Below are 115,534 nucleotides of genomic sequence, written 5' to 3'. Positions count from 1 at the left end.
CATTTAAGATGTTGTTTTCTTGGAGGTAGGCCTTCAGCTGCCTACTAACTTAGGACTCCAGTACCTTTGACAGTACAGACATTTTGATATGGGTCGATAGTTGTCAAGTAGCGAAGGATCTCCACCTTTCAGGAGAGGCAGTACAAAAGCAGATTTCCGTAACTTGGGGATTTCCTTAACGTCAAGCGTAAGGTTAAAAATACATGTTAAGGGGGAGCAATGATGTCTGCGGCTAGGTGTAGGAGGCAGGGTTCTAGATCAGCAGGGCCAGGGGATTTTTTCTTCTATCAATATCTTTCAGGGCTTTACACACTTCTGAAACAGAGAAGGATGAAAAGGAGAACCTGGTGAAGGAGTGGGGTGTCAGGTAAATTCATAAGGGGCTCAATTATACCTTTGACCTTTTCAAATAAACTTCCTGCATCTAGAAAAGGCTGATTTAAGGCTTTCAGAATGGAGGTTCTCTCAGTTACAATCTGTGTGTCGACCAACAATTGTTTTGGAAGCTGTGTATCTTTTTTGCACTCCAATCCCATCACTAATTGCCAAAATTTGGAGGGATTATTTAAATGATCCGAAGTAGATTTCAGGTAGTGGTCTGCTTTCAATTTTCGAATCATAGCCACACCCATATTTCGAAGATGTTTAAAAGCCATCCAATCATCCACCGAACCAGACCCTCTTGCTTTAGCCCACATAGCATTTCGTTCCCTTATGATTTTAGTAAGTTCCTCAGTAAATCCAAGGGTTCTCTCTGCCCTTAATCCTGATATTGTTTTAAAGAGGCCTATTGCATACATCCTGGAATACGTTGTGGAAGTAAGAAAAGGCTAGTTCAACATCAGGGATTAATTCCATTCTATTCCATTTAATGCTAGATACATAATGTAAAAAACCTTGAATATCAAACCGATTCCAGTTTCTTTTTGTAATGACACGTGGAGATTTGCTGGAAAGGTGGCATCCTATGACGGTGCCACATTGAAAGTCACTGAGCTCTTCAGTATGGCCCATTCTACTGCCAATGTTTGTCTATGGAGATTGCATGGCTGTGTCCTCGATTTTATACACCTGTCAGCAACAGGTGTGGCTGAAATAGCCGAATCCACTAATTTGAAGGGGTGTCCACATACACTATATATACAAACGTATATTGGATTTACCAATGGAATCATCAGTCGTATTATATATATTTATATTTATATAAATGGTATATCACCCAAGCCTAGTGGTTTGAAACCATACACATGTTAGGAAGAGGATATAGTTTAGTTGATGACTTGTCTAGAGATGCATCCCGCACACAATTAAAATCCCCCCCATATAACATTCTCAAATGGAACACTTGAAAATAACTAATATATAATATATAATACATATATATAATATATATATATATACATATAATCACACAGTATAAATATGTTTTATTTATTTTCTCCTTCATAATGCACCTTACTTCAAATTAGACATTTATGGTTGACTAGAGCACATTTAAGTCTGGCCAAGACTATATATATATATATATATAATATATATATATATATATATATATTATATATATATATATGTATTTTATATATAAGTTATTTTTGAGTGTTCCATTTGAGAATGTTATATGGGGGGGATTTTAATTGTGTGCGGGATGCATCTCTAGACAAGTCATCAACTAAACTATATCCTCTTCCTAACATGTGTAAGGTATTAAACCACTAGGCTTGGATGATATACCATTTATACTGTATACCGGAGTATTTCGGAATACAGCGGGGGGTGCGTGCTACGCCACTGCTTATAACTGTTGCCTAAATTGTTTTGTGCGTCCCCCCCACCCCAAAAAGAATATATATATATATACACATTATTATGATTTTTTTAATAGTGGTAAAACTGTATACCCAGGTATGGTACAGAAATGTTATGATGGTATGAACATCTGGATACCACCTGACCCTACAAACTACAACATCAAAGTGATGGGTCTATGTGAACTGTGGAGATCAACATCTAACTGAAAGATAATACTCCTATTACTCTCACCTCCACAACTCTTATTCAACAAGGGACTTTTTTATAGTAAACTTTTCATTAATTGACTGTGTTTCTGAATGTCAATACCTTCCTATAATAATTACGGACCATAGCCTATTGTCATTCATGTTAAAGCTCAAGGCCCGGTTGCATAAAACACCTTAGGTTAATTTCCCCCTTATCTTTTCTCTTAACGTTTCCTTAAATTTAAGTCAGTTGCACAAAACATTTTAAGGTGAATTTCCCCCTTAAATTAAGTGAAACAGGTAAGGGTGAGGTCCCTTAACAGCATCATTCAGTATGGATATCAATGTAAACAGCATTTGTGGAGGTAAATGTTGCTTTCATCTGCTAGGGTTACAAAAGGAAAACATCAACCAGCTAGCTTTAGCTAACGTAAACTCACCCCATTCCGTACAAATGTGCGCAACCGCAACATTCAAACAAGGCTACAATGAAAACGAATGGGACTGTAGCGACTGTGTTGACTTCAAAATCTGGGGTGTGAACTACGTTTCTATTCAAGCGTTGATCGACATGGTAATGGCTCTATAGTATTGGAGAAAAGTTGAAAAAACTGACCCTCCGTTACATCGTGACGTATCATGCCATAACGTACAGCACGCATAAAGCAACTATTTCTGTGTTACAATCTCTCTCCACCAGGTGTAGCACTTCTCTAAAAACAAGAAATGGACAGTGACGGGGGTAAGGGGGATACCTAGTCATTTTTTGCATCCTCACTGCATGCGATCATCATTCTCAAAGCCGCTGTTTACTTCTGAAGATCACTTTAGCACCGCCCTAAAAACCCGATTCAAATTCGACACAAACCTTCAAATAGGTATGTAATGACACATTATATAAACTCTTTATAGTGTTTTATTTACATTTTAGAGGCGATAAGGTGATAAGTTGGACAGATCGAGTGAAAAAAAGCAATTTTCCCACACAACATCTCTCCTTCTAACAATCACGCATTAGTTTCGCTTCCCCAACCAACATTTTTTTAAAGACCCGACGGGCTCATTGCCTTCTTGAATCATGCAGAAACGGGCAGGGTGGTGGTCATGTAATGGATTCTGTTGGAAAGGGGAGAAATTGTGCTTTACGATGGTATTGACATTACAGTTGATCTGGAAGTATTATGTTTTTGGGGCGCTAAAATAAGGTCAATTTTACGAACCAAGGCGATGTACAAAAGTGAGTGAGTTTACGTTACTTAGCTAAAAAATGGAAGGTGCACAATCCATAGCTACAAAGCTAGCTGGCTAGTAGCTATAGGTACTCTGTTAGCTAGCTTGACTTACTAGAAATTGATATAAACAAGTTGAGGGAAAAAAGTAACTACAAGAAACGTGATGTATTATCTTCTGAAGCAATTTGGTTATCCTGTCCTATTTTCTCACAAAATGAAAGCGATCTCTTTGAGGAGACCTTTAGTCAGTGAATCAGCCTGTCTCCATGGTAACCAGATACTCTTTCTAACATATATGCCTTCAAACTACTGTAAAACCCCTTATGTATGCTATTACCTGAGGAAATATTTGAGGGGCTCTATGCAACGCCCTTAAACAATTCCCTTAGGTAAGGGGAAATTATTCCTTAAGGTAAATTCTTAAGGGAAACACTTCAGATGTTTTATACAACTGGGCCCAGGAGTTAACCTCATATCTCAACACACAGATAGACATGTTTTTGGAAATAAATGTAGAGGAAGTATGCCCAACTGTTGTCTGGGAAGCTCTTAAAGCATATATGAGAGGTTGTATTATTGTCGTACTCATCACATAATAAAAGAAGACCCATAAATAATTAGAAATACTAGAACAGGCAATCCACGACAGAAAGAAAACACAAATGTTCAAAGGAGGTTATAGTGAACTAGGGATGGAAAAAACTTGATCTTTAACCAGAGATAGTAATTTTGTCTTGAAGACAACGTTAATTTGCTTTGACTCTAGTATTCCATTTGTATATGTGCATTTGAGGGGCACAACAAAAAATAAACCAAGCCAAACATCACACAGTTCTCCCTAAATTCCCTTTCTCATCCATGTCTCACTCACTCAATTGCGTTCTGATCGCTCCATCTATACGCTGATTGCACACACAATCTCCCTTAAGGCCTACAGAAATAAATGCCTACAAAAACGTATCTAACTGATGGGACACACAAGCTACATTCCTTGCCAAATGACAACAGTTTCATGACAAATTCAAAATGGACAGGTTGACTGAAGTAAGTACATTTGTGTTCCAACAATGAGCACTGCGGTTTTGGAATAACTGTGTCCTGTCTATTTTCCGCTTAGGGTAATTTGCAAACTGCTAGGGCCATTTAGAATTGGTTAGCCTAGGCTATATGCAAAAACATTAGTTTGATAAAGACAAAGAGCATATTTTCATGCCTAGGCTTACTCACCAAACAGATGTCGTGGCCGTAATTCATCCCCATGCTGTGTTCAATGTGAAATTCTTCATCCAATTAGAAAATTCCAAAGAACAGGAAGAGTAAACTAAATCAAACATCTGTATATCAAAAAGACAGATTGTCTATTTTATTCTGTTATAGTACATCATGTTTTTCTTTTACAATAAAATAGGTGTGTCTTGACTGTAATAAGGGCTCGGGAAATAAAGGTGTCTGGTCTGCTAAATGAACAAAACAAAGCTGTGCCACTGCAGAGCCATAGGCTTCTACAACCAAGCGCCACTGCTGAGGTTACTGCCTTTTTAAAGATTGTGCTCCACGATATAATATATCCACTTGATATTACGCTTTCAATAAATGAATGTTAAAATGGAACTTGTTTTTCTATTGACTGAATATATATCGGGCAATTTATCAATTAGGATTTGTTATCTGTAATGGTTATTATAAATTATGCATCGATTCACACTGTTACCATATAGATAATGAGCACATTCTTTGTCTTTTTGTCTTCCAGTGTGGGCCTTGTGTTCTAAAAATAGCTGGTGGGGGAGTACTCAACAACAACAAAAACACTGAGTACTCAAACAGTCCAAAAATGTCTAATGCCCATCCCTAAAGTGAACCATCTCTTGGTAATGATTAGATTAGTTTATTAGTCACATGCACAGGGTCTTGAAGATGTAATTGCAAGGTACAGTGAAATTCTTAAGCTCTGAGCTCCAACAGTGCAGGTCAAAAAGAGAAGTGAATGTAACACTGTTACATTTTTATGGGGGGGTGTAGGTAGCTGCCTGGTGGTGTCTATTCAGCAGCCTGATGGTCTGGGGCTAGAAGCTATTGGCCAGTCTTGACAGTTTTTTTTCCATACTGCTCCTATACTGCCTGTGTCTGAGTGATGGAAGCGGGAGAGCAGGCCGTGGCTCGGGTGGCTGAGGTCCTTGATGATCTTCTTGTAGGTGTCCTGGAGGGCAGGCAGTGTGCAACCAATTTTGGCTGAGAGTATCACCTTCTGTATAGCCTTGCAGTTAGTGTCGGTGGAGTTGCCGTATCAGGCTGTGATGCAGCCCGACAATATTCTCTCGATGGTGCTCCTGTAGAACACTGAGGGCCCTCGGGGACAGGCCGAATTTCTTCAGCCTCCTGAGGTTCACTGTCGTGCCTTCTTCACCACGGTGTCCGTGTGGTTTGACCATTTCAGCTTCTCCGAAATGGGATACGCCGAGGAAGTCTTCACACCAGCCCTGTTGATGAGGATGGGGGCATGCCCAGACTGGTTCCTCCTGAAGTCCACAATCAGCTCCTTTGTTTTGCCGACGTTGAGGGCGAGGTTGTTTCCTGGCCCCATGCCGTCTAGAGTGCCTACCTCCTCTCTGTAGGCTTTCTCCTTGTTGTTGGTAATCAGGCCTACTACTGTCGTCAGCTAACTTGATGATGGAGATCGAATTGTGAGGCCACGCAGTCGTTGGTATACACGGGGACACATTCTTGTGGGGCCCCGTGTTGAGGATCAGTGTGGAGGAGGTAATGTTGCCTACCTTCACCACCTGGGCACGGCCTGTTAGGAAGTCCAGGACCCAGTGGCATAGGGAGGAGTTCAGTCCTAAGGCCGTGACCTTTTTGGTGAGCTTGGAGGGCAATGTGGTATTGAAGGCTGAGCTGTAGTCAATGAACAGCATACTCACATATGCATTCCTTTTGTCCAGGTGGGTGAGGGCAGTGTGCAGTGCAATGGCGATTGCCTTGTCCATGGATCCGTCAGGGCGGTAGGCAAATTGGAGAGGATTGAGTATGTCGGGGAGGGATGAGGTGATGTGGTCTTTGACTAGCCTCTCGAAGCACTTCATGATGATTGGAGTGCTACAGGTCGGTAGTCATTCAGTTCAGTTACTTTCCCTTTGGAAAAAGCACTGGGATGATAGTGGACATCTTGGAATCCCTGTGTAATTTTATAGACACTTTCGTCCAAACTACCAAAGCCTTTCACCCTACTTAAAAAGAAAGATAAGGATCTATTGTCATGCGGATCTTTCCACCCAGTATCACTCTTGTATGTGGAATACAAAATCATTGCTTAGGTATTGGCTTTTCGCATAGAAACAGTAATACAAAAGTTGATTCACTCAGAACAGGATATCTTCAGACAATCTCTGCCGTTTTTTCAATATTATCCATCATACCAAGAACTTGACCGCTCCACAAGTGGCAGTATCAATAGATTCTGAAAAAGCATTCGATAGGATGGAATGTTCATTTTTGGTGGCAGTCTTAAAAAAGTTTGGTTTTGGTACAGTATTTATTTCCTGGATTAAGCTATTGTACAAATCCCCAAAAGCATCTATACGAACAAATGGACAGATCTCTGAATCAAGAGGGACAAGACAGGGATGCTCTTTGTTTAGCTATTTATTTTCATTAGCAACAGGACCCCTTGCATCAGTAATTAGAACTCATGACTCATTCCGAAGCATAGAGATTGGTGGAGATCAACATGTGATATCATTGTATGCAGATTATATTTGACTTTATCTGAAATAGAACATTCTGTTATTTATTTTAATACTGTTGTACACATATGGTGCTGTAGCAGGATTCAAAGTGAATTGGGAGAATTCTCATTTCTAATCAGCACTTATCAGGCTTAGAAAGTACATCTAAGTGGAAATGGACAGACACATATGAAATACCTGGGTGTACTGATACCATGCAATCTGGAGGAGGCATAGGAAGTCAATGATTTTTATTTAATAGATAAGAATGAATCTGATGTTCAGAGATGGAGATCTCTCCCTATTTCTATGTTAGGTAGGGTCAACATAATCAAAATTAGTATATTACCAAGGTTGATGTATTTATTCCAGGCCCTGACAGTTGAAATTCCATCCAACTTTTTTAAATAAAATAAAATGACCTGCTCTCTTTATTTGGAATGGAAAGACGTCAAGACTATAATTGTCTGTTTTACACTACGATATAAAGCTGGAGGTCTTGAACTAGGCTACCTCATATGAAGATGTATTACTGGGCTGCACAACTGCGTTCACTTAAACAACGGACAGCTGACTATCCTTGTGCACGGAGGAGTATCGAAGCAATCAATGTAATACCTTAAGATCTCAAATATATTCACTACCCCGGGTCCAAGAAGTTGAAGAAAAAAGACAGACATTCCAATGATTCTCAATTCCATTCGTATTTAGCTAAATGTACATAAATTCATGAGGTGGAATGAACCAATATTGCCAGGCACACCCTATTTGGAATAACCCCACCTTATTTCCAATGTTTAATGACAACACCTTTAAGTCCTGGTGGCATCATGCATTTTTAACTTGTGTACTACGATGGATCTCAACTGTCATTCAATCAATTCCAAGAAAGATTGGGAGTTTCCAAAGCCGATTTCTTTAAGTTCTTACAACTCAGAAATGTTATTCAATCGCTTCAACAGAATCTGGATGAATCTAAAGCATCTAGAACAGAAAAGAATACGGAAAAAAGCTGCTACGCCGAAGAAGTGAATTGCCAAGTTAGATCAAGGGTTGATTGAAACTTTACCTGATGGTTCAGAACCTACAAGGAAGAAATTGACAACAGATCTAAAAGGAAGAGATTGAGGAGAACCATTTGGTCACAGATGTGAAAATGTTCATACCTGCTCCTACAACCTAAGACGAAATACTGCAATTGAAGATAATTCATTGGACTTACTACACTCCTGCCAGAATGCATGTAATACACCCAGAAATGTCACATCTCTGTTGGAGATACACAAAGGAACCTTATTACACATGCTGTGGTCCTGTAATAAACTGACACCATTTTGGGATAATGCATGTGCAATCATTTCATTTTGTCTAGGAATTTATATCCATCCATCTCCACGATTGTGTCTGTTGGGAAATTCATATCTTGGTGATCAATAGATAAAGTTTTGTAATCTAGTTCTAATTGTTGCAAAAACCTTTTTATAGCCATCGATTAAAAAATATTCACCCTCTATAACAAACTGGAGGACTGAACTATCCAGCTACATACCGTTGGAGCTTTTACATTATAAAGTTAAACAAAAACCCAGAAGTGTTTGACAGAATTTGGAAACAATACAGTGCATTTGGAAACTATTCAGTGCACTTGACTATTTCCACATTTTGTTACATTACTGCCTTATTCAAAAACAGATTAAATTAAAAAAAAATCCTCATCAATCTACACACAATAGTATTACAAATGAAAAACAGAAATAGCTTGTTTGCTAGGTGCATCCTGTTTCCATTGATCATCATTGAGATGTTTCTACAATTTGTTTGGAGTGGTAAATTCTGTGGTAAATTCAATTAATTGGACATGATTTGGAAGGGCTCACACCTGTCTGTATAAAGTCCCATAGTTGATAGTGCATGTCAGAGCAAACCCCAAGCCATGAGGTTGAAGGAATTGTCTGTAGAGCTCAGAGACAGGATTTTGTGAAGGCACAGATCTGGGGAAGGGTACCAAATAAATTCTGCAGCATTGAAGGTCCAAGAACACAGTCTCCTCCATCATCCTTAAATGGAAGAAGTTTGAAACCACCAAGAATCTTCCTAGTGCAGGCCACTTGGAGTTTTCCAAAAGGCACCTAAAGGACTCTCAGACCATGAGAAACAAGATTCTCTGGTCTGATGAAACCAAGATTGAACTATTGGGCCTGAATGCCAAGCGTCACGTCTGGATGAAACCTGGCACCATCCCTACGGTGAAGCATGGTGGTGGCAACATTATGCTGTGGGGATGTTTTTCAGCAGCAGGGACTAGGAGACTAGTCAGGATCGAGGGAAAGATGAATGGAGCAAAGTACAGAGATCCTTGATGAAAACCTGCTCCAGAGCACTCAGGACCTTAGACTTGGGCGAAAATTCACCTAACAACAGGACAATGATCCTAAGCACACAGCCAAGACCACGCAGGATTGGCTTCGGGACAAGTCTCTGAATGTCCTTGAGTGGCCCAGCCAGAGCCCGGACTTGAACCCGATCTAACATCTCTGGAGAGACCTGAATATAGCTGTGCTGTGACGCTCCCCATCCAACCGGACAGAGCTTGAGAGGATCTGCAGAGAATGGAAGAAACTCCCCAAATACAGGTGTGACAAGCTTGAAGCATCATACCCAAGAAGACTCAAGGCTGTAATCGCTGTCAAAGGTGCTTCAACATAGTACTGAGTAAAGGGTATGAAAATGTGATCGTTTTTTTTATACATTTGCAATAATTTCTAAAAAGCTGTTTTTGCTTAGTCATTATGGGGTATCAATTTTAGAGTAAGACTGTAACGTAACAAAATGTGGAAAAGGTCAAGGGGTTTGAATACTTTCTGAAGGCAATCACCTTGGGCAATGTGTTGTATAGTGGGCTTGTGTGTGTGTGTGTGTGTGTGTGTGTGTGTGTGTGTGTGTGTGTGTGTGTGTGTGTGTGTGTGTGTGTGTGTGTGTGTGTGTGGTGTTATTTGTGGGGTGCTGTGGAAAAACAAAATGGTAAAAAATGGTAAAAAGATAAATCACCCCCCATTTTGTGTGTGTTTATGGAAGTGAAGTTTGCTCAGGATCCCCCTCTCCCCTCCTGCCACTCTCCTTTTGTGGAGAGAAAGTGACATGAGCAAATACAGGTAGCCATACAGGCTCCGTGGATATTCAAACGAATTCCACTTCTCCACACATCACGGTTCCAGTTATTCCCAAGCAGTCGCTAGCAGGCCCTAAATGTCAGTCCAAAAAAATACAGGAGTTAAAGTGCCACACCAATCGCTCTGTGCCATGAATAAAGAACCACTGATAGATTGTGTGTTCAACTCCACTGTGGCATCCTGGATGCTGCACAATATCCACCAGGTCCGGGAGTGAGCATTACACCTTTACAATGAATCAATCCAATTAATAAGGGTTGATTTCCCTATCCTCACACCAAGAACCAAATATGGCCTACTGCACGTGGAACATTATAGGGGGAGTACTGGGTGGATAAATGATGCCCCTGAAATGCAGGCTGTACCCTTTGAAGTTTAGCCTCTGTGCTTCTATCGGCCAACCCCAGCGTGAATAAGCCTCGAGAACAAACCCCGAAATACCATCAACCAAAACAATTAACATAACCAATCATCACCATTACCCCCTTTTGTGAGTGTGTGTGTCTGTGTGTGTGTTTATGGAAGTAAAGTTTGCTCCCCCTCCCCTACCTCCCATCCTGCCACTCTCCTCTTTGCAGATCTATTCAGTTCAGGTCTCCTTTGTTCGGGAGACTTCCTTTGAGGCCCCCGGAATCTTCTTCTCTTCGTTCTTTGTGTCGGAGATGAAAAGGGCGCCGTTTATTATGTCTCCCAGTAGCGCTCCAGCAGCCAGGAGCAGCCCAGCCACTCAAGCATTGAGCAAGGTCAGGAGCGAGCGTCTCCTCTGACTTGAAAAAGTGGGTGGAAAGGGGAGAAAGATGGGGAGCGAGATGGGAAGCGAGAGTGTGTGGGCAGGAGACAGCGGAGGGAGATGGGGAGAAGGAGAGAGGGAGGGTTCAATAGAAAGTAAAGGAAGAGGAAAGAGAGAGTGCTCGAGTTCTGCCTCTGTATCTCTTGCTTCTGAGGGGGCTTTTCTGTGGCTGGGAATGACCTCCGAGTGAGTGGAGAAAGGACTATCATCTCACGTCTAGTCTCATCACACACAGTGCCGGCTGGTAGAGCTGTGCCTTGGGCCACACAGTAGGAGCCACACAAGATACTCGGGGCGACACTGCTTGTGAAATTGACTGAAGCTTTTTCTGCTACAGTTTCCGTAGCAAGACAGAATATCACACCCAAGTTCAACAGGGCCAATATTGTATAAATAGATACAGCCAGACATAATCCCCAAACGTACCATAGATACAGCAAGCTTCTGGTTTCAGTTTGAGAGAACTCGAGAGGTAGGCCCGATCCCTAACTCTGTAAACAGGTTTTCTAAACTCCCTTTCACAGCAGATGAAATATTATTGAAATGACTAATCATACGTATACTATAATCATAGGAAGAATGAGATATACAGTAGCATATTTTAGTTCTAGGGATGTCATCCATCACTCTAGGACAGGGGTCGGCAACAAGTGGCCCGCGTGCCAGAACTGGCACGCAAGTGATTTTTTGGGGCACCCTAAAAAGTTAGAATTTTTTTGGGGGGGAAATCTGCTCCCAAGTGTTCACTCAAATAAACAAAATGTACATTTATGGTAATGTCTCAATGTAATCAAGGTATGAAATTATTGGTATTTTAAAATACAATCTCTTATTGGGCCTAGTTGTAGTGAATTTGCAGTGTACAATTATAATTACGTTTCCAGCCCCGCAACCATACGCTCCGACAAAAATCAGCCCGTGGCTACCCCTGCTCTAGGAAAAGGCTTTCTCTATCTTATCAACCCCCTCTCTTGTGCAGAAAACAGGACAATCAATGAGTGTAGACTGTAGGACATTGTATAAGATTCAGCATAATCTGATAGGAACAGTGTTCCCTCTTAGCCAGTGTGCTACAGCCAAAAGCTGAGGGACTGAAGTGGGCCTTACAGAAGTAACTCACAGTATGGAGTGTATCCAAAAGCACAATGTATTCCCCCCCCCCCCATGTATTACAGGCTCAAAAAGTTGCTTTAAATTATTTCTGCTGTGTTGAAAACGGCTTGTGAAAAGTAAGATGAAAGCCGACACTGAAGATTCTGAAAGGAGATGGAGTGCGGAATGACGCAGGATAAAGAAAATAAGAATGATCAACATCACTTGGGCGGTTTCGCTTCTTCATTGAAATGCAGAGAGGATCCAGCCCAGGCCATACGGTCCCACAGTTGGATTTGCAATAAATTCATTTCTGTCTTTGCTCTTCTTTCTTCCCTTCCGCTCCCTTTTAAATATCAGATTTTCATGCTTCAGTCATTGGATTTCCAGTGAAATTTCTTGGAGACAATTTCTCGCAGCTCCAGCTGTGCCACTCAATGGCATTCGTTCCCCTTGTTGGCTCGCTTCTCCACATTTTTTGGAGTGCAGCAAATTGCCGTTGACACGAGTCAACCGGAATTACCCAATGCAAATCCTCTTCTGGGCTGGGACCGGGTCTCGGATGTTTGCATCGAGCGAGGATGTCACAGTGGAGTTTAACAGAGGTAATTGGAAAAGCATATGCAGCCCAGGCCAGGATGACACACACTGGGTGCACCTGGCATTGCTAGACTCCTCTCCAACTGATATACAGAGGGACTGACAAGGAGGAGAGAGGGAGATTAACTATTTGTGAATATAGGGTATATTGGCTGTTACACGCACCATTTCCTCCTACACTTAGGCTACTTGTAATACCTGGCCTCTTTACAACACCATTATCTGTTGTCCTGTGAACCAGCCATACAACTTTCTTCAAACAGTTAAAGGGAAAGTAAGTGAAAAAATACTCTGATTTCCTCAATAATGTAAGGATAAAACTTAACAAATATTGTTTAAAAATACATTTTGTGTGATTGCCTTCCAAAACAATTTTGTGCCTACCTAAAATATATCTGGAAAGAAAGCAATATTCATTACATCCTTGTATAAAAACAGCCAAATGATGCTTTGGATATTCAGATGAGAATTTACTGAGCAGTAGGATGAACTGCTATAATGATGATGGATCAGAGAGGACTAATGGGAGTAGAGAAAATATACCCCATTAGAGAACATATAATGAAACACACGAACGTGGTAACATTCTTAACTTCTAGGCCTGTCTGAGCAGAGATGGCGCTAAGCGGAAACTTGGCAGTTTGGGTATTGTAACTGGAACTAGTGGAGTTAGGATACCACCTGGTGGCAATTCTTTGTAATGAACACACTAAATAATTGTCATGTGAAGAATTGGGGACCACACCATTTGAATTCACCATATTATGTGAATGAATCTAATTGACACTGCATTCAATACACCTCCTAAATTGCAGCAGTTTCAATAGCTCCTATCCTGTCGTGTATACAGTTTGTTATCTCAAATGGCATACTACAAAGATAATGGAAAGAGAGTTAGAACCTTCACAATGTGGAGCAAAACAAGCTACTCTCACGTTGATTTATTTTTTATTTTCAACATTATGTGAAAAGAGCCAACCGTAACAGCCTAAGGATCCCACCACCAACCAACCAGAAGGCCTCAGACCTGCAGCATCAACACAGCACTACTAGTCATTAAATCAACAGAGAATACAAGACTCAATACACACAAAGATACAGTACATACACTTTGGCCTCATTCAAAACACGACTGGGACTTCTCTATCACACAGGCCACAGTATTGACACAGGAATGATATTGCTGATCAGAACGTACATACAGTTCATAGACGAAGGCAAGAAATTAACCATGATATTTGTTAGATCCAGTCAAAGCATAGAAGTTATATTGAAGCCTTCGTTCACTGGGGTCTTTATGATATGACTGACCTTGCTCCCGTTAAATACAAGATTTGCACAGACAAAGGAATGCAGACAGAAAACCACCTTCAGGAAACAAATCATATGACGAGGGAAAGGAGTGATTTGGCAGTTGTTTTGAGCTCAGGACCAGCTGGCATTAAAATTCTTAGAAAATATGACTATTTCTAGTACAGACATTGACATTGTTTGAAGGTTACAATCAATTTCCAATAGGCTAAATCCAGAGGGACACCTGGGGGGGATTTTCAGTGGGGTTGATGCTCATTTAAGAAAAATCTCTTGCCTGTGTGTTTCTTCTGATTATCAGGAACGTAAACTATAACGCAGTAATCTCCCAGAAATGTAGGCACGATTAACCAAGATGTTTCAATTTATAAATCAATGTGTGACATTGTATTCATTGTCCCCTGGGAATTGCTATGAAGCAAGCACAGTAGTGACAAATACGTATGCAGGGATCCTCTTTCTGCAACTTGAGCACGGTATGGAAACTTAAGACACCACAATAAATTCAAAACCTTAAATTTGACTAACCAGATTGGAAAAGGCTATATATATATATATATATATATATATATATATATATATATAAAAAAAATAGATTGTGTGGACCCTTTCTTGTTCATTTAGTAGCTTGTGTTAATGCAACAGCAAACTGTCTCTGGACAAATTACAGTAGATTTTGCAGTCAACAGCAACCATGTATTTAGGAGAAAGATCCAACTCTGAAATGTGTTGTTTTTGAAGAAAAAAAAGCAAAGGTTCTCAGAACACATGAGATAATTTACTGTTAGGTGGATTTGAAAACAATGGGTTGGCATTGGGAAAATACTGGTAACCAAAACCTGAAATTACAGTTGAACTGATATGAGTAGGCCTAACAAATTATTATAGGTGCTTCTTCTACAGAGTTACAGGTAGCTTAAACAGAGGGGAAGGGATGGATTTTTCAATCGCCAGTGGAATTGCATATTGATTAGCCTGCATAAATATGGGGCTATAATTAGACACATTCCATACTGTCTAAGATTGTCAGCATTTTTGGCTTAAGTCTTGCTTTTTCAGCAACTCATTTCTTGAAAGTATTACAAACTTATTAGGTCTAGCTTACCAAATAGAGCAGGTACATCCTACAGTACAAAATTCATGTGCGGGTGCATAGTACAAACTGGGTTGGGGATATTGGTAGGCTAGCTTAGTTTACAGTAGTTTGTAAGCGCACTCACTAATCAGGCTATTAGCTACTAGCCTAACTAATGGTCCAGGTATGATTCAAGGTAGACATCAAAATATATAGGATGCCATGGCAACAGAATATTGTCAGGAGACAAAGAAACTAAACCTTGGCAACACCACATCGACCGGGAAATTGAGGATCCGTGTTGATGATTAGAAGAGATCTTTCGTTGTTTGTTATGCACAGTTCAAGGTGGGCACAGGGGGATTTGAAGAATTATCCTGCTCACATTCACTTAAGCAACTTTGGCATTAGACCCCTGTTAAGTTACAAATCCTATTTCCTCCTCTTCATAGTTAGAATCAAAAGGTAAGTTTATTTGGTCACCAAAAACACCATGTATTTTTCATACCCAGGCAGCTAGACAAAATAAGTGTTAACTGGAGGATAGAGCAGTCCTTTTGAAAGCCAGTTTTCCTTTTTTCAGGTCCAAGAGAAAAAGAAAAATATGCCTTAATAACAGTTGAAAAATGCATCTTAGGAATGTCTCCATTCTTTCCCCAGTCCAATGTGTGTTATTTGAAAAGATCCAGACTCATCTGATAAATACAAGACAAAGACAAACAGAGAAGTTAAATAAATACATGTTTTATTTATTTTATTTAACTAGGCAAGTCAGTTAAGAACAAATTCTTATTTACAATGACGGCCTACCCCCGGCCAAACCCGGACGACGCTGGGCCAATTGTGCGCCGCCCTATGGGACTCCCAATCACGGCTGGTTGTGATACAGCCTGGAATCAAACCAGGGTCTGTAGTGACGCATCTAGCACTGAGATGCAGTGCCTTAAAGCGCTGCGCCACTCAGGAGCCCAATGATCAATGAGGACACTAAGGTTAAAAGGTGAAACTGATTCACTGCACATTTTCACAATAACATGTTAAATATGGATGGTACACAATAACAACTGTCCTTTAAGGTTATTTGAGGTAGGCTTACTTGTTCTTGTGTTTGAGGTATTTCAAGTTTGCACTTTCGCAATCTCTAGCCTCAGTGTCGTACAAACTTACAATGTAAACGTGCAAAGGAATGGGATTTGTATATGATGAGCAACACTAGTGGATGATGCATCTACTTGTCATTAGATCACTCACCTTCTCAGGGACCTGGCCTCATATACAGTGTCATCCTCCTCATCACTCTCCAGCACAGCCATCTCAACACTGTCATCATAGTTTGACAACAGCCCATACTTCTTCTTAGAGGTTGTTCTTTTCTTCAGCCTAAACATAACATAATTCATTAACAGTCACGCACGGACATTGAAAGCTCGAGTGGAGAAAAAAATAAATACTCAACGATTGCTACCAATAGATAATGGTCGGTCTTCATCAACATCATCAGCTTGTTCTACTCACCGCACAGCTCTCACGAGGAAATAGAACACGCCAATGGTGGTGACTCCAATAAGGACGTACAAGGCCCTTTGTATCATTGAACTATCTACCTCGAAAGAGTTGAAAATTTTGCTATGATTGTTCTTGGACGTCGTGTTACTGGCACTCGAATTCGTGACATGCTTGGTGATGCCAGTAGCAGTAATGCCTGTTGTTGTTGGCGACTTCGTTTTTTCGTCTGCGAAGGTTGAAATAGCCCACAACATCGGTAAAAGAATCCTCATGACTCCTTGAAATTGCATTTTCGTTGTCGGCTTACACTATAAAAACGTACTAGCACACTATAATTAAACCGTCTCGTCGTTTCAATGGAGATAACAGCAACTTCACTTGAGCATTTTGTTGTAAGCATAAGTGGTTTCGATAAGTACAACCAGGAAATGGCAAGTTCCTGTTAGTGACGTATACAGTGTCACGGGCATATATATCCGATTAAATTAATTCATAATTCTATGGTCACGGGTGTTCGTGTCCAGAAAGAACAAATACTTAATACATATTCTTACTCATAAATATTCTTGCATAGATATAGAACACATACCTCTATGGTTGTACCTCTATTTTACTGTGAGGTACCTTCATTTACAATGTTTTGGGACATTATAAAAATGTAATAAAATAGCTTATAATTTCAAATATAAAATCCAATCAGCACAGAATTTCAAGATGATCTAATACGTTTTGTAGGCTCACCAAAAAGGGCCTTTAAAAACGGAGAAATCCCTTCTAATAAAGTTTAAAAAAATATATATATATACTACCATTCAAAAGTTTGGGGTCACTTAGAAATTAACTTGTTTTAGAAAGAAAAGCAAATTGATCAGAAATACACTGTTGACGTTAATGACTATTGCAGCTGGAAACAGACGATTTTTAATGGAATATCTACATACAGTAGGCATACAGAGGCCCATTATCAGCAACCATCACTTCTGTGTTCCAATGCCACATTGTGTTAGCTAAATTTGTTTACATCCCTGTTAGTGAGCATTTCTCCTTCGCCAAGATAATCCATCCACCTGACAGGTGTGGCATATCAATAAGCTGATTAAACGGCATGATCATTACACAGGTGCACCTTGTGCTGGGGGTAATTACAGGCCACTAAAATGTGCAGTTTTGTCTCAACACAATGCAACAGACGTCTCAAGTTTTGAGGAAGAATGCAATTGGCATGCCGACTGCAGGATCGTCCAACAAAGCTGTTGCCAGAGAATGTAATGTTAATTTCTCTATCATAAGCCAATGTCACATTAGAAAATTTGGCAGTATTTCCAACCGTTCTCACAATCCCAGACCACGTTTAACCACTCCAGCCCAGGACCTCCACATGTAACAGTATAACTTTAGACCGTCCCCTCGCCCATACCCGGGCGCGAACCAGGGACCCTCTGCACACATAACATAGCAAGTGACGTAACTGATTGAAACGCTAGTAGCGCGTACCCGCTAACTAGCTAGCCATTTCACATCCGTTACACTCACCCCCCTTTCAACCTCCTTTTCCGCAGCAACCAGTGATCCGGGTCAACAGCATCAATGTAACAGTATAACTTTAGTACGTCCCCTCGCCCCGACCTCGGGCGCGAACCAGGGATCCTCTGCACACATCAACAACTGACACCCACGAAGCGTCGTTACTCATCGCTCCACAAAAGCCGCGGCTCTTGCAGAGCAAGGGGCAACACTACTTCTAGGTTTCAGAGCAAGTGACGTAACTGATTGAAACGCTAGTAGCGCGTACCCGCTAACTAGCTAGCCATTTCACATCCGTTACATTCACATGCGGGATCAGCTGAGACCAGCCACCGGACAGCTGATGAAACTGTAGGTTTGTACAACTGAAGAACATCTGCACAAACTGGCGGAAACCATCTCAGGGAAGCTCACCAGGGTCTCGACCTGACTGCAGTTCGAAGTGCTCACATTCCATGGCTACTGGCACGCTGGAGAAGTGTGCTCTTCGTGGATGAATCCATTTCAATTGTCCCAGGCAGATGGCAGAAAGCGTGTATGGTGTCGTGGGTGAGCGGTTTGCCGATGTCAACATTGTGAACAGAGTGCCCCATGGTGGCGGTGGGGTTATGGTATGGGCAGGTATAACCTACGGACAACAAACATAATTGTGTTTTATCAATGGCAGTTTGAATGCACAGAGATACCGTGACGAGATCCTGAGGCCCATTTGTGACATTCATCCGCTGCCATCACCTCATGTTTCAGCATGATAATGCACAGATCCTTACAGAATTCCTGGAAGCTGAAAAATGTCCCAGTTCTTCTATAGCCTGCATACTCACCAGACATGTCCCCCATTGAGCATGTTTGGGATGCTCTGGATCGACGTGTATGACAGCGTGTTCCAGTTCCGGCCAATATCCAGGAACTTCGCACAGGCAGGGAAAAGGAGTGGGACATCAGTCCTCAATCAACAGCCGGATCAACTATGCGAAGGAGAAGTCATGCTGCATGAGGTAAATGGTGGTCACCAGAAACATACTGGTTTTCTGATCCATGCCCCTACTTTGTTGTTGTGGGCAACAGATGCAAATCTGTATTCCCAGTCGTGTGAAATCCATAGATATGGGCCTAATTAATTTATTCCAATTTCCCTTAACTGCTGTAACTATGACATTTTTGCATGGCGAGTTTATTTTTGTTTGGTCTGTCTAACCAGGAAAAACTCTGGGTCGTTGTTATAGCCACACCTTTTCCTGGTCAGGGAAAAACACAGGGCCTGCCCCCCATTACATTAAATACAACTTGCAAGCAACTACAAAACGCAGTTAGAAGTTGCTCCCCAAATTTTGCCAGTACTTAGCATACAATGCAACATTTCATCAAAATACATGCAAAAATACCAAATTTGACCACCGGTGAACCCTAAAACTGTACGACACACAACCGACAGTGCTTTGCAAGAGTAAGTATTTGGCTCAGAAACAATAAGTTGCCTCTAGATCCAATGGTTTGCAGGAGGACGAAGGAAACCAACTGATGGGCAAGGAGGCAAATCTAAAAATGGCAGAACCCAAAGAAAGGAAATCACAAATTGAAAGCAGTGAAAATATTTATTGAAGGCACAATTTCAAGAAAAGTTTAAGCTACACAACACTAATGACCAAAAGGGAATCATTTTTTGTGTTAGAAATCAATTTAATTGGTATGGTTTTTTTTTTTACTAAGAGGCTCAAGAGAAAGGTCCCAAGCTGTAATCAAAATGTACATGTTTCATAGATATAAAACCTATTGTTTCTGAATACCAACTTTGTGGTACAAAAGAAACTATATACAGCTTTTCACCCCCCTGACAATGACCTCACTTGAAGAAATCCTGCCATCTTAATGTTAAGTGATTGAGGTTGTAATGATTTTAAATGCTGTGCAATTTTGCATAATTGGGAAATCCACTCCTGGCCTGGGATATGCAAAGCAAGTAAAATACCTATAATAGCAGTACATGCTACATATTGATATGGAGACAAGTGTCGCTTATTCTTGAGTAATCTACAAACAAATTGTTTTTCCTCTGCATTGCTGGAGTCCAATAATGAATAGGTTAGCATGTAATAAACTGGTGTTCAAGAAAACTAGTGATCGAACAATGTCTGAGCACTGTGGTTCCTCACATGACCCTGAAATTCTATTGCTTTGCACCAATTTAAAATAAGGAACTTGATGCAATTAATTGTGAGGAAAGAAACTCAACATTTCCCAATATAAAATTATGCACATGTGGAATGTCCAAGTATTAAGACTGATAATTACCTTTTAAAATGTGATTTACAACAGTGTCCATCTTCACTGTAGCAGAATCACTGCAGACCTCTACATTTATGCCAGATGTGTGCATTTCCTATGAGCCTGAGGGGACTTAAGGCAGGAACATACGTTTCTAAACAGACCAAAAAAGGCTTATTTTGAAAGGCACTTCTCCAAAAACGCAAAATGGATTTCAATTTAAGTTGAACATTGTCAGATCCACAAGTCCAGTCCATAGACTAACATGAAAGAGGGTGCCGTATTGCCGTTAGCAATGACTGCATTAAGGTAAAGTCACAGCCCTGTACAATAAGGCTATTAACCCCTTGTGATAAGGCCTTTGAAAACACTATGCCGAGTAACAGACATATGAAAGTATTCACTTTTGTTTTAGGGGCACATGTAAATATGTGAAATAACCATTATTCATCTTGGCATTCAACTGACAGACACTCCGAATTCTTAAGTTTATTTTATAATTCACAGCAGCAGAGTCACAATAGTCCGCTTTTGTCTGATCCCCGTAAAAGCCTTGTAAAATGTGCTATAATGGGCAGGCAGACTACCACAACTCTGTGGCAGTGCATTATGAATAAAGCTGTGTATACAGGTTCGCTAAAATAACTTGCAAAAAGGCCTTATTTGGTTTTGCGCTGTAGTGTATCACAAAATTGTATAAATATACCAAATTGACAGCCACTGCATCAGGAGGCAAGCCATTAAGACAAAAATCATAAGACATTGTAAGCCATACTTATCAGGAAAGTTCTAGTAAGACCTTTTTGCTAAGGAACAGTCGTTAAGGCAACCACTGACCAATACCTATAAGCTACAACAGTATATAGGAATAACAATGTGTACAATACTGGATTTGTACAAAACTTATTGCATATATTTCATAAAAAATGCAAACCTACATCTAGACGTACAGTAAACAAGACTAATAATCACAAACCCTGGTACAAGGGGTTTACATATTTAAAAAATAAAAAAGCTAGATAATGAGTTGTGGATTTAATCTTCCCAACTAACTAGCTCATCTTACTTTTAAAATACGACTAAGAAAACCTTCATAATACATGGGGGGGATGAACCACCTTGTAATACATTTTATACAAACGGTAAACCCATCAGTTGTAAACCTGGTCTTCGCAAGCAAGAATTGGAGAGAGGAAGATAAGCTAAATTTTGTTTTGGCTGTAAAATGCCAACGTATCAAATTGAAGGACACAAGACTTCTGGAGTAAGGCACAGAAAACATCTGAAGGCAAAGAGGACATGAGGCGTCACAGAAGTACCTCAGAACCTAGTGGTGTTGGAACCCAAGGGCAAATGGAATTTACCAAAAGACTGAAGTTCAGGCTACGCCAATCTCTTAAATCAGACTCACAGGCAAGTGTAAACTACTTCTGTTGGTGCAGAGAGCAAGGAATTAATTTACCTCGCAAAGGCAAGATGATAGAAACATAAAACTTTTCTTTTTTACCCAGTAAAATCGGGTGCGCACGTTTCTTTTCCATATGGTTTATAGGTCGACTTACATAGATATGCGTATATAAATATACTAGGAATGATGGAAGTGATTGCTGTGGTGGATGCTACTTCGACTGAAGAGTCGCTTCCCCACAACTTGACATAGTAGAGGTCGTGAAGGGATGGGGGCGGCCCATTAGCAGTAGCGTTTTGGGCTGCACCCCTCAGATGGTAGATTTGGAGAAGGAGACCCTCAGGTGGTGGTTCTCACCCAGGTCGTGATTGTGGAACTCGATGAGGGACTCTATGGCCTCCTCAACTGAGCTCATCTGGACCAAGGCCATCTTGCGGTCTTTCCTAAAAAATAAAAACATTGCACACGGTCAGATATGCAGCCTTTCCTTAAACATTCAAAGGGATAGTTCATCCAAAATGACATTTTTTCCCCCTTACCCTGTTGCGGTATATGGACAAGGTGTGGCAACAATCCATGCCTTCGTTTAAGTTATGTTTCCCTGGCACTGTTTCACAGTGCTAATGTTTTAGCATTTATGGCACAAATCACACCCTTGGATGTTTTTCCACAATTATGTTGTGTTAAATCCTGCATTTAAAATGGATTAAAATGAGATGTGTCACTGGCCTACACGCAATACCCCATAATGTCAAAGTGGATTTATTTTTACAAATTAATAAAAAATTTAAAGCTAAAATGTCTTTAGTCAATAAGTATTCAACCACTTACAGCAAGCCTAAATAAGTCCAGGTGTAAAAATTTGCTTAAGTCACATAAGATGCATGGACTGTGTGCAATAATAGTTAACATGAATTTTGAATGACTACATCATCTCTGTAATTAAACAGAACTAACCAGAGGCAGAACTAACCACAGGCAAAATCCTAGAGGAAAACCTGCTTCGGTTTGCTTTCCACCAGACCGAGATTTCACCTTTCAGCAGGACAATCACCTAAAAACAATGCCAAATCTACACTGGAGTTGCTTACCAAGAGTGGTCTGAAGTTGACTGAAATCTACGGCAAGACCTGAAAATGGTTGTCTAGCAATGGTCAACAGCTAATTTGACAGAGCTTGAAGAATTTTTTCAAGAATAATGGGATGTTGCTGCACAAAGTGTGGAAAGCTCTGAGACATATCCAGAAAGACTCAAAGCTGTAATCGCTGCCAAAGGTGCTTCTAGATAGCATCGACTCAGGCATGTGCATACTTAGGCATGTGCATACTTATGTAAACAAGATATTTCTGTATTTCTTTAAACATGTTTTTACTGTCCATTTTGAATTCAAGTTGTAACAAAATGTGGAACAAGTTAAAGGGTAGGAATACTTTCTGAAGACACTTTGTCAGACTGCCATCATTGAAGATGTTTGTGGTGATGTCAAAATGAGGGGTGTTGTACAAAACGTTTGAATTACCTCGAACCAGAGTGCCAAAGCCACATTTTCAAACGCTGCATTACCCATGTGTGTTCTGGCTCTGGCCAACCCATCAATTTTTGGAAACAGTCAGACGATCTAGAATGGATTTCTATTCAAGAAATCATCAGGGAGGTACTACGGCCCAGACACATTGCGTTTGGCCGGAGCAAGGAGTTTGGGTAGCCAGGCAAGCGTAGTAGAGCTTTTTAAATAAAAGATTTGTGAGGTGAACGGGACTTTAATGAGTACCAGCAAACCTTTTGATACAGGATGCAGTGCCGAGTATTAAAACAGTCACCTGCGATAAAGTGAAGGCCGCTATGGTAGACAGCATTCAAAAGGTTTCAGAGTAGGTTTCAGCTGCATTCTGGTAAATGGTGTCACCCTAGTCAAGAACTGGCAGGAAAATTGACTGTACAAACTGCTTTTTAGGGAGAGGCAAAATACACTGCTCAAAAAAATAAAGGGAACACTTAAACAACACAATGTAACTCCAAGTCAATCACACTTCTGTGAAATCAAACTGTCCACTTAGGAAGCAACACTGATTGACAATAAATTTCACATACTGTTGTGCAAATAGAATAGACAAAAGGTGGAAATTATAGGCAATTAGCAAGACACCCCCCAAAACAGGAGTGATTCTGTAGGTGGTGACCACAGACCACTTCTCAGTTCCTCTGCTTCCTGGATGATGTTTTGGTCACTTTTGAATGCTGGCGGTGCTCTCACTCTAGTGGTAGCATGAGACGGAGTCTACAACCCACACAAGTGGCTCAGGTAGTGCAGTTCATCCAGGATGGCACATCAATGCGAACTGTGGCAAAAGGTTTTGCTGTGTCTGTCAGCGTAGTGTCCAGAGCATGCAGGCGCTACCAGGAGACAGGCCAGTACATCAGGAGACGTGGAGGAGGCCGTAGGAGGGCAACAACCCAGCAGCAGGACCGGTACCTCCGCCTTAGTGCAAGGAGGTGCACTGCCAGAGCCCTGCAAAATGACCTCCAGCAGGCCACAAACTCTACCTAGAGCTGGCCACCCAGCCAGACTGAGCAGTCAGGGGAGAAGGGCCTTGGTCAGGGAGGTGACCAAGAACCTGATGGTCACTGACAGAGCTCCTCTGTGGCGATGAGAGAACCTTCCACAAGGACAACCATCTCTGTAGCACCGCACCAATCAGGCCTTTATGGTAGAGTGGCTGGACGGAAGCCACTTCAGTAAAAACCACATGACAGCCCTCTTGGAGTTTGTCACAAGGCACCTAAAGGACTCTGACCATGAGAAACAAGATTCTCTGGTCTGATGAAACCAAGATTGAACTTTGGCCTGAATGCCAAGCGTCATGTCTGGAGGAAACCTGGCACCATCCCTACAGTGAAGCGTGGTGGCGACAGCATCATGCTGTGGGGATGTTTTACAGCGGCAGGGACTGGGAGACTAGTCAGGATCAAGGGAAAGATGAACAGAGCAAAGTACAGAGATCCTTGATGCAAACCTGCTCCAGAGCACTCAGGACATCAGACTGGGGAAAGGTTCACCTTCCAACAGGACAACGAGCCTAAGCTAACGCAAGAGTGGCTTCTGGACAAGTACCTGAATGTCCTTGCGTGGCCCAGCCAGAGCCCGGACTTGTACCGATCGAACATATCTGGAAATACCTAAAAATAGCTGTGCAGCTTCGCTACCCATCCAACCTGACAGAGCTTGAGGGGATCTGCAGAGAAGAATGGGAGAAACTCCCCAAATACAGGTGTGCCAAACTTTTAGCGTCATACCCAAGATGACTCGAGGCTGTAATCACTGCCAAATGTGCTTCAAAGTACTGCGCAAAGGGTCTGAATACTTATGTCATTTTTTTAATTTATACACAAACTTGCAAAAAAATTAAAAAACATGTTTATGCTGTGTCATTATGGGGTATTGTGTGCAGATTGATGACGCTATTTTAGAATGTGGCAGTAACGTAACAAAATGTGGAAAACGTCGAGGGGTCTAAATACTTTCCAAACAGACTTTCCTAAAGACATCATACACGTGGATAAAACAAAGTTACAATTTATGGCTGTTTGAGAGGGAAAAAAGAAAACTTACTGGAAGAACTTGAAGGCCTTGACCATTGCACCGGAGCTCGCAAACAGCATCTTGAGGTCATCCTCAACCACAGAGGGACTAAAAAGAAAGACATTGTAAAACTTGATAAGCTTTTAGCAGTAGTTTACCAATACATTTGTAGAGTTTTTTTCAAACCACGAAAGCGGTACCTCAGGATTAGCAGCTATCGAAAGGGTCAGGGGACTCATTGCAGGAGAAACTCCTCCAGTCTACTTACGGGATGTTTGAGAGGTGCAGGGTGGCTGAGGGAGGGAATATGTTAGAGTAGTTCTTAGAGCCGGGCTTCTTAAAGCGGTGCAGGGGTGAGTTGCTGTAGTCCTTCGTCAGGCCCTGGTCCTCATGGCCCTCACGGGGCAGCTGAACATTGGTGTGTTTGGACAGGGTGACGCGCAGCGCTTTCCCGTGGAGCCTCTGGCCATTCAGGTGGCTCATTGCTGTTAAAAGCAGAGGTTAAACAGTGTGAGTCTTATATTCAAGGTTTGGGTATATTTCCATCGCTAAATAACCTATTGATTTTTATCCCTTTAGCATCATTGTCAGATGCACATCACTCCCTACACATTGCTGTTCAGTTGGAACTAGTTCTTGGATTTGTTGGAGGTATTCCTTCACAGGAAAGTTTAGCTGGACCTTACCTAGCTGCGCCTGAGTCCCATCAGACATCTGGATCAGAGCGTTCTCCTTCTTGTTGAACAGGATCTTCACTCTCATCACGTCGCCATATACACCTTCACATAGATTTAAGGGGGGGGGGGGGGGGGCGTACAACCATTTGAAAATCAATTTCACTCTAAACCAGACCAAGCCATCCAATCAAAACCATGTCTTTGGGCACTTAAGATTTGGTTAACACCCATCTAAGCACCACAGGGAAGCTGGGTATATGAATAGCTTCAGTTCATAATCAAGATGCTCCTCCATTTATCTAAATGATAAGGGGGGCAAAATACATTCTAGCAAGAGTGACTGAAGCCACTGATCATTGCAATATTGCATCATGGCCACTAGTGGGAATTGGTCATTTACCATCTCAGGAGGTACTTGTGACTTTACACCATAAAAGCCCATTTAAAATAAAGTGTAGGCTACTGTTTGTACATTGGTTTTAATACATTCAAAGATTTGAAATAGTCTGAGACAGGCTGTGGAACTTAATGTCACTATACTTGGACAGAAAAGGTAAAATAAGGGATTTATGCAGTTTATCAAGGAGGATATTACATTTGCGTCTACAAAAGGACGCCTCCCTGCTAAATTGGTAAAAAAAACATTTAGGAAAATGAAGGCACTTAATGGTTAAAAAAAGACTGCAAGTCAGAAATTTAGAATAAGGATCAGAAGGAATGCAAAATTGGCCATATGTACTCTGCACAAATGGGAGTCTTGACCATTAACCAAAAGCAATTGATACAGCGTTCATAAAGGGCATGCAAGATGACAAAAATCAAGCATGCAAACTATGACAATAGACAGATGATAAAATCTAAATGTACAGTGGTAAAGTTACAGCATCTCACCGAACTTTCCACAAGATATTCTTATAAATTAAAATGCACAACGTGCAGTTTTGTCATTTGCACTATGTTTAAAGGAATATTCAAATCTGATCTGGAAATTATTCATAGGTTTTCTTGACATGAAATTGGTCCATAGTATTAAAAAGACTAGTCTGCAATATCCATATAGCGTGGGACCGAAAATTGCAGCATTGAGACATCGGCCCAAAGTTGCATTTAAGGTCCACGTATTCTTGACCAATTTGGCTTAAGTTGATGATCAGACTCAAAACCATAACTATAGACCATTTTCAGAGAAAGAAAATAGTTTGATAAATTGTCAAATCAATATCCCTTTAAAGACAGCTGTGGACAGAAACCATGAAAATGCTGCAACTTTTTGCCAAGTGTCTCAAATCAACACGCAAAATATTTGAAAACTTAAATAAAAAAAACTGAAACAAATTAGTTAAGAAAAAGAACAGAACAAACAAGTAGTAATAATAAAAAGGTGCTAATGATAACATACCGAAAAGAATAAAGAGGCATTGGGGCGTAACTCTCTTTATAAGACAGCAGAGGAAGGCAGCGGAGGGAGGAAGGGACAGGAAAAAGATCGGAGGCAGGAGAGTGGAGGTTCAACATATCATCCACAGCGGAGGCAGTTCCACGGGGAATGGCAAAAAAAAAAAAACAGTGGTTGGATCATGAGGGTTAATAAATTGGACAGGAGCAAAGTGGGAGGAGATGTGGAGGTGGTAGAGGGGTGGTATATGTAACAATATGATATGAGCAAAGATAGGTGGATATATTAACGTGTGTTTTTATGAATGTGATGTGTACACAATGGATGATGTGGTATAATGGTTGAGAGAAGAAAGTGGGAGAGGGAATTCATGGGGCGTGCAGTCAGTTTGGCAAAAAAAAAAGTTTCCAGGTGAAGGTATTAAAACCAAAAAAGAGGGGGAGGGGGAATGGGAGGGAGAGAAACAAGAAAAGGAGGTAAAAAACAAGGTCAGTATACAAAGAAATATGAAGTGTTCCATCCAGTATAGAATGTGCTTTAAATCAGAGTGAAGATAACAAACCAACAATGAAACTAGGAGGAATGATACACATGAGGCTGAGACAATACTTCTATAATTCTGTCTGTGTTGACCATTACTTTTGAAGAGATACATTCTTTAAATGAATGATTCTAGAAATATTTGTTGGGCTTAAGCTAAAGACCATGTCAAATGTATAAAAGCAATATTGCACTGCCTGTATGGAGTTTATGGAATGAGCTGTCCAATAATTTAAAGTTTATCATGCTCAGTAGATTAAGAGGGACTGGTACCACTATGTTGATGAATATAATGTTCAGAAATTCCACAGTTAACGTACAATATATAGGTCCAACTGGCTGTATGGTAAATAATATAGCTATGTATGAGGGCGCAAATAACCTAAAGATAATCTTCAATTTGAATGAAAACTTTATAATAGTGATTGAATGAGTCAACAAATAAATATTCATGAAGTTTGTGTATCCTAAGTGTTTGCATCTACTGCTAGCGAAACTTCGGTAACGGGGATGGTACAACACTTTCAGAGGAGAACAGGAGTGAGGAAAAACACTAGGGAAAAGCCAAGAGCTCTGCTACACTGTACACATTGCATCCTTGCAGGAACTTGACAGTAATGGGGGCTCTATATCACCTAGGCATAACTTAATGCATGGTTTGTTTGTGTGTGGGTAAAGAGAGAGGCCTGAAAAACATTTAATAGACGTGGATACATTAACATCAATGTTACACGGAGAACCAGCATATAATACACAGCCCAATTTACTTGGCGTGTGTCGTGAGCCCACTGAAACAGCCACCTCCGAATATGGGCTGCAGTCCAATTCTCTCCCCAAAGTGTGCTCTCATTCACTCCCCTGCATGAATTTACAAGAAATGTACTGGTGCGAGAAATTTGGTGAAAACTCACAAAGTAGCCCATGCTTATGACAATCAACTTCTAAATGCACAAGGGGTGAATGAGCAAGTGCACACTTTGGGGCGCAGAGTAGGGAACAGGAATAAAAACCCACGTCCACAGAGGCTTCACAGCTGGACTCAGTCCATCTGGGCCACTATGGGTTGAGAGGGAGTCAAGGAAGGACTAACCTCTGGGTTGAGGTTGCTGACCAGCATGACACAGTGGCCACCGGCGAGTTGGTGGAAGCCCATTCTGCCTGCAGCCGCCACGGGCATGGTCAGTTGGGCCAGGCCTCCGGGGACACCATGCATTGTCAGGCCTGCGGAGGGAAGCAAAAGGGAGGGATACTTTTTTTTAAACTCCTGAATGGGTTGATAGAGGAAAGGCCGGACTGGAAGCCGCTGAGCACGACTGCTAATCTGCTCATAGGTCCGCAAAAGTTTCAAAGTTGTAGTGTTGCCACTCAATGGTAGTGGATGAGGCCAGCTTCCCCCTTGGAATGTAAAGTGTTAATGAAAAGTTCCGTGTAACTACAATCCATCAATGTTGGTCAGGAGCGAGGAAGGTGTCATAAAGGACGATCAGACTCACCTGTAGCTTGCTGAATGGCGAAGGCCGGGGGAAAAGCATGAGCTCCTGCGTACGGGTTGGCTGAGATGATCCCGGGAGCACCTGGAGAAACACGCATGGATACAGAGGAGTGTTAATTGATTAGTTACCTTCAGTTTATTGTAAATTATACAAATATTACATGTTGAAAATGATTGGACAGGTGAAGGGTACGGGTTCAGCCGCATAGCTTCCACCTGTCCAATCATATCTAAATGAGAAGGGAAGAAGGAGGGAGATAAATTTAAAACGTATTCACCATAGTACTCACCGAAGGCTGCAGCCATGGCCTGGTGGTCGATGGAGGGCTGGCTGTCTCCCGTGGGCAGGTCAGGCCGCGTGTAGTCGCGGCTTTTGTCGTTGTTGTACTTCACGTTCAGGCTGGTCAGCTTGGAGAAGTTGATGCGGAGGGTGCAGCAGGCATTGTAGATGTTCTGTCCATCTAAAGACTTCACCACAGGGCAACAGTTTCAGGATTAAATCAAATTTGATTTATCACGTGCCGATTACAACAGGTGTAAACCTTACCGTGAAATGCTTACTTACAAACCCTTATCCAACGATGCAGATCAAGAAGTTAAGAAAATATTTACCAAATAAACTAACGTAATAAAAATAAAAAATAAATATCCATAACACTCCATTAATGAGGCTATATAGAGTGGGTACTGGTACCAAGTCAATGTGCAGAGGTACAGGTTGGTGGAGGAAATTTGTACATGTAGGTAGGGGTAAAGTGACTATGCATTAATAATCAGCGAGTAGCAGCTGTGTAAAACCAAAGGGGGGGGGGGGCACCGCCTAGTATATAGGTCCTGGATGGCAGGAAGCTTGACCCCAGTGATGTACTGGGTAATGGTACAGCTGTTGAACTTTGAGGATCTGGGGACCCAAGCCAAATCTTTTCAGTCTCCTGAGGGGGAAAGGTTCTGTCGTGCCCTCTTCACAACAGTCTTGGTATATTTGGACCATAATAGTTCGTTGGTGATGTGGACACCGAGGAACTTGAAGCTCTCGACCCGCTCCACTACAGCCTCGTCGATGTTAATGGGGGCCTGTTCGGCCCACCTTTTCCTGTAGTCCACGATCAGCTCCTTTGTCTCGCTCCCATTGAGGTGGTTGTCCTGGCACCACACTGCAAGTTCTCTGACCTCTACCTATAGGCCGTCTCATCGTTGTCAGTGGCCACGCAGTTGTGGGTGAACAGGGAATACAGGAGGGGACTAAGTACACACACCTGAGGGGCCCCAGTGTTAAGGATCAGCGTGGAAGACGTGTTGTTGCCTACTCTTACCACCTGGGGGCGGAGTTTCAGGAAGTCCAGGATGCAGTTGCAGAGGGAGGTGTTTAGTCCCAGAGTCCTTAGCTTATTGATGAGCTTCGTGGGCACTATGGTGTTGAACGCTGAGCTGTAGTCAATGAACAGCATTCGCACATAGGTGTTCCTTTTGTCCAGGTGGGAAAGGGCAGTGTGGATTGCGATTGAGATTGCGTCATGCAAATTGGAGTAGGTCTAGAGTTTCTGGGATGGTGGTGTTGATTTGAGTCATGAACGGCCTTCCAAAGCACAAAATGGCTACTGACGTAAGCGCTATGGGGGATTAGTCATTTTGGCAGGTTACCTTCGCATTAGACTGCATCCAAGGATTTGATCATTCATCTTTCAGACTATTCTTTTCCCCACACTCCACTTATACACATTAAAGTTAGGCTCTGAAAACACAATGAAGAAAAATGGGAGGGGAATAAGAACTGCTATATATTATTGTGACAGGTAGATGGCACTACTAACCAGTTTAGCGTGCTGAGCGGTCAGACCGTCCGAGTACTGCAGCAGGGCCTGGAACTGGTTGTTTTTGGTAAAGGTGATGATCTTCAGCACTGTGCCAAGCTTAGAGAAGATCTACATGCAAGGAGGGCATGGTCAGGGGGAATACAAGCTCAGACCTATATACAGTCATAAATGTATTGAAAAGTGTGTGTTTTACCTGATGCAGCACATCCAGGGTGACTGGGTAGAACAGGTTCTCCACTATAACGCGCAGCACAGGGCTGTGCCCGCCCATGCCCCCTGAGGCATCCACCCCTGCCATGGTCATGCCCCCTGCCATGGGCATGCCCCCTGCCATGGGCATGCCCCCTGCCTGGACTGCGTTCACTGCCTGCAGTGCCGCCTGGGCTCTCTGAAGAGAGGAAGATGGTTCAATGGAAGTGGCAAGAAGCAAGAGAATCTACAAACGCTCAGGTAGAGCTGACCTGACTCCCACAGACAGCCATTACGTTTCAATATACCAAATGTTCTCATTGAACAGCCTCAGGTTAGTTGCTGGACATTTACAAGACATTTCCTGTAAAAATAACTATTTTGAGAAGTAAAAGATTACATTCCAGGGTGCTGCTGACCACTCTGTCCGTGACATGTTTGTATACACAGTGGAAACTCTGGGGCCTGTTTGAGAGTAAAACACCTGGTGGGAAGAAAAACACTGAGGAACACCATGGAGGGAAACTTAGTTTCTACCAGCAAAACCCAAACATCTGGGAATGTTCATCTACACTGCAGCAGTGTTTATGTTACCTTCATTGACCTATTAGCAGATAAGCCTAGAGTAGAGTAATTTGAAGGGGGAGTAGAGTGGACAGCAATGGCCTCCATTGGTCGCCATTGGCATGCAGTTTCCCAGGAAACAGTGTTTAGAAAAAGGGAGGGCCTTGCTGGGAGGGTGCATGGTACACACTAGACCATAAGATATGTTGGAACATGTTGGGAGGGTGCATGGTACACACAAGACCATAAGATATCAGTTGGAACCAAAATTATTTTCCAATTACGTCAGGTCTGAACACAACCACCCTGTTCCCCCCCTTCCATTCCACTATTCCGACCAGCAAAAAAGTTGTGAACCGGTTCGAACCACCCAAAAAGTACTGGTTTATATCCCTGAATCCCTGTTTATATCTTCTGAATCAAGCTTGTAAGGTCAGTACATTAGCCTATGTGTCAGACAGGGGAGGGGCAGGTAGCCTAAACACACATTGGCAAAGATTTTCAGCATGCAGGTAGACACTGGAATAAGTCTGAGTGAGGACTTCGCATACATGCGCTTTGTTGGTTGGGGGCCAATTGTTTTTGGTGTGCCTGGAACGCAAAGTATTAATCAGTACCCGTGCTTTTAAAATAACGCTTATTTTCTGGAACATTATGGGTCACTTTTGTTCCAGGATACATTTCAGTTCCTTGAAAAAATATATATTTTCTGGTTTTCAGTTGTGTTCCCTGAACTGGGTGCAACCCTGCAAGATATTCAGGGAAAGGTAAACTTGAGACACTCTGCGGAATAAAGTTGAAGTTGAACAAATTAGCAGTCGTATGACGACAGCTCCATTTTCAGCAACACGGCAGAATATAGGTTCATTCTGATTGGCTAAAGTCAGCTGACAAGTAGACTGGTGGTTTGTTTGTGCAACCACACAAGCCCTGGCAAGAACAGATTGTTTCCAAATGAGTCATTTTGACCCAGCAATACAGGAAACGGGGAGCGCAGGAGGCCAATTCAAAATAAAGAAAACCAAAAATGTGGAACACTACCACAGCAAACTAGTCCGCTGTGGAGGAAACCCACTTCATGTTGGCTCTAAGCATCAAACACACTAATTGCTCAGAGAAACCTAGAAAATGAAAGTCAAAATGAATGAAGAGTAATTATGAAAGAAAGTTCAGGGTGGCAGCTGAAATCCCTTGCTGATGTGTTTTGTAGACAAGCTCCTTTGTCCAAGCAACGTTGAAAACATGAAGCGGACTCGAGTTCAGCCTTCTCTTATGGCCTTCCAGAAGTAGTAAGCCTGCACAGATAAAGGGTTATGCAACTGTTGAGAAGGAAGTAGCTGCAGAAGAGTGACTCACCACTTGGTTGGGGGAGTTGTCCGTCTTGAGCTCCTTGTGGTTGGAGTACTGCATGAAGATGGGGTGGTTGCGGATGACCGGCGTCACCGAGGAGTAGTAGCTGACCATGGTCTGAGCCGCATCCTCGGTGTTCATCTCTATGAAGGCCTGGACACAGGAGAACGTCATAAAAACACAATTTCTTGGAGAAAAAAAAAGAAGTCCAGCTACGGATAGCAGGCGGGCCATATCATTCACTCTACTACAACAACAGTTGTATGCACCTCTGGTTAACAGTTGGTTACTACTAGCTTATGAAATGGTAACTAATACGCCCCTCCCCTCTGAGCGGAGGGCAAGAGAACCCTGCTAAAGCGAATGAGCTAGGGTTGGCATGTGAGACCACTTACCTGGTTTTTTCCTTTGAGCATGAGCAGGTTGGTGACTTTGCCAAAGGGCAGGCCCAGGGAGATGACCTCGGCCTCATTGATGTCGTTGGGGAGCTTGCGCACGTGGATGACACGCGACGGGATGCCCGGGCCCCTTATGTCACCTTTGAACTTCTTGCTGTCATTGCCATTGGCTGTGGAGGAGAGGGAGCAAGAAAGAGAGCCTACTGTTGGGATGTACACCCTTTTGATAATTCAGCCGAAGTAGATCAGAATTGGAAGAGGCGGTGCTCAAACTTCGCTCATTGTGGATTTAAAAGTTTACTTGGTTGATATTAATACAAACGGAGGTTTAAACACTGACCTGCTGCGCTGGTCATTATATAGGGTCCGTTTGCCACGCAGGAGAAAAGCTCGTCTGATCCTCTCTGCAAAGGGAGAAGGACATGCAATTGAGACCAATGCAGAACTGCACCACCAGCGTCATTTTACAGACATGACCAGCCTAATGACTGAATAGCACATTTCTCACGTTTTATTTTTAGTTAAGACCTATGGTTAACAATGGAAAAGGGAGAAACGTCTTGTCTCGTATGCATTGGGACCAAAAAAGAAACTCTTAACAGCCACAGGTAAACCCACCCACTTTGACCTATCAAAATAATGGGAAGACCAATATTGACAATCACAAATCTTGGCACAGGTTCTCCCCATCACAGCCAAAACAAACAGATGGACTACTAGGCTGTCCCTCTACTAGCCTTTCCCGTGGACCTGTATGAAGGTACCAGGTGACACATTCCCTTGTGACAAAGGGAACAGGAAAAGGTCAGCTGCTTAGCTAACATGAAAAGTTGTGAACCTGAGTCTACAGCCCCTGAGCTACAAGTAGAAGAAGCAGACAAAGACGAGAGGAATGCGCATAGATAAGACCATACGCAGACTGACAGGGATCCAATGACCGGACTTGCTAACCTCGTTAAGTCCTCTATGGCCTACGGCAGGGGGGGGGGGGTGTAAATGGACACAACCCAATCTCTCCATCCCAACCCCCACTGCCCTTGCATTTCATGTGCATGCATGCATGTTGGGGTCATCCGTATTGGCATAGGTTTAAGGGAGGGAACCAGAGAATTCAGTGGGAAGGGAGGAAAAAAAACAACTCGGTTTCTGGGTCGCCAAGCAGCAGGAATGAGAGGGCGGGGGAGCAGACACCCGAGTCATGGGCCTGGTGGTACATCACTCTGCAGTCTGGCACAACCCAGGTGGGTACTGGTAGGGGGTGATGTCTCAGATGGTGATCTGCTCACACACTCCCCATAGTCGATGGACCAATCCCCCAAAAAACTAATTAGCTAAAAGCATCGACATAATTTTGCTTGAAAAAAATTATAAGTTGCTCTTACATCACCTACATAGCCCAACTATATTTCCCTTGCACTATAAGCCTATGCTGATAAAGAAAAGCCTAAACCACAGTAAAACCGGATTTAAACAAATACAGAGCCATAAACATACAATGCCCTATAAAACAGAGGTAGTGTGCTTTACAGCGTGTGTAAAACAAGGCTGCACACCATCTGTCCTCTAGTCTATAACACCAACAATAGGTGGAAACAGAGACAACGCTCAAGGAAATGATTCACCACCAGCTAGCCAGCGCTTTTCATGTAATCGACAATGTGGACGGGAAGCTTGCTCTGGTTAACACAAGGAGTACACAGCTAAACAGCCTTCCGCAGTGCTGAGATGCCAACAGAATGTGCTCTCACCACCAACCCCTCCAAATTCCACTGGTGCAGGACTCAATGAAAACCATATGTAAGGGGTCGAGTGTAAATTGTGTGTAAAGGTCTGCAAAAGAGGTTTGGTAGCAAAAAGCATGTTCCTGGTCCTGCTACAGACTAAAAATAAAATAAATTAACACTTAGCAGGACTGGCAGGCCAAGTCACAGAGCAGGCTTTGTCTGCCACAAACACTCAAATGGCTTTTACAAGGGCAAGGAGAACTTACTACTCAATTGGCCAGACTGTTCGGTAAAAAAAATAGAACTTATTGATTAAAGACATAACACTTTATGTATTCAGTTGTCAAAAGTTAAGCCCGTTAAGTATTATGTCCTATGAAATAACTATGCGATAGAACAAGACTTGTTATAAAACTCAGTTAAGCTGCAATGCTTTAAAAAGCTGTGCTAAGGCTTTCAGTTGGTTAGCAATGTTAATGAAGTGAGTGGTTTTCTAATGGAGTTTTCAGAGGGAGCTTTTGAGGGTCTAAATTACAAGATTAGAAAGGTGTGGAGAGGGAAAAGCAGGGGGGGTGAAAAAGACTGCGCAGGCAAGCAGGAGACAATGCACCGCAAGAATGGGGTCGTTACCAGGGCAGCACTGAATGTCACTCCGTCCCCATAGAAACCATAGACTGTGGCTCCAGGTGAGGTGCGCTGCTAAGCCACACCCGTGACTCTTAGCCTAAATACACAAGGCCGATTCTCTTCAGACCCACAGCCAGGTCTAGAATTCTCCTGGCAATTACCCTGCCGCACACAAATGTTCAAAACTAGTTTAAAAGGCCAGTTCCGATTAAAATAGGGGATCCTTGGAGGTGGCCAAGTGAGATCTTGTTACTTATCAACATGTAAATTATTGAACGGCAATTTAATCCTCTGCCTCTTAGAGCTCAATGCACCGAAGGTGGATCTAGCATTCGTCTGCCTATCGTTCACAGCGCTGTGTTTTAGGGACCACCTGCTGTATACATCTGACTGACAAAATGTTTCATGCCATGTAAAAATCGGTGCGCACTCGGCAAGTTATGTACTCTCGGCCAGCAAACACAAATGGTGTCTGAACCCCTGAAAGCCACTAAGTCGCGGCTGCCGTGAGTTTTAATCTAGTTCGTAGCCTATATGCTGGCTACCTAGAAACTTTTGCCAATGGCAACTGACATGATCAAACACAGGCCATCCAGCCCTTTCCCATACCATCCTTTCCCTAATCAGCTTGTGTGGGGTAAACAGTGGCCAGAGGAACAACATGCATGTTGAAAATGGGGGGAAACATATTTGCATGTGCTGAATTGGTTCCATTCACCCCACCACCCTCTCCCATCTTTGAGGAATGAGATTGAGAGGCCATCTCCACAGCCAAGGTAAATAGGCCTAGTCTTTACATTTAATGACCTATTCCTCATCTTAATATAAAAAAATGTTGAAAGGTAGAGCACAACATAACATAGGATTAGAAAACTATGAAAAACCCCAAAATTACATTTGATGATTGAACCTGTTCACAACACCACCAGTGGCATTTCAAGAACATTGACATCAACTATTATGTTGGCCTAAAATAGCTGCAGTCTTCTCCAGGATAACTATCACTTACAAAAATATAGGCCTATAATATCACAATAACATCAAAGTAATAATATTGCACTCGCCTGGTTACAATTTTCCTAACTAAATGTTAAGGGGCAACAATTTGTACTGATCAAAATTACACAGTTCCACCCAAGATCCTCCCAACCATTTTGAAACAGTCAACAGGCCATTGTTTGATGTCAGCAGTTTGTAATGACACACCCCAGGGGGAGAACAGGAAACACAAGAAGCAATTAGAAAAATGGAGTGAAAAAAAAACCACCCACATTCCAGCAAACTGCTCCCTTTTCCTGTGAAGATGACCTGGCTACGTATTACCACCACCTTAAGGTTACCGATGTGCGCTGGCTTGCGCTGGCTTGCATGTAACAAAATGGCCTTCTCATATGCACGTGGTACCTGTAAGAATCAGTCTTTGTGCTTTGTGCTAAGAGTCCCCCTTGGCTAGGTACATACCACAGATGATTATCTCTGCGAAAAAGAGATGCGAGGAATGCAGTTGCTGTGGGGTGGCCTTTGAAGACCAAGCTGGGAAGCGACAGTAACAGTCTGTAGAGCATAGACGTGCAACATGCACCGAGTCAGGAACACCGGCTCCGTATGTTTGCTCGCCATCCCAAAACCACATATCCTTGAGTCACTCAACATCAACATCCATCAGGGGAATGAGACAGCACTTACAACTGCATATCTGCTGTGTAGAGCATAAAAATCCTCATAAAAATGTTCTCCATCTAGAAACATCTGCTTTTGCTCAAGCCAATAGACTGCAGGGGGCATTTGATGGTAAAAGTAGGCGTTTTCTTGAGAAATTACCAGCCTATGAGTGGTTCAGCATTACGATTGGCTAACACTTACTGGGACATGTGCTGGTGTATCAGTGAAGAGACAAGCGTCCTTAAGAGAGACAAGCGCTTGGAGGAGCCAGAACACTGGAATGTACCAAGAGCATTCCCGGCACAAAGCCAACCAATAATTAGGCTCGACTTTTTCCACAGCAACGTTCTCGCCACACAGAATGAAAACAGTTTGAGAAATGTAAACTTGGTAAATGGTTACCAGTGACAAGGCAGAGTTTTACTTTTGCTTGCCCCCATAAAGTGTAGCAAAGTGTCATGAAAGAAAACAAGCAACATTAGGGAGGAATTTCCCCTTAATTGTATCCTTTACTTTGTGCATGCCTCCTCTACAGTTCCACAACACGGTTTAATCATACAACTACCATGAAAAAATGCTAACAAAGGGAACCTGTTGGGTGACTTGAAGCCAATTAAAAACTTGGACCTAAGCAAACTGGATATTCCCACTGCCAGATCCAAACTGGTTGTAGGTGTGCCTTCACATGCTAGCTTCTTTGAACGCTTTCATTTCTCATGGAGCAAAGAACGCTTTCATTTCTCATGGAGCAAATAGTTGGCATGGCTGCCGTAATAACAAGAATCTAATTAGGGATAAAATGCAGCACGAGCAACAATTGGTCAAATCCACACACGGCTACATCCATAGGTCATTCTAATCTGAAGCCCTTGTCAAACACCTCTTGTTCTGACATGTTGAAGCAGGGGAAAAGCGAAAGGAGAAAAGAGGGTGCCTACCTTTGTACCAACTGTAATATCGTGGACACTGCTGTGAAGAAAAGAGAAGACAGGAATGTTAGAAGCAGTAAGGATGAAAGATTAAAATGTCCAAATTAAGGTTAAAAGACTAAGCGGTTCACTATTGTATAGTTAAGATCCAGAAACCCCAAAAGGTAGAGAAAAGCTTTGGAAAAAAACCCAGCTAACTAGATGTATTTATCAGATGCAGAAAAGTTGGAAAGCAGACAGTCAGTCAACATTGGTACCATTAGGCTACTCAACTTTTTAAAGTGCATTTAATTGTCCAAGTGTCTAACCTTAATATGAAGCAAAACTGCCATATAGGCTGCCTAGCCAACAATAAAAAAATCGTTATGTCAAAATAAGAGCAGGATGTCACCTCAGAAAAAGCTAAGACCAAACACTCCCAAAAACACTACCAAAATAAATGTCCTCTGCACTTAGGCCTGAACTCAAGTTAATAGGCAGGTTTCCATGGACCCAGTTTTAAACGACAAAAGCAACGTCGCAATGTCTATTTTCTATGCGATCTTTCTAAATGTTGACAAAAAAAATCCCATGACAAGTTAATGGAAAAGTAGCTATTGACTTCATTTTTATTTAAGCTTTATTTAACTAGGCAAATCAGCTAAGAACAAATTCTTATTTACAATGACAGCCTAGGAACAGTGGGTTAACTGCCTTGTTCAGGGGCAGAACGACAGACTTTTACCGTGTCAGCTCGGGGATTCGATCTAGCAACCTTTCGGTTACTGGCCCAACGCTCTAACCACTAGGCTACCCTGCTGCCCCTCAAAGGAACCATGCAGAACATACAATTGTCAAGTTTCATAAACCGAATTCGCAATAGCATTGGACATCTGGAGCGGTGCTGCCACCAGTAAGGTTGGGTGCTAGATTAGATGTTACAGATGATAGTTTATTCAGTTTACACAAATAAGACTTGGGAGGTTGCCAAATGCCTCTCCACTTCTAAATGTATGTTGAATGTCCATAATAGGAATTGCTAGAAAGTAAAAAGTTTGACTTTATAATTCTACCAAGATCAAGTAGAAAAACAATGTTGGCCAATTGTCTAAATTGCATTTAAGGCAAAGCATTCCCTTGATACCCCCTAATGTTAAAGGTGGAAAGAGCAAACAGCAAACCGTTCCCTTTCCCACAGCTTTGCCCATGAAAAATGAGTGGTATTTGGCGGACACTCAGTTGAAGATTAACCTCCACATCCTGTTTCTCATGCGAGACAGCAAGGAAACTCAGCCCAAAAGCTCTCTCAAGCCTTCCTCCCATCTACCACCCTTTCTCAATCATGATTAGATTGATCAACCACAACCACTTGACCAGTGGCTGAAAACCACAGTAACATAATTACGTGCCGTTCTTTAGGACAAAAGGAATACATATGCAAAATCGTCTTGTGGCAAATATGCCCCTCAAACTCCCATAAGCCAAATATCTGCAGCCATGACAAATGCCTTGTGGTTTCAAAGCCCACATGACAATTTTACCAAAAAAATGCTAAATGCTTTCTTTACACATTGGAATCTACTGAAAAAGAAAACTGTTCCATCTTTTAGGATTATATGCTTTCAGAGTAGACTTGATACAAAGTAGACAAATAAAGACTACATTGACTGCAAGGGGGAGGATAAGCAAGACAATGCAACAGCTCAAATCACTCCCTCAATTCTCACACCAAGTCATTGCATGCTGAGAAACCTGATCACCACCATTATGGAGGTTTCTTAGAATCAACAACCGGGATCTCACAGTGCTACATGAATTAGACGTAAAAATGGATTCCAAAATAAAAAAATCTAAGTGATATGAAAATCAGCCTAAAAATGATGTTTATTATCCGATATTCACAACTAATGAACTGGTACCTTGCATTTAAAAATGTATATGAAAATAAGAACTTACTCTAGTTCAGTGACGTAAGTAGATCCCATAGGATACAAATCAGTCTCTAGACGGCTGGAAGAAATGTGGGGTTAATAACCAGCCTATAATATTATATTTTCACTGTTTGCTCTGAATTTCAAGCATAATGATCTCTATAGCAATATTAACATTTAAATTCTCAAGTATTGTTTATCTCAACGTCTGCAGCAGAAATTTTACTTGTGTACAACAAGCATGGTTGGATAACCACGTTAGCAACGTCATGGCAAGACTTCTAAAACTAAGTAAATAGCTATAGTTTAACCGTCAGCAAAGTTAGACAATACGGTAGGTAGATAGGCCCATCTACATTACAATATCCTGGCAAACATTCTTGCAACACACACTAATCCAACGCACCACTGCCACAGGTGGTTCCAATTTTCAGTGGCTAGAACTAGTGCCTTAGCCAAACTAGCATCCATACCACAGAAAAGCTAACTAGTCCACTCAATATGCGTCACTGTCTTGTTTTTTATTAACTAAAGAGCAATTTAGTCTAGACAACAGCAAGAAAATAGCCTGCTAGTGTTAACACGCCAAAACAACAATGTTGGTTGGTAACTAACGACGTTAAGCATCTCGGAGTATCTATCACGGATGCACAGAAAATAAGCTTTACCATGTTTCCATCGCAACCAAAAGACAATAACACAATACTAGGTTAACTAGCTCATTTTCGTTACAGGACATATTAATATAGCATGTTAGTTTGTTGCTCTTTTCTCGAGAGCATAACTTCTTCCTTGAACTTACCCGTCCATTGCACAACACGGAACTAGCTACACAAGTTAGACCAACAAGTCTGTTGCCTGGCTGACTTTTCTTATACCCTTACAAAATGGCGGAGAACAGAGAAGCGAAATGTGATTAGCCTAGTAAAGCCCAACGATTGGGGAGAACAGAAAAATTGTGGGCGTCTGAGACGAGAAGTGGGTGCTGATAGGACAAGACGATAGTTGCTAGAGAAGGGCGGTCTTAAAAAAGTTGGCCATGGACTTTGATTGTAAATGGTCAATTGTCAGTCACAAATTAAATCCGCATGACGATAGAAAGATTGTTATTTTCATAATTTTTATGCAGAATTAATTTGTGATACAACTGTCTACATATGTGTTGAAAAATGGCATATCCTGGTATTGCATGGCTGAACCTGTGCTTCCAACACCTTTTGGTGTAAGTTCGTGGACGACTGTAAGGAAAATAGACAATACATTATTCTTCATATGCCTAAAGAACAAATTAAGGGCAAAGACGCTATCAAATATGCAGATCATTTTTGACAATTTATCCAAATGCGTTGCTACGATTCCCAAGAAACAGATTCAGCTTTGGGCCTATGGGCACAGTAAGACAAATTCTTGTTTCACAAGATGGCCTAAATCCGTGAGCATGGCCTTGACAAATGTAGGAGATGTACTGGGAAGACAAAAACAGTATGGAATAGATTGTATACATTTAAAACCTTACTTCTCTTTGCCGTGTCAGTGGCATACCCTCTGTTCCGTAACAGCTGCCTAATCAGACCCTTATCTAGTCGGATTGCTGTCGTTCGAATTTCAACCTTGTCTGGCATCAAAGGTTATGGGACTCCTTTGATGTGGGAAAGCTTCTGGAGTGCGACAGAGGGAGATCGAGCCCCCTGTACCACCTGGTCCCAAGACTCCTCACTGCTATGGCAACATCCTGAAAAAATAGCAAAATTCCTCTACCCTTCATAAAAAAACAATAAGACAACATATGGAGATAGGTTGAGTGCAATTTGATGCAAAATGGCTAGGCTACACTACAGCAGGTTTGCCTCTATGTATATTCACATTGAACAAAAACTGCGAGAATGAAATAAAGGTAATCTGAATGGAGCAAATATGCAGTTGAAGCTCCTGGACTCAGTATATCACAAGGATCTTTCTGTATCAGGTAACACACCATAAATAATTACCTCACATGCTCCCTTTCAGGAAATTACTTTTCTGTTTGGGTGCAGGTGACACACCTGCCCATAGATGAATAATTGATGGGGCCCACATCGACCAGACTGAAGCCCATTGTCTCTCTAGGCTTAGCCTACAGCACTCATCATTACACAGCCAAAATACATTAGGCCACAGGTATGTCTCTCTGGGCTAGGGCATCATGCTCTGAAGGGGAATATATGAACAATTAGGCTGTATTCATTCTTAAAAGCTCTAAATAATATTTTGTATATAGGTAATGTACCCTTACCTAATAGTTTGAAATAATACATACGAGTAAGAATACACTAAGGCATCATAGTAGCTTCCATTTATAGCCAACCAATACAAACATAGTTCAACATAGGCCTATAGACTTACATGACAGCTGTTTAGGCTACCTGATGAGGCTACCTGATGAGTACTACAAATAAAGGATATTTATGACATTTCAATAACACATTTATATTAGTTTAGTGATATTAAATTACTCTTGATAACATTTTAATCTGTCCACATTCAAATAACATACAGTATGCCTAGCCTAGGCTTCTATCTTTTCTTATGGAAATATGCTGCAGTAAATTTGAGAAATTACATTGCATCCAAATCATGGCTGATTCCATCCGAAATGTTTAGCATGTGCAGGTTATTATACACCATATATACAAATGTATGTGGACACCCCTTCAAATTAGTCAATTCGGCTATTTAAGCCACACCCGTTGCTGACAGGTGTATAATATCGAGCACAAAGCCATGCAATCTCCATACACAAACATTGTCAGTAGAAGGGCCTTACTGAAGAACTCAGTGACTTTCAACGTGGCACCGTCATAGGATGCCACCTTTCCAACAAGTCAGTTTGTCAAATTTCTGCCCTGCTAGAGCTGCCCCGGTTAACTGTAAGTGCTGTTATTGTGAAGTGGAAACATCTAGGAGCAACAACTGCTCAGCTACGAAGACGTAGGCCACACAAGCTCACAGAATGAGACTGCCGAGTGCTGAAGCGCGTAGCGCATAAAAATCCTCTGTCCTCGGTTGCAACACTCACTACCGAGTTCTAAACTGCCTCTGGAAACAACATCAGCACAAGAACAGTTCGCCCAGGAGCTTCATGAAATGGGTTTCCATGACCGAGCAAGCCTAAGATCACCATGCGCAATGCCAAGTGTCGGCTGGAGTTGTGTAAAGCTCGCCGCCATTAGACTCTGGAGCAGTGGAAACCCGTTCTCTGGAGTGATGAATCACATTTCACCATATCCGACTGATGAATCTGGGTTTGGCGGATGCCAGAAGAATGCTACCTGCCCCAATGGATAGTGCCAACTGTAAGGTTTGGTTGAGGAATAATGGTCTGGGGCTGTTTTTCATGGTTCGGGCTAGGCCCCTTAGTTCCAGTGAAGGGAAATCTTAACACTACAGCATAAAATTACATTCTTGACGATTCTTTGCCTCCAACTTTGTGGGGAAGGCCCTTTCCTGTTTCAGCATGACAATGCCCCCATGCCCAAAGCAAGGTCCATACAGAAATATTTTGTTGAGATCGTGTTGCAGAACTTGACTGGCCTGCACAGAGCCCTGACCTCAACCCTATCAAACACCTTTGGGATGAATTGGAACGTCGACTGCGAGCCAGGCCTAATTGCCCAACATCAGTGCCCGACCTCACTAATGCTCTTGTGGCTGAATGGAAGCAAGTCCACACAGCAATGCTCCAACATCTAGTGGAAAGCCTTCTCAGAAGAGTTGAGGCTATTATAGCAGCAAAGGGGGACCAACTCCCTTATAATGCTCATGATTTTGAAATGATATGTTGGATGAGCAGGTGTTCACATACTTTTGGTAATATAGTGTATTATTATGGCAGTGGCACGCATTTTTGTCATGTTGATTGACTTAATTTTGAGACAGGTTCATCGGTCAGGTTTATGTGGACTGCTCTTTTTGTATACACTAAGCTTGAGCGACACCATGTGGTTAACTGATGCATTGTTGCGTAGTGAAAACGTTCCATACTTTTCTCTATTTATTTGAGTGTTCTAACATTCTCATTCCAATGACAGATTGTGTGTATGATTGTGTGTCACAATGTTCTATGATTGCTTGTTGATCTTTCAAAAGCAATTGCACTGACTCATGCTCAACATTGCATAGGCTAGAATTGTGTTTTAATGCGAGAATACATTTGGTCATTGATTTTAATTACCACTATTGTAAAGGGCATTAGGAGAAATGGAAGAGTTAAGGAATATTTGTTTTCCACTGATCTATTTTGCATTTAGGCTACATTTGCTCTTCTATACAGCTACACTATAGACTAGTTTCAGTTTTCAGACTAAGGTTAATTTTGGTCGGCTATAAATGTACACTGAGTATACCAAACATTAGGAACACCTTCCTAATATTGAGTTGTGCCCTTTGCCTTCAGAACAGGCTCAAAAGGTTGGGGCATGGACTCTATAAGGTGTCGAAAGGGTTCTACAGGGATGCTGGCCCTTGTTGGCACCAATGCTTCCCACAGTTGTTTCCTCTTCATCTACACTGATTGAAGTGTATTTAATTAGTGACATCAATAAGGGATCATAGCTTTCACCTGGATTCACCTGGTCAGTCTATGTCATGGAAAGAACAGGTGTTCTTAATGTTTTGTATAATCTGTGTATTTTCCCCAGTTATCTCAGGACACTTTGAAAAACAACAGATCCTGAGAGGACTATTTGGCCAATACAAATAGTTTATAAAACTGTCACTGGTTTCCAGACACTCAAGGCTTACATTTGTATATTTTTTTAAACTATATTTTTAAAAGGGCCCATCTGCCATGTCTAAGCAAGTGCAATGCTTGAGCGTCTGAGCAAATTAATCACTCGGGCTCACTGCCATGGCTCCCACTGTCCCCACAAGCTCTGGCACAAGGGGAAACCTAACCCAGGAGTTGGGCATCAGTGCAAAATTAATTGGAGATATGAGGATGGCCATGGCTACGATTGGGAATTCACACTTGCTACAGAGGTGAAAGTTGAGGAGGAAGCGAGGAGGATGTGGGTCATAGGAGCCAGAGGAAAATTATACAACGCCTATCCTCAGATGAGGAGGAGGAAGGGGAGATTGATTATGCACCATTCATGGGGAATATCATGAATGAAACTGGGGATGAATCTGACGTTAGCCACTGCAGCCTTGTGACCCATGTGTCAAGAGAAGGAGGAGATGCCCCAGTGAGAAAGCCAGAAGAGGCCTTGACTGGAAACAAAGGCAGGAAGCCCAAGCAGCAGAGGGCAGTGAAACAACCTTTGTTTTCTAGGAGGATTGTTCAAGAGGACCCCAAAGGCAATATCCACATGGAAGGTGGGTGGAGCAGGAGCATAAGAACAAGGAGTCAAACCATTGAGAAGAGGGCAGTCCTAACGGACTATTCTTTACATCACCCATCTCCTGAACTGCCTTTCAGACATTGAGCGCGCCCCAGAAGATAAGAAGTGGTCGACCTCTAAAGGTGGATAGGGTGCCCCGTCCCCTTCTAAACCCAAGCCCCTTTTCCGGGGCCAGGGTGAACCCTACAGGCAGGGCTCCTGTAGTGCTGTCCTCTTCCCTCCTACATACCAGTGGTCTGGTACGGCCGCAGTGCACTCTGCTTTTGATAAATGCAAAGTGAAGGCAATAACCAAGAAACTAGCAGAGAAAAGTGAGCATACTATATCTGCTGCAGAAATTATTTCTACATTATTATTGGCCAGAATTACTTTTGCACCTGTTTTGTCCAGAGGTTACAGCAATTATATTTGTATGTGTGTAGCACTTCACAGTGCAGCACAGAATAAATTGGTTATAAATAACATGGTAATAGTAAACTCCGCAAAAAAATAAACATCCTCTCATTGTCAACTGCGTTTATTTTCAGCAAACTTAACATGTGTAAATATTTGTATGAACATAACAAGATTCAACAACTGAGACATAAACTGAACAAGTTCCACAGACATGTGACTAACAGAAATGGAATAATGTGTCCCTGAACAAAGGGGGGGTCAAAATCAAAAGTAACAGTCAGTATCTGGTGTGGCCACCAGCTGCATTAAGTACTGCAGTGCATCTCCTCCTCATGGACTGCACCAGATTTGCCAGTTCTTGCTGTGAGATGTTACCCCACTCTTCCACCAAGGCTCCTGTGTAACAGTCCTGACCTATTTATGTTAGTTTTTATGTGTTTTTGGTCAGGGCATGTGTTTTGGGTGGGCAGTCTATGTTACCTGTTTCTATGTTGGTTTCGGTTTGCCTGGTATGGCTCTTGATTAGAGGCAGGTGGTTTGCATTTTCCTCTAATCAAGAGTCATATTTAGGTAGGGCATTATCACTGTGTGTTGGTGGGTGATTGTCTCCTGTGATGTCTTCGTTATGTTCGATGTATTCACTTTCGGAGCTGTTTGGCTGTTCGTTATGTTTCGATGTCCGTTCCTGTTCGTGAGTTTACGTTTGTCTATGTAAGTTTATGTTCAGGTTCCGTTGTACGTCGTTTTGTTATTTTGTAGTTTTGAAAGTGTTTTGTTTTGTTCTCGTGTCATCAGTTTTCGTTATTAATAAATAAAGATGGCATATTTCCCTGACTCCGCATTTTGGTCCGAAGATCCTTCTCTCCTCACCTCATCCGAGGATGAGGAAAGCGACAGCTATTACATCCTGCAAGTTCCCGGATATTTCTGGGAGGAATGGCCCTAGCCCTCACCCTTCGATCCAAAAGGTCCCAGACGTGCTCAGTTGGATTGAGATCCGGGCTCTTCACTGACCATGGCAGAACACTGACATTCCTGTCTTGCAGGAAATCACACACAGAATGAGTAGTATGGCTGGTGGCATTGTCATGCTAGAGGGTCATGTCAGAATGAGCCTGCGGGAAGGGTACCACATGAGGGAGGAGAATGTCTTCCCTGTAACGCACGGCGTTGAGATTGCCTGCAATGGTAACAAGCTCAGTCCGATGATGTTGTGACACACCACCCCAGACCATGATGGACCCTCCACCTCCAAATCGATCCCGCTCCAGAGTACAGGCCTCGGTGTAACGCTCATTCCTTCGACGATAAACGCGAATCTGACCATCACCCCTGGTGAGACAAAACCGCAACTCCTCAGTGAAGAGCACTTTTTGCCAGTCCTGTCTGGTCCAGCGACGGTGGGTTTGTGCCCATAGGCGACGTTGTTGCCGGTCATGTCTGGTGAGGACATGCCTTACTACAACAGGCCTACAAGCCCTCAGTCCAGCCTCTCTCAGTCTATTGCGGACAGTCTGAGCACTGTTAGAGGGGTTGTGTGTTCCTGGTGTAACTCAGGCAGTTGTTGTTGCCATCCTGTACCTGTCCCGCAGGTGTGATGTTCGGAAGTACCGATCTTGTGCAGGTGTTGTTACACGTGGTCTGCCACTGTAAGGACGATCAGCTGTCCATCTTGTCTCCCTGTAGCGCTGTCTTAGGCGTCTCACAGTACGGACATTGCAATTTATTGCCATGGCCACATCTGCAGTCCTCATGCCTCCTTGCAGCATGCCTAAGGCACGTTCACGCAGATGAGCAGGGACCCTGGGCATCTTTCTTTTGGTGTTTTTCAGAGTCAGAAGAAAGGCCTCTTTAGTGTGCTAAGTTTTCATAACTGTGACCTTAATTGCCTACCGTCTGTAAGCTGACCGTTCCACAGGTGCATGTTCATCAATTGTTTATGGTTCATTGAACAAGCATGGGAAACAGTGCTTAAACCCTTTACAATGAAGATCTGTGAAGTTATTTGGATTTTTACGATTATCTTTGCAAGACAGGGTCCTGAAAAAGGGACATTCCTTTTTTTGCCGAGTTTATAATTGTGTATGTTATAGTTACTCACAATGAATATTACTTTCAATATAAATGGTATGTGGGCAAGGTAAGTAATGTGTGATTGTTATTTGTCTATGTCTATGCCCTTCCAGACTCCCTCTGCCTACCCAAGGACATCAGAGGACAAAAATCAGTTAACTGAGGAACTCAATTTAACCTTGCACAATACCCTAGATGCAGTTGCACCCCTAAAAACTAAAAACATTTGTCATAAGAAACTAGCTCCCTGGTATACAGAAAATACCCGAGCAAGCTTCCAGAAAATTGGAACGGAAATGGAGCCACACCAAATTGGAAGTCTTCCGACTAGCTTGGAAAGACAGTACCGTGCAGTATCGAAGAGCCCTCACTGCTGCTCGATCATCCTATTTTTCCAATTTAATTGAGGAAAATAAGAACAATCCAAAATTTATTTTTGATACTGTCGCAAAGCTAACTAAAAAGCAGCATTCCCCAAGTGAGGATGGCTTTCACTTCAGCAGTAATAAATTCATGAACTTCTATGAGGAAAAGATCATGATCATTAGAAAGCAAATTACGGTCTCCTCTTTAATCTGCGTATTCCTCCAAAGCTCAGCTGTCCTGAGTCTGCACAACTCTGCCAGGACCTAGGATCAAGAGAGACACTTAAGTGTTTTAGTACTATATCTCTTGACACAATGATGAAAATAACCATGGTCTCTAAACTTTCAAGCTGCATACTGGACCCTATTCCAACTAAACTACTGAGAGAGCTGCTTCCTGTGCTTGGCCCTCCTATGTTGAACATAATAAACGGCTCTCTATCCACCGGATGTGTACCAAACTCACTAAAAGTGGCAGTAATAAAGCCTCTCTTGAAAAAGCCAAACCTTGACCCAGAAAATATAAAAAAACTATCGGCCTATATCGAATCTTCCATTCCTCTCAATTTCTTTTGAAAAAGCTGTTGCACAGCAACTCACTGCCTTCCTGAAGACAAACAATGTATACGAAATGCTTCAGTCTGGTTTTAGACCCCATCATAGCACTGAGACTGCACTTGTGAAGGTGGTAAATGACCTTTTAATGGCGTCAGACTGAGGCTCTCGGACCGAGTCCTCGTGCTCCTAGACCTTAGTGCTGCCTTTGATACCATTGATCACCACATTCTTTTGGAGAGATTGGAAACCCTAATTGGTGTACACGGACAAGTTCTGGCCTGGTTTAGAGCTTATCTGTCGGAAAGATATCAGTTTGTTTCTGTGAATGGTTTGTCCTCTGACAAATCAACTGTACATTTCGGTGTTCCTCAAGGTTCCGTTTTGGGACCACTATTGTTTTCACTATATATTTTACCTCTTGGGGATGTCATTCGAAAACACAATATTAACTTTCACTGCTATGCGGATGACACACAGCTGTACATTTCAATGAAACATGGTGAAGCCCCAAAATTGACCTCGCTAGAAGCCTGTGTTTCTGACATAAGGAAGTGGAAGGCTGCAAACTTTATACTTTTAAACTCGGACAAAACAGAGATGCTTGTTCTAGGTCCCAAGAAACAAAGAGATCTTCTGTTGAATCTGACAATTAATCTTGATGGTTGTAAAGTCGTCTCAAATAAAACTGTGAAGGACCTCGGCGTTACTCTGGACCCTGATCTCTCTTTTGACGAACATATCAAGACTGTTTCAAGGACAGCTTTTTTCCATCTACGTAACATTGCAAAAATCAGAAAATTTCTGTCCAAAGATGTTGCAGAAAAATGTATCCCTGCTTTTGTTACTTCTAGGTTAGACTACTGCAATACTCTACTTTCCGGCTACCCGGATAAAGCACTAAATAAACTTCAGTTAGTGCTAAATACGGCTGCTAGAATCCTGACTAGAACCCCAAAATTTGATCATATTACTCCAGTGCTAGCTTCCCTACACTGGCTTCCTGTTAAGGCAAGGGCTGATTTCAATGTTTTACTGCTAACCTACAAAGCATTACACGGGCTTGCTCCTACCTATCTTTCCGATTTGGTCCTGCCGTACATACCTACACGTATGCTAGGCCGCCTAATTGTCCCTAGAATTTCTAAGTAAACAGCTGGAGGCAGGGCTTTCTCCTATAGAGCTCCATTTTTATGGAATGGTCTGCCTACCCATGTGAGAGACGCAGACTCGGTCTCAACCTTTAAGTCTTTACTGAAGACTCATCTCTTCAGTGGGTCATATTATTGAGTGTAGTCTGGCCCAGGAGTGTGAAGGTGAATGGAAAGGCTCTGGAGCAACGAACCACCCTTGCTGTCTCTGCCTGGCCAGTTCCCCTTTCTCCACTGGGATTCTCTGCCTCTAACCCTATTACAGGAGCTGAGTCACTGGCTTACTGGTGCTCTTTCATGCCGTCCCTAGGAGGGGTGCGTCACTTGAGTGGGTTGAGTCACTGACGTGATCTTCCTGTCTGGGTTGGCGCCCCCCCCTTGGGTTGTGCCGTGGCGGAGATCTTTGTGGGCTATACTCGGCTTTGTCTCAGGATGGTAAGTTGGTGGTTGAAGATATCCCTCTAGTGGTGTGGGGGCTGTGCTTTGGCAAAGTGGGTGGGGTTATATCCTTCCTGTTTGGCCCTGTCTGGGGGTATCATCGGATGGGGCCACAGTGTCTCCTGACCCCTCCTGTCTCAGCCTCCAGTATTTATGCTGCAGTAGTTTATGTGTCGGGGGGCTAGGGTGAGTTTGTTATATCTGGAGTACTTCTCCTGTCTTATCCGGTGTCCTGTATGAATTTAAGTATGCTCTCTCTAATTCTCCCTTTTTCTCTTTCTTTCTTTCTCTCGGAGGACCTGAGCCCTAGAGCCATGCCTCAGGACTACCTGGCATGATGACTCCTTGCTGTCCCCAGTCCACCTGGCCGTGCTGCTGCTCCAGTTTCAACTGTTCTGCCTGCGGCTATGGAACCCCGACCTGTTCACCGGACGTGCTACTGTAACGGATGTGAAATGGCTAGCTAGTTAGCGGGTACGCGCTAGTAGCGTTTCAATCAGTTACGTCACTTGCTCTGAAACCTAGAAGTAGGTTTGCACCTTGCTCTGCAAGGGCCGCGGCTTTTGTGGAGCGATGGGTAACGACGCTTCGTGGGTGACTGTTGTTGATGTGTGCAGAGGGTCCCTGGTTCACGCCCGTGTCGAGGCGAGGGGACGGTTTAAAGTTATACTGTTACATTGATGCTGTTGACCCGGATCACTGGTTGCTGCGGAAAAGGAGGAGGTTGAAAGGGGGGTGAGTGTAACGGATGTGAAATGGCTAGCTAGTTAGCGGGTACGCGCTAGTAGCGTTTCAATCAGTTACGTCACTTGCTCTGAAACCTAGAAGTAGGGTTGCACCTTGCTCTGCAAGGGCCGCGGCTTTTGTGGAGCGATGGGTAACGACGCTTCGAGGGTGACCGTTGTTGATGTGTGCAGAAGGTCCCTGGTTCGCGCCCGTGTCGGGGCGAGGGGACGGTTTAAAGTTATACTGTTACACTACCTGTCCCAGACCTGCTGTTTTCAACTCTCTAGAGGCTGCAGGAGCGGTAGAGATACTCTTAATGATGGGCTATGAAAGCCAACTGACATTTACTGAGGTGCTGACTTGCTGCACCCTCGACAACTACTGTGATTATTATTATTTGACCATGCTGGTAATTTATGAACATTTGAACATCTTGGCCATGTTCTGTTATAATCTCCACCCGGCACAGCCAGAAGAGGACGGCCACCCCTCATAGCCTGGTTCCTCTCTAGGTTTCTTCCTAGGTTCTGGCCTTTCTAGGGAGTTTTTCCTAGCCACCGTGCTTCTACACCTGCATTGCTTGCTGTTTGGGGTTTTAGGCTGGGTATCTGTACAGCACTTTGAGATATCAGCTGATGTAAGAAGGGCTATATAAATACATTTGATTTGATTTGATTTTAAGTGGCCGTTGTGTCAAGAAACAGTGCGGCTTGGCTCGGTTGTGTTTCAGAGGATGCACAGCTCTCGACCTTCGTCTCTCCTGAGTCCATATGGGAGTTGCAGTGATGGGACAGGACAGTAACTACCAATTGAGGAGAAAAAGGGGTAAAAAAAAAATTACAACAAAAATATATATAAAATTGAAGTATGGAGGCAATTTTGTGCCAACAAAAATAAGGGATTAAATGTGTCCAAAAAATAATTATTTCTTGAGCTTTCTTATATCTCCTAGATATTGGACAGACACTTCAAAATATTTTTGGGGGTGTGTCCCCCATTCATTTTTACTTACACCTGTATGTTGACTTCTCCAGTGATGTTGTTTTTAATTTTTTGCAGACTTTTCTTAGCAGATGTACAATCGTCGCAAATTGAATTATGGGGAGTTTCAGTGAACATAATTGTGCACTAGCAAAGCCGACTGAAAACGAGGGCTGAGGGGCTTATGTTGCAAACTTCCCTTGCTTGGCAAATCATTTGGACCACCCTCCAAGATGGAGGCAGGGATTCCCCCAAGGGCATAAGGTGAGGGTAAGTGGACGAGGGTGTGTCTTAAGTGTTTAGACCGCAGCCACAATCATCACGGGATGAACGAGTGATGAATTTCCGGCCAAGGGTGGTCCATTTAAAAATCATTCCTTCCTCCCTCGCCCCCAGCCCTACAAGTGTATACTCGTCAGACGTTATGATACGTCATCAGAAGTGTCCACTTAATTTGCGGGCTGAGGGGATAGGGTGTGTCTTTTAAGTGTTTGGACCGCAGCCTGGGTTGTATTTATGGTTTGGGTCACTGCTTTGTTCTTCCGGCTCGTGACGTTGATACTTCCTTTGTACGAAAGGTATCGTGATCCTGTCACATTTGTATTATTACTTTTTGATAGTGTTCATAAATTATTGTAGCTGCGTCTGTCTTTAATTTGAATCACGTTTACTTTTTCTTATGCGATATCTGTTTTTTATTAAATAATTTATGTGAAAATAATTACACATTTTTTTCCTTAAACCAGATAACTTCTGAACTAGAAATATGCCGCCATTTTGTAGGTTTTTTTTCTAACACTAACCAGATGCTTAATAATATCTTTGTCAATATCATTCTAATATGCGTGCAAATTCATATGTACCTCTATTAAAACCTAAATAATGCTGTTTCAGCACATACCAACTCAATGTTTGAAGTGGGGCACTTTTTAAAATGTGTTTTTCAGTCATTAATATTTAAGCTTGAAATGGTGGAACCTCATAATTTAATTAGGGTCCCTTAGTAAACCTTCATGTCAAATAATGTTCGGATATGTTAATCTGTTCTTGACTTACAAATCATTCAAGTTTGGATAAAATGCACCTTTGGGGGGCGCTACAAAGCACCCCATAGCCAGCAGGGGTATGAGATTGCACAAATATGTTTGATTCATCCCAAATATATTTTGTGCCAAGCCACAAGTCTGAGCTACAAAAAACAAAACAACATTTTGGGGGGGATTCCATGACCAGAGATGGCTTGTTAAAATATAACATTTCCTAGTGGTGTATAGAGCTTCCTGGCAGAAAACAAGTGTGTGTATGTAAATGCTTATAAAAAACAATGTTATATCGATATTGGAGCCTTGAGAACCTTGAAAATATACTATTTAAACATTCTACACCCTTTATATGGTAAGAACCGCCCCTCTATTCCCATGGTCTTCTTCACGGCATATTTCTGATAAGCAAGACAATTATGCACTGAATTCTCACCGCCTATTCAAACAGAGCAGCTTTGCCATGATTTGGCTTTCAGAAAATACATCCCTCTGTTAAGTAGCCCACAAAACCCAAGCAGATAAACACACCTGTCGCAAGTCAATATGATGAAGTTGTAGTCTACAGAAAGAACGCACGTAAGGCAGATAATTGGTCTTCATCGTTTTTTCACCTTGCTTGTAGGCTATATACCGTATCTTGACCGTCTGACATAAGCATGCAATTTCATCTGGGGAAAGTAACAGGAGCCCGACCTAATTCTGCTACATTGGCCTACATTACATTTTACTCAATATAAGATTTTAATTGACACACCGTCAACTGATTTAAAGTCAAGCAGAAAAACAGGTGGACAGGTGTATTTTATACTGATAACAAGTTCAAACGGGTGCCATTAATACAGGTAACGAGTGGAGGACAGAGGAGCCTCTTAAAAAAGAAGTTACAGGTCTGTGAGAGCCAGAAATCTTGCTTGTTTGTATGTGACCAAATACTTATGTTCCACCATAATTTGCAAATAAATTCATAAAAAATCCTACAATGTGATTTTCTGGATTTTTTTCCCTCATTTTGTCTGTCATAGTTGAAGTGTACCTATGATGAAAATTACAGGCCTCATCTTTTTAAGTGGGAGAACTTGCACATTTGGTGGCTGACTAAATACTTTTTTGCACCACTGTATATAGCCCCGCTTGTTATTTTACTGCTGCTGTTTAATTATTTGTTACTTTTATTTTCTATTTTCTACTTATCTATTATTACTTAACACTCTTTTTTTCTCAACTTCTTAAAAGCATTGTTGGTTAAGGACTTGTAAGTAAGCATTTCACTGTAAGGTCTACTACACATGTTGTATTCGGTGCATGTGACAAATACAATTTGATTTGGTTAGAATTTTTTATTACATGGAAATAATTTATTCGTACTATGTCAGGGGTCAACGTCGGGAGACCAGGCTGATCCTGAGGGAGGTGGTGGCGGCCTTCTCCCTCTCCCGTGGGAGAGAGAACAACAGAGAGAAAGATGCAGGGGTGGTTTAGGATTTCAGAAAGAAAAGTCATCATCTGAGCTCTCAACAATAGAACTATCTTCATCTAAGCTTTCATTTTCATCAGAGTCATCAATAATAGTCCCTTCTCCCAGAATTAGCTTGTGGTAAGTGTTCCTGGTGTTGACTTGGTCTTGTGGCATTTTACTCAATCTTCTCTTCAGGAGGCAGATACGGCCATTCCTCCATCCCTCTGACAACTCCACTGCATTGCCTAACAGTCACATGTAAAGCCGTAAATTATTTACAATTCCAATACACAAAATAGTGCGGAGGATATTTGTATAGCAAGAAAAAAAAAATTGGTCCAAAAATAGTATAAACCTCAACTTACTCTGACCTTGCAGCTGTAGGGACAGTGCCTCCAGAGTTCCTGTGGCTCTTTGTAGGCTTCCCCAGTGGCTCTTCATCTCCTGCACCAGGATCCTATCTTCCTCCTGCAGTCTGTTCACCAGCATTTGATGGCAAGATTTCTGTTGCCTTTGAGATGTAAGCTCACAGAGGTATATAACAGTACAACAGCAATGATTGCAGCCTACACTGAAGGTAGATAGAAACCTTCTGCAATCATACACTTACTGTTGCCAAGTCTCTCCTATGACCACACAAAGTTGTCAGTATTGAGCAGCTCATCCACTGTGGGGAGCCTAAACTCTGCCTGCTGCTCGTGAAGTTGAACAATGGCAGCTGTCAAGGCCTTCTTGTCCTCAACAATTTCTCAGAATCTGATGTCTCCTCTTGTTACCGTCTGAATAATAAGGGGTGATTAGACGGACTGTAGCTTTAACCAATAAAGATCGAGTGGGTGAGGTATATGGCCAATATACCACGTCTAAGGGCTGTTCTAAAGTACGACCCAACACGGAGTGCCTGGATACACCCTTTAGCCGTGGTATATTGGCCATATACCACAAACCCCCAAGGTGCTTTATTGCCATTATAAACTAGTTACCAACGTTTTGTCACACCCGTGGTATACGGCCGTCAGCCAATCAACATGCAGTGCTCGAACCAACCAGTTTATAATCAGATATATTACATGACTATAAGTTATAGAGCTACTATAGAGACACAGAGTACAAAGCATTCAACAAATTTCGAAAGAATTTGTTGTCATATAAGTTATAACATTTTACAAGACATGCAGAGTTATGGCTCACAAGATACTCTGTTGTTTATGGTCATGTAATTTCTCAGTTTACTGAAATGTTTTACATTACATAACAAACATGCCTTCACTGACATCAATGTAATTATGTTACGCGGAGTGGAACCCAACAGCAGACTCAGACGAGGAGACTGGGATGAAGTAACCAATGTATTTATTGAAACACAGGGGGAAGATGGAGTGCAGGTCAGGGGAAGCTCGGGCGGGTTGCTGGAAACCAGGTGCGGAGGCTGAGGCTGGAGCGAGAGGGGTTGAGACAGGGTAAGCAGGTCCGGAGGGGAATCCAAAGGAGTAGTAGAGTGGGGTATCCAGGACAGAATAACGAGACGTGGGACTGGAGACAGGGACCAGAGTAAGAGCGAGCAGAACTGTAGCGGAGAAGAAAACAGTGTCAGTCAAGGATAACAGGATCTGAATAGTAACAAACGGCTAGAACCGTAGACTGACTGAGCAGAGATTACGATCTGGCAGCGTGGAAGTAGCAGGGCTGAGTATTTGTAGAGGTCTTGATTATGGAACAGGTGGCAGCTGGTGGGGATCTGCTCTGACTGCAGCACACCTGTCTCCGCCCACACAATCACACACACACAGAGAGAGAGAGAGAGCGGGGGAGAGGGAGAGAGTACTGGGGGAGTGGCGGTAGGTCAAGGAGACACAGGATGAGCAGTAGAGGGCGTTGCAGGAGCAGATGTGACACATTTTGAAATTGAGAGAGAGAAACATCCACTGCTGCACCTCAGCAACCCACTCATGAAGCACAGCGTCGTTGATGTCCTGCTCGACTTCCTCTCTGGATGTGTTGCCAGAGACTAATTACGGCCTCCCCATTTGAGCTATAATGCCTTAATGAACAAATAAATGTTTTAAATAATGTATTCATTCTATTTAAAAAGGCATTACAATATCCTTTCTGCATAACACAAAAACAGTCCTGAAAGAAAACAATTACCTCACAAGACCATTCATGCGCCTTCGCATGCATAAAGCAGAGGAGAGAGTGCATTGTCTGGGCATGCCTGAACAATGTTCTGCAAATATGGCCAGTATTTGCATGTAACATTGCAGCAGAAGAAGCCCACCGTGCCAACAGAACACAACTCCTTCTGCAAGTACACTAAGTAGGCATATACCTCGCCTCTGTACATGTTGGGGGCCTTGAGGAAAACGCTGTGTCGGCAAACTACTATCTCAAGGCCCTCCTCATCTACTTTGGCAGATGATTTTCCTGACGTCTCTTTGGCCGCTGTCCACTCTGATGTGCCACACACTCCTTTGACTGGCATCTACAACATAAGAAATCACAGTGTAGTGCAGAGATTAACTTAAAATAAACAAGTTCTAAACTGGGTGACATGAAAGCTATATTATAGAAACTGTGTAATAGAAAAATGACATGCGTGGTCTTTTTATGGACATGTCTTTCGCCAGGAAGACACCGTCGTAGAAGTCCTTCTCAGCACCAAATAGAGTCAGGCTGCAAGATTACATCACAAAATTATACATCAAACCAAACCACCAAGGGGTGGCAGGTAGCCTAGAAGTTAGAGAGGGGTTGCTGGTTCAAATCCCAGACATCCGACAGTGTTGCTCCAACCTCTGTGTGTGTGTGTGTGTGTGTGTGTGTGTGTGTGTGTGTGTGCGTGTGTGTGTGTGTGTGTGTGTGTGTGTGTGTGTGTGTGTGTGTGTGTGTGTGTGTGTGTGTGTGTGTGTGTGTGTGCGTGCGTGTGTGAGGAGTTGGGATAAAGAACAAAACGTCACCGTTCCACAATTTTTCTTCATGGAAAATGACCTTCTACTTGACAATTAATCTTCTTCTAAAAAGAAGACCAACTGCAATATAACATCCCAAACATATACTTCATACTAAAAAGACGACCAGCATGCACTTTAAGAAGGCATAATTATACCCTGAACAAAACATCAACACATAAGTAGGTAGTACAAACCCTGAGGTGTTCTGGAAGCGGTATTGCTTACAATTCCCACCCACTGATATAGCATGCATCTCCTGTGAGCAGGCAGGACAATGGAGGAGGTCGCTTCCACAAAGCTTGGTTATTTCCAAACGCCCTACGTCCACTCGAGGAATGCCTTCTGGAATGTGCCGCCACATATCTTTCCACTCTAATCGCATGCACAACATACAGAGGTATAAGGGCCAATTTTTATATTAGGAACAAATATTAAACACAAATTAATTAAAAGTATAATTTGATTAGTATATACACACACTTACCCTGCCAAAGTGCTTTGTTCTTCCGTCAAGCATTCCCACAAAGGCATGTGGGACCAACACCTTCAAAGGACTTGAAGAGGTCTACTGTGAAGATGGTCTGGTGAGTCACGGTGGCTGGCAAGTAGCCACTCTTTACAAGTTCGTCCAGCCCCACTCTCCAACGTCTCAGACACCCGGAGCAGTTCATATCAGGAAGGGACAGTTTGTAGCGCCCTGAGTCAGGAGTAATTATTAGGAAGTAATTAATTACATTCTTTAAAAACATGTGAATAGAAGTAAAGTCCTTAAAAACCACATACTATCATTTATTCCAATCAGGATGACTGCTTGCAACTTGTCACTGTCAGGGCGCTGGGAAGTGGGGGAAAACACACTGCTGTGGCATAGCTATGGGCAAAAGACAAACTAGAAACGAAAATGTAACACAAAAGAATCACAAATAAATTGTTAATTATCTTTGGACTGTAGATACTGATGATTTGAAAATTGTGCAGCATGACTAAAAAGTGGGTATCGAAGGTGCTATCAGATTTAATTTGAAACACTTAAAAAATAAACACACACCTTGCTCCTGGAAGGTAAGGGACCCCTCATCATCCTGATGAATTAATGTTGGTTGGGGACAAGGGGCAATAAAACCCTTCAAACTGACACTGGCCCAATAAAGTACCTTCAGCAGAGAGCATGCTGTCAACCATTGTCTCTCTCTTTTCCCATCACGTTTGTGCGCACAGGGTCTGCCTCTCTGCCCAAAATGTAATGACAGAATTGATGAAAAGAATAACTTGGCTGTATGAACTTTTTAAAAGTTTGGCATGGCATATGTTTGGCATTCTAGCATACTGTACCTGTATCTTGTGGGGATAGGTGCAAGAGCATGGATACTGCAGGAGGATGGGTACTGATACTGAAAACTATTAAATAAAAATTGTGTTATTTATATAATGTAACTTAAAGGCATTAGTATAACGGTGTTTTATGGGTGAAGAGATACGAATCCACTATGACAGATATATGTCATCAAATTTTGATATGAACTGTAGGTCATTATATTAGATACATATGTCATTCAATTACAAGTGTATCACAATGTGGTTTTAATGTACATTAGCTGTGGTTCCTCTTATTTTGGTAGTAATATAATATTTTATTTTTATTTTTAATACATACCTAAGAGTTCATGCCTGCAAGACAGAGGCTTAGGTTACAGTCAATCGGTCTGAGCATTTGAACATTTTATATCACTGCTTTGTATTTAATACCACATTGAAATAAAAGCCAGTGAGCCAGCAAAAAAATTGTTAGTATTTTGCAACAGCATTTAGTAGTAGTTAGAAATGTCCTAACTGCTGCCTGACAAGTTGAACGACGCTAGCCTTGATGAGGCCCTTACTCTTTTGGGGTTGTTGTGTGTAGTGTGATTTCCTCAGGGTCAAGCGACCTGGTTTTACGCCTACCTCATGTCAATAGCCCCTCCTACCATTTGCTAATCTGATGCGCAGAGTAGGATAGTGCATGAGGGTCAAAAGCATGTCCTGTTAAAGCTTGAAGAATTTGCTATAGAGAAGCACGGGTTGTGTTTTCTGAACCGAGGGACTAGTGTAACGATCCTAGCCTTGATAAGTCTGTTAAGAAATACCCCAAGGGAGATCTCGCTCTTGGAATCTCCCTTGGAGTTTCTTTAGGGCAGGGTTTCTTAAACACATTTTTGTTTTAACCCTTATTGGTTCAATAAGTCAACAAGGAAAAGGTTTCATTATTGTGGGGAAATGTGCATTTTCTTATTGTGGGATTGCATTATATTGTGCAAAAGCAAAAGGCAAAGCCTCCACAGTTAACACTAAAATGTTTTTGTTATTGATCTGCTTTAATTCACTCAAATTTTAGGTGTGAGCAATCCTGGTATTATTATTTATGAACTATATTTGTATATTCACATTTGCACAATTGATATACAGGCAGCAAAAAGAGACTTAGTTTACAGTTTTAAATGTGCAGACACCAGTATAACTATGGAATCAGTTATTTGGGACACATACAGGCCATAAATAAACTAGCTACAGTACACCATCAAAGATCTAATTAAAATAGTTAATTCTGTTTATTATATGGTATGTCTTATATGCAGAGTAATTTCTTATTTTAAGTTGGGTGAAGTATTCAACACAACCACTGAGGTGTAATAAGAACGAACACAACACTATCAGTTCCGGTACAAATGATGAAACGGTCAGTTCCGGTACTACGGAATCATGGGAGATTGAGTTTCACAGTCCGTCACTCATAACCCGCCACTTTTAAATCATGAAATAAATAACGCAATAATTCACAAAAAAATATTTCCATGTGCTTAAACAATTGATATTATTGATTGTCTTTTTACATAATTAATAACAGCGAGTAGCTAGCTAAAAAGCCCCAATGTTCACTTTGAACCAGAAAGCTAACGTTAGCATACAAGATACGGTTGGCCAGAGTGAATAAATATCACTTGTCTACAAGGCGAACCAATACGCGTAACTGGTTAAAATAAAAGAAGAGTTTAGAGTTATACGGGTCGAAATACAGAAAATGCTATATTACGGCTCAATTCTTGTCCGATGACGAACCTTGCTTTCTAACAGTAAAATAGCTAGCTACATCCAAGTAAGCAGTTATGTTTATTTGTACTAATAGCACAAACTTGCATCAAGTTTAAAGAAATTCAGAAGGGGCGTGGCATCAGAGGTCTTTGGTGTTATAGTTGTGAGCGAGATGCGTCATGAGTGTGTTCTATTAATTAGTACATAAAAAACATAGTGCTTATTTGTACATAGTTAATGAGAGACTGGGTTGCAACCACACGACTGCGCGTGTTACCGCCACCGGTGTTTAATTTTTGTTGGACGGAAGAGAAAAAAAATAGCTGGCTAGCTTGGTCGCCGCCGATTTGTTTCTAAATTGGTTTCCGCGTACAGGTCAGTTTTTCGGCCTATTATTAATCACAGGAGTAGCGGTAAAGCAGGTACGTTAATCCAATGACAATGTATTTAGTGAACTAGTTATCTTTCCCATTCGTGCACAGTGTAACTAGCTAGTAAGTTAAGTAGGTAACGTTCCCTAACTATGTATGTGCAATGCGGTCCAGACAAACCGGCCTAGTAGTGGCTAGCGAATGCTACTATGCCTTTATTTACTAACGTTACCTAAATAGCAAACTATCTATTTACTTCCTACCGTCTCGTATTGTCTGCGGTGTTTACTAATGCAAGACACATGGGTTATAAACATATGCCAAACTTGCATTGATAGTTGGCTAATAGTGTTAGCCAAAGGTTAATAATAGGGAAACGAATATTTTTTTGAAGTTAATGACTTAAGTAGACTAAGCAGTTCCCGCATGATTGGTGTCTGTGGGAGCCACCCTGGTCATTACGTAGACACACTTTTCAATGGTAAACTGCCTGAGTGAACAATTTATTTATCGACCATCATTGGTGTTAGTTAGCTACTGCGTATTGCCAAAGATAGTCAGCTAACGTTAACGTTACGTCTTAACGTTATCTGGCTGGCGAGTCCATTTCGTCGTCGCGTGGTCCAAAGCTGTCATGCCCAGGAAGTGTGCTGCCAATACTGGCTAACGTTAGCTAGTTAGTAAAATTAACGACGTTACCACATGCAATTTGAGCATATATCGCGCCAAATATAGCAATAAACCCGTCTTTGATCGAGCTCATTGGCTCCCAAATATGCCTGCCCTGCCTGCAACGATCGTCATTTACTGCCGTTACGCCGGGTATGTACTTCCAAAAATAGTCTACATAAAAATGTAGATGTATTTTTTTTTTTACCTCTTCCAGTCAAAAACAATACATACAAAAAAATCTGTTGTGCATTTTTATTTAGATTTTTTGGGGAAGTACATACCGGGAGTAACGGCAGTAAATTACAATAGTTGCAGGCATATTTGGTGAATAACGGAAATATTTTGACATAAGGCTTGTAGAGCTGGTGAAGGGTAGTTTGAATCAAGATAGACCACAGCCTGTCGTTTCTAATGGGAACAAACGAGCCCGTTTTTCAGTCACTCTGGATATCTACTCCGATTGTAGAGCACTCATTTGAGTGTGCCAGAGCGCAGAATAACTGACGAATTAACAAACGCTCAACACCCGTTGAATATGTCGGTGTCAGTAAACGTCCACAGCTTAACCAGCTCTAATAGGGTCAGTGAAGTGTTCTCTCATTTGTGTCTGGAAGTAGCTAGCAAGCTAGCCAACATTAGCTTGGGTACTTGACTGCCGTTGTGAGGTCAGAATGCTCGAATCAACCATACTCTTCAGCCAGAGCCTCCCGTGTGGGCTCTGAACGCTCCGAGAGTGAAACGCTCTGAATTTACGAATGGACAATCTGGCAACACTCTATTCAGAGCTTGCCAGATTGTTCATAAATTCAGAGCGTTTAGCTCACGGAGCGGTCAGTGCACACTGGAGGCTCTGGCTGAGGAGCAGTGTTGATCTGATCGTTCTGACCTCACAATGGCAGTCAAGTATCCAAGCTTACATTGGCTAGCTTGCTATTTATTTCCAGACATAAAATGAGAGAACACTTCACTCATACCATTTTACTCGCTCAAGTAGAGCTGGTTAGGCTGTTTTCAGGTTATCCAGATCGTTGGTGACTAACTGCTGCTGGCAACAATTTAATATATATAGTTTTTTACTGACACTGGTCATATTCAGCTGGTGTTGCACATTTGTAGATTCATCAGTTTTTCTGCACTCTGGCACTGTCATGCATTGCATATTTATGTTAAGGAATGCCTACTCTGAAGTGTGCATTTGCAATAACTCATTTCGCCTTTGCCGTCCTAAACAACGCAATTTTTAAAAGCTTAGTCCACTGTAAATAACAGATTATAGTTTTGGGAACATAAAACTGTATTAAGATACAGTTGAAGTCGGCTTTTTACATACACCTAGGTTGGAGTCATTAAAACTCGTTTTTCAACCACTCCACAAATTTCTTGTTAACAAACTATAGTTTTGGCAAGTCGGTTCGGACAAGTACTTTGAACGACAAGTATTTTTTCCAACAATTGTTTAGACAGATTACTTCACTTATAATTCACTGTATTACAATTCCAGTGGGTCCGAAGTTTACATACACTAAGTTGACTGTGCCTCTAAACAGCTTGGAAAATTCCAGAAAACGATATCATGGCTTTAGAACAGGGGTGTCAAACTCATTCCACGGAGGGCCTAGTGTCTGCAGGTTTTTGGTTTTTCCTTTCAATAAAGCCCTAGACAACCAGGTGTGGGGAGTTCCTAACTAATTAGTGATGTTAATTCATCAATCAAGTACAAGGGAGGAGCGAAAACCCGCAGACACTCGGCCCCCCGTGGAATGAGTTTGACACCTGTGCTTTAGAAGCTTCAGATATGCTAATTGACATAATTTGAGTCAATTGAAGGTGTTCCTGTGGATGCATTTCAAGGCCTACCTTCAAACTCAGTGCCTCTTTGCTTGACATAATGGGAAAATCAAAAGAAATCAGCCAAGACCTCAGATTTTTTTTTAAAGACCTCCACAATGGTGGAGGTTCGTCTTTTAGGCGCAATTTCCAAACGTCAGAAGGTACCACGTTCATCTGTACAAACAACAGTACGCAAGTATAAACACCATGGGACCATGCATCCATCATACCGCTCAGGGGGTGCTTTGCTGCAGGAGGGACTGGTGCACTTCACAAAATAGATGGCATCATGAGGAAGTAAAATTATGGAGATATATTGAAGCAACATCTCAAGACATCAGTCAGGAAGTTAATTAAAGCTTGGTCGCAAATTGATCTTTCCAATGGACAATGACCGTAAGCATACTTCCAAAGTTGTGGCAAAATGGCTTAAGGACAACAAAGTCAAGGTATTGGAGTGGCCATCACAAAGCCCTGACCTCAATCCCATAGAAAATTTGTGGGCAGAACTTAAGAAGTGTGTGCGAACAAGGAGGCCTACAAACCTGACTCCGTTACACCACCTCTGTCAGGAGTGATGTGCCAAAATTCACCCAATGTATTGTGGGAAGCTTGTGGAAGGCTACCAGAAACGTTTGACCCAAGTTAAACAATTTAAAGGCAATGTTACCAAATATAAATTGAGTGTATGTAAACTTCTGACCCACTGGGAATGTGATGAAAGAAATAAAAGCTAAAGTAAATAATTCTCTCTACTATTATTCGGACATTTCACATTGTTAAAATAAAGTGGTTATCCTAACTGACTTAAGATGGAATTTTTACTAGGATTAAATGTCAAGAATTGTGAAAAACTGAGTTTAAATGTATTTGGCTAAGGTGTATGTAAACTTCTGACTTTAACTGTAAATGTTTCATCGATGAGAGAATTTGGTGAATGTTGGCCAAAATCCCATCTTCTCCCGCTACCGACTAGTCGGCTTCCTCTCTACCATATTTGGTAGTGAGTGGAAACGCCAAGTGGATTCTTCACAGATATTTCAATAGATGTATAAATGTCTCATTGTTCTATCGGTGCTTGAATGGTCGCTTTCTGGGCAGAAAGTAGATCTCGTCATATTCATCCTCTCCTTTGCCAAGATACTGGTTTAGCTAGGACCCCCTCCGCCTGACTTGTTTATGTTCATTTGTAGCAAACTGTTACTTTTTATTTCAGCATCTGCATTTGTGAATCATCTACATGGCAGTCAGAAGGGGACACATCAGATACCTCAAAGTGAGTGGCTCTGTCAAATGTTCTTGAAAGTTATTTTGTAACTATCCCAGTGGGCAAAACCAGGTTGAAAAGACGTCTTATTCTGGTTGAAAAGGGACATGTTTTTTTTCAAGTCTTTTTACCGACCAGAATATGACACGTTTTTCTGGCCAACCAAACAACCAGTTGGGCATAATTGTGACATTTATTCTGACCAAATGGTCATAATTCTGATTACTATGTAGCCTACTGGTCATAGTTAAGATCTCTTCATAAACTGGTAATGACCACCTGACTACAGCTTATTACCTACTGTAAAAAGTATTTTGGAGGATAAAGTTGGATACTGAAAACATTGTTCATTATATTTCTATGTATTTATTTTCCAATTAAAGTTGGAATCTGAAACATATATTCTTACATTTTAAAATAGATCACGCAATGGCAAAAACAAATCTAAAAATGTTTAACAATTGCACATCTGCATACAGTAATTGTTTAATAATTCACCCACAGGCATTACACGCATAGAAATACTGGGACAGAGTATATAAACTCCCATAGTTTTATTTTATTAATGATTAAGAGTGGTGTGGTGGGGTAGATCCTCATCAAGGACCTCTGAGCACAGAAGGTGAACTGGAGCGTGGTGGCCCTCTTGAAGAGTGGTGTGATGGGTCAGACCTGCAGTGAAGAGAATTGGCACATTACAACTTTATCAGTCTGAGATTTGAAACGGACATTCCTGAAGAAACTTTGTGGACTCAGCTGGCTAAAAGTTTGGCAGTTATAGCTTAGAGGGGCGGCAGGTAGCCTAGTGGTTACAGCGTTGGGCCAGTAATCGTATGCGTATATATTAGTCCAATTTAAGATGCACTCCTTTTCTCCAACCCTTACATCTTGTATAGTTTGACAGGAAGACGAAGTGATGGTGTGTTAACCCTTCTTTCTCCCTTAAATTGGCCTGACCTCAACCCCCTTGATGGCTAATCCAAAGCTCTCCACCCGTATCATCTATAGCAATCCTGTGACTGCCTCCCCTCTACCCAGCACATTTCAAATCCATCTGGCTCCTACAGATAACCATTAACTTCTGATGTAAAAACCAGTCTCTATCACTCCTCAGATACTATAGTATTACTTCTGATGTATCATGTCTCTAGTATAACAATGTTCCAAGTTTAACCCAGAATCTAACAGTCCCCCGTTTGGAACATTTAACTCAGTACTGTTCAACATTACATACAATTGGAAATTACTTAAATGGACAAATAAAAATAAAACATGATTAACATTCCCAGTTATGCTTATGACCGCTGGTCTATATGCACACTCTTCATCACACAACAGAATGCCTTTCCAGCTGAAGTTGTTGGCTTCCTCTGCTTCAGCTGGAGCTGCTTTTAGTTTCTCCACTTTCTCCCTCTGATTCCTAAGAGTGATGGCACAAAACTTGCAAAGCAACGAGAAACACAAAACATAACACTATTAACAATGTGGTAAGCTATGCGTAATTATATATGCATGATACCCAAAGTCTGAGACATGACAATTCCAACTCTCTCTTCACCTGACTCTATGCCTCTAGAATACTTTTCTGCTGGATTCCACAAAAATGAAAGCCCTAAAAAGCCTCATGTTTTCGCCCAGTCTTCGCCTTTACGGCCCCAGGTTCCGAGAGATGTTTGCAAGCCATGTTTTTTTCCCTTTGTTCCCCATCTCCTCCATTGCCACCTGATAGGCACGTCACCTGACAGGCAAGTGCGTATCCCTAATCTACATCCTCTTGAGGTAACTCAGCACTGTATATGCTTTCACATCAATGCCTTCAAAATGTTGTTGAGAGTACAATTACCCCCAACATCTATCCTTTCATATGATGCATTAACCAAAAAAAGCAGCTAACCCAACTATGATGTCAAAGTAGCTCCCAGACCCAACCCATCTGCATGTCTACAGTGGAATCTAGTCTCTCTCGCTCCGCTTCCTCTGTCATGGCGTCTTCAAGCTCACCCATTATGCAGCTGGACCTCACTTCCCGTGAGTACTGTGCACCCACCGAGGAGAGACATGACTATCTTTACTGCTGCAGGTGCTGTGAGGAGTACTGTGTGTGGACCAGATCAACGCTGTCCCAACACCCCGCCTGGTGTATCTTGATGTACACTCACTCTCCGGAATTCAGCCCCTGCCCGTGGTTATCTCCTGCTCCTCGTGCTGCTTTCACCTGAGGACATACACACTGCGACGCATGGGTCATTTCCTGACAACATCGCCTCCCCCCTTATGGCAAGATCACTAGTTTGTGACATTTGAATAACAGCCCCCGTTTCCCATCGGCCTCCCACTTACCAGCTACCCAGCCATGTGACATGGGTCCTCATAAACTGATAACCCTATAATGCTACTAAAGTAACCCCTGCTACTACTAACATGGCCCATGATTATAGCCTCCTTCAATTACTGTTCCCACAGCGACTGCCGTGAGAATAACTACTATATGTAATCTGTCAAGTGTTCGCCGGCTGTTAGAAATTGGGGAAGATTAATGAGTTGGAAGAATATCCAACCTAACAAAACTCTGAGCCACAGGTTTCTTAAAAGTTTACCATGCTGTCTGAAATGCCACCACTATCTCTTCTAGTCTCACCATGATCGGGGGTTATGTAATGTTCAATTTAACTTCATAATAGTCCCTATATTGTGCACGGTTAGCTGTCCTCCCTCTCCTACGAGCTATCTCCTGTAATAATATACATAGTCTCTGGGAATGATACCACATGTATCATGTCTCTAGTATAACAATGTTCCAAGTTTAACCCAGAATCTAACACTATTTAAATAAAGGTTAAATGAAAAATAAATGTCTTCACAAAAGAGCATCTTGCTCATATATACTGAATAGAAAATTTAAAAAAATAAATAATAGAAACGCAACATGCAACAATTTCAAAGATGTTACAGTTCATATAAGGAAGTTAGTCAATTGAAATAATTTCATTAGGTCCTAATCTATGGATTTCACATGACTGGTAATACAGATATGCGTGACACATCACCTTTGCATAGAGTTGATTAGGCTGTTGCTTGTGGAATGTTGTCCCACTCCTCTTCAATTGCTGTGTGAGTTTGCCAGATATTGTCGGGAACTGGAACACGCTCTTGTACACATCGATCCAGAGCATCCCAAACATGCTCAATGGGTGACATGTCTGGGACATTTTCAGCTTCCAGGAAGTGTGCACAGATCCTTGTGACATGGGGCTGTACATATCATGCTGAAACATGAAGTAATCACGTTTATACACTGAACAAAAATATACGTCAAGTGTTGGTTTCATGAGCTGAAATAAAAGATCCCAGGAATGTTCCATACGTACAAAAAGCTTATTTCTAAATTATTTGGACACATTTGTTTCCATCCTTTTTAGTGATAATTTCTCCTTTGCCAAGATAATCCAACCACCTGACAGGTGTGGCATAAAGAAGCTGATTAAACAGCACGATTGTTACACAGGAGCACATTGGGCTGGGGACAGTAAAACGCCACTGTGCAGTTTTGTCACAACACAATGTCTCAAGTTGAGGGACTGTGCGATTAGCATACTGACTGCAGGAATGTCCACCAGAACTGTTGCCAAATAATTAAATGTTCATTTCTCTACCATAAACCACCTCCACCATTGTTTTTTTTGTGTGAAATTGGCAGTGTAACCAACCGGCCTCCCAACCGCAGAACACATGTAACCACGCCAGCCCAGACCATCCACACCTGGCTTCACCTACGGGATTGTCTCGGACCAGCCACCCGAATAGCTGATGAAACTGGGCGTTTGCACAACCAAAGAATTTCTGCACAAACTGTCAGAAAACGTCTCCGGGAAGCTCATCTGTGTTTTCGTCGTCCTCACCAGGATCTTGACCTGACTGCAGTTTGCAGTGGTAACTGATTTCAGTGGTTAACCTTCGATGGCCACTGGCAAGCTGGAGCAGTATGCTCTTTATGGATGGTTTCAACTGTACCGGGCAGATGGCAGACAACATGTATGGAATCGTGTAGGTGAGCGGTTTGCTCGATGGTGGTGTTATGGTATGGGCAGGCATAAGCTACTGAAAACGAACACGATTGCGTTTTATCGACAGCAATTTGAATGCACAGATAGCGTGACGAGATCCTGAGGCCCATTTTCTTGCCATTCATCCGCCGCCGTTTGCATAATAATGCCACAGCCCCATGTCGCAAGGATCTGCTCATAATTCCCGGAAGCTGACACTGTCCCACCCCCCCCACCCATGACCTGCATACTCACCAGACATGTTACCCATTGAGCATGTTTGGGATGCTTTGGATCGACGTGTACAACAGCGTGTTCCAGCAACCTCATACAGCCATTGAAGGGTAGTGGGACAACATTCCACAAGCCACAATCAACAGCCTGATCAACCATGCAAAATATGTCATGCTGCATGAGGCAGTCATGTGAAATCCATAGATTAGGGCCTAATTTATTTATTTGACTGATTTCCTTATGAACTCTAACGCAGTAAAATCTTTTTAAATTGTTGCTTTTAATATGTTTGTTCAGTGTGGATAATTGGTCAGATTTGAACCAAATATCAACTAAATTAAGATTTCTTGAAAAACACTAATCTGGTTGTGATCTGGTTATAAGACGTCCCGACCAGATTTCAACCAGTAAAATACGTCTATCACGTTGTATGCCCACTGGGATGCATTGTGCTGTTGCGCAGAAGTTTTGGCCTGCATTGTATTATGACTGTTGTGAAATGGACAAGAACTAGGAAAAGGAGTGGAATGGTGTCAAGTGCTCAGTTGTCTGGGTCAAAGGATTGTAAATTAACCAGTTTTTCTCTTGCAGGTGTGTGAGGTACAGAGTTGTCAGGGTGACAACAGAGAGTCACAACGGCATGGAAGTAAGGGTTCAATTAACATAAAGGTAAGTCCACAGATGATTCAACTTTGGCTGTATTTTGAGAAAGCATTCTGTTTTGCATGTCTTATTCTTTTGGAACATGGGCAGCATTCTCTATGATCGGAACTAGTTTACTGTTTATCATCCTTGATGAAGTTGTCTTCGGAATGGCTCACTTACTCTCATCCCATTCTCGTGAAATTATAGCAAGTAGTTTATGATAACGATTACGACGAACACATGGCAGATGAGCCTAAAGATGCCAAAACCAACCTTATCGTCAATTACCTGCCCCAAAACATGAGCCAGGACGAGTTGCGGAGTCTCTTCAGCAGCATCGGCGAGGTGGAGTCTGCCAAACTCATCCGCGATAAAGTGGCAGGTAATCCCTATCACAAAAACCAGAGTGAGTCCAAACCCTTTTCTTTTGACCTCAGTTCATTTACTTTAATCACTCTCCAGAAGGTGGTACATGGCCCTGGCCTTCTGTGTCTGTGCACATGTAGTCCACTACAAAAGTCTGATGTTGAATGTGACATCAAATATTTTTGTTTGACTTTACCAATATTTTCTTTCTTGATTACTAGTCTGTATATTCAATGCATTATTTGTTGGTTACTGTAATTGTATTTTACTTTGTATGCAACTCCTGTGTTTGCTAAAATTATTTTACTAAATGTATTTTGATACTAAGTTTTTTTTAAATTGCAGACTACCTGATTTGGTGTTGGGATCAGGGATAGTATTTTTTTGTTTTTCAACTCCTGTTTTTCTGTGCTATATTTACATCTTGTTACATATGTTCTTTAAACTTTCGTTACTTGACTATCTCTTTTAATGGTGGTCTTTGGGGAGTTTTGTTTATGGTCTTTGCGGTTGTTTTCTTGTTTCATTGGGCATTATGGCTGCTCTATGTTATTAGATTTGGTGATAACTCCATATTGTAAAACCAAGCATTAAATACCTTTTCTTTGGTGACTAGTTATAATGGGTTTCTATTTAGTTTCAAATTTAAAATTGTAACGTGTGAATATTTATTGGAAATAGGGCGTTCAAGTTTTTTTTAAATTAAGTGTTCGATATCAAGGGTCGCATTAGCTTTATGTAAATCTGCATTTTCACAGCGTAGACCATTTAAAATTTAAATAAATAATTTAAAAAAACATTTCACCTGCATTTTATATTGTAATTCAAGTGTTTTACTTGAAGTTAGTCATGCATTTGAACCTACTACTGAAGAAAAACTACACCGGAGGAAAGTACTGGAGAAAAGTCCGCTACACATCAGTGAGTCTGGTGATCCAATGATGAGCAAAGATACTTTATCTGAGTGGAGGTGAGAAATTAAGCTTTGCGTATCGGCCTCAAGGCCCCAAAAGCTCTGACGAAGGCCTTGAGGCCATTACATAAAGCTTAATAAAGAGCAGTGAGACTAGCAAGAGCAGTCTGCGGGTTTCTTCATTTTTCTCATCTTATTCAATTTACTATGCACCTGCAACAAAGATGTCTCAGATGTGCGAGTGCCTTTTGAATCTGAGCGAAGTGCAACTGACGCACCAAATTAGTCCTTTTACATTTGTAATGATTTTGCGCGAACCCTGACTGAAGCCGAGCAGAATTTCCCATTTTTGATCTGTGTTTACTAAATGCAGCAAGATATTTTTTCTGTTTGACCTTTTTCAGAATCCTGCATTAACGTGACCCCTAAATAATTTTGATAGAATACTAACGTTTGAATCTATTGTTATTATATACGGCTGTTCTCCCATCTATTTGAAAAATGTTTTTTAATTTACACTATTTCAATGTGGGTCTTTTTTTCTTGGGCCATATTTTGCAGAAAATGTTTTCCTTTGCAAATGTTTTTGCCAAAATGCATGCATTGTGCTGATATCTCCTGTGGGAGACTGGTATCCAATCTGTAAATATGGACAAACTTTTGTTATTTTATTTTGTTGTTTTTCCCCCCTTTTTTTTCTCCAGGCCACAGTTTAGGGTACGGATTTGTTAACTATGTTAACGCTAGTGATGCAGAAAGGGCTATCAATACCCTCAATGGGCTGAGACTACAGTCTAAAACTATCAAGGTAACGTGCAATCAGGTGTTTTCATGTTTCAACTGATGGATGTGATATGTTTCTCAAGTAGTCCCTGGGCAGTTGAGGGGGAGCCCTCCTGCAAAGTGTCTATTTGCAAAAGCATATAAAGGTATTTGGGTAACATGTCTACTTAAACAATCATGTCATATTTAAATGTTTTTGTTCTATAATTTATCGGTTTTGGAAAGTTTGATTTGAAGCAGTTTGCCTGTGTGGGTAACCTGACATGGTTTTATTTTCGGCACATATTTATACTGAAGCTTATTAATTTTGTTCAGACTACTTTAGTTTTTAATTTAACACTACTGGTTATTGCAGAGTTAGTTTTGCTTGAGTGTGACGTTGTGCCGACTCAAAGCCCTGCATTTCACAATTACATTTATTATAATTTTCCTTTTATAGCTTTTAACTTTTCAAAATGGACCCATTTTTAGAAATTATATTTCCTTAATTTAGTAGCTGCTCACCACTGACAGAATTTTGTGGATTTTAATATTTCTTTTGTTCTTTTGTTTTGCTTTTAAAGTTTACGAGACATTTTGGGAGTTTTTGATTTTGAATCTGATTTTTTTAAAAAACATTTTTGTAATTTTGTCAAATTAATTCCAAAGCATTCTTTTTTTAAATAAATATTTTCTTTAAATTGCACAATGGAAACTGACCTGTCGTCTCATCAGGTGTCCTTCGCCAGGCCGAGCTCTGACGGTATTAAGGATGCCAATCTTTACATTAGTGGGCTGCCCAAGACCATGACACAGAAAGACGTGGAGGATATGTTCACACGCTATGGCCAGATCATCAACTCACGTGTCTTGGTCGATCAGGCCTCAGGTAGGCAGGCACTGGACAAATATTTCTCATTCAGGCTGACTCAATTAAATGAGCACAAGTGATGCCACTCAAGTGGACTTTCCACTCTCCAAATCATAACTATTAGGGCAAAACAATTTTTGGGCATCTGTAGCCTATTCCATTAACGGCTTCTCCATTTCCTCCCCTTGCTTCTCAGGCCTGTCCAGGGGTGTGGCCTTTATCCGCTTTGACAAACGGGCTGAGGCGGAGGACGCCATTAAAGACCTGAATGGGCAGAAACCCCCTGGGGCCTCGGAGCCCATCACAGTGAAGTTTGCTGCCAACCCCAACCAGGCCAAGAACTCCCAAGTCATCAACCAACTCAACCACAACCAGGGTCGGCGCTTTGGGGGCCCAGTACACCACCAGGCCCAGAGATTCAGGTGAGTGGCCGACTGCGCTACACAATGCTTATCAGTGCCCGGTTGTTAGCAAGGGTATTTTTGTGATCTCGGGGAGTTGAGACTAGAACCCCAGACAACCTAGACCCCTGAATTGTTCGTGATTTATATTCTGTATTTCCTTGGTCATCAGGCTTGCACCTTGTTTGTGGGTTATTTTAAACCGGCATCTATGAAGTAGTATTTGAAGAACCGTTGTTCTGTGCCCCTGGCAGGTTCTCTCCGATGAGTGTAGACCACATGAGCAGCATGTCTACGGTCAGCGCTGAAGGGAACTCCACGGCCGGCTGGTGTATCTTCATTTACAACCTGGGCCAGGACGCTGACGAGGGCATCCTGTGGCAGATGTTCGGGCCCTTCGGAGCCGTCACCAACGTCAAGGTCATCCGCGACTTCAACACCAATAAGTGCAAAGGCTTCGGCTTCGTCACCATGACCAACTACGAGGAGGCGGCCATGGCCATCGCCAGCCTCAACGGTTACCGGCTTGGAGACAAGATACTGCAGGTTTCCTTCAAAACCAGCAAGGGGGGTCACAAGTAAACCGAAAAGGGTGAAGGGGTACTTGTTTTCCATACTTATTCCATACAATAATAGAGGAGTGGGGGGGGGGACTAAATGAGATTGGAAAGGCTACACATTTGTTCTTGCAAGGGGACATCTCCTTGGTTCTTGTAATATAATTTCTAGGCTAACTATCACTTAATTCTTTCTTAGTTAGTAGAAAAGTAGTGTCTTCTTGCTGTGACATAAAATTAACCTACGCCATTGTTTTTTTGTTGCTGGGCACGGGGAGGGGTTCTGAAGTTTGCAGAAAGGTTGTTGTCCAATTCTTGTGGCTTTTGTGTGTCTGTGTGCCACATACATGGTTGACGGTGACAATACAAAATCCTGCCATGTCTAATGGTTTGATTCCTACCTGCTTGTATTTTCTCAATATTTTACGTAGCCATTTTATCATGATCAGTAGTTCTGATCCGTGCTAGGCCTTTCTACACGTGCTAGGTCTTTCTACGCTAAGTCTTTCTACACTTATATTCTGTAATTTTTAACAAACGTCCTTTGCTAAATCGACACCAGAGTATTAGATCAAGCATGCCCTTCTCGATGTGGAAGTGGGCATGTGATGGCAGTGCATTTTATTTTTATTTTGATATTTTTTTTGAAATCGAAAAGGTTTGAGAAAAGATTGCTATTTAATGAGCGACCAAAGAGGGACAACTGGGTTGGGAAAAAGTGTGTGTATATATTTCTTTTTTTCCCCCATCATGCCCTGTGACATCTTTTAATATCTGAAATGTAAAAGAAACCTCAAAGGTTTAAATGATTCAGTTGATTAGAAGATACTCTTCTGTCAACTGTAATTTTGATACAGTGCTTTGTTTCTTTCTGATATAATTGAGTATGAAAGCTGTACTTAGTCCTATGTTTTTATTTTATTGAAACTGCCTTTCATTGTCAACTTGTTTCCCGTGATCTTTTTTTAGTCTTTCCAGTAACATTTTTGTAGTGGAAATTTTTGTTTGATCCTGTTTTTTTAAAAGTTACACCTTGCTTTTAATTTGGGTCATTGAATTTGAAAGTTACATAAACATGACTAAATACCATTGGCTTCAGTATGTGTCCATAATTTACCTCTTAATTTGAATTGGAAAGCCCTGTCTGGGCATACCCTGCTTGGTTCAGTTCATTTGAATTGGAAAGCCCTGTCTGGGCATACCCTGCTTGGTTCAGTTCATTTGAATTGGAAAGCCCTGTCTGGGCATACCTTGCTTGGTTCAGTTAATTTGAATTGGAAAGCCCTGTCTGGGCATACCCTGCTTGGTTCAGTTAATTTGAAACTAATCAAGGTACTGCAGGAGGTTGTTTATGGGGTTTCTTGTATGCTATTATTTCCTCACGAGGCCAAATGATGGGGTCCTGGAAGGGGAGCTCAGAAAAAATGTATGTTTTGGTCTTTCGCTGAGGAATGAAACCTTTTTGGTAACAGCTGATAATATCCCCATTCTCAAATAATAAAACACTTCTCCATGTGAGAAGTTAAAGCTATTTGTTTTATTCTGGTTCTAGTTGCCTTCATTTTACCCTGAAACACACCCTCATGGACTTGACTGGCTGCGACAGACTAAGACTGCCCAGGCTTTGTGTGGGTGTTCAGCTTCTGGAAGGATCTGAGATGTACTGCACTGACCAGATGGACAAAACCTCTAAATTACACAGCAAACACAGCTATTTTTGGTGGCATCTTCTGATAAGGTTTGGGCTTTTTTTTTTTATGGAAACCTTATCCAGTATCGATGGCCACAAAACAAAACACTCCTGTGTTGAATGCTAAGTAATATGATGTAGCTGATTAAAAATCCATACTGTACCCTGATGAATTTTGATACATCAAAGGGTCTAGCTAGCTTTCATTTCTATAGTAGATCTGAAAAGCTCAATACCCAAGATTAGTTCACACAGTGCTGTTTGAGAGAACCAGAACCTGCCGAAAACCCAAGAAGGTTGAGTTGTGGAAAAACCTTTGACACTAAGCAATCCTATATCAAGGGCTCACACATTTCTATTAAAACATTGATAATCCATATTTTTACTTATTCTATTGACCAAATTCCCATCAGATCCAACAAAATTGGCTGCATAGTGCCTCTGCCAAATTAGTCTACATTTAAGATGATAAAGTGCAAATGTTTATTTTCCACATCTCGACATTGTTTGCCAACTGTAATAAACTGCCTGGCGTGGAATTGTTGAATTCCTTATTACAAGTCTGTTTAAAAAAAAAAATGGCCATAAAAATAGATTCCAGGAGATTTTGTCAATTTGACCCAGATAGAGGCTGGGAGCATCAAAGTCCATTTTACAACTTTATCTACAGGAAGGCTTGTATGTGATTATAGCACAGGATGCCTTTTGCGTAGTAGGTCACAAAGTGCCAGCCTGCTAGACTTACAAATGGCTTGTGTATTCAACATCTCAGTGTGTGTTGTTGGAGGAACAGAGGGCTTGAATTGAGGGCTGCCGTTAAATTGCCTTCCTCCCTCCGCCTATAAACGGCTGTACACATGACCTGAAAATTTGTCATCCAGTGTGACCTAATTTAGCTACCAGGCAGTGGCATGCACCTCTCCTGCTCTTTAACCCTGACCAGACCAACAGTTGGTGATTATACTGATCCAATTTAAAGAAAAGTCTATTTTAGACTATGTTAATGCACTGTTTGAGTCTATTTTAGACTATTTACACTTGGAGTTTTCAATATTTGTAGTCCACTAGATGGCAGTATGCACCATATTTCTGGGTTTTGTTTTTCCTCCTGCCAGCCTTATTTTTGCTGTGTACCATATATGGAAATGCAGAATTTTTTTCTGCCCCTTGGCAATATGTGTAAAATTGCAAGAAATTAGCTTTAAAACAGCAGCATTTTCTCTCAGCCTCATGGCAAAATGTGGGTGATGGCATGAGATTCGCTATAAAACTGCACTTTTCTCTGCACCATGGAAAAATGTGTAGAATTGTAGGAAGTTAGCTGCCCCCCCCCCCCCCCCCCCCCCCCCCCCCAAAAAAATTGTTGTTTGGGGAGGGGGGCTTGCTCAGACCCAGCAAAACTGTGGTATGCCACCGCATGCAGACTCTTAGTTTTGACCTACTAGTTGGATAGTAAGCTGAGCTCCCTGGAAGTTGTTTTCACTCAGAGGACATTCTTTCCACTCAAACCAGGTCAGTTATTCCCACCCCTCTCTTCCTCGCTCTCTATCACCTTCAACAGAGCCAACAGGCAGCCAGGGGCATCTAGCAGTGGCTTACTACTCTGTGTATGCAAGTAGTCAAATATACATTGGATTTGATGATCATAAATTGAAGTGTTTTTTTGTCAATTTTGACCCGTTTAAATGCACAAATTAGAAGCTATGACATCTTATAAAAAATATAACATAGAAGGCCCCTACTGAACACACTTGTCACACCAGTGGTTTTCTACCATACTCAATCTCTCGTGACAATGCATTTATGGTTTCTTCTTTCTAAACAGGAATGGGACCAGTTGTTGTTATGCCTGTCCATGCTCCAAATTGTCACTTTCCCTCCACAATGAAGCATAGCGCTCTTGTTTATTTTGCAAGACATCAGATGTTGCCGCTAATCCTGTTTCCTTTTTCTGCAGCTGTTTTGTTGTTGTTTTAGAGAAACGTTCCTCTCCCTTAAAGGACAAGCTCTCATCTCTTTATGTGGTTGGACTTGAGAGGCAGGGTTTCTTCAACTATGAATGGGTCGGGACCCAAAGTGGGCCCTGGGCATGTGAGAGGATAAATCAAATTGAAGTGTATTTGTCGCATACACAGAGTAGAAGATGTTAAAGTCGGTGTAGTAAAATGCAAATAATTCTAGCTGCAGCAGTGCAGTAAGTGTCTAACAGTACAATACGAATGCACAAATACCCCCCTCCCCCCATCAGAACGAGCAATCAGAACGAGCAAAGAAAATGGTTGTATAGACAGTATGGACAATATTTAAGTAGGAAAAGGTATGTACAGCAGTAGTTATATAGGATGAGCAATGTCGAGAATACAGTAAATACATATAAAGTGAGTAATCGATTAGCTTAATTTCGGAGATCAAATTCAATTTCAACAAAATAATGTTGCAGAAATGCTTATCTGTCTAACTACAGAAACGATTTCAGAACAAATTGTTAAAGTGACCAGTGTTCAATGCCTCTATATACATAGGGCAGCAGTTTCTAAGAGTAGAGTGATGTTTGATAGCCGGCTAGTGACAGTGTCTAAGATGCAGGGCAGGGTACCGGGCAGAGGCTGGCTGGAAATGACTTCAACAGTCTCATGGCCTGGAGATAGAAGCTGTTTTTCAGTTTGTCTTTCCCAGCTTTGATGCACCTGTACTGTCTTAGTCTGCTAGATGGTAGCAGGGGTGAAATGGCCGTGGCTCGGTTGGCTGACGTCCTTGATGGTCTTCTTCGCCTACCTGTAACACCTAGTGCTGTAGATGTCCTGGAGATGCGCCCCTGGTGATGCATTGGGCTGACCGCACCACTCTCTGTTGACGAAGGTGCATCTGTAGAAGTTTGAGACTTCCTTCAGCCTCCTGAGGTTGAAGAGGCGTTTTTGCATCTTCACCACAGTGTTGATGCGGAGGGACCATTTCAGGTCTTCAGTGATGTGCACGCAGAGGAACTTGAAGCTTTTGTGTAGGTTGCGAGTTATGAGAATACATCTACAGTACCTTCAGAAAGTATTCACACCTTTTGACTTTTTCCATATTTTGTTGCTACAAAGTGGGATTAAAATTGATTTAATTGTCATTTTTGTCAACGATCTATATAAAATACTCAAATGTGGAAGAAAAATTCCAACATTTGTAAAAAAAAATATATATATATATAGATATTATATCTTGACTAGATTAGTATAACCCCCTGAGTCAATACCAATCATGTACAGTTGAAATCGGAAGTTTACATACACTTAGGTTGGAGTCATTAAAACTAGTTTTTCAACCACTCCACAAATTTCTTGTTAACAAACTATAGTTTTGGCAAGTTGGTTAGGACATCTACTTTGTGCATGACACAAGTAATTTTTCAAACAATTGTTTACAGACAGATTATTTCACTTATAATTCACTTTATCACAATTCCAATGGGTCAGAAGTTTACATACACTAAATTGACTGTGCCTTCAAACAGCTTGGAAAATTCATAAAAAGGATGTCATGGCTTTAGAAGCTTCTGATGGCTAATTGACATCATTTGAGTCAATTGGAGGTGTACCTGTGGTTGTTTTTCAAGGCCTACCTTCAAACTCGGTGCCTCTTTGCTTGACATCATGGGAAAATCAAAAGAAATCAGCCAAGACCTCAGAAGAAAAAAAAATTGTTGACCTCCACAAGTCTGGTTCATCCTTGGGAGCAATTTCAAAACACCTGAAGGTACCACTGTTACGAGAATTATGTTCTCAAGGTTCATAAACTGAACTTCAATTAACTACTCAGTCTGCACCCCAGAATTTGTAAGAAACTGGTTGAAATGAAAACAGACAGAGGTCCAGCTACGATAGTCAGAAAGTTTATTTACGAGAGCGCTAGTTAGTTGTACAAAACCATTCATTTTATACTGGCTTCTTACGCACATACTTTCACACACAAACAGACTCCTTACGCACATACTTACACACACAAACAGTAGGTATCCTACGCACACACTTTCCCACTACCCAGCTGACAAAGATTAGGGGAGTACGTGAGAATCACTCCCCATCCTCCCTCAAGATAAGGAGACCCTGGGAAGTACTCTCAGTGGCCCCCAGCCAAGGTCGGCACCGAATCTTGCTCAGACAGTCTGTGTTTAAGACACTTTAGAGACATACTGTACATATATATTGTTTTACCCTAATTCTGACTAAAACTACACACATCATTTATTATAATTGTACTGACTAAGACTACACACATCATTAATAATAATTTGATGATTCTAATGTATTTCATTGATGATTCTAATCAATTACATACAATTATATCGTTTTGGGGTGGAATATTCTAGTCATTCATTTGAACATATAAATTCAGTAGCATGCAAGTATAAACACCATGGGACCATGCAGCCGTCATACCGCTCAGGAAGGAGACGCGTTCTATCTCCTAGAGATGAACGTACTTTGGTGCAAAAAATGCAAATCAATCCTAGAACAACAGCAAAGGACCTTGTGAAGATGCTGGAGGAAACCGATACAAAAGTATCTATATCCACAGTTATACGAGTCCTATATCAACATAACCTGAAAGGCTGCTCAGCAAGGAAGAAGCCACTGCTCCAAAACCATCATAAAACAGCCAGACTACGGTTTGGAACTGCACATGGGGACAAAGATTGTACTGTTTGGAGAAATTTCCTCTGCTCTGATGAAACAAAAATAGAACTGTTTGGCCATAATGACCATCGTTACGTTTGGAGGAAAAAGGGGGAGGCTTGCAAGCCGAAGAACACCATCCCAAACGTGAAGCACGGGGGTGGCAGCATCATGTTCTGGGGGTGCTTTGCTGCAGGAGGGACTGGTGCACTTCACAAAATAGATGGCATCACGAGGTGGTAAAATGATGTGGATATATTGAAGCAACATCAAGACATCAATCAGTTATTAGTTAAAACTTGGGTCTTCCAAATGGACAATGACCCCAAGCATACTTCCAAAGTTGTGGCAAAATGGCTTAAGGACAACAAAGTCAAGGTATTGGAGTGGCCATCACAAAGCCCTGACCTCAATCCTATAGAAAATGTGGGCAGAACTGAAAAAGTATGTGCGAACAAGGAGGCCTACTCAGTTACACCAGCTCTGTATAGGGGAATGGGCCAAAATTCACCGAACTTATTGTAGGAAGGTTGTGGAAGGCTACCCGAAACATTTGACCCAAGTTCAACAATTTAAAGACTATGCTACCAAATACTAATTGAGTAAATGTAAACTTCTGACCCATTAGATATGTGATGAAAGAAATAAAAGCTGAAATAAATAATTCTCTCTACTATTATTCTGACATTTCACATTATTAAAATAAAGTGGGTATCCTAACTGACCTAAGACAGGGAATTTTTACTAGGATTAAATGTCAGGAATTGTGAAAAACTGAGTTTAAATGTATTTGGCTAAGGTGTATGTAAACTTCAGACTTAAACGGTATATAAAACCTGGATTGTTGATGCTATGTATTAGCCATTGAGAGGCTTTGAAGCCACCGGTCGGCCATATTGGCACACCCCAGTAGGAGCAGTCCTCCATTGGAATGAATGGAATTCTACAGTAATTCAATTACATGTTTCAAAGACAAAATGACATGCATTTTTTTTAAACGTTGCAATCTCGACAAAGGAAAATGTTTTTCTATATTTGTTCATCATTTTTTTATGTTTAGCTCATATAATATATGTTAAAAGTATGCATTACGGTGTCTAATAGAATAAACCTTTCAAACACTAATGTAGACATTAATGTATGCGTTTCTATAGCTTCTAAAATAGTTTTTACAATCGTGAGGGAGGGCCAAGATGGAGGCATGGTGGCTTCAACACAGCGCCCCCTATTATGCACCTAGTGTATATATAAATTATTAGTCAATACATGTTATAAATCACCTTTGGCGGTGATCACAGCTGCCTAAGAGCTTTCCACACCTGGATTGGGCAATATATGCCCATTATTCTTTTAAAAATTCTTCAAGCTCTGTCAAATTGGTTGTTGATCATTGCTAGACAACCATTTTTAGGTCTTGCCATAGATTTTCAAGTAGATTTAAGTCAAAATGTAACTCGGACACTGTCTTCTTGGTAAGCAACTCCAGTGTAGATGCGGCCTTGTGTTAAAGGTTATCTGCTGAAAGGTGATTCCTCTCCCAGCTTCTGGTAGAAAACAGGTTTTCCTCCAGGATTTTGCCTGTGCTTAGCTCCGTTCCGTTTCTTTTTTTATCCTGAAAAACTCCCCAGTCCTTAACGATTACAAGAATACCCATAACATGATGCAGCCACCACTATGCTTGAAAATATGGAGAGTGGTATTCAGTAAAGTAACACTTTGTATTCAGGACAAAAAGTAAATTGCTTTGCCACATTTTTTAAAGTATTACTTTAGTGCTTTGTTGCAAACAGGATGCATGTTTTCTGTACAGGCTTCCTTCTTTTCACTCTGTCAATTTGGTTAGTATTGTAGAGTAACTACAATGTTGTTGATCGATCATCCATTTTCTCCTATCACAGCCATTAAACTCTGTAACTGTTTAAATGTCACCATTGGCCTCATGGTGAAATTCCTGCACGGTTTCCTTCCTCTCCAGAATCTGAGTTAGGAAGGACACCTGTGTCTTTGTAATGACTGGCTGTATTGATATACCATCCGTAGTGTATTTAATAACTTCACCATGCTCAAAAGAATATTCAATTGTGTGTGACCAGATACAATGCTATTTTACAGTAAATAAATTGACAACAGACTTTCAGCACGCTTATAGGGAAGGATATTCAACAAGCACATCACTTACACAAATGACTGATGATTGGCTGAGAGAAATTGATGATAAAAAGATTGTGGGGGCTGTTTTGTTAGACTTCAGTACGGCTTTTGACATTATCGATCATAGTCGGCTGCTGGAAAAACGTACAGTACCAGTCAAAAGTTTGGACACACCTACTCATTGCAGGGTTTTTCTGTATTTTTACTATTTTCTACATTGTATTATAATAAGGAATACATCAACACTATGAAATAACACATATGGAATCATGTAGTAACCAAAAAAGTGTTCGAAAAAATATATATATATTTATATATATAATTGTTGTTGTTGTTGTTTAGACTCTTCAAAGTAGCCACCCTTTGCCTTGATGACAGCTTTACACACTCTTGGCATTCTCTCAACCAGCCTCATGAGGTAGTCACCTGGAATGCATTTCAATTAACAGGTGTGCCTTGTTAAAAGTTCATTTGTGGAATTTCTTTCCTTCTTAATGTGTTTGAGCCAATCAGTTATGTTGTGACAAGGTAGGGGTGGTAAACAGAAGATAGCCTTTTTTGGTAAAAGACCAAGTCCATATTATGGCAAGAACAGCTCAAATAAGCAAAGACATATGACCGCCCATCATTACTTTAAGACATGAAGGTCAGTCAATACGGAACATTAAGAACTTTGAAAGTTTCTTCAAGTGCAGTCGCAAAAATCATCAAGCGCTATGATGAAACTGGCTCTCATGAGGACTGCCACAGGAAAGGAAGACCCAGAGTTACCTCTGTTGCAGAGGATAAGTTCTATAGTTACCAGCCTCAGAAACTGCACCCAAATAAATGTTTCACAGAGTTCAAGTAACAGACACATCTCAAAATCAACTGTTCAGAGGAGACTGTGTGAATCAGGCCTTCATGGTCAAATTGCTGCAAAGAAACCACTACTAAAGGACACCAATAAGAAGAAGAGACTTGCTTGGGCCAAGAAACAAGAGCAATGGACATTAGACCGGTGGAAATCTGTCCTTTGTTCTGATGAGTCCAAATTTGAAATGTTTGATTCCAACATCTGTGTCTTTGTGACATGCAGAGTAGTTGAACGGATGATCTCCGGTAGTGTGGTTCCCACTGTGAAGAATGAAGGAAGCGTTGTGATGGTGTGGGGGTGATTTTCTGGTGACACTGTCACTGATTTATTTAGAATTCAAGGCACACTTTATCAACATGGCTACCACAGCATTCTGCAGCGATACCCCATCCCATCTGGTTTGCGCTTAGTGGGACTATCATTTGTTTTTCAACAGGACAATGACCCAAAACCCCCCTCCAGTCTGTAAGGGCTATTTGACCAAGAAGGAGAGTGATGGAGTGCTGCATCAGATGACCTGGCTTCCACAATTACCCGAACTGAACCCAATTGAGATGGTTTGGGATGAGTCAGACCGCAGAGTGAAGGAAAAGCAGCCAACAAGTGCTCAGCATATGTGGGAACTTCTTCAAGACTGTTGGAAAAGCATTCCAGGTGAAGCTGGTTGAGAGAATGCCAAGAGTGTGCAAAGCTGTCATCAAGGCAAAGTGTGGCTACTTTGAGGAATCTAAAATCTAAAATATATTTTAATTTGTTTAACACTTTTTTATTTACTACATGATTCCATATGTGTTTTTTCATAGTTTTGATGTCTTCACTATTATTCTACAGTGTAGAGAATTGTAAAAATAAAGAAAAACCCTTGAATGAGTAGGTGTGTCCAAACTTTTGACTGGTACTGTATGTGTTATGGATTTACACCCTTGCTATATTGTGGATAAAGAGTTACCTGTCTAACAGATCACAGTGGTTGTTCTTTAATGGAAGCCTTTCCAACATAATCCAGTGTCATTCCTGTCCTGTGAGGATCGCAATGGGTCAGATCAGCATGGCAATAGCTGACAATAATGGACCTTCTCTCACCCGCAAAGGGGAGGAGGGAACTGGTTTGGGGGGTTTTGACACCTCCACACCCAGTCGTAAATTAAGCGTAAATTACTCTCTCCACCCTCCAGTATTGGCTAAAGGAATGCCCCTTTGTTTTCAGAGACCTTTGCCCGTCCAAAACTCTAAAGTCCAAAAAGTGGATAATGGAACAATAATTCTAACATAAAGAATGTGGAGCACTATCAGTGGGGAGATGTAGAAAACAAATGTCATTGTTTTCATTTTGTGATGTCATTAAAAACTGTATGGATGAAATACTGTAACTTGGAAAGGATACCCCCTTTATCTGTCAATTTTCCATCCAATACGTTATGCATATGTGACCACCCCACCCCACCTCACCCACCCATTTCTTTAAATGTTGATCCAACCATTCTGAGTGCCGGTGCGTACTGCCTTCATAGGCTTGGAGTAGCTAAGACTAATAATAGCCATGCCACACCAAACCTTCACCAAAGTTGCTTAACTTTATTAGGGTAATATATCAAAAGTAAGTCATGGCATTGTTTATAGGGAAAATACTTATATTGTGGCTTTAAATCAAGTTTTGCGAGTATCATAGTAGGCCTACCAGTAATTCTGTTAAAGGTCCCCAAGCACACACACCCCTGGGTTGCGCGTCTTTTCAGTTCGCTGCAGCTAGCGACTGGAGCGAGCTGCAACAATCACTCAAACTGGACAGTTTGATCTCAATCTCTTCATTCAACGACTCAATCATGGACACTTACTGACAGTTGTGGCTGCTTTGCGTGATGTATTATTGTCTCTACCTTCTTGCCCTTTGTGCTATTGTCTGTGCCCAATAATGTTTGTACCATGTTTTGTGCTGCTACCATGTTGTGTTGCTACCATGTTGTTGTCATGTGTTGCTGCTTTGCTATGTTGTTGTCTTGGGTCACTCTTTATGTAGTGTTGTGTTGTTTCTTATATACTGTATATATACTGTATATATATATTTTTTTTTTATCCCAGCTCTTGTTCCCCGCAGGAGGCCTTTTGCCTTTTGGTAGGCCGTCATTGTAAATAAGACCTTAACGCATCCAACCCTAACGCACACACACACTCTCTCTCTGTGTGTGGTTACAGTAGGCTAATGTATGTCAATGGTTTTAGGAACAGCAGTAACATCAGGCAGAATTTAGGCTACCAACTGCCTAGCCAGTTGTAGCTCAATCTTCAGTGCAATGATCACGTTCCCGCACTGACTGACTGTGTGGAGGCTCATTGATTTAACGTTACATTAGCCTACATGATACACTAGTAAAGTAACAAAATATATAGCTGTTGGCTATATTAGCCACGACTTACCGTTCTTTGTGCAGCTTCAAATGTCGAACAATGTTAGAAATTGTTGCGCCTCCGTCTGTAATTTTCTTCCCGCATGTTTTGCAAGTTGCAATCCATTTTTTGTTGATACAGCGTCGTCTTTATATCCGAAAATAATAATTTTGGGTATCATCTTTCCAAGGGCTCCATCTGAATTCACCCGCCGATGTTCTTCTGCACGGCCACGCACAACTCTTTCTCAGCTGGCACAATTTGATTGGCTGCTGTCCGATTCAAACTGTAATCCTTTAAATGAAGAGTTGATGCGCTGCACACTTTTTTTAATAGCATCATTTTTTATATTTGGGCTTGGGGAGGGTATCAAGTCAGGTCGAGTCATAAGGCTCAAGTCCAAGTCAAGTCACAAGTCATTGGTGTTAAAGTCAAAGTCGATTTGCAAGTCATCATATTTGTGACTCGAGTCTGACTCGGGTCCAAGTCATGTGACTCGAATCCACACCTCTGCTAACAAAGCCGATTGCTTACCATAGGCCTGACTACCCAACAAATGACAGCAATAGGCTAATGCTATTTATTTTACAACAGGCCTACTTTTAACCTTAAACTAATTACAGAGCACAAAATTAAAGACTGTTACAACTTAATTTAGCCATGAAAATGTCGCAACAAAAAGAAGGAAAAAAAGAAAAACTTTGTCCACAACAATGTAAAAACTTGTACCCGAATACATTCCCCTTGTCGGCATCTTTTCACAATACTCTTTCTTCTCTAACTTTCATTTTACTTAAATGAAAAAGGACTCCATCTTCGCAATAAACAGTAGCCTAGGTCAAGGCTCCTTTTACTCGCTCTCTCGCTCTCTCCTACGCATCAGGCACATGTGAGGTGAGCAGATGGAACCAGTTTCAGCTGGACATAATCTATACTTTTATTGAGTTGCAATTGCCTAACACAGATAACAAGCTTACGCAGTTCTCATCACACAAACACTCAATGAACAGAGGACAGGTCCAATCGGGTCCAGTCGATAAATCGATTTTAATTGCACATAGCCAAAGCCGAGACAAAAGTCTGAATTTAGGATCCGCTTGGGTACTGGATCGGATCTCAGAAGTTTGGGTCTGTTGAAACCATGAAGACCCCTACTGTGATAGCCCGCGGGGACAGACCGGATTTCTTCAGAGTTGCTGCCGAGCCTTCTTCACCATGGTGTCTGTGTGGTTTGACCATTTCAGCTCCTCGGAGAGGAACTTGATGTTTTTTACCATCTCCACGGCGGCCCCGTTGATGAGGATGGGGGCGTGCCCAACCTTAATTACTCCTGAAGTCCACAATTGGCTCCTTTGTTTTTCTGACGTTGAGGGAGAGGTTGTTTACCTGGCACCACACCGTCAGAGTGCCTACCTCCTTCCTGTAGGCCGTCTCGTCGTTGTTGGTAATCAGGCTTACTAATGTCGTCATCAGCGAAATTGATGGCGTAGTTGGAACTGTGTGAGGCCACACGGCCGTGGGTATACAGAGAGTACAGGAGGGGACTGAGTACGCCGTGTTGAGAATCAGTGTTGAGGATGTAATGTTGCCTACCTTCACCACCTGGGCGGCGGCCCGTCAGGAAGTCCAGTACCCAGTTGCATAGGGAGGTGTTCAGATCCAGGACCCTGAACTTTGTGGGGAGCTTGGAAGGTACTATGGTGTTGAAGTCCGAGCTGTAGTTGATGAACAGCATTCTCACATATGCATTCCTTTTGTCCAGGTGGGTAAGGGCAATGTGCAGTGCAATTGTGTCGTCCATGGCGATTGTGTCGTCCGTGGATCTTTCAGGGCGGTAGGTGAATTGGAGTGGGGAGGGAGGGAGGAGTTGGCTAGCCTCTCAAAGCACTTCATGATGACGGAAGTGAGCGCTACAGGTCGGTAGTCATTCAGTTCAGTTACTTTCCCTTTCTTGGGCACTGGGATGATAGTGGACATCTTGAAGCAGGTGGGGATAGCAGCCTGAGCTAGACAGCGATTGAAAATGTCCAAAAACACAACAGCCAGCTGGTCTGCACATGCTCTGAGGGCGTGGCTAGAGATACCGTTTGGGCTGGCAGCCTTGCGAGTGTTAACACATTTGAATGACTTACAAACGTCCTCCGTGGAGACCGTAAGCCCTCGTGGTCCTCAGGGGCTCTCCTCGGCCGCTCAGAGTCGTCGATGTGCTCGACTCGGGACAAAAAGGTGTTTAGCTCGTCCAGTAGGGCGGCGATGGCGTCCGTGATATGGCTGGCTTTATTTTTGTAATCCGTGATCGTTAGGATCTCCTGCAACATCCGCCTCATGTCCGACCCGCTAAATTGCACCTCCACTTAGTTCCTAAAATGTATTTTGCCATCTTGATCGATCTGTGTAGGTCGTATTTGTACTGTTTAACCATACTATTGTCCCCGGTCACCTTGCCATGTTTATAAGTAGCATCTCGCTCCTTCAGTTGAATGCGGCACGACAACCAGTTAGCAAATCTGAAATTGCTGTTTCCTAGTTCCGACTAGCACATGAATGTGGCATGAGCCATTTGATACAGTCTGGAATGGGCCAAAGGTGACAAACACTGGATAGAGAGGGGACACACCACATGAGCCTAGGGGGAAGGGTAGATGGTCACACAAGGTTCACTGCAGATAAAAGGTGTGTGTGTGTGTGTGTGTGTGTGTGTGTGTGTGTGTGTGTGTGTGTGTGTGTGTGTGTGTGTGTGTGTGTGTGTGTGTGTGTGTGTGTGTGCATGATGGTGGGGGGTTATGTCTATTTACTGTACATGTCTGTGAAAGTGGGGGAGGTGTCGCCACAGATGTCCTGCCGTGCCTTCGCACTGCCGTGCGTGTGTGTGTGTGTGTGTGTGTGTGCGTGTGCGTGCGTGCGTGCGTGCGTGCGTGCATGTGTGTGATGGTGGGGGGTTGTGTCTATTTACTGTACATGTCTGTGAGTGTGGGGGAGGTGTCGCCACAGATGTCCTAAACGCTGCATCCATCAGTGTCTCTGTGTGTTCTTCAAGAGAGTGTTATCATCCTAGTTACCTCAATTGTGTTTAAATGTTGTCAGCAGAGCCCCGAGGTTCACAGGGGAATGTTGTGTCAATGATATGAAGTTAAACCCGGCACTGTTTACTCCTAAAATACAACCAATACACAACTCCCCAACATGAAGCTGAAGAAACAATCACTGGTAAACAATGATACAGTATTACTGTCAAGCTCAGTTCAGTTTTTGAACATGTATTTTGCGATTGTGGGAGGGGTTTGATGTGTTATGTCAAGTGCAAAGAGAAACATTTGTGACCAATACATTTTCTACAACTGTTTATCCGACTCATTACACAGATTGTAAAAACAACAAATTGCTAGACAATGTCACACGTCACCCTAAAAACTCAAAGCCTCCACTCAGGTGAGTAAGTACTCAGTGATAAATTGAAGATTATGGACTATCAGTGTTTGTCAAGTGAATCTTGTCTTAACACACAAACCTAACTATTCCTAGTGTCAAACTCATCAAGGAGTCAAGTGGTGACCGGTGGTGTGACAAACTGGGAGACAAAGGGGGCCATCTGAAAGGACCCTCCCCCAGATGAGGACCCCTACCCTGGGAACTCTGGTGGGGGTCGGGTGGAGGGGGTGTGAAGGTAGAAGGAGTGGAGGATGGGTGAGATCAACACATTCCTTAGGGAATAGCTTTGGCAACCCCCTGAAGCCCTGTGTGTGACAAACACTCATGCAAGCACAGACATGCAAGTGTACACACACACACAAGCATGCACGCACACAAACATGAATGCATGCACAGACACACAGACACGCACACACACATCACCTCCCCAAATGTATGGACACTCCTCCCCCTTGTCCTTTCAAGACCTTGAATGGACCCCAACCCCCACACACTACTCTGTTACACACAAACACATGCAAAAGTACACACAACCACACACACACCAGCCCCCCAGGGCACAGGGGCCAACCTCCTGCCAGCAGGCTGTCTCTATTGTTCAAACGCAGCCACATTAGCAGGGAATGTTAACATACACAAACACAGCATAATAGGGTCTTGCATTTCCATAACAGCTAATATTAGTCTCTCCGTGATAGAATCCTTCCTAAACACGTTTTCATCTTTAATGAATATTAAGCTAAAAGGATTTACACAAAATCACTTGGCTAATGACGTTAAAAGCCACAAATATCCCAGTAAGTGCTATGGGTTTGAGATGAACGAACATGAAGTCACGCAGTGTGTCTATGCACAAAGTGTGTTTGTTTGTGTCCACTGCATAGCAGCATGGTTCGGTCTGGATTTTCATAACACCATAACAGCATGTAATCCCGGTGTGTGTGAGCGAATATTCCTCCGCACAGCTGTTCCTCTACATACTAATGGAGGGAATGATCTGTGACATGGTTCACATTAGCATGTCTGACTGCCAGGTACCAACACAGCGCAGCCTGTCATTACACATCCCCTGTGAGTGTATGTGGGAGGGGGGTGTGTGTCAGATATGCATGAGTATGTTTGTCAGTGTGTGTCATTAGTGTGTTTTAGTGTGGGTGAGTACATGTTTTTCTGTGTGTGTGTTTTAGTGTGGGTGAGTACATGTTTTTCTGTGTGTGTGTTTTAGTGTGGGTGAGTACATGTTTTTCTGTGTTTCCGTGTCTGTGGGTCTGAGTTTGTGTTTGTTTACACAACTTCTGGGGCGCACGTGTGTGTGTGTGTGTGTTGTGAGCATGGCGCCGTTGCCTGTGTCTCCATGTTTGTCACAGTGTGGAACACAGAGGATGGCACGTCCCCCCCGAAAGACTAACTAACTGCATGCCTGTCAAAATACACTCCTTACACATCCATCTCCCCACAGAACCCTCAGTCAGACACACACACCACCCCTCCCCCCGCTCAGACACACTCCCCTGAGGGCGACGGGACTGGGAGCCAGGAGGTTCATAGTTCCACACCTGAGGTATACACTCACAAACACACAGATACACAAACACCCCCTTCCCCCTGCCTCAAGCCACTGTAGATGTAAACACAATGGATAAACTCTGGGAATTTCAAATGGCCTTGTGTCTGTAAATATCTGTCAATCTATATGTTATAATACCGCTGATCTCACACACACACACACACACACACACAGGAGCTAACAGCGGCTCAGTGGAGAGGACGGCTGCATCCCCGCACCAGATCCAGTGTGGGCTGTAGGATATTTATAGCACAGCAAAGGAGAGGAGCAGACAGTGCCCTGATAGAGAAACACAGAGAGAGAGAAACACACAGAGAGAGAGAGAAACACAGAGAGAGAGAAATGGAGAGAGAAGAGAGCAACAGAGAATGTTATGAGAGAGAGACAGAGAGACAGGGGGGAGGGAGGGGGAGAGAGACAGAGATAGAGAGAGATACAGGGAGCGGGAGAGAAACAGAGAGAGACAGAGATGGAGAGACAGCGATAGAGAGAGAGAGACAGGGAGGAGGGGGGGGGGTGAGAAACTAAGAGAGAGACAGAGATGGGGAGAGAGAGAGTAGGCGATGATGAATCATCCTCCTAGAACAGGAGAGGGAAGGAGAGAGCGCACGTCTACAGACGCCTCCCCTCTCTTTTCATCCCTCTCTCCTCTCATCCACCCACTCCTCTGCGTCCACACATTACCTCTTCAGAGGAGGAGAGTAAAAAACAAGGGTTGACTAAAGCCTGTGCGTCATGTCTATAAAAAGGTGCTGATGTAACATTATAATTGAATCATTTAGCAGATGTTCTTCTGCAGAGAGAGACACACTCACCACAGTTATGTTAACAAAAGCACAAAACCCATGTGAAGTCTCGAGAACAATATTGCGACACCTTAAGCAACCCTAAATTCAGCATTACTAGGTCTGACATATTAAACCCTTATGCAACCATATTACAACCGTATTGCCCAGGGGATGAATAGAATTGGATTTCCTGCTAAACCCCATTGACTGCTGAGAGAAACCCTTGCTATTAGCATCAGTCAGCATGCAAACCCCACACCTCCGCTCACCTACACCACTAAGCCAATAAAGAGGGTGTGCGCCCTGAACACATGACACTGACCCCATTTAGCCATGTTTGTTTAGGAAATATATGAGCTCCTTGCTGCACCGTTGCGGCGAACAACTGAGGCTAAACACTCCCAATGGTATTTCTGTACTACTAAACACAGAATTTCACATCACGCTGTTTAAGTGATTTACAGTTGAAGTCGGAAGTTTACATACACTTAGGTTGGAGTCTTTAAAACTCGTTTTTCAACCACCACAAATTTCTTGTTAACAAACTATAGTTTTGGCAAGTCAGTTAGGACATCTATTTGTGCATGACACAAGTAATTTTTCAAACAATTGTTTAGCAGCTTGGAAACAGCTTGGAAAATTCCAGAAAATTATGTCATGGCTTTAGAAGCTTCTGATAGGCTGATTGACATCATTTGAGTCAATTGGAGGTGTACTTGTGGATGTATTTCAAGAACTACCTTCAAACTCAGTGCCTCTTTGCTTGACATCATGGGAAAATCAAAAGAAATCAGCCAAGACCTCAGAAAAAAGGATTGTAGACCTCCACAAGTCTGGTTCATCCTTGGGAGCAATTTCCAAACGCCTGAAGGTACCACGTTCCTCTGTACAGACAATAGTTTGTAAGTATAAACACCATGGGACCATGCAGCCGTCATACCGCTCAGGAAGGAGACGCGTTCTGTCTCCTAGAGATGAACGTACTTTGGTGCGAAAAGTGCAAATCAATCCCAGAACAACAGCAAAGGACCTTGTGAAGATGCTGGAGGAAACAGGTACACAAGTATCTATATCCACAGTAAAACGAGTCCTATATCGACATAACCTGAAAGGCCGCTCAGCAAGGAAGAAGCCACTGCTGCAAAACCGCCATAAAACAGCCAGACTACGGTTTGCAACTGCACATGGGGACAAAGACTGTACATTTTGGAGAAATGTCCTCTGGTCTGATGAAACAAAAATAGAACTGTTTGGCCATAATGACCATCATTATGTTTGGAGGAAAAAGAGGGAGGCTTGCAAGCTGAAGAACACAATCCCAATCGTGAAGCACGGGGGTGGCAGCATCATGTTGTTTGGGTGCTTTGCTGCAGGAGGGACTGGTGCTCTTCACAAAATAGATGGCATCATGAGGCAGGAATTAATAATTATATAGTTAATATAAGTAGACATGCACTCCTAATTGACTGTAGCACATTTAAAGCACCCACAAGCTACGGGTGCCTGAAAACACAATCATCGTATGATGAACGAGTGACTAATTTCCGGCCAAGGGTGGTCCATTTAAAAATCATTCCTTCCTCCCTCGCCCCCAGCCCTACAAGTGTATACTTGTCAGACATCATGATACATCATCAGAAGTGTCCACTTAATTTGAGGACTGAGGGGATAGGGTGTGTCTTTTAAGTGTTTGGACCGCACATTAGTCTACACCTGTTGTTTAAGAATTATGTGACGAATAGCATTTTAATTTGATTTGATTTAGCCAGTTCTGCGTAAACAAACCCATAACACAAAGTGTCCCATAGATGACACAGGAGATAGCTGGTTCTGAAGCAGGGTGGGGACACACTAAAGCTGTATGCTTCCCAGTCAAAACAGTTTTCGCATATATTATGACAAAAAAAAGGTTTTGTTCGTTTTGGTGTTCGGCAGGGTTTTTTCGGCTGTTCGAGCACACAGCATCTTTTATTGAGACTTGTCGAAGTTGGGTGACTGAAGTCTACGCACCTTTATCAGTGTTTGGTCGACAGTAGGGATTCTTCAACGAAGTGTTTGTTGTCATTCAACAACAGACGGCTAGTTTTCATGCACATTTTTTCACTTGAGAAATGCTGCACCAAACATCTTAGTTCGATGTAAAAGTCTGCGACCAAGAGCTCTGCAAAAATGTCAAAATGAATGAAAGATATCTTGATTTATCAGATTGATTCTGACTATTTTGAGGAAGTGTTACCATATGTTGTTGCTACGGGGTCTCAAGATGGACAAACAATAATATTGCCATTTTTTAAATTGTTTTTCAAGCTTATGTCTTTTTAAGGGAGTATGCGAGGCACAGACGTTTGCTTCTCCTAGCCAAGTTCTGCTCGGAGCAAACTGAACCTAGTATAAGGATTCCTTTATGCCAGCGGTCTGTCCTCATGGCCTGAGTCATGTCACCTTAGTTAGTGTGACAAGACAGTTTAATCATTAGTGTTCCTTATGCGTCATACCAGACCAGCCAGCTAAGCCTGTTTGATACCGAAACACACACACACACATACACTTAGACAAAACACATAAACACAATGGATTGTGTCAACATCCTTGGCATTTCCTCGTTAAACAACTATGTGACAGGTTTTCTCCCTCCAGCTATGTGATAATCATTGTCACCTTTGGTATTGTTCAACAAAGTAAGCAGTTTAAATATCTTCATTCATACCAATCATAAAAAGTAATGACAAGCCATGACAGTGTCATGATATATTAAAGGAAAACAGTTGAATGCTTTTAACATTGAAAGTTTAAATATGGTTCCAATGAATTAGTTAATTGTAGCATGATGCATTATAGTTAAGGGTTTGATTCCTGCATTGGCCACTTACAAGGTATTGATTATTTATGACGATATTAAAGACTTTTTGACAATTTTTTATTTTATCATTATTTCATGCGCTACTGTTTTGTTGTAAATTGTCAATTCATGCTAGGACAGTGATGATGTCATTCTTATGACAGTGTTATGACAATGTTTTGCCAGTATACTAGAAATAACCATCCACCATGTCTCAGATCCTCTCCCAGCAGGAAGTGAGCCGACACAGCTGTGAGTCTCCTGGGTCAGACGCAGTCGCATTAGAATCCCCTTGCTAATGCTGCAACTGTCTCCTTGACCCTGCCATGCTGTGTCAAAAGCTCCCTCACTGTGTTTATCATAACAACAATGCTGATATGGGATCAGAGACAGTGCTGCATGTGCAGTTCTCTCTGTTTGTGCATTCAATGGTCCAGACAGGAGTATCTCTTCAGAATAAGGGTCAACGTACAGTACGTGGCAATAAATAGTATTACTACTGTCATGACGTTGGCCTGATGTGGGGAGGTTTATGATCCCCATAAATACCGTTCCCCTTTTCTCTCTCCTTACTCTACAAAGTGACTCTTGGAAAGTCCTTTGTTAACATAGAGAGAGTCTTATAACATCAAAAGGGTGGGGAAAGGAACCATATTTCGGTAATCCAACCAGCTGAAAATATGCGTTGGTACTTAAAGAATATGATGCCAGATCAGTTGTCATTTGAGACATTATTACTAATGATAGCCGTCTTCATCGACCTGGCCAAGGCTTTCGACTCTGTCAATCACCATATTCTTATCGGCAGACTCAGTAGCCTCGGTTTTTCTGATGACTGCCTTGCCTGGTTCACCAACTACTTTGCAGACAGAGTTCAGTGTGTCAAATCGGAGGGCATGTTGTCCGGTCCTCTGGCATTCTCTATGAGGGTACCACAGGGTTCAATTCTCGGGCCGACTCTTTTCTCTGCATATATCAATGATGTTGCACTTGCTGCGGGCGATTCCCTGATCCACCTCTACGCAGACGACACCATTCTGTATACTTCTGGCCCTTCCTTGGACACTGTGCTATCTAACCTCCAAACAAGCTTCAATGCCATACAACACTCCTTCCGTGGCCTCCAACTGCTCTTAAACGCTAGTAAAACCAAATGCATGCTTTTCAACCGTTCGCTGCCTGCACCCGCCCGTCCGACTAGCATCACCACCCTGGACGGTTCCGACCTAGAATATGTGGACATCTATAAATACCTAGGTGTCTGGCTAGACTGTAAACTCTCCTTCCAGACTCATATTAAACATCTCCAATCCAAAATCAAATCAAGAATCGGCTTTCTATTTCGCAACAAAGCCTCCTTCACTCACGCCGCCAAACTTACCCTAGTAAAACTGACTATCCTACCGATCCTCGACTTCGGCAATGTCATCTACAAAATAGCTTCCAATACTCTACTCAGCAAACTAGACGCAGTTTATCATAGTGCCATCCGTTTTGTTACTAAAACACCTTATACCACCCACCACTGGGACCTGTATGCTCTAGTCTGGCCCTCGTTATTTTTTCCCCCTACTGTGTTATTGACTTGTTTATTGTTTACTCCATGTGTAACTCTGTGTTGTTGTCTGTTCACACTGCTATGCTTTATCTTGGCCAGGTCGAACTTGTTCTCAACTAGCCTACCTGGTAAAATAAAGGTGAAATAAAAAAAAATATTAGAAAAAATAAACTGTATCCTGGAAAGTTTACACATTATAGTTATCAGATTCACATGGAATTGTTGTGCAATTTAAATGTTTAAATATGAAACTATTTGTGAAAAGATTAAATGTAATTTAGCTTCTTAATGAGAGAACGGTTTGTCATAGAGTAAACTCTGCCAACTCAGTTGCCACGCCCATGTGAGCAGACAGTGGTTGTAAACTATGAAACACGGCCCTCTCTCCCAACCCTATATAAGCCCTGTCACGAAAATGTAACTTTCTGTTCCAAGGGCGTGAGGACTTACCATCCCCACTCTGAAATGACAAAGACCACCTAAGCCAACCTCAGCAAGAACCTAACGGAATTGGCATCGAATTTCAATGTGAAGGTGACAACTTACATGCCGAAAGGATGAATTTCGACTATACCAGCCAGAATATAGCATGAGCTTAAAGTATGGCAACTTGGTATGAACTTTTAACTCTTGTTCACTAAAGAAGTGATACCTCCTAGCCGTCGCGTTAGCGCAGCAACTGTAGACGTGGGCTACCTGTCTACCACACAACCACGGTATTACCAAGTATCCATTCTACCACCAGACATTCTTCAAAGGATAACTCAGCCTCCCATCTATGACCAACCGATCGAAGCGGAGCTCAGAGTAAATATTTATTGCATTTTCCTTTTTCAAATGGGCGGTAATTTAGAATGCATAAGATACTGTATTTACGATAGAGTAGCTGCCTACAGCCCGATAGAGACATAGCTTCTCCCTTTGTTCCTCAGTCTTCCCGCTCTTTCATTCAAAACCCCACCCCCTTTCTTTGTGTAACCAGCTGTCATATCTGTTCTGTCCGCTAAGGACGTTTTCCTTTATGACATCATTTGTAATCAATGTATGATACATTCTGTGTATATGTAATTCTGTGTGATTATTTAGGTGTTTAGTAAATAAATAATTAAACCAAATTTTGTATTGCCGATTCAACTGTTAGCCAGGGTTCGTGAAGATAACCAAGAATTTACAACTTTCAGATGAGACTAAACAAGGTGACGATTAAATATTGACTGCTATTGATGTAAAATATTACTAGGTCTTTAAGAGTTTATTCGGAAGATAGCAGCTCTATAAACATTCTTTGGTGGAGACCCGACTTTCTAGTTAATTACATTCACCTGATTAGCTTAATCAGGTAATATGAACTACAGAGAAATTATTTTATAGAATAGCATGTCATATCACTTAATCCGGCATAGCCAAAGACACGGCACTACATAGTACCCCTGTATTAGCATTAGATTATGTTTCAGTTGGCTTGAGCATGGTGCTGGTTAAAAAGCCATAGGGGCTTTAATTACTATATAGGCCATACGCCATACATTAGATGCATGTTTAAATTTTAAGCTATTTTGTATAAAACTATCTGCTACAGAACCTGTCACGGCAGACTTCCCTCTCTTCACTTAAAGAGGGGGTGAAACAGGGATCGGACCAACACGCAGCGTAGCCAGTGCTCAACATGTTTAATTAAACAAAAAACAGTGAACACTTACAACGAACAAAAAAATAACAAAGTGTGGCAAACCAAAACAGTCCTATCTGGTGCAGACCACAAACACAGAGACAGAAAACAACCACCCACAATCCCCAACACAAAACAAGCCACCTATATATGATTCTCAATCAGGGACAACGATTGACAGCTGTCTCTGATTGAGAACCATATTAGGCTGGACACAGAAACAGACAAACTAGACACACAACATAGAATTCCCACCCAGCTCACGTCCTGACCAACACTAAACAAGCAAAACACATAAGAACTATGGTCAGGACGTGACGGAACCATTGTTTAAGTTTTGTGGTCAGATCCGTATTGCGTTTGCTCCGATAAGTTAGCCATTACATGACCGAGCAATCTGAGCCAGCTCCGAAACATTCAGGGATTAAAAGTGCTTTATAAATAACATTTCCCCCTGTTACCGCCATCGTCAAGTTAACAACCCACATCTACATGAGTAACAGTCAGGGAGGAGTCCCATAACATTCTCTCATTCTCGTCATTGTTATATAACTTCAACGTTGGCCAATATAGGACAGCATGTCCTAGATCTTCATGTCTGACCTACAACTGAGTGAAGGAGGGGGAGAGAGGACAAGAGAGAGACGGAGGAGGAGAGAGGGAGGGGCCTGCCAGGGAGAAGGGGGCCGATATGTTGTGGATGATGAATGGGGAGCAGTGTCCTCAGGAAACAAGGGACTACACACACACACACACCAGGCTATCACAGCATGGGAATGGGAGAAATGAATTGCCTTGTTTTGCACCTCTTGTAACAGTTCAACATAATAAACATACTCTATAACACAATGGTTTGATGTCACTTCTAAATCGATGAGGCGATGTTTGGCAAATGCACCTGCCAAGGATTGCTGGTGAAGTCAACGTACCTTGGCTTTGCTAGCAACAACATAAACCACATTCATTCACAAAGCGAATCATTTCTGCCTGGACTAAGATAGAAGTGACACTATTATGAAAGCACTTCAACTACAATTCCTAAGAAATGGTATAGTACAGTATACTGAGATCAGTTATGTTTATGGATCCTGGAGTGTACAGTCTGGATTTGTTTTATTAATGAACTGAGACTCCCTCTATGCAAACACACACAGACAAACCTCAAAATAACACAGACGAACACTCTTCGACAATTCTCCAGAGAATTGCTTGTCTCTCAGCTTCTGATGCTTACATGCGCACACAAACATAGACTAAATGACCTGGACAAATTCAAGATGACATCTACACCGAAGGAGGAGTGGCTATGCATGTACACTGCTGGAGGTGCTATAATCACGCACACACACACTAAAACAACACAGATAAACACTCCTCCAGCTCGTTCACTTCTGCATTGACTTACACGGATGCTCCAACCCACTGGCATGATGCATAAACAACAGAATGCACACGTACATCCAGGCAACACTCGGCTGTTGATGTCAAATCGGGCCACGGTCCACCCCCCCAGCAGTCTGCCCAGATTCACTGAAGTCATGCTGAGATGGCATCTGTCACCCTACGCACGCACGCACAAACACACCCTATCCCCCTTTGTTCTCCCTCATGCTAAGATCCACCTTTTATTATTCACAGTGTGTCCTCTTCTCACAATATATCCAATTTTCTTATGTCTGCCTGTCTATCCAGAGTTAGTATGTCATCTACAGTACACAGAATTTTTCACAGCTCATATTTGATGATTGGTGTTATCTAATCAAAAATATTGATGATTTATTCCTATATAACGTCAATGTGAAAACATTTGTTATGTTACGTACTGAATCAGTTCTATTGTATTCCCTGGTCTTAATGGTAGTGTAGCACAATATTACACTCTCCAACAAAGCCATGAACCCAGAATACCCAGGCATTTGTATGTGGGAAGTGAGGTCTCAGGAAAGCAATGTCACAGTGCAATGCTATACGAACCACGACTAGCTAATATCCGAGTGTAACGGATGTGAAATGGCTAGCTAGTTAGCGGGTATGCGCTAGTAGCATTTCAATCAGTTACATCACTTGCTCTGAGACTTTAAGTAGGGTTGCCCCTTGCTCTGCAAGGGCGGCGGCCTTTGTGGAGCGATGGGTAACGACCGTGCTTCGTGGGCGACCGTTGTTGATGTGTGCAGCGGGTCCCAGGTTCGCGCCCGTGTCGGGGCGAGGGGACGACGTAAAGTTATACTGTTACACGAGGGCAAAACTACATTGTAAAGGTGTTGCCGTGAATTTGACAGTAGCTTACAGGCAACTCGTGGCAAGTAAAATGCTGTAGTTCTACTGTAAAATACAGTTGAAGTTGGAAGTTTACATACACCTTAGACAAATACATTTAAACTCAGTTTTTCACAATTCCTGACATTAAATCCTAGTAAATATTCCCTGTTTTAGGTCAGCACCCCCACAACATGATGCTGCCACCCCTGTGCTTCACGGTTGGGATGGTGTTCTTCGGCTTGCAAGCCTCTCCCTTTTTCCTCCAAACATAACATTTACATTTAAGTCATTTATCAGACGCTCTTATCCAGAGCGACTTACAAGTACATACATTCATACTTTTTTGTACTGGCCCCCCATGGGAATTGAACCCACAACCCTGGCGTTGCAAGCGCCATGCTCTACCAACTGAGCCACACGGGACCATAACGATGGTCATTATGGCCAAACAGTTCTATTTTTGTTTCATCAGACCAGAGGTTATTTCTCCAAAATGTACAGTCTTTGTCCCCATGTGCAGTTGCAAACCGTAGTCTGGCTTTTTTTGTGGCGGTTTTGGAGCAGTGGCTTCTTCCTTACTGAGCGGCCATTCAGGTTATGTTGATATAGGACTTGTTTAACTGTGAATATAGATACTTGTGTACCTGTTTCCTTCAGCATCTTCACAAGGTCCTTTGGTGTTGTTCTGGGATTGATTTGCACTTTTCACAACAAAGTACGCTCATCTCTAGGAGACAGAACGCGTCTCCTTCCTGAGCGGTATGACGGCTGCGTGGTCCCATGGTGTTTATACTTGCGTACTACGGTTTGTACAGATGAACGTGGTACGTTCAGGTGTTTTGAAATTGCTCCCAAGGATGAACCAGACTTGTGGAGGTCTACAATCCTTTTTCTGAGGTCTTGGCTGATTTCCTTTGATTTCCCATGATGTCAAGCAAAGAGGCACTGAGTTCGAAGATAGGCCTTGAAATACATCCACAGGTACACCTCCAATTGACTCAAATGATGTCAGTTAGCCTATCAGAAGCTTCTAAAGCCATGACATAATTTTCTGGAATTTCCCAAGCTGTTTAATTGCACAGTCAACTTAGCGTATGTAAACTTCTCACCCACTGGAATTGTGATACAGGGAATTATAAGTGAAATAATCTGTCTGTAAACAATTGTTGGAAAAATTACTTGTGTCATGCACAAAGTAGATGTCCTAACCGACTTGCCAAAACTATAGTTTGTTAACAAGACATTTGTGGAGTAGTTTAAAAAAGGCCTTAACAAAGGCTTTCAAAGTGGTAGTGACTACAGGGCAAAACAGACCAAAGGAACATTTTTTATTTTCATTTAACCTTTATTTAACTAGGCAAGTCAGTAAAGAAAAGTGTTTTGTTAAGAACAAAGCCTGCCCCAGCAATACTCTAACCCGGACGACGCTGGGCCATTTGTGCACCGCCCTATGGGATTCCCAATCACAGCCTGTTATAATACAGCCTGGAATCGAACCAGGGTCTATAGTGATGCCTCTATAACTGAGATGCAGTGCCTTAGACTGCTACGCCACTCGAAAGCAGACTTGGCTAAATACTCAACCATTTACGGTTAAGACTTGCTGCCACTCCAATCAGGTGAAATAGGGGCGCTTATATTTGCCCCCTATACATTTTAAATTGATAGGGCACGATAACCACATACGAGTTAAATAGGTACAGAATTCTCACTCATGGGTGCAACAAATATAGCCTCTTACAAGGTACGCCTCAAAATATGTTAATGAGCCAGAAACAGCATGCACCCACAAGTGATCAAAAGATTTTGCGCTCCAAAGATAAGGTACAGTACCGTATTTTGTGGGGTGGATTACAGTACCATTTGAAATACAACAATTTCAACACACAACAGAGTATTTTAAATATTGATAATACCCCAAATGACCGTATAAATGACAGTTTTCCGTTATAGTGTAGTATGCTGGGTCATGGAAGGGGTTAGTCAGTTGATTGGTCTGTTTTGGATCAGAGAGTTGCATCTCTGATGTAAGCCTTCCTATATGGGCTCACTTGGTGGCCTGAGATCCCATCACTATGAGCAGCTTTCGGATTTAGTTCCTGCTTGGATTACTCCTCCTTGCTTGTCCCTCCCTTCTCTCTCTCTCTCTCTCTCTCTCTCTCTCTCTCTCTCTAGCTCTCTCTCTCTAGCTCTCTCTCTCTCTCTCTCTCTAGCTCTCTCTCTAGCTCTCTCTCTAGCTCTCTCTGTCTGAGTCTTTTTCTTCCCTGCAAAATCCTATAGTCTCCTTAAGCATCTGTTAGCTTGGCGACTTGAGCGGGAGAGAGGCAGGGATTGGAGCACACACACAAACACACCGTGCCATTCCTTATGAGGTCACTGGGGCAGGATGTGTGTGTTTGTGACTGACAGGCTGTCTCAAGTGAGTCTAGAACAGTGCACTGACCCGGTGGCCCTGCCAAGCTCTGTGGGAAACAGAACAAGATACAGTGCCTTCAGAAACTATTCACACCCCTTGACTTTTTTTCAACAAAAAAAATTGTGCTACAGCCGGAATTTAAAATGGAGTAAATCTAGATTTTTTGTGTCACTGGCCTACACACAATAGCCGATAATGTAGTGTTTCCCAAACTCGGTCCTGGGGACCCCAAGGGGTGCACGTTTTGTTTTTTTGCCCTAGCACTACACAGCTGATTCAAATAATCAAATCTGGATGGTTAGTTGATTATTTGAATCAGCTGTGTAGTGCTAGGGCAAAAAACAATACTTGCACCCATTGGGATCCCCAGGACCGAGTTTGGAAAACCCTGCCATAATGTCAAAGTAGAATTATGTTTTTCAACATTTTTACTAATGAATTAAAAATGAAAAGCTGAAATGTATTTTGTCAAGAACTATTCAACCCCTTTGTTATGGCAAGCCTAAATAAGTTCAGGAGTAAAAAATAGCTTAACAAGTCACATATGTTGCAATAATAGTGTTTTACATTATTTTGGAATGACTGTAAGGTACCTCAGTCGAGCAGTGGATTTCAAACACATATTCAACCACAAAGACCAGGGAGGTTTTCAAGTGCCTCGCAAAGAAGGGCACCTATTGGTAGATGGGTAAAAATAAAGCAGACATTGAATATCCCTATGAGCATGGTGAAGTTATTAATTAACCTTTGGATGGTGTATCAATATACCCAGTCACTACAAAGATAAAGGCTAAGTTGTCGGAGAGGAAGGAAACCGCTCAGGGATTTCACCATTAGGCCAATGGTGACTTTAAATCAGTTACAAAGTTTAATGGCTGTGATAGGAAAAGACTGAGGAGGGATCAACAACATTGTAGTTACTCCATAATACTAACCTAATTGACAGAGTGAAAAGAAGGAAGCCTGTACAGAATAAAACATATTCCAAAACATGTATTCTGTTGGCAACAAAGCACTAAAGTAATACTGCAAAACATTTGGCAAAGCAATTCACTTTTAGTTCTGAATACAAAGTGTTTTGTTCGGGGGAAATCCAATACAACACATTACTGAGAACCACTCTCCATATTTTCAAGCATAATGGTGGCTGCATCATGTTATGGGTATGCTTGTCGTCAGCAAGGACTAGGGAGTTTTTCAGGATAAAAAAATGGAATGGAGCTAAGCACAGGCAAAATCCTAGAGGAAAACCTGGTTCAGTCTGCTTTCCACCAGACACTCTGACATTAATTCAACTTTCAGCAGGACAATAAATTAAAACACGGCCAAATATACACTGGAGTTGCTTACCAAGAAGACAATGAATGATCCTGAATGGCCGAGTTTAAGTTTTGACTTAAATCTGCTTAAAAATCCATGGCAAGTCCTGAAAATGAATTTTTAGCAATGATCAACAACCAATCAACAACAGAGCTTGAAGAATTTTGAAAAAAATAAATGGCCAAATATTTTAAAATCCAGGTATGTAAAATCCTGGGTAAGTCTCTTAGAGACTTACCCAGAAAGACTCACAGCTGTAATTGCTGCCAAATATGATTCTAACATGTATTGGCTCAGGGGTGTGTGTGAATACTTATGTAAATTAGATATTTCTGTATTTCATTTTCAATACATTTCCAAAAATTGTATTTGTCAATATGGGGTATTGTGGGTAGATGGGTGAGAGAAAAAAATATATTTAATAAATAATCAATTTTGAATTCAGGCAGCTGTAACGTCCTGACCAGAGTTCTTATGTGTTTTGCTTGTTTAGTGTTGGTCAGGACGTGAGCTGGGTGGGAATTCTATGTTGTGTGTCTAGTTTGTCTGTTTCTGTGTCCAGCCTAATATGGTTCTCAATCAGAGACAGCTGTCAATCGTTGTCCCTGATTGAGAATCATATATAGGTGGCTTGTTTTGTGTTGGGGATTGTGGGTGGTTGTTTCCTGTCTTTGTGTTTTGTCTGCACCAGCTAGGACTGTGACGGTTAGTTTGTTTTGTCATTTTGTATAGTGTCTTGTTTTGTGTTAATTAAATAATGGAAAATTACCACGCTGCACATTGGTCCTCAGATCCTTCTCGCCTCTCCTCGTCTGAGGAGGAGGACGACTTAGACTGCCGTTACAGCAGCAAAATATGGAATAATTCAATGGGTATGAATACTTTCTGAAACTAAGGACTCAGACACAGTAGTTCACACACACACACACACGTGAACAAGTAAATAAGGCAGTTATATACCTTCTAGGAAAGGAGTGGAAGAGAGAGGGTGGAAAAGCTTGCACATACTGTATATACACACACATACACACACTCACACCCGTGTACAGAGCTCACGTATCACAATGTGGTGTTCATGACAGTTTGGACACGACGGTTAACAGGGTGGTGCAGTTTAGAGTTACTTGTTGTCAACGTCTCCAGCAGGTGCCCCTTGAGATAAGTGCATGTGCATGTGTGGTTCGTTTATCCTTGTGGGGTCCTAAAATTCCCCAAAGTCCCCACAAGGACGGTAAAACAAGGAAAATGCTATTTTAAGCTTAGGGGTTAGGTTTAGGGTTAGAATTAGGGTTAGTGGTTAGGGTTAAGAATTAGGTTTAGGTTTAGGGTTAAGGTTAGGATTCTGGTTGGGGTTAGAATTAGGGTTAGGGGTTAGTGGTTAGGTTTAAGAATTAGGTTAAGGTTTAGGGTTAGGATTACATGTTAAGGTTAGGGTTAGGGTTAGGGTTAAGGTTAGGGAGTTAGGGAAAATAGGATTTTGAATGGAAATACATTTTAGATCACCATGAGGATAGACTAAGTGTATGTGTGTGTGTGCGTGCGTGCGTGCGTGCGTGTGTTTATATTTAACTGTAGGAGCCAGCAGTCGAGAAATGCTGCTCCATAGTTCTTTAACCTTGACAATAGATTATCGACATACATCATACTGAATGAATGTCATGATTATCCCCACCTCTCTCTCTCGCTCTCTCTCTTTCTCTCATCTAATCTGTTTTGATAAATACCACAGTAGATAGGGACAACAATAGCAGTAGTTCACTAGAGTAAATAGTTAGGGATTTGGAGGTACAGACAGTACTGTATCTTAGGAAATGTTGTTGTAAATGATTGAACAGCTGTATTCCAGTCATATTCACTAATCTCCATATGGCATTGGTAGGCAACTAGATTCAGCCGCGGGCTGATTTTTCTGGCTGATTTTTCTCTGAATGGATGGTCGGGGGTCCGGAACATATTGATAATAATTTGTACACTGCAAATAGACCACAACGAAGCCCAGATAGAGGTTGTATTTAAAAAATAACAATAATTACATACCTTAATTACATATGTCTCTTTTATTATTTGTGGGAGTAGTTAGGAACAGATTTTTTTAAACAGATTTTTTGTTGTAGCTGAATTCCTGATGATTTGAATTTTTTTATAACAAATCTTTGGAAGGGGCAAAAGAAATCACTTGTGGGGTGGTTTTGGCGCGAGGGCTGCCTATTGCACATACACAAGTGCATGCAAGCAAACACACAGGACCAGAGGCATAGGACCAGAGGCAGAGCAGGACAAGCATTACCTCACTGTTGCTAAGTGCCATCGCACTGTTTTGTTTTTGTGTTTTGGCAAAGAGAGACAAAGCTCGAGGATCTCAAGCTGAGAAACAATGTGGGCTGCTCTAGCAAACTGGACGTTCACTTAATGTTAGATATAGAGCTAAATATGTATGTTTCAACATTATTTGGTAAAAAAAATATTTTTAACCACAGATGGGAAGTGTGTGTTTACAGTTGGAAGATGAATGAAAGGAATATAACTGTAACAGTAGCATATTCTACTGTATATGTTAGGGATGTCAAACTGTATATTTGTGCAGACAGAAAAACACTTCTGAATGTGTGAGAGATAGAGAGGTATTTGAAAGTGACCGCCTCTGTTTGTTGTCAGGGCAGCTGCTGCCGTTCGTTACTAGGCCACGCTGTGCTCCCTCCCTCCCTCCCTCCCGCTCGCGGCTTGTTATGTCTCCTTGGCAACACTCCGGCTCTTAAACACTTCATTGACCACGTTAGAAACAGCCGGGCCAACCTTGACTCCTTCCCCCTCTGTTTTAACACAGCGGCCTGGATCCTCGCGCAGGAAACCAGTCGCTATTGTTCCTCGTTAGCAACGATGGTAGCAAGACACGAGACAGATAGTAAAATTGTGTCACATTTGACCCCTGTTGGCAGCTTGTGTCTTGGGTAGTAGTACTACCCAAATAAAAACACTACAGGTACTTTAGTTGTGGGAATAGGGTGAGGGGTCTGCCCTTTTAACCAGAATGACCCTCACTTTTTGGCCTCTGCCTCTCGTTCAAAAGGTCAATTGTGTCATCCGACAGGGGATCTATGTTGAGTGACAGAGAATGTACACAAACAGTGTGAAGCAATCCAGTGCAAGACAAATCGATACTAACTGGATAAGGCTACTGCACTACTGCTTGTTTCGGTAATGGATTGTTTGGATAATTATGCTGCGAGGCGTGTCATAGGGGCTAGGAAACAACTTCATAACAGTAAATAAAGCAGCTCTTAAATAACAGAGTTATAAGCTGTGCATAAAGACCTATATACGTTCTTATGTCGACAAATGTTCTTCCGATGTCAAACTAACATTCACAGGGTTTTAGGGATGGAGGTTTTGATTTATATTAATCATGTTAATTTTATGTATGGAAATTATATTTAGATATTATTTATTTCCTATATAAAGAAAAAGATATTTAGGGTTAAAAATCAATCCAGGGATTGGAGTTTCACAGAGAGGGATTGCCCCAGTCTTAGACAGTCCTCTACAGCCACATCAAACACAAGAGGTTTAACCAAGTAATTACTAAATACAAATTAAGGAGCTTTTCTCCACTAGCATCCAAAGCCAGTTCCAACATAGTATAGCCACAGGGAAAACATTATCATCTTTTAACCACCCAAGTCTTGTAGGCTTGTGATATGTGTGTGTCTGTCTGTGTCTGTCTGAGTGTTTACATTGCTGATGTATGTACCTATACTCGTGGTTCATAAACTTCATGTGATGCTGCACTTGCATTAGCTAAATGTATTTATACACAAGGTTGTTCTCTGTTCTATTTTCAGTGGTTACGTTCAAGTTAATTAGAGAGAAAATTGTGTGTAAATGAGTCAGAACAAAGACAAACAGTTGTCGTTTCTATTTGAGGGACAAACCCTGTGAACCCAGTCTGAGAATGCAGAGAGCCGTTTCTGTCTGGCCTGCCAGTTTTTGCTATGTGGACATATATGCTTAACCTGATAACACACATATCCATACACCCCCCCCCACCCAAAAAAAAATGAAAATGTGAAACAGGTGCATCTCCTTGTCTTTCATTTGTACCCATCTGTCATGTCCTCCATTTTATTATTTCCCTCTCTTTCCCCTCTCTCTTCCTTTCCCTCTCTGAACAAGTCAGAGCTTGTGGAGAGAGCGGGGCCAGACACAAACTGGAGGAGTTCCTCTTTAACAGGAAACTTGAGACCACTGTAGACAGAGAACAGAACATGCAGCCAACACACTGCACTTAGGGCTAGCCATGAATGAGTGCGTTTCATAAGGGTTTAGACACATTTGGACTGTGTGTGTGTGTGTGTGTGTGTGTGTGTGTGTGTGTGTGTGTGTGTGTGTGTGTGTGTGTGTGTGTGTGTGTGTGTGTGTGTGTGTGTGTGTGTGTGTGTGTGTATTAGTTCATGAGGAACTCTTTGTCTTTGCTTTTTATGCACCACATTGGTGTTTTCAGCATACATTTCTGTGTGCATAAATAGTGTATGTATTTACATATAAACAACACTCACATATTTGGTTGTATCTATTCGTGAGATGGTTCTATCTTGTTAGAAGCTATCAGCTTTCACCCTGCCGCCAGCCAACCAACACCCCCTCCCCCTACTCCTCTCTCCTTCCCTCTCTCCCTCTTCCTCCCTCTCAGGAAGCCCAACCCTGGAATTGATCCCACACTGGCATTTTTCCCAGGATACCCCTCCCCCGATCCCCTTTTTACCCCACCCCCACTCTGACATCCCCCTTCCACTGCCCTCCCCCACCCCACCCTGTCCTCCTGTCCTCCACCAGTTCCCAAGATAAACAAAGACCTCAGTTTGTCTGGGCTCCAACGGGGGTCACATAACCATGAATGGAGGGGCCAAATTGAGGGGGCTCCTTCTCTCTTTTTATAAGAAAAGGAGGAATGGCAGAGTTGTTTTTGTGATGGCCCAAGGGGGGTTGTACATGGTTGTATTGTATACCGGCAAACTTTAGGTTTAAGTTGTGTCTGTTTACTATTTGGCTTTTAATGCCAAGTAAAACATGTAAAAAATAATCTAATCTCTATTTGATTTGTTTCAGCATTTTAAGGATATGTGGTGCTAAGTATGAAATGTCAATTACCTTCCGAGATTGTGTCGGTAAGAAATTTGAGATGATAGAAACATTCAGTAGGCTGTCACAGATCTATCCGAATAAGCCAGGAGATAAGGGCATGATTGTATGTGGTGTAACTGGTATTTCAATAACTCGACAGCTTGTGGGAGAGCATTCTCAGAATGCTGTGTTGGTTGTCTTTTGGAGAGCTCTGATAGGGTTTTGACAATTCCAGCGCACAGCGTTGATTCAATTGAACAAGGAGCTTTGAAAAGGAGAGGGATTTCTCCTTGTGTGTGTGTGTGTGTGTGTGTGTGTGTGTGTGTGTGTGTGTGTGTGTGTGTGTGTGTGTGTGTGTGTGTGTGTACGCGCTCTAGTAGTCAACCCCTCAGGCTAAGCAGTCACATGCTTTCAATCTCAAGGGTGTTTGTTAGAACAAGCTGCACAAGTGTCAGCTGAACTTTTTGTCTGTCAAACAAGGTTAAAGCAGAAAACATAGTGAACAAGTAAAGGGATTTGCAAATATTCATTTAAAGCTGAAATAGACCGATGGATAGCTTGATAAATAGATTATTGGCCTATTGTGTTTTGGCTTCATTAAGAAGATATATTCATCTTGTTGAGAGAATCTAGACTAGAGTTTGTTGGCTTTCCTCACTTCCTGGTGACAAAGGGGTTATTGTGGCATAACTTGTCTAGACATGTTTCAGGAGTGGTGATTGGGCTGTTTGGTTGCTGCTCTGGAGACCTTTCAGATGAACTAGAGAGAAGTAGGCCACAGAGGGACTGTGACCTCTAACCTTACATGTCAGGGGTCAAAACACCTTGGTCAAAACCCATCTATCTTCTTATGGCATTGCTTATCTACAGGTAACTGCGGACATCAAGGAAACATGAGTAAATGAGGGATACAAAATACATAGAAACAGGTGCTTACACACAGGTGTGATTCCTGAGTTAATTAAGCAATTGACATCCCATCATCCGTAGGGTTATGTATGAAAAAGCCTAGTTGCCCATTATTTTGATTACCCTGGCTAGAAGAAGAGATCTCTGTGACTTTGAAAGAGGGGTCTCAAAGGAGCATAGGTGGTTTGAAGTGTGTGTGTTTGTCTCAGCCACTAGATCTCAACCCTAATGAACACTTATGGGAGATTCAGGAGCAGTGCCTGAGACAGTGTTTTCCACCACCATGAACAAAACACCAAATTATGGAATTTTTCATGGAAGAATGCTGTCACATCACTCCAATAGAGTTCCAAACACTTGTAGAAGATATGCCAAGGCACATTGAAGCTGTTCTGCCGGCTTGTGGTGCCCCAACACCCTATTAAGACACTATGTTGGTGTTTCCTTTATGTTGGCAGTTAACTGTATGTTGTAGCCTGTAAATATTTGGTTACTTTGCAATCAATGTTGAAAGTGAAGTTAAAATAGTTACTTTGTTCAGTTACAGTATGTGTATATTTCTAGTACAAAGCCTTTGTAAAAGGAGGTAATTACAGTACCAAATATTTTCATAAATAATATGTTGGCTATTCTCATTGTAAGAATGTAGAGGGTAAACTTTGTGCAGTCCTTTTTCACTGGCCCTCACACACTAAAAGCTTGGCCACAGAGCCTGCGTGTTGGCATTGGGTCAACTGTGGCTTCAGCTTAGTATCTCAATGAGTACATTTAATCAAACCAATATTTCCCTTAAATTCCTCAAGTTTAGCCCATACATTCCACTCTCTCTTTCCTTCTCACACCCACACACAGTGGCTCAGCAGGGAATGGTTTCGCAACTCACTTCTCTGCTCTCTCTCCCTTTCTCTCGCTCTGTCTTTTTCCAGGAATCTGGGATTCTGGAAGAGGGGCCAACAGTTTCAGAGGGTGATGGGATGGACAGCTGCATGCATTTAGCTTGGAAGGAGCCAGGCATTTACAATGCCTTCAGAAATTTTATTTCTGCATTTTGTTGTGTTACAGCCTGAATTGAACATTTATTAAATGGTGATTGTTTTGTGTCACTGACCTACACACAATAGCCCATAATGTCAATGTGGAATTATGTTTTTCACAATTTTTACAAATTAATTACAAATGAAAAGCTGAAACGTCTTGAGTCAATGAATATTCAACACTTTTGATATGGCGAGCCTAAGTAAGTTCAGGAGTAAATATGTGCTTAACAAGTCACATAATAAGTTGCATGGATTCCCTCTGTGTGCAATGATAGTGTTTAACATGATTTTTGAATGACTACCTCATTTCTGTACCCCACACGTACAATTATATGTAAGGTCCCTCAGTCAAGCACTGAATTTCAAACATAGATTCAACCACAAAGACCAGGGAGGTTTTCCAATGCAGCGCAAAGAAATTTACCTATTTGTAGATAGAAGCAAAAAAACAAAAAGCCATTGAATATCCCTTTGAGCATGGTGAAGTTATTAATTAACCTTTGGATGGTGTATCAATACACCCAGTCACTACAAAGATGCACGTGTCCTCCCTTACTCAGTTGCTAGAAAGGAAGGAAACTGGTCAGGGATTTCACCATGAGGCCAATGGAGACTTTAAAACAGTTACAGAGTTTAATGGCTGTGATAGGAGAAAACTGAGGAGGGATCAACAACCTGTACAGAATAAAACATATTCCAAAACTTGCATCCTGTTGGCAACAAGGCACTAAAGTAATACTGCAAAAAATGTGGCAAAGCAACAACGTAAACACAAGGCCAAATAATACACTGGACTTGCTTCCCAAGAAGTCAGTCCTGAGTGACCGAGTCACAGTTTTGACTTAAATCTACTTGAAAATCTATGGCAAGACCTGAAAATGGTTGTTAAGCAATGATCAACAACCAACTCGAGCTTGAAGAATTTAGAAAAGAATAATGGGCACATGTTGCACAATCCAGGTGTGGAAAGCTCTTAGAGACTTACCTAGAAAGACGAACAGCTGAAATTGCTGCCAAAGGTGCTTCTACAAAGTATTGACTCAGGGGTGTGAATACTTATGTAAATTACATATTTCTGTATTTCATTTTCAATAAATGTACATACATTTCTAAAAACATGTTTTCACCCAAAAACATTTTTGATCAATTTTGAAATAAGGCTCTAACACAACAAAATGTGGAATAAGTTAAGGGGTATGAATACTTTCTGAAGGCACTGTACTCATATGTGTGCAGCCTTCTGTCTGTGTCAATACTGGGAGCGGAGAGAGGATGGGCGCTTAGTAATTGCATCACATGCAGATTAGTCATGCAACATAAAACATGATCAGACAATAAAACCATTCCCACACCTGTAGAGATCCTTTAAACCCAGTCACTCTCCCTGTCTCTCTCACGCATGCAAGCATGCATACACTTGCACTACTTTTCATGAGAATAAGGTGATACGTATAATACCTAACCCTGTCCATAAATTCCTATCATCTTATAAAGCAAATATAACCAAGCCAATATATGCCTTTGGAAAAAGGACCACACATTATAAAGCAAGCTCCCCTCCAGTGTTTTTCAAACCTAGCCATTGGGATCTACAGGGTGTGCAAGGTTTCGTTCCAACCCTGCAATAAGATCCGATTCAACTGATCAAGGGCTTGATGATAAGTTGTGTCCGGTGTGGTACAGTAGCAACTGGCTCTAATCAAATCCTGCACATCCTGTGCATCCCCAGGAACCAGGATTCAAGTACACTGCTCCTCCCTTTTTTCTCCCTCTGTTTGTGTTCTGCTGGTGAGAGTGCTTGTCCTGGGACCGTCGTGACCCACATTCTATGTGTTAGCCTGCCTAGCCGCTGATCCAGCCGGCTTTAGCCGCGCCTTCTGCTGCATCTCCAGGGAGCGCCGGCTATTAATACCCAGCTGTGACCGTGTGAAGACATGTGGCCATGCAGGACACAGCAGGCTAAATCCCATTTAAGCCCACGCTGCATTGCCTGCATAGCCGCATTGGACCAATTTGGTATTGGAAATATGTTCGAATGGTGCAAAGACATCCAAGGAATTACATTAGGGTTGTATACACTGAGTATACTAAACATTAAGAACACCTTCCTAATATTGAGTTGCACCAACAGCCTCAATTTGTAGGTCATGGACTCTACGAGTCGAAAGCGTTCTGTCAAGTTGGCTGGATGTCCTTTGGGTGGTGGACCATTCTTTATACACACGGAATACTGTTGAGAGTTAAAAACTCAGCAGCGTTGCAGTTTTTGGCATAAACCGGTGCGTCTGGCACTTACTACCATACCCCGTTCAAAGGCACTTAAATCTTTTGTCTTGCCTATTCGCCCTCTGAATGACACATACACAATCCATATCTCAATTGTCTCAAGGCTTAAACATCATTATTTTAACCTGTCTGCTCCCCTTCATCGACACTGACAGAAGTGGATTTAACAAGTGACATCAATAAGGGATCCTAGCTTTCACCTGTTCAGTCTATGTCATGGAAAGAGCAGGTGTCCTTAATGTTTTGTATACATAGCATATGTATGTAGTATCAATTGCACGCCTACACCGTTTTTTAAAATTTAGTACCATTTAGTAATAGTACTCATTGAGATGTCACATGGATGTAAGGGTTTTCTCCTTTAATACCCACCATGTTGCACATTTTTAGACTGAGTCTATGTTTACTTCCAAGTGTACAGTACTATAGTGGGTCTATGGAAACCGTTTTCCTGTAGATTGGTTTCTTGACTTGGGCTGAGGAATGAGGTTGTTACCTCACTGACATAGAAGTGTAAATATGTGTTAAGGTTGAACAAGCAATGGTATGGTTTAGATAGTTCATGTTGGTAAGAGAATGGTTCAGGTGACACTAGAATGGCCAAATGTATAATTAGCCGTAAGTCCATTAGGTTAAAAGCACCAGGTTACTGGAGCACAGCTCGTAGTTTACCTATTAGCCTACATGTTGAACAGTACAAACCAGGATTAGCTTCAACATAGCAGAGGCTAGAGTAGATACCTGAGGCTGCATAGTAGACATGCCTGTAGGCACAATGAAAATGGTTCACAGAGAGCAGGAATAAGAAACTGGTTTGGCCTGACAAGTTTCCCAACTATCTGGAATGGTGAATGACCTAGAAATAATTCCTGAAAACATTTCCTCATCTTGATAAATAGGTTGGCTTTCCTCGTTGAGCTATAAAAAGTTGTAAAATGATTGGACCAGACTAGAGAAACATGCTGGTTGTCACTGGCATGGAGTCTTCTGTACATAGCCACATGACGCAAAGCAACAGCTGCTCTATCAAGGTCAAAAGAAATGTACTGGTCTTTAGTAACATTAGGCCAAGATTAGTATTTAGCGATAACACTATAATTGATGTAAGAATAGGCACAATGGAGCAAGCCTGAATTGACTGAGGATTAGTAGGGGCTACAAGTTGCAACATATTGTATTTGCTTGAAGAAAGAGTATCCCTTTAAATGGACAGCATAAGATGTGATGATAAGAATTACTAAGTGTCATACCATATATATGATGATTTAGCATGAGTTAGCTACTGTGCAAATGGTATCCGACCTACCACATCTGCCAACCACCCCTACCAGGTGACACCGTCGCAGCACTTGGTGCATTATGTACAAACCAACCCAATGAAAAAAAAGAGAGCAAAGAAAAGTGAATTGTTAAACAAAATGTTTTAATACGTGAGCATCACGCAATTATCATAATCCATGGCAGATACAAAAATACATAAATTCAGAATAGGACATGGGAAAACAGTATTTACAGGCACAATATTACAAATGTACAAGTCTTTATAAAACAAAGACATTAGACAGTGACTGACAGATAAACGTCAGATGACGTCAGCATTGAGTGGTCACATTCAGTCCTGTAATATTACCCTTGTTAAGGATACATTTTAATAAATGATACTCGGGGCTTTTGGAATACTGTAGCTGACCTGTGTAGGAGCAGATAAGAGTTAACTATCATAAGCCACTGATTACATTAGTATCGCTCCTCTAAATGCCACCTTGCTCGCATCCTTTCAACAGAAATCCCATGTAAATAGCTACAACAGTAGGCCTACTTTCGTTGTGATCTTTTGGGGAATTCCAATTTACTACTGTCTTCCACGTTCCACCACGTGGGGTTAGAACTGCAACAGTTGATGAAACCTCCGTTCTATCCCTATTAAAATCCCCCAAGTAGGATATCAAAATCACAGTTTCAAAGTTTAAAAAGCAACAATTGCAGTACTCCAAGGGTTGAGGTTTTTGAGCATTTGATCACAACAGATTTGCCCAGAGTCACTGTCCTCTGCCTCGGAGTCAGGCTGCTCTCCCTCTTTGTTACTCAGGAGTCCAGAAAAACTGGAACCGAATATTGTTATCAAACTCGATACATTGCTAGTATCCATTTCTTCAGTTTCCCCTTTATTCTCATCGTTTGTAGAAGGTAGAGATGTGGAAGTTAGTTTCGTTCTTTTCGTTGGTGAGTCTGTGAGTTCAGAGTCATCGGCAGTCCGTTTCCTGTTAGTGTAAGCCTGGGGCGCTTTGGGCTCGTACGAATGTTTCTCCGCTGATTCACTGCTGTCCGTCTGGCAGTCTGTCGGCGTCTCCGTTTCCCCTTTTGGATCACTCGGAGAGGGAACACTGATACAGTTGGATGAGATAGCAGTAACAACACTGGCGACCTCACATGTCTGAGTAGCCTCCGGACTCTCTTCCGGGATTTTGATGTCGCTACATCCTGAATCCGAAACTCCATTTTCGGCGCTGTCTTGCTCGCCACTCGCTTGAGCTTCTATG

The 115,534-nt window shown here is 41.9% G+C and overlaps 4 protein-coding genes and 1 long non-coding RNA gene across 20 annotated transcripts in view; 1 reads left to right on the top strand and 4 right to left on the bottom strand.

The window, feature by feature from the left end:
- Nucleotides 1–13,537: 13,537 nt before the first annotated feature.
- LOC129811001 (protein FAM174C-like) lies at nucleotides 13,538–16,960 on the bottom strand. Its single transcript, XM_055862073.1, has 3 exons — nucleotides 16,508–16,960; nucleotides 16,244–16,372; nucleotides 13,538–15,687 (listed from the first exon to the last, which is right to left on the bottom strand). Exons 1-3 carry the CDS (start codon nucleotides 16,786–16,788, stop codon nucleotides 15,684–15,686), a joined length of 414 nt encoding a protein of 137 aa, XP_055718048.1. The 5' UTR covers nucleotides 16,789–16,960; the 3' UTR covers nucleotides 13,538–15,683.
- A 2,638-nt stretch (nucleotides 16,961–19,598) lies between these two features.
- On the bottom strand, nucleotides 19,599–41,459 carry LOC129811000 (polypyrimidine tract-binding protein 1-like). 7 transcript variants are annotated; one of them, XM_055862065.1, is made up of 16 exons: nucleotides 41,351–41,459; nucleotides 40,574–40,627; nucleotides 38,648–38,678; nucleotides 34,037–34,100; nucleotides 33,694–33,866; nucleotides 33,305–33,451; nucleotides 31,389–31,583; nucleotides 31,193–31,303; nucleotides 29,660–29,849; nucleotides 29,383–29,463; nucleotides 28,980–29,110; nucleotides 27,353–27,386; nucleotides 25,963–26,055; nucleotides 25,545–25,761; nucleotides 25,307–25,384; nucleotides 19,599–22,138 (listed from the first exon to the last, which is right to left on the bottom strand). In XM_055862065.1, exons 1-16 carry the CDS (start codon nucleotides 41,356–41,358, stop codon nucleotides 22,006–22,008), a joined length of 1,740 nt encoding a protein of 579 aa, XP_055718040.1. In that variant the 5' UTR covers nucleotides 41,359–41,459; the 3' UTR covers nucleotides 19,599–22,005. The 7 variants fall into 7 exon arrangements, with proteins under 7 accessions (XP_055718040.1, XP_055718043.1, XP_055718042.1 ...); XM_055862068.1 differs by having other exon boundaries at nucleotides 29,672–29,849; XM_055862067.1 differs by having other exon boundaries at nucleotides 38,648–38,675.
- A 14,960-nt stretch (nucleotides 41,460–56,419) lies between these two features.
- On the bottom strand, nucleotides 56,420–61,150 carry LOC129810999 (uncharacterized). 4 transcript variants are annotated; one of them, XR_008752821.1, is made up of 5 exons: nucleotides 59,394–61,150; nucleotides 59,110–59,290; nucleotides 58,845–58,950; nucleotides 58,546–58,758; nucleotides 56,420–58,433 (listed from the first exon to the last, which is right to left on the bottom strand). It is a non-coding gene; the product is annotated as an uncharacterized LOC129810999 (long non-coding RNA). The 4 variants fall into 4 exon arrangements; XR_008752823.1 differs by having other exon boundaries at nucleotides 56,421–56,677; nucleotides 56,757–58,433; nucleotides 59,110–61,150; XR_008752824.1 differs by having other exon boundaries at nucleotides 56,422–57,592; nucleotides 58,256–58,433; nucleotides 59,110–61,150.
- A 138-nt stretch (nucleotides 61,151–61,288) lies between these two features.
- On the top strand, nucleotides 61,289–75,590 carry LOC129810996 (ELAV-like protein 1-B). Of its 7 annotated transcripts, none has more exons than XM_055862059.1 (8): nucleotides 61,289–61,502; nucleotides 65,217–65,276; nucleotides 70,136–70,213; nucleotides 70,397–70,595; nucleotides 72,173–72,276; nucleotides 72,966–73,119; nucleotides 73,298–73,523; nucleotides 73,757–75,590. In XM_055862059.1, the coding sequence occupies exons 2-8, from the start codon at nucleotides 65,241–65,243 to the stop codon at nucleotides 74,082–74,084; spliced, it is 1,125 nt and encodes a 374-aa protein (XP_055718034.1). In that variant the 5' UTR covers nucleotides 61,289–61,502; nucleotides 65,217–65,240; the 3' UTR covers nucleotides 74,085–75,590. The 7 variants fall into 7 exon arrangements, with proteins under 7 accessions (XP_055718034.1, XP_055718037.1, XP_055718033.1 ...); XM_055862062.1 differs by having other exon boundaries at nucleotides 61,289–61,549; nucleotides 70,397–70,571; XM_055862058.1 differs by having other exon boundaries at nucleotides 61,289–61,549.
- A 38,808-nt stretch (nucleotides 75,591–114,398) lies between these two features.
- LOC129810995 (immediate early response gene 5 protein-like) overlaps nucleotides 114,399–115,534 on the bottom strand; it is a 1,851-nt gene continuing 715 nt past the window's right edge. The window contains exon 1 of the mRNA XM_055862057.1: nucleotides 114,399–115,534. This exon is cut by the window's right edge and continues 715 nt beyond it. Within this exon, the coding sequence (XP_055718032.1) occupies nucleotides 114,961–115,534 (574 nt within the window). The 3' untranslated portion in view covers nucleotides 114,399–114,960.

Source organism: Salvelinus fontinalis, chromosome 14 (genome assembly GCF_029448725.1).
Source record: "Salvelinus fontinalis isolate EN_2023a chromosome 14, ASM2944872v1, whole genome shotgun sequence".
Taxonomy (NCBI): domain Eukaryota; kingdom Metazoa; phylum Chordata; class Actinopteri; order Salmoniformes; family Salmonidae; genus Salvelinus; species Salvelinus fontinalis.
This window is presented reverse-complemented; position numbering and strand designations above follow the sequence as displayed.

Coding starts and splice junctions, on each gene's coding strand:
- LOC129811001 (XM_055862073.1), bottom strand. CDS start 16,788: ATGCAATTTCAAGGAGTCATGAGGATTCTTTTACCGATGTTGTGGGCT. Junction 16,373..16,507: donor TTCCTCGTGAGAGCTGTGCG/GTGAGTAGAACA, acceptor TGTTATGTTTAG/GCTGAAGAAAAGAACAACCT.
- LOC129811000 (XM_055862065.1), bottom strand. Junction 29,111..29,382: donor CGCCATTCAGCAAGCTACAG/GTGAGTCTGATC, acceptor TTCCCTCCGCAG/GCCTGACAATGCATGGTGTC. Junction 27,387..28,979: donor TCAGCAACCTCAACCCAGAG/GTTAGTCCTTCC, acceptor TGTCTTATAAAG/AGAGTTACGCCCCAATGCCT.
- LOC129810996 (XM_055862059.1), top strand. CDS start 65,241: ATGGCAGTCAGAAGGGGACACATCAGATACCTCAAA. Junction 65,277..70,135: donor GACACATCAGATACCTCAAA/GTGAGTGGCTCT, acceptor TTTCTCTTGCAG/GTGTGTGAGGTACAGAGTTG. Junction 72,277..72,965: donor TACAGTCTAAAACTATCAAG/GTAACGTGCAAT, acceptor TCGTCTCATCAG/GTGTCCTTCGCCAGGCCGAG.